The following is a 121896-nucleotide window of genomic DNA, read 5'->3' as shown; positions in this document are numbered from 1 at the left end:
TATTATTATTGTTATTTATGCAGAGATAATTGTGAGCAAAACAAAGTGTACTGGAGATATAGAGCAAAGCTTATCATGACCTCTCCGCTCATCAAAGACGCAGAGGCTGCTATTTTATATTGGAATCCAGATCTCGTCACCTGACGGTGGAAAACGCCGCTATTATGTAACAATGTGTCGGACGCGGCACCATCGTACGATGAGACCTCTGTCAAGTGAGCCTCAATAAACGTGGAGCTGTGAGCCAGACTTTTCAAAATAAAACCAACGCGCAGCGATGTGACACACCGGGTTTTATTAATGGTGTTCCTTTCCTCTCTGGTTCATCCGCGTTTTTGATCAGCTTGACGCAAAGGTCGTCGTGCGTCTCTGCGTCGCCGGTAGAGGAGGCATTGGCGCAACGCACTACTGCTGCTGCCTCGCCGCTGCTGATACAGACACCGGCTGTCCTGCTGAAACGGGACACGCACGAACCGACACGGTCCGGTAACCGCCTCATTTGACGAGAGTCCGTCTCCCGCTCCGGGCTGCAAATTCAGCACAGTCAGCACATCCACAATGATCAAGAACGGGCATCACCACAACCATCACCAAGTGAACACAGCAGCCGGGAAAGACGCAGGCACGACCCCGGGCGCTACAGCTTGCAGTCCGGAGAAGAGAAGGCGAAGAATCCGGGTGTGGTGCGATGGCTGGTGAGTTCTTAAATGCGTGATGAAGATACCACGGCATTATGGTTATGCTCACTGTTTGCATCGAGCACGTTTCATTGGATGTGGCAGCATTATACCTGCTGCTGGACAGGCCTGCTGCAGGTTACAGGACGCTCACAGCGCTGCTGCTTCATTCTTCACTGGTATCAGCATGCACACAACTTCTTGAGTGGGGATGCTGCTTAAAGTGTATATCCTGCTATCGGTCAATCACGTCATCATGCCCAGTTTTAGTGCTCTTCTCAGTAAGGACATTATTAGAACATCAGCACAGATGTGATCTTTGCAGCTGCCTTTGCTCATAACCATTTAACCGTGACCAGAGTCTGTAGAGTAGTTCACTTTATGGTGGATTTTGAAGAGGTCATGTGAGAAGCCAAGAGGACAAACCAAAGTAGTTAATTGATTACTATTTTATCTACTTACAGTTTACTGCGACTTCCTATCATTACTAGGTGTATTTACTGGTCTCGTAGCAGCGACCAGTTGGTATTGATCTTACTTTCATTTTAAAGATTTTTTTTTCTATGGAGTAGAAAAAGGAATTGTGTGTGTAAAGTATTAAATGGCAAAAAGAGGCAAGTGAAGAGTTTCTCTGAGAAACCTGAAGAATTACGCTTATTACAATCACATGTGCCTTAGTTTGGGTAAGAGGCAATTAAAAGAGAAACATCCCAGGACACTTATCCTTATCTTGACTCGGAATAACTGTAACGCCTCCTTAATGACATCTGTAAAACGGGGTGTCTGCTTCTGTGTGAAGTAATGGAATAACAAAAAATCATATCTGATTTGTGATATCATTATTTGTGCATTCTTTGATGTAATACAGGTAATCGATTCATATGATCACAGATATGAATTGTAGCTCTTGTCTTGCAGAACAGCAAACATGTACATGACAGGACAAAGTTCGATTTTTGCTTGCTCTGCTTCTTTAGCTCTAATGTCACACTTTTAAATATGATATATACAGTATACAGTACACAAACAACAGTCAGACTGAGAAGTAAAACAGTAACTCTGGTTTTAAATAATTTAATTAAGCTGGTGGTGTTAAAATATCCAAGTAAATCACTTAGCCCTCCAGTAAGAGCAGCTGAGTTCTGATAGTCACAGTTAATTGTCGTAACCAGTCGTGCAACGAGCACAGAGGTGTTCAGTGTGAATCTGAAGTATGAAAATGTTATTTTAGAAGCACTCATGGTTGTTGGTCAGCCTTTTAGTATTTCAGACATGTCACCTTGGCACTTTTCGGTGAGCTCACAGTGAAGCTAACTCCCCTTCAGAGCATGTGCTGGGAATATCTGTTTGCCATCGCCAGCTCAACAGAACATAAAAGTTGCATATTGATTGCTGAAGGTTTCTTTAGTAAAAGACACATTTGGCATTAATCCATACTCCTATATAACTATGGGTGTATTAGAGGGGTTATAGACTTATCCATGTCCATCCCAGAAACAATGGATGCAGATGGAATTTTGTTTGTGGTTCTCGTGGAATTTGAAAAACTCGACAACAGCCCAGCCTTTTCCATTCCATTGACCTCCGTGTGAAAAAAACGTGGCTGTTCGCACCAAGGTCCGTAGCTTAAGAATAAACAGGGAGCATTGAAGTCCGATTTCTTAGAAAATGTGATAAAATGTTTAAAAAGAGCTGCAAACATTAGCTGATGAAGTGAAAATATTTCACAAGAAATTTCTCATGTTAGCTGTTGTCACCTCCGCAAATGTGTGAAAATATAATGAAAAAAAAAGCCATATGATGAAGGTGTTTGTTTGTAGTTGTAATGGGCATTTTTCAATACACAAATAGCACAATTAACTGAGCTTGCTGTCAAATGTCTCCACTGGTAGAAAGACCGAACTTTGATGGTGTCATGCTGCGGCGGCAAAATAGATGGTTTGAGTTTCTGTGTATGAAGGCAAGGATTATGGTGGCTTTCTCTTGTAGAAATCCTGCCATTTTTGTGTAGCTGTTTGATGGTATGTTGCAGAATATTTGGGATGCCGGAATATTAACCGGTGGGGTGAGCATGCACAGAGAGCCAATGCCAACAGAGCTCTTGTCATTAACCCCCTTAACCCCTCCAGCCCACACCTGCTCAGGCCGTCCACAGCTTGTGCGGCCGTGCCTCTCACTGAGCACATTGTTCCCCGAAGGCTAACTGTACAGTACATCGCCATGTTCCTACTGATATCCTGCTGTGTCAGCAACTTGTGAGGAAAAAGTCCAAGGAAAGTGCACATTCAGTTCAACTGCTGAGATATTTCTGACCCTGCACCGTCTTCTTCTTCCTTTTGTTTCTCTGTTCTTATTTGTCACTGTGAAAGAAGGTGACCGGGGCTAAAGATCAATTGTCAAACAGGCATCATCAAGGAAGAGTGTAAAGTCTATTTCCACTATCTGCTGAGGTACAAGCAAGACTGTAAAGTGGTTATTCAAAGCCTTTGTAAAGTACTGGTGTGTTCATTCATCCCAGGATTATCTGAAACTGTTGGTCCTGAGAGATAACCACTGAATTTTTAATCAGTCAGCCTCATAAATTGTAATCAGACGTTTACATACACTCATCATGGGCATGGATGTCAATTTTGTTAATTTTGTGGATTTAATGATTTCTTTGAACTTTTCTTTTTCCAGCATGTAATGATTGTACACTATACATCTTTAATTATTTATATTTTGGGCGCCAGATGACATTTATTTCATACTTTCTATGCATGTATGCACACATGCAGGTCAAATATATACATAAAGCCCCACTAATATTTGGCTAAATGTCCCTCAGCAAGTCACACGTTAACCACATGCTTCTGGTAGCCATCAACAAGTTTCTTCTATAATTGTGGTTGGACATTTGAGTACTTTCCTTGACAGAATTTGTAGAGTTCATTTAAATTGATTGGTTTCTTGGCACAGATCTGCCTTTTAAGTCTAGTCCACAAATGTTCAATAGAGTTGAAGTCTGGGCATTGGTAAGGCCATTTCAGAAGCTCAGTGATAGCCTACTTTATTCTAAAACAAGTTTTGATGTGTTTAGAATCATTATCCCGCTGGAACACTAATTTGTCCAAGTTTCAACCATCTAGCTGCTGAGTTGAGATAAAGTTAAAGAATTTGGAGGGAGTTTTTTTCATTATTTTATTCAATTTGTGCAATGTACCAGTACCACTGGCTGCAAAACACCCCCTGAGCACGATGCTACCACCTCCATGCATGAAATTTGGTACGGTGGTACTCATCTTTACTCGTCCAAACTTACCCTGTCATTGTGGCCAAATAGTTCAATGTCTTGTCTGATAATTAACCGTTTCTCCAGAAGACATTTGGAGAAGTAGATTAGTCATCATCACTGCAGCTGCTCACATAGAAACATGCCTATATGAGCAGCTGCAAATTTAGTTGAATTTGAATTTTTTCAAAAGAAACTGCCTGTTCTAGTGAAACATGTTCACTAACGAGAAGTTAATAGGTCTTGACTTGTCAAGTTAAAAGACATTATAGAACCTTCAGTACCACTAATAAGTTATTTGACTGTATTTATACTTTTGACCCTGTGTTGACACAACTCTGAAGTCATCAAAAATCTATGCTGTATTTTTCTACCCTGGAAAAAAGAACTGTTCAAAGAAATTATTAACAGCTCAAAATTAACATTCGTGTCCATACGAGTGAGTGTATGTAACATATCTCCTCTCATACACTGTGGCATTAGAGTCCATTTAAACCAAAGGAAGATGATGATCTTTACAGATCCACTATTTTCTACACTTTTGTACAGAGATGTTTGTTATTCATACTGAGAAGCTTAGGTGCAGTTTGGGTGTCTCCTAACAGAGTACACTAATTAATATTTCATCATCCTCCAGTGATACGCTTGATGATCCACTCCTAAAAAATACAAGAGGAATATGGTCGCATGTTATAAGATAGTTTAGCACCTGTAAAAGCATTATTCCTGTCACTGTCCGGGTCTCAGTTTTCATCTCATATCATTCACCTCCAAATGCTCCCGTGTCACTTTCTCACGGCCAGTTCTGTTCCTTCAGCGCCTGCACACGTTGATCCTGTTTCCGCAGATTGGTAGCACATGACACAAACACAAAATTAATTCCTGATGAGTTTTTTTTAGTTTGTTTGGTTTTAGTGAGCAGTGATCACGATCAAAATTCTGGTTAATTTTTAAAATTTCTTGTCAATGCTCAGTGCAGTGCACGCTATTCGTAGCCTAGCTATGTAGACTGACATCACAGAACAACACGGGATCTGTTTCTGCCCTGGTGGAGCTGTTTTCTTATTGATTTTTTTAGGATGCTATTCATAGTGCTGTTCTGGGATTTCCTCATGAGAATGCAAATGTGTAATACAATAGTGTAAAAAGTTTATATAAAATACAATAATGTTATTTTCTTTTGTCCATCAAGATGATCCCACACTGCTTCAATAATGTTGCAATCTGGTAATGGGAATGTCAATCTATAACTGATAGTCTTTTATTGTGGAGTTTTTGGGGGGGATTACCGTCATGCAGAAACATTTAAAAGTTGCCAAACTAATTATTGCTAACTATTGCTTAAGACCCCTTTGGCTCAGTAGAAGCTAAACATAAAAAAAATGAGGAGCGGCTCATTTAACGTACTTTAATCTTAATCCACCTCAGTTCATTTTCTGTGTTACCTGCAGTTTCCTTCATCAGAGTACATGCTTACTCCGTTGTTTATATCAGCGCCAACATATCGCATTCAGAGTAGATCAGAAAGAAAAACAGGATGTCAACTGTTGGCAGTAGTGATAGCAATGGAGGCCTAATGCCCATCTGTTCTCGATCACTATGCTAGATTACTGTGTTACAATCTTAGTGTCCAATATGTGTTAATCTAATTATGTACAGATGGCATCCTGCAAGGGGAGGAGAGAAGAGGAAGCGAAACCACACACCCACTGACATTTTGTTTGTAATTTTTGAGACTTTGATTAAATATGTTTGTGGTTGATACCAACTGATTTATATTAAAAGAACCTTGTAAATGTATAAATACATACTAGTATTTTTTCAAATGTTATAATCCATGAATTAAAACTCCTTTTATTAATGCGCTTAATTTCACTTTAATCCGGAGGGCATAAAGACGATCTGACATCCAAGTTTTCAAAAGAGCCAAAAAAAGATTCAAAAGATTGTCAACATTGTTGTTTTTCAAAATTAAAACATATCACCCAGCTTTTATCTGGTTCACCAAAAAGTTCTTGGCTTACTTGTTATGACGAGGAATAATAAAAGAAATATGGTATTTTGAAGAGGAGTTATGCAACGAACAGCTGCCAGATCTTCTTGCTCTAATTCAAGCTTGATGCTTTACTTCATCCCTCTAGACCAGGGGTGGGCAATTCCAGGCCTCGAGGGCCGGTGTCCTGCGGGTTTTAGATCTCACCTTGGGTCAACACACCTGAATCACATGATTAGTTCGTTACCAGGTCTCTGGAGAACTTCAGGACATGTTGATGAGCTAATTTAGCCATTTAAATCAGCTGTGTTGGTTCAAGGACACATCTAAAACCTGCAGGGACACCGGCCCTCGAGGCCTGGAGTTGCCCACCCCTGCTCTATACACTGTACCTGACTACAAGGGAGCTTTTGTGAGTAATCATACTCTTCCTTCATGTGTTTTTCCTTTACAGCTATGACATGGTACATTACGGCCACTCCAACCAGCTGCGGCAGGCCAAGGCCATGGGAGATTACCTCATTGTTGGAGTACACACAGACAGTAAGGCTCAAAATAATGTACACATATATGTGTCCCTTACACATGTACATGTGTAACAGAAATCCTCTGTCTGCATTTGTTATGCATAGTCTAGCTTATACTATGCATTCTGCTATTTCTCCTTACCATAGCACCTGCAGGGCTTGTATATCTTCCTCAGTCCTGTCATTACCAGTCAGGCACCAGCTGCATCCACTGCACTTGGAAAGAGTTGTTGTGACAGTAGCAGGGCGCCTTAGCTGTGCCCCACCCTCCTGTGGTGCACAGAGTGCACTGGGGCACTCTGACATTGTGATAACACAGAATGCCTTGACGGTCAGGGCCGGCACAGATAGCAGCAACCTTTCTTTCAACTTAAGAAGAAATGCATCTGTTACGAGTGTCTCAATCACTCTACTTATTTTTTGTTTGCAAGGTGAGATTTCAAAGCACAAGGGTCCCCCAGTCTTCACTCAGGAAGAAAGATATAAGATGGTGCGGGCCATAAAATGGGTGGACGAGGTCGTGGAAGGAGCTCCTTATGTCACCACCCTCGAGACCCTCGACAAGTACAACTGTGACTTCTGTGTGCACGGAGGTATGGAATATCATCACCCTACGTCCTTATTTAGACACGTAGCTGGAGTCGTAGGCAGCTGTATTTCTCTAAAGTTTAGAGAAGAACTCATGTATGCTGTTCTTTCAGACGATATAACATTAACTGTGGATGGAAAAGATACATATGAAGAGGTGAAGAAGTCAGGACGGTACAGGTGAGTTTTCCTTTCCAAATAAGCATAGCCAGGGTGGGATGTTTCTTTTTTTTAAAGTTACATACTGTGCCGTGATGTTACAGGGAGTGCAAGCGAACCCAGGGAGTTTCAACAACAGACTTAGTTGGCAGGATGCTGCTGATGACCAAAGCCCACCACAGCAACATTGTGAGTATCACCAGATTCTCTCTGTATGAGCTCAGATCAGAATACAAAGCTAAACTTCTCCTATCTGCTGTTTTAGGACACTTCAGACTATCAGGAGCACACAGATAACTTTGGAAAAGTAAGTAAATTTTCTACTTCATTTGATGGTTTCCTTATGAGCCAGTTCATATCAAAACTTCAGCTCAAAGTCAAGCCTTTCAGCTGGGTGTGTTTGACCAAAGATTGCTGGCTCTTTGACTTCCTCTTACTTAACTGTTTTGTTATTTAAGTAGCAAACTTTGGTGTTTGGACCAGATGTCAGAGATAATTAAATAAAGGTCTTTGATTTAGGACCCACTTTGTAATCAAGTGGAAGGCCTTTCCAGTCAATACTGAATACCACTTCTGTTCTTTGGATGGGGAAAGTAACTCAGAGCCAGCATGCTGTGGCTCTAAACAGCTTCAAAGAAATAGAGGGTCTCTCCACATTTAAGAGTGGAAGAGTAATGCTGTGAATTTGGCGAGGAATGAATAAATGCATTCTGGATTTGTAGGCCTGCTATTGACCAAAGGTGACATTGACCACTTACACCACTGGGTGGCAGTGATGCAGCACAAGTTTAATTCTGGTCTCATATGTAGGGGCAATACTCAGTTTAGTTCAATTCAATTTTATTTATATAGCAGTTGCCTCAAGATACTTTATGCTGTAAGGTAAAGGACCCTAGTGTCTTATAGGAAAAAAAATTCCACAAATCTGACTTGTCCTGTCAGCAAGGTAATGGCGAGAATGAAGAAGCCCCTTTTAACAGAATGTGATCTGTTCTGAGGAAATGCTCAGGGCGTCACAGCAGGCTCAGCCTATAGCAACATCTACCTGTAAACGTTATTAAAAGAACAAGTTTTAAGCCTAATTGTAAAAGTAGACGCAGTGTCTGTCTGAAAATTTCAATTCTGGAGTTGTAATGGAACCACTGAAGAAAAGGTAGCATCAGAGAAATACTTTCTAGTCCCTGTTAATACTACCAGCTATACTGAAGTAAATCTGTTGTATTCCTACTTGTCACATTACACTTCTTTTTCTTCTTTCTTGATTGACCAGAAGGGCCATAGTCCCTGGACAGGGGTGTCTCAATTCCTTCAGACATCTCAGAAAATCATCCAGTTTGCCTCAGGCCAGGAGCCTCAACCTGGAGAAACTATAATCTATGTGGCAGGAGCCTTTGATCTCTTCCGTATCCTTTGTTAACCTCACAATAATTGCTAGAATTGATTATACACCAACCTTTTTTTCCCTTTAAATCATAAAACAGTTGCTACGCAATAGTATTTGGAATGCATTCCTGACTAGTCTCCTACCAGACATTGGCCATGTGGACTTTCTGGAAGCCGTGCATAAGCTTGCAGAAAAGCCTTACATTATAGTGGGGCTACACTTTGATCAGGTCAGTATTTCTATATCTTTGTGAGACATTTACTGCCTCCTTTTGAGATTTCTCAATGCTTGCGTTCATATCATTCAGGAGGTGAATCGCTACAAAGGGAAAAACTACCCCATCATGAATGTCCACGAGAGGACTCTCAGCGTCCTGGCTTGTCGAGTAAGTTCGAGTAATTCATTGATTATAAATCTATGAATTATATTCTTTTTTTCTTTTTTTTTGTTTCTACAGTATGTGTCAGAAGTGGTGATCGGTGCACCGTTTGCTGTCACAAAAGATTTGCTGGATCATTTTAAGGTACGTGCACATGCTATAATTAACTTTTATCACTGCATAGGTAACAGGAAGAAATAATACAGTGAAACACGTGACTTAATTTCCACAGGTGGATCTCGTTTGCCACGGAAAGACAGAAATATATCCCGACAAAGATGGATCTGACCCTTATGCTGTAAGACTCCCACAAATATGCTGCGATTTTTTTTATGAAAACACATACATAAGTGTTTACTTACAGTTTTTCCTTAATACTCAGGAGCCCAGAAGAAAAGGGATCCTGCGCACTGTTGACAGCGGGAACAGCCTCACTACGGACGCCATCGTGCAAAGGATAATCAAAAACAGGTAAAACAATCAGATGTAGTAAATTTATCGTACATCTTGATGCAATCATGGTACCTTTTAACCTGGAGTTAGTTAACATTTACAGTTACATTAGTTCGATTAACGAGCAGTCGAACAGGTATACCTAATAAAGTGGCCAATGAGTGTATATTTGTTTGAAACTAGGCTTACTATATATTACTTAAACTTTCCCTTGACTCAGGTTGCTGTTTGAGGCGAGGAACCAGAAGAAAGAGGCCAAAGAGATTGCAGTGATCGAAGCCATGAAGAGACTAGAGGAGGAAAAGACTAAAGAAAGAGCACAGGCTGTGCTGTAGGCACCTCCAGCTAACAGTGACATATTCAACTAATATAAACTCATGTACATTATAATCAACCCTTTTGTAAGTGCTATGACACCCTCCACACGTGATCCTGGCTAATATCAGTAGTCTTAACAGCAGCCCCTTCTTTGACGAGGGTGGCGTAACCTGCTGTGGGATCATCAGGTATTAATATAGTGTGTTACGAGGGTTTGTTAACATGTTCTGCATATGCAATTATATGTTTGTGTCAGTCAACAATCGCACATGCAAATGATAAGATATATTCAAAGTTTGGAGGAAGATGTCACTATATATTCAAATGTCTATTTTATGTCATTTTTAATTCTCAAAATACTTTTTTCCTATTTAAAAAAAGGCATTTTATCTTATTTCTTGGGCATATGCAGTGTGAGATCTTGCACTGTCTTGCGATGTGATTTGATTTGTCATTTCAGCGGGACAGATGCTGCTGTTTAGCCCAGCAGTGGGCTAGCCTCACAACTAATCGATTACACTGTGTGTGTCTGTGTGTATTATAAAGTGACCGCAGGCTCATGGAGGACGCTGAAAAACACTAGAGAATCAGGAGATAAATCTCATTGCTTCTCTTTTCTGTACATACCAGATTCTGTTTCAGACAACACTGACTACTCCGGAATTTATAGAAACATTTTCAATTTAGTTTTTTGTTCCGTTTCTTTTTCGAAACTTAAAAAATGCACATAATTGAGATCTGAACTGAACACCTGGACTTTTGTGTGCAGTAGCTCTTTTTTTTTTAACCAACACGCTACACATTTATTCTAATATACTGTTTAAACCTTTAGCTTTCACAGTATAACTAGAAGACTATGGCAGATGCTCAGAGTTGTTGAGTTGATCGTGCAGTCTCAATTTAACGTCTGTCTCTATATCAAACAGGATTAAATTATATATTTTTTGTAGATGTATATTTTACTCGCCTCCTCTCCATTAATTACTGTATAGATGTTTTTGCATCGTTTCAGAAACATAATGATATGTCTGTATGTGTGTTTGGAATGTATTAAGTATAGGCTATAATCTTTATGTTACATATGCTGCAGAAACCGATTAGGCTGCAGTATATTATTGCTGATAATAAGAATTTATTCTGAAAAGCTGTTTGCTGTCTTTTTTGTCTTTCATGCACACGGTGTGATTTGTCTTCACCTCTAATTTGATTCCTTAGTTTAAGAGGCGGATGATGAAGCCGCACATTAGTCACATTATAAAAAGGGTAGAGTTATGTTTTGGACACAGAAGTGACCTTTGATTAGAGAGACAGAAGGAGATAATCTGATCTTAATTTTGCCACATCTGAGTCACACAGAGTTCGCTAAATGTCAAACCGTTAATTTGAGATTATTAATAGCAGCTGATTAGCGCACAGCAATGTGCTGTAAGCTTTCAAAAAACATGTTGTGGAAGAAAGTTTGATAAAAACACATTTAAACTGGAGGCATGAAGCTGAAATAAGAACATGTTCTAATTTCGATCATTACTAATTACGATGTTTTAAAGCAGGAGTGGACAATTCATTTTTTCAAAGGTCCACATGAGAAACTGGGACTGCTGCGGAGGTTCACGACAATAAGTCAAATGTGCTTAATTTCATCTTTGTATAATCTTATAAGCCAAACACTGATTTCTCAAGTGGCCTCTTGGGGAAATGAACAGCTCACCTCAGCCTTAAAGGAATACAACGCATACAGGTCAGTACCTATAGCTTATTTAGTTGGGTGTAGCTCGTGACCCTCTAAGAAAAAGCTAGCATGAACGCGGCGCGCATTCTGAAAGACAGAGGCACGCACGTGGCCCTAATTAAAGCCAATTAGCCATTCCGTTTGTTTTTATCACCCCAACGAAAAATAACTTCGGTTTATCACCATCCCAGAGTGACCAGCAACAACGCAGAGATGTTTTCATGTCTAAATGTGCTGCCAGCCTCACTGCAGGTGAGTCATCGTTTCATTTAAACAACTCAGGATCTCTTAAAATTAGAATATACAGTCATTGGCTTGACCCATTTAGACATTTGGCGGCAGTGAAAGTACTTTCTTCTGCTCCTCTTCTGTTAGCTGAACTGCGATTACTTATCCTAAAGTGACCCCCCCCCCCCCCCCCCCCCCCCCCCCCACACACACACACACACACACACACACACACACACACACACACACACACAAAATTAGAGGGGAAAAACGAGTCATTCTTTAATTGCAGGGTATTTCCTCTCCTATTTTTGGATTTACAATAACCCATGCACTAAACACTAAAACCTATGTTTGTTGTATAAATGACACACGTCCTCAGACATGTAAACGTGGTTGTTGAAAAAGTTCTCAAAATTTTAATTTGTTTTTCATTTAAAAATACGAGCTAATTTTTGAGAACGCCCCCCCCCTTCCAAAAAAAATTGTTCTAACTTGATAACTAAAATGCATGTAAAATATAACGATTAAGGTATAGAAACTTTTGTTTTGAATATTTGAAATGTTTCTTAAAACTGTTAAAAACGTGTCACCAAACAAAGCCTGCCCATCTGTCTGTGACAACCCTGTTGACATAAATATAAAACAAACATTACAAAATTATCTTTATGAAACATAAAATATTATTAAACAATATTTCTGTGGTCCAAAGTATTTATCACATTTATTTAGAATAAATATATATAATCATATATATTCCACCTCTGTAATATTCTTTGCTAATATTCTTGATATTTATAATTGAGCAATTTGTATATATTAGTGCTATTTCTTAAATTTGTAAATTCTTTAACTTGTTACTTAATTAGTTTAGTCTGTTACTGTCTTGGAGCAACTGTAACCCACATAATTTCCCGAGGGATTGATAAAGTATTCTGAAATAAATATGTGATTAATTTATTATTATTATTATTATTGATTTTTTTTAGTTTATTATTCACTATATTAGTTTGCATAATGTGAAATAAAATAATACCCGTTTTCTTATTTCACAAAGGTTTGAATAGTGTATTTGAGGAAAGAAAATGAAAGAAATAAAAAGAAAAGTGACTGTTGAAAAGTTGGGCAGTATGTTTTCTTATCTAAAATTGAATAAATGAAAACATGAAGTATGAACGGTATGTAAGTGTTAAAGTGAAAGGTGTATCTTATACATTATAATTTGCATATTGTTTTCTCTCTCTCATTAGCTGTGCCTGGGAATGTGCCTTCACAAGGATGTTGCAGAGGAGCATAAAAAGGCAAAAGTCCAAAGCTCTAAAATAGAACGGGACCTTCACAAACATGCCAGCATGGAGAATAATGTGGTCAAAATCCTTATGCTCGGTATTTATTCATATATGTATCAGTTATATATTTTTAGTTACGTTTTGGCAAATTAAAATTAAATTAATCCTTCGATTTGTATGTGTCAGGTGCTCCAGAGACTGGAAAGAGTACAATTGTCAAACAGATAAAGATAATCCATAATCATGGATTCTCCAAACAAGAGCTTATAAGTTTCAAGGTAAAACGAGTTATCTGTCCTGCCTAAAGGCCAAAACAACTTTGTAGGTGGCAGATAAATGACAAAATGTCTTTGACATGTTTCACTCAGCCTGCAGTACTGGACAATCTTCTGACCTCTATGAAGACTGTTCTGCAAGGCATGGGGACACTGAGGATAAACCTTGCTAACAAGCAGAATAAGGTGAGATTAAGAGGTCTTTGTAGTCCATTTTAATTGCAACTCCTCTTCCCTGCACTAGATGACAGTCTCTATCCATACACAACACAGCATCAGTACAGAGGACTCATCATTATAACCCAATCTTTAACAAAGAATGAAATGATGCAAATTACTTAATGTATAGTATCAAAGCACATAAAACAGTCTGAGTTCATGATGCAATTAGATGAGCCTGTGAGCACAATCAAGATGGCAAGAATGGATTTTAAGGCCATGTATACATAGGTGTTCCAAGATATCGTCATATAAAATATCCTGCCACTGTTCACGTATAAATGCCAGATAAGCCTATTTAGTATTAAATCAAACAAGAACAAGGTAGAAGACTCTGGAGTCCAGGCGTTACAGATTGGAGGCAAAAGATCGTATTTACTCTAATGCCAAAATAAATCTAGTGTCTTCTTTTTTTTTTTCTTTTTTTTCTTTTTTTCCTTTTAACAATATTGTCCCTATCAGGATCATGCTCGCTCCATCCTGTCCTGCAGCCAGTGTTTAGGGGACGATCAGGAGCTCCTTCCTTTTATGGCTCATGCTTTCTGTGCACTTTGGTCCGACCAAGGAGTCCGAGCAGCTGCAGCCCGAGGATACGAGTTTGAGCTGAACGACTCTGCTCTCTAGTAAGTAGATTGACATTAAGTGACTTTATGTTGCACAACACGACCAATTATGATTGATGGTGGCAAATGTCATGGGAAATTGCCCAGTAAGAAGCATAGCGTCACATCTTGCCAATACAGAGCTACGGTAAAGAGAGCGCTGAGAATAACTTGTGCTCAGGAAATGATTTCTGTGACATTTGTGTAATAGGCTTAATTGGACCACATTTAAAAAACTGTTTGCAGAGATCCAGGGAGATGAAAATTAGAGTGGCGCAGATAAAACAAACACAATTAATGTCTGAGTTTTCTTGTTTGAGAATCCAAAGATGTGTATGAAGTTGCAGTTTCACTATCTTGGCGTATGATTCAGTGGTGACATAACTTTTCTGGATTTGATAAACTGTGTGTGTTTTTAGATATTAGATTACAGCTAGTATGTTTTCAAAACAATTTATTTATTTATTTATATTATTATTATTATTATTATTATTGAAGTGGTCAGAGCGTGTCTTTTCCCTATTGTTGTCCTCAGGTTGTGCAAATGTAGATGCTCAGTTAAAAACAAAAAGCGAGCTGTGGCAGCTACACTGCAGCCTGTAAAATGTCATGAATCCTACATGACTACTCAGCATAGATGATTTGTGTGTTGTGTCATCAGGTGAAGTGGGAATTGTTAATGTGAGTGTGGAATATGTTTTAATAAATGGCCTTATTGTTTTTCCCTCTAAGTGCAGTTATGAGACCCCCTCTCACATGTGTGATATTTTATTTAGTAAATATCTGATATTCCCCGGGCAGCTTGCTAAATTCTGATTATTATGTAAAGGCAGTTTGTTTTGCAGTCATTGTTGAAATCGTTCTTAATGCATCACTGTGACCCAATAAACAAATCAAATTGTAATTCATGTTTGATTTGAAGGTTCATGACATACGTTTTTGCATTATTATTGACTACTAGTATTAAAACATGTCTCTTTCAATTATGGCTCAAAGTTAATCTAGACATGTACTGTGACTACTTCAGTTCGTTTATTTCTCTTATAAAAACCGCTACGTTCAGATAAATTGATTTAACTTTCTGAGATTTCCTTACCTTGATAGTTGAGCATAGATCAAGATGCCTTTAATGACCTCTCCTTCAGCCTGAATTAATAGTGGAGTGTAAGTTGGTCATTCATTAGGATGTCTCTTGAATTTTGTGACTTATTGGCTTAAATTGCAGGTTACTCTTATTTAAAGACCATAAGACTGTGTACTGTGGTCAGTGTTGGTTGCATGGTCTTTTAAATGGAAATTTCTTTAGTAATTTTTATCTTTGAATGTAGAACAAATGGACTGAATAGAAGCTGTTATCTCAAAGGGAAAGACAAGTAGATCTGTTGAGATAAAGTTTCTTTCATGTGGCCAGTCTCAGAGATTTGTGACGGCTTCATTATCAGAACTCGGACTTGAGAGCTGGAGGATAACGTGAAACCCGACTGCCTCTTTGTCTATGTTTTCACACTGCTGGACCCTGCATTGATTTCTCCCTCCGGAAATGTTGGATTGGACTATTGTGATACACTTGACTCCCCCCCCCCCCCCCCCCCCCCCCCCCCCCGGACCTAAATGTGTAAAATGACTTCTGATATCAGCTTTGGCGTCGGCTGAACTGTTCATGTTGCTAAATTGAAATTTGCTGTTACTACAAAGTAACTATTGATGTAACTGCTTTTTAGAAACAGATTCTAATCAGCACTACTTTATATCAGCTTGAATTTGTTGCTGTTAAGGAGGTAAAATTTTGCTTTTTTGTATGCACAGAATTATAAATAATGCATATTCAGAGCAAAACATTTTTTAAGCTTGTGTGATTGACTTTTCTGTAATATTATATCATTCATGGTGTTCCCCTTTAATTACTTTAAAGCAAGTAGATCACTTTTAAGCAATATTATTTGATCATCTTGCCACTAAACTACAGTTTTGTCTTAAAAAAAATGTTGCCTAGAAAATGTAAAGAATGCAATGATTTGCAAGTCTGTAAAACTGCTATTTAAATGATATATAACCCTTTTAAATGTGAATAAGTGGGGACTTTGTGATTGGTTTAACAACTAGCATGTATGGTGAGCGAGCATAACTTGGACCTCTGTGAAAGCAGCATTAATTCTGAAGAGTCACCAGGTTTTTGGAACAAATGGTTATTTTAACATGACGTAACTAAAAACTGCGTTCTTTGCAAATTGTGAGCAGCATGGGTCCATAGTAAGAGCAGGGTGATAAAATAGCCTGCCTGTTGTCCAGGCCTGTCTGGTGCATTATTAAATGGTAAGAAAAACAGTCTAACAAATCAAGTGAACTGATGAGGACCTCAGAATGGAGAAATGTGCTTTTAAAAATTGCAGCAATTTCTTTCCATCATTCAGAATTTGGATAAAGTCTGTTTGTCCATTAGACTTTCACAAGATTTCCGGAAGAGCTTCAAACTGTTAGAGCAGGACCTTTAGGAACATGCATGAATTAAAATCAAAATGTCTAAAACCCTTATTTTTAGCTCCTTGTGTATATAAGTGTTGGCATGTTTATTTTGTTTGTGTGTCAGAAGCGTCAAAGTGCAGAAAGTAGAGTCTTCAGAATTCCTGATGTTTTTCTGTTAGTTCCTAGGGTGTCTTACTTTGGAAGATGACTTTGTGAACACTTTTACTTTAACATATGTTGACCCCAAAAAATAACTGCTGGGGAGCGGTGTGCGCTTCTACAGTATGACGCATGTGAGAGAGCTGCATCCATAAATATCCATGCCTTGTTTACAGAGACTCACCTCCATCTGCATTCTAGTTGGGCTTGTTCTCAAACTTCATCTGTGCTCCAAAGTTTTCTTTTTGTTACTTATGCTGACTTTGGATATGCGAGTATCTCAGCATGAAATTTAAAATAATCATGAACTGACTTTTCTTCACTTGTCTAAATCAGTTTGATAATAGTTGAAATAGTTGCTGTGTTGGAATAATAATTTAAATGGAACAGTAAATTGTTTGTACCTATAATTAATGATAGAAAACACAAGTTACCATATGCCATAATAACATGGCCTGTCTAAAAACACAAAGCAGCATTTTAAAAGGCTAAAAACACTAGCTGCCAATTCCTTAAACTGGGAAGTTTCTATTGATGTTTTACTGACATGTGACTACTAACCACATGACGTTAAGTTTCCCCCATTTTGGTCACATGACAAGCTGAAGAAGTGAAGAAGGGCCCAGTTACACAAGATATAGAGTGGTCCGCAACCATGGGTCATGGGGAAATGAAAAATGAGGCATGACTCCCATTAGCTGTGAGTGATTGCTGGAGACTTTATAGCAGTCACTAGGAAAATGATTGCTAAAGCTTGATCGCATATCCGCCCACCCACCAGCAGCCACCTGTTGCTGGGAAAAACAAACTATATTCCCCAGCTGATTGGAGAAAATATTTTTGTGATTGCTTTTGTTGCTAACACTTTGTTGTACTTTAAATGGAGGTAATGGACTTGTCTAGAAACACTGTCCAGCTACTCTGAGCTGTAGTGCAACACAAACAGGAAATGGAAACGGTTTGCCTTCAAAATAAAAGCTGCACCTTTACTACCACTTGGCAAGTAGTTGCTAAGTGTCTACAGACAAAAATGAAAAACTATAGGCAGCTGTGTCAGTCTAAGATTTTGGTGCAGCGGCTTTTTTGCAACCAGTTTTACCCAGTGATAGCAAGCAGCCTCTAGAACCATTGCCAAAGCAGTTGGGGAATATGCATTTTTCACCTGCAATTGGTGGTTGTATCATGTCCAGTCACACCTACATGTACAATGTAGGTGTGATCTCATACAAACTAAATTTTGGCAAAAAACAGTGACTTGTAGTCTGAAGTCATGTTCCTTCTCCTTTGTTCTTTTCCCTTCCTCCAGTTTCTTTGAGAACATGAGTCGAATCATCGCACCAAACTACGTTCCCACAGATGCAGATGTTCTGAGAGTCAGAGTGAGGACCTGTGGAATCATTGAGACACAGTTTCAAGTTGATAAAACTATGTTTCGGTAAGACACAAAGTCCAAATACGACAGTGCAAAGATTAAATAACTGTACCTGTAATACTTTTCCTTTTTTTATTTTTTATTTTTTTTAATTAATATTTTATTTTTTGAAACCGTGCTTTAGAGTGGACCACTGATTGCCTGAAAAAATATGAGAAAAAAATCTGAATCACATTTAAGATTTACTGTTTGCCACTCAATCTCCCCTGTGCTCAGTGAATATTAAAACTATTTTACCTCACTGTACTTTCAAGAGACGGTTGAACTCTTTGCATGTTTGCATAAACCTTTGTTATCACTGAATGAACTCTTTTATTCCCTTAACACTCTTCCAACACAAACAAAATGAGGAAATCTGGATTAAAAATTGGCCATTATACTTAAGCCTGATGAATCAAATCCCTGCTCTCACACACTGCAATATGCTGCTGTGTACAAATATAGACCAAAACCGCACATGCAGCTGAAACAACACTCATGGACTATTTAAATAACACGGGCTGTTATTTAAATAGCAGCCCGTGTGCATTAGTCAATGCACTACAAATATTTTATGTTACATAGATTAGAGGTCTTTCATCTTTAGAAGATAACATTTTATGTAGTTATAAAAGGACTCTAGATATTGATGCATAACCACTAAAGACCAATCTGATGACTTATGTCAGGAATGTTGTAGTTGCACATAAAAAGGAATAAAATATACCAGTGGTGCTTTAAAGAAAGCTGTGATTTGTTGTTGTAGATTGTGCGCTTGTGCACAAATGCATTATTGGACAGCCGAGTAATGACTGAGTCAAGGAAATGGGCATCGAGAGCGCCATAAACTGCAACAAACGCATCCAGAATTAAAGTGGTGGAAATTACTGGGTCATAGTTTTTATGAAACTGCCTGAAGGCTGATAGTTTCAGAGATTTTTAACACAAAACCAATGTAACTTTAGCACACTGTGCTAAATAGTGATAGATTATCTACTTGTGACTGTTTCTCAAGTTATTTGTTGAAAAGTTAAGAAATGAATCAATATTTCCTGCATATCAGTTTGAGGTTATCGAGATGCACTCTGTCCAACCTCATGAGCAATTCTGAGTGAAGGCAGGTGGCTTCCTGGCAATGAATCAGTCTTGAAATATGGAGGACTTTACTCTATATTCCACTCAATATTCCAAAAGTATTAGCAGAAATATAGAGAAAGTTAGCTATGACTCATTGAAATCCCAACTTTCTTTCCCATAACTCTTGTTTTTCAGAATAACCAGGCATTCATGATGCCTCCTGCCTACTTTCCCTTCACTGTGATTCTATTCGGTCTGTGGGTCACAAACAGAATCATACCAAGACTTGAATATGAATATTTTATATACTGTAGCTGCTTCGAGGACCGCAGTGTCACCCTTCAGATTTTTTCCTGTTTTTCTTGATAAAATATGAATAATATGACGTTACTAAATTATAGTTTGTAAACTTTAAATTTGATATCTGAATGCACACAATGAAAACTGAAATATTGTTTAGATTCAATTCTCTGAACTTGTTTATCGCACAGTGCTTTTGTGTTTTCAACCAGTCTACGAGGTGACATTGGTTCTACTAGCTGCTTCTAGCTTTTTACTCAAAATGCAGTTGCAATGGACGCAGGAAAAAATCTCACCAAATTAAGGAAGCATACTGCTTTTTGTAGCAGGTGATATGATATCACTGTTGTTCAGTGGTTTCATTTAAATTTATTTCATTAAATTCATTTAAGTTTTCTTGTCTTGTGTTCTGTCTTTAAATTGATCTTAAATGCTTTTTTGTTTTATAATGAATATTTTGTTGCCCTGCAAATATGGCTAAAGCAGACTGAGTCAGTCCCATCTCTTTTGCTGAACTCAGTGTTTAAGTTGTCTATATCTAGTTCTGATCCTGTTCTTGTACTTAATGGGGAAAAGCCATAAAGAGCCCTCTTTCCATTATAAATGATGGCTTTTCTGTCCTCACTACATAAATACTGCTGTTAAATGCCACTGTTAAAACTTATTGTCACCCAGCTTGTTAACGCTTACTCTTGACCAATGGGGTAAATGCTTCATTGTCTCTGACATGAAGACGGCAATCATAGCACCCCAAAATGGGAACTCATTACCTGTGTCACCAAGACCCTTCACTTCACTTGGTGCAGAGTCTTGTTGAGATAAATTGCTCCAATAATTTAAACGGGTGAAATGTTATTTCTGAGTGTCGAGCACGCTGCCGTATGAATTGGGTGCTTATCCAGAGCTGCACAATGAGGCAAGTCAGCTGCTGGTTTGATTTGTAGTGAGACACTTCCTAACTTAAAAAAATGAAGTAAAACTACTTATACAGATTGTTGCCTCTGCTTCTCCTAATTAACTTATTTGCATAATGGCATTCCTTCTAAATAAATTGTATCATTTCTAAATATGAAATGTTCTCAGGCGACTTTATTTCAGAGCACCAAGGCCTTAGCAATTTAATTTTGAGCTATAAAATATGTAAAAGGTAGTGATTACTCTATTTCCCAACTTGTTTTGTTTTTTTCTAAATAAAGCTTAAAGTTTTTTCTTGTTGACAGGCTGTATGATGTCAGAGGCCAGCAAAGTGCGAGGAGGAAGTGGCTAAGCTGCTTTGAAGGTATTCAAGCTGTGGTGTTTGTTGTGGCCCTCAACAGCTATGATATGGCACTACTGGAGGATCCTTCTGTGGTATGTTGTCACAAACTGTGATTAGAAATCTCTACAGCCAGTGGATTTTGCTCAGTTGGAGTTAAAATTGCCGCTTTCCTGATTAGAATTGGCTGCAAGAAAGTCTTGAACTTTTTTCATCAATCTGCATCCACACGGTTTTCCAGCAAACCACCATGGTAAGTTTTTGCAGTTTGAGTTTCTTTAACCCTTTATTGGATCATGTTCTTCCTACCATTAATTGATTAAAGGGTTCAAATGTTATATTTGAAAGTTGGATATTAGAGTTGTGCCGTGTCTTAAACTTTGTGGGAATGACTGAAGGACTGTTTTGTTCATTTCTAGTATACATATTAGGCATACAAAGTCTGAGATGCAGGATATTTCATTTAGTTAAAGAAGCTGCGAGGACTGTTTCAGAGACGCTGCGTTTAGTTTTCTTTCATACTGAGAATGTCAAATTGTTTTTATGAGCAAAAATCAGCCATCAGCACCTGAACTTAATACAACTGAAGGATTTAATTTTCTTTCAATTTGAATCATTTCTGCATGATTGTGTGTTAAAACTGAACAACCAATTATAGTGTTACACGAGAAATGTGAAGAAAATCTATTTAGATGGTTAGAATTATGACTTCATACTGACTGTAGCTGATTTGGATGGATCTGAACTTGCATGTCTTGGCATACCGGTTTTTGCATACCAGTGATTTTAATGCTGCTGAATGTTCAGATATTTTTCTTTCTTTAAAATGGACCTCGAGTGTACGAACAGTTGCTTTTGTAGATATTTGAGACTGAGAGTCATGTTGTTGAAAATCCCAGTGAAGAGGTTTCAGCAGGAATAATTGTATTATTAACACTCCTTATTTCTCTCCTACAGATTCTGTTCATGAACAAAACGGACCTTTTCCGGGAAAAGATCCTAAAATCTGGAAGACACTTGAGACTTTACCATTCTAGCTATAAAGGTACATTATAGAAACCCTCCACCCACTTTTCTTTTCTAAATGTCTTTTTAAGACATATGAAGGAATTAAACCTTTATGAGATTTTTTTTTTTTTTGTGAACTACAATTCCAAGAGAATTAATTTGCAACACAACACACCCACACTCTCAACCGCTAATATTCAGCTGCTTGCTAATGCCAATATCTAACCATCCAATCACATGATAGCATTCTATTGCATTTAGTATGTGTACATGGTTAAGATTTCATGCTGAAGTTCAAATTGAGCATCAGAATCAAGAAGAAAGTTGATTTGAAGTGACAGAGTATTTCAGAAACTGCTGATCTTCTGAGATTTTCACACACAATTTTTAAGCTTCACACAAAATGATCTGAAAAGACAAATTATCCAGTAAGCATCGGTTCTCTGGGTAATGTCAGAGGAGATTGAGCAAACTGCTTCAAACTGCTAGGAAGGAAAAGAACTTCAAATAACTGTTATTTAGCAAAGACGTGCAGAGGAGCATCTCTGAATGCACAACATGCTTGCACATGGGGTCATTAAAATTGGACAATTGAAGGTTGGAAACGATGCCTGATCTGCGTCTCGATTTCTGCTGCAAAATTGAGATGGTAGGGTCAGCATTTGGCATTAAAAAACATGAAAGCCTTTTAATGTTCAGGCTGGTATAATGGTGTGGGGAATATTTTCTTGGACAACTTTGGCCCCTTGGTAATAATTATGTACTGTTTAAGTGCAACAGCCTACCTGGGTATTGTCACTAAATGTCCACGGTGTATCAATCCTCTGATGGCAGCTTCCAGTAGGATAATATGTCAAACTGGTTTCTTGAACATTACACTGAGTTTACTGTATTCAAAAGACCAGGGCCCGTATCCCTAAAGAATCTTTGTGCAAAAAGTGGCTCCTAGCGGCCAAATTCTAAGAAAATTCTCAGCGTCATGACGTTTTCTTAGAATTTCCCCTAAAAGTGACACGACAATCCCAGTTAATATAAAAGCTATTCCTCAAGATTCCTAGCGCTTAAAAGGGCTCCTAAGGCGAGATCTGCTAAGAGCAGGGAAGAGGACTTTTAGTGGCTTAGGAGTTCCCCTAAGCAGCTGCACAAAATGGCCAACAGAAGAGGCAGGAGAGATGTCCTGCAAACACTGGATGACATGGAATTATTGAGATGCTACAGATTGGATCGTGCAGGAATCATGTTTGTGGTGGATCTCCTCAGAGATGCAATTACTTCACCAACTCGACGCCACAACGCTATTACACCGGAGACGAAAGTAATCACAACCCCGAGGTATTTGGCAACCGGGAAAATGCAACAATGCAGCAGTGATGACTTGGGTCTGCAATCACAGACATTGCTAAAAGCTGAGCCATGTTACCCTCGTTAAGACCACACTGGACTTGTAACGTTGTGATTTCTACTTCATTAAGGACAGCCTCTTGAGATAGGCCATCTTGTTTTCAACGGGGTCCATATAGGAGTGAAAGTACAAAATATGCCAGCTAGGATATTTATATGAGCAAATAAGACATGAATCATTATTTGAACAGGGTGTAATGAGTTTAAGTTTTCACATATTTTAGATTCTAATGGCTATAACCCCTACAGCTTACTATTCATTTTCCAGATATTTTCTTGAATGTGAAATATTATTTACAATTACAGTCAGCATAAGATTAGAGTATATAATATGTTTATTGATTTGAGGGTACATCCTTTGCTCATTATCACCAAAAGCTCATTTCCATCAAACTTGTAGGATCAACCAATCACGGCTTTTGAAATGATGACTCATACCTAGCAACGGGGTCAACCACACCTCCTCACTAAGATAGGATTTTCCATCCATTCCTTGCTCAGAGTTCACTGAAAATGTTCTGGAATCACTTCTAAGCTAAAACTCCTGGCAAGGAATTTTTAGGTTAAGTTAGGAGCTCTCTGAGAGGATTCTCAGAATCTTTAGGGATACGGGCCCAGGTCTCAATCCAATAGAACACCTTTGGGATGAGGTGGAACAGGAGACTAACATCCTGGATGTGTAGCTGACAAATTTGCAGCAACTATGTGATGCTGTCTTGGCCACATTTCAGGTCATTTAAAGGAAGCTCTTAGTCCGTTTGGGGATTATGAAGAAAAACAAAAAAATGCCTGGTTTGAAATGTACTGATTAACCTTTGCGCAGTTAATTCTTTTTCTCCTGCTATCATAGGTGCTGATGGTGATGTGGATGCTGCAGCCCACCATATCACTGCAATGTTCTCAGCATGTAACAGCAACCCTGACAGGCCTGTGTACCACCACTTCACCACTGCCATAGACGCCACAAGCGTACGGGTGGCATTTCATGTGGTCGTTGATCAGATTATGAGGGGGAACCTAGAAGCTGTTCAGCTTGTTTAAGTCTTCTGAGACTCTTTAAATTGTTTTAAGTCATTCATTGCTGTAATTTCTCTGTAAATTCTCATGTGTGCTTTTGTCTTTTAGAACTTCAAAATCTGATGAAGTAACACTATTTAATTGTTCTTTTTCCTTTCTGACTTTATAACATTTTAAATAAACATATGCTTTTTAAGCATGTCTGATCATTTTATAATTTGGCTCTTTTCTTCTTACCCTGTCTTTTACTGTTAAAAACCCAAAAATATACATGCAGCAACATTTCGTTGACAACAGAAGGTTAACTGCAACTTTGGAAATGTTTCATTTTAAATGTTGACATTTAGTACCACTAACTTGTCATTGCAGTGCTTGAGCTAAGGCATTTCAGCTTGCAATTTTGGGTGCAATAAAAAAATCACACTGTAATACCTCAGCAGACTGAACAAGGATGAAATACTTTATTCAAGAAAACTCATAAACATTAATACATTTCTTTTCAAGCTTAAAAATTTAGAGCAGGTTTATTCTAGTCAAATGGTTCATAAGAGTAGCGTCTCTAGTGCAACACCTATTAAAATGTCCAGTTTTAAAATGTCAGTCCTGCAAGAAGTATGCTTGGTCATCTATCCCAGCTGTTGGCTTTGCTGCTTAGTCTGCTTCACAATCTGACGAGTCCAGAGAGAGGAAGACATCGGCTTTGCACCGAAATGAAGCCTTGATGTCCTGGATGCGTTCACAGCTCTGCAGGTTTGGTGTAATGTCTTTTATACAAACAGGCTGTTTGGAGAGAGGAAAAAGACAAATGGTACTGCATGAGAGAGCATCCGAAATCAATAACCTTATATATTCTGGAAACCTGAGTAAGTTGACATAAGATTTTTATTTTTAATTTTTAAGGAAGTACCATTGAGGTATTTTGCACGTAACATTTACACAAAATTTAAAGTGGAAAAAAGTGCTTAAAAGTTGTTGCTCTAAAAATAAACATTTGGAAAATTGTAGATTACAGACTGGCGCAGTTAAGCTTTACATTTTTATATTTTGCTATAAAATGAGATTTTTTTTTAAAACTTAACTTTATTATTTGTGCTTAAAAAAAAAAGTACAAATAAGAGTCTAACGGTGCTGAATGGACAGCTCCTTCCTTACTGAAGTGACGGTAACAGATTATCATAAAAACAATACTTTTCATTTTTTTCCACTAGATTTTATTTATGTTTGTCTGTAAGCGTGCTATCCTTAGTCGAAAAGAAAATTAGATTTTTAAAATTCTTTTTAAAAAGCGACCACTCACCATCGTCTTCAAGAAGGAACTGGACGCCGGGATCTCGGAGAACACGTTGTTTGTTGCGGACTCGTCAGTGTCTGCATGGTGCGGCTCCTCTCTCCTCACGTAAGCTGATCTCCGAATACCGGACAGCAAACCGGACGCCCTGCCTACGGAGTAGTAGGTTGGGCCGGCCACCTGCTTGTACCATGCCTCCGTTGGACTGCAAGCGACCAGCACTGAGATGACTACAATGGGGAGCGCGAGTTTAGGAGACCTCTTCATGACGAGCACTGACGCTTGAATGTTCGCACCTCTACTCTAGAGCAACAAGTCCTATTGGAAGTGACCGCTCACTGCTTGTATCCTCGTTTTCCGAGTCTACTTATAGCGACCCGTGATTATGCAGCTAGTTTTCGTCACGGAAAGCTGCGCGATCATTGATATACTATAGGCTAGATTGCGCTTTTAGATGGGGTGTGTTTGATGCGTGTATTTCCAGGGTGACGCAAATTCTCGGTTTATTTCTGTAGGTTTTAATCAAAGGGATTTAACAAAATATGGTAAATTACAGGAATTTTTAAAAACATTGTCCCTCCACTTACACAGGCTGCAAAATAACTGGGCAGTTGACCATGTTAATGTCCAAATGTATGGCCTTTTATTTCAACATTAGTTAATTCCGTAGGTGTTTATATGTCAGTATGGAAATCCCTCTCATTGTGTTATTGCGATGGAAAGTAGTCATAGAAACTGCTGCTGTGCAGAACAAAATACAAAGCCTTTGGTCTGTTATAAATACAGAGTTAAATGTGCTGCCTGTTGTGTATCTTTGCGTATAAACAATTCATGGGGCCAGTCTGAGAACTCCTCACCAACTCTTCATGGCTAGTGTGATCTTAAAGACCTTTGGTTGCATTTTCTCAAATGGTCACATTTCAGTTTTTGCAAATATTTAATCGTTATACCAGATCCAGACTGACTACTGTTGTTTCTTAACTGAAGCCCCTGTGTAACAACTCACCTATGATAAAGGCTGAAGCTGAATTATATGTCATCATAGAAACTCAAAATAAACAACAGACTTATTAAAAAGACATCAGATAAAAAGAAAGATGATCAATTTGGATTTTCTTAGACATGAGGAATGCCTAAAATCTCCACTCAAGACAGGCCTGCTGAAATCTAAATACAGATGATTCACCTACAGTGAACAACAGGTGACAAATCAGTCTTTTCTGGAAAACATCTAGAAAAAGAAAAGTCTGCTCAGGTTTGAAACATCATTCTTTGAGTGGATGAAACCAAGATCATCTTAAGGAAAGGACGGGCTTATCATTCAAAACATATCACATCATCTGTTAAACATGGTGGATGTGACTTGATGACACAGTTTGAACTGATCGATCAGTATTCTGCTAATTATCATTACAATTTATATATATATATAAATTGTAATGATAATATATCTATATATATATCTATATATATATATATATATATATATATATATATATATATAATATATAATATATATATATAATATATTATATATATATATAATATATTATATATATATATAATATATAATATATAATATATATATTATATTATATAAGCTGTGCATTATGTGGGTAGAATTCATATACTTTATATGACCTTTAAATATATAACTATCCATGTATTTGACAATAAGGAAGATGATTATCATGAGAATGATAGGGGCGATCGTGGCTCAAGAGCTGGAAGTCATGTAATCGGAAGATTGCCGGTTCGAGCCCCGGCTTGGACAGTCTTGGTTGTTGTGTCCTTGGGCAAGACACTTCACCCGTTGCCTACTGGTGGTGGTCAGAGGGCCCGGTGGCGCCAGTATCCGGCTGTGGCTACAATGTAGCTTGCCATCACCAGTGTGTGAATGTGTTGGTGAATGGGTGGATGACTGGTTGTGTAAAGTTCTTAGGGACTAGAAAAGTGCTATACAAATACAGGCCATTTACCATTTACCATGAGAATAGGATGCCAATTATAACATTTACAGGGTGTTCCCTGCCTCTTGCCTTATAGTAGCTGGGATAGGCGCCAGTTCCCCCGTGACCCTGAACTGGATAAGAAGAGAATAGATGGATGGATAATGATTAAATAATGGTTATTATTGTTGTTAATAAATCATTTGAACATATTTTTCATTCCATTTTCTCTCTGTTTTTCTCAAGCTGGTTACTAACAAAAGTGACATACGTATTAGTTCTTGTCAAGCGTTATGTGTTACATATACTCACCTTCCCCATTATCCCCCTGTGCTAATGTCTGAAACAACGTGTTTTTATTACTGCAATATTAAAGATAAGACGTTAAAAATGTGTGTAATGATCATTTGAAAGAAGATAAATGCAAAAGTGGCTTTATGCTAGGCTACAGATGGTAAAGATCCACAACGCAGCTGCAAAATAACCCAAAACTATCTGAAGACAAATAGATTGCTCTTAAGTGGCTGAGTCAATAACCTGATCACAAGCATGTTATTCATTTACTGAAGACAGAACAGAAGGCAGAAAGACTCACAAAGGAGCAACAAGTGAATGCAACTGCAGCAAAGGCCTGGCAGAGCATCTGAAGAGAGGAAACACAGTAGACAGCCTGAGTAATTCTAGTAAAGCTCTTATGAAGTTCCTATGATCCTGAAATGCAGAAAAAGCTGGTTATCTAATCATGTCAGCCTCTCAGTTCACAGCTAATGCAACTGTAAGATTTTAGTCTTACACCACCCCTTCACCTCCACACTTTATTTTTCATAATCACTCAATCCAAAAAGGCAAATAAATGAAACACATAAACCAAAACAGTGTCTTATGGACAACGACACAATGTGCACATTGTTAAACAAAAAATGATTAAAAAACGCAGCTCCCGATTGCTACCTCTGCTCTAACTCTGCTTTCACCACAATAAAGCAGCATCAGACTGTCACACACATGCACAGGGGATGGGGTTTCTCGGTACTGCTCTCAGTTAAACGGCAAGAGATATCGTGTTTCTTGAAACTGCGGCTTAGATGACCTGATTTTAAGTCTTTTTTTTTCTTTACAGGAAGCAGTGTGTACAGTATCTAGAGTACAAAATCAGTAAAGAAGAAAAAAAAGAGGAGATGTTCATTTTGAGAACAAAAGATCAAATGCAAACTTGCAAATGTCTCTTCTTGTGAGCATTTTAACATCAGAAAGGAGTTTCAAGTATGTATGAAGAACACAGACACCTGACATGGATGTTAATGTTGCTGTTTCTGACAGGTAAATGCAGCACTTGTATCTTCTTTAATGTTTTACAAGAATGCTAAACGATTACAGCTATCGAGTGAATCTGTCTTTTTTAGGTGTTCTCTGCAATATGTGGAAAGTGAAGCATCAGCAGCGTCTTATTTGTGCAGTCAAAGGCTCCTCAGTCATTTTTCTTTGTTCATTTCAAAATCCTGACAACCAAACAGTGAGGGTCCTGTGGGGTCACCTACAGCCTGCTACTTTAAAGGCTCGCTTAATTTCTAGCAGTTTACGAACTCTTTTCACAAGATTCCAGTACATCAGAAACACATATCACAATTGTTCTTTGAAAATACACCAGGTGGAGTGTAGTGATGTAGGGAGATACTTTGTCAGATTTAACACCATGTCTAATAGACCTCATGAAGAAAATGCCCCAGTACTGAAGGTTGTTGGTAAGTTTTTGTTGCTGCTGTTGTTGTTCTTTAAATAAATAAAAGCTTTTAACAGTTAAGATTAAAGTGTCGCTTTGCTTTTTCAGATTTGACTATTTTTATGTCAAAACCTTCTGTAAAGGAAGCAATAAGGGAAGGCGACTCTGTAAATCTCACCTGCATGAACAGTTGTGATGGTGGTAAGATTTCATCTGCGTACACCTGGTTTAAGAATGGCGAGCCATTACACGAAGGAGCAGCTCTTTATTTAAGAAACGTGTCCCCTACAACCTCTGGAAACTACACTTGTTCTCTAAAAACACACTTAGGATCAACTTCAAGAGTCCTGGGTATAGATGTTGAATGTGAGTACAAGACACAAGATCAGTACTTTAAGGTAAAAAGGAATAATTAATGATGCTGAAATAGTAATGAGTAATGATCTCCTACATTCTGCCTTTTAGCATCTTAAATCTCTGAACTGTTTATAGCATTGAATAACCTGATAATGGGAAATGTCTAAGAATTATTAGTGAGAAGTAGATCAGTGAATTACACTATTTATACTGTTATATAGTCATTGAGGTATTACATCACAGAAATGCACGGGGGCTTTTAATGACTGTCTAATTGGTATGATATTTCTGCTCAAGCTTCTGGGACTTATTTTAAAAATAACACATACGCAAACTAGCTTTAATGTGCACACTAAAATACATTAATTCTGATGCAAATATTCTCATGCAATATTTATTTAGTCTTAATTAAAACTTCAGTCTTTTCTTATTATAAGCTAAACTGCTATTGTTACCTACACATAACAGATCTAAGCTGGATGTGAACCCCGGTCTCTAGCGTGAGAGCCGTGGGCTTTATATGCTGCCATCAGTTCTAGTCACCTACTGCTGACTCATAGGGAGTTGAGTAATGTGCAATTACGTCCAAGGATAATTTCTGGATAATTACACAGTTTTTGTGACTTTGTCACTGCACACCAGCACAGTGGGTTTTAAATTAAACAGGCAAGATGTGATCGAAGTCCAGATATTCAGCTTTAAATTAAGGATCTGGAGGTTAGTGTACTCCTAGTGCTTGAAAAATTGGGAAGGTTGCTTCTTATGTGGTCCTTTGCATATTTCTAAATTTTCACAATGATAACTGACAACGATAACGCCCAAATAATAAAATTAATTTTCAGATGGCCCTAGGAACACCACAGTGCTTGTCCAACCACCTTTGGGGGCAGACCCTGGCAGCGACTTTACCCTGATTTGCAGCAGTCATGCAAACCCCCCCGTGGAGAATTATACGTGGTTCAGAATAGCTGCAGGTGATTCTGTAAATGTTGGACATCAGCCAGTGTTCCACCCTAGGGACAGTGACCAGTATTTATGCAGTGTCACCAACAAACACGGAAGTCAAAACTCTTCTGTTGTCACTTTAAACATTAAAAGTAAGTAGGTTTGAGTGGCTGGTGCTATTGGATGCTTTCTGACTCGTATCAATAACCATTAAAAGTTTGCTTGGCTCTGGCATTACTGAATTAAAACAATGAATTTGTTTCACAGAAAACTGGCCAATGTTTTGGGGATACGTACTTGTCATTGTAACAGTTGCTGTAGTTCTGATTGTGACCACTTTTATTGCTGTTAGAAGGTGAGTGTTACCTAATTTTGAAATGTCACTAATTTTGTAACACATCGCCTAAATTCTGTTTATCTTTCAGACTTAACAAAAAGCAAATGAGGTCACCGGTGGAAAGTGGTGAGAAAGAATCGCAGGTGCTACTATTACTGCTGGACAATCATTAATTAATAACAGAAGTTCAAATTTAGAGTTCAGTAGAAAAAAATGAAGATTGTTGTTAATTGTGCGTTGCTTCTTTGTGACTTTATCTAGAACACAGGTCGTGTCAGCAGGCTCTCAATGTGTGATGATAACCAACCACAACATCAGGATCAGAGTGAAGGAGAAACCACTGAAATCGTCTACGCGGCTGTTTACTTCCACAACAAAAGAAAGCCAAACGCGTGAGATATTTCAACAATATAAGATAAAAATATATTATTTATTGTACTGGAGGAACATGCTGATAGAATGTATCACGTGCAGGGAGCAGCAGAAGAACACCCAAAGTGAAGATGTCATTTACAGCACAGTTTGCAGGTAAGACTCAGACAGTATACCACTACTACTAATAATAATAATGATAGTAATAATAACGATAATATGGGAAATTGTGTAGCTGTCAGGAGCTATGGACACTTCATTCTGTTACATGCTGTCATTTCTGTATCATTACTTAGACCAGTTTGTGCAGCTTTGAACCACCCACAGAACCGACAGGAGGCAGCTGGCCCAATATATGCCTCGCCTAAAAGAAAGCAGCCTCCATATACTGAAGAGGGAGCCTGTTTGTTAAAGGGGTCAAAGTTCTAGTGACTTCACACTGGGTGAACTTGTGAGGAGAGGAACAGTGACCTGCCCACTCTCCCATACTGCCCATTCATGTCCCAAGATTTGATGTTGGGGTTCGAGATCTTCTGCTTGATTCCAGCTCCAGGTTGAATTCTTTGTCATTCTATATTATTTATTATTTTAGTATGTTGTGAGTACTGTATTTTATTTATGCATTCCCCCCATTTTTCACTATTGTTAATGCTCGGCATTCTCTTGTGTTAGCATTAACTTCGGTGTTTGTCTTGTTTGTTCTCTTTTCTGTTTTACTGGTTTTACTGCTTCCTATCTGTCCTCACCTGATTTCCTGTTGTGTAATCCCTAATCAGCCCTTGGTGTGTATGTATATTCCTTTGCTGTGTTGTGTCGGTTTTGTTCAGTTACGTTCCTGATGGTACGCTGTACTGTTCTAGTCTCCTTTGTGCCTTTTGGATTTTGCTATTTGGAGTTTGTATTGGATTTATTTCCTCCATTAAAGCTCACTTTCTGTTGAACATTATGTCTCCTGCGATTGGGTCTTCAATTACTCAAACAACACAATTTTAGATCTGAGGTAGCAGGTCACAGGGGAAATTTAGAAAGTAAGAGAAGGAGATGATCCAGTGGATAATAGTAATCAGAGGCAGTACTATACTGTCAATATTCCATTAGTATGTGATGTATATGAATGAATGAATGAATGAATGAATGAATGAATGAATGAATGAATATTCTTTATTGTCATTGTCACAGGTACAATGAAATTGAAAGATGTCTCTGGTCAGTGCAACATCACAAAAGATAAATACTTAAAAACTATAATTAAATACTTAAAAACTATAATGATAGGATATAAAAGATAGAAATACATATAAAATACAGTATTCTCATACCGTAGATACACCCAAGCAATCCAGGCCTAAGGCCCCATACAGACACTCAACATACGACCTAGTTGATATATCACTCAAACAATCAATCACTCAATCAATTTGTTAGCGCATCCAACAAAACATGTCTGAAAGCATTCCAACATCAAGGGCACAAATGACAACAGGGGCAATGAAAGTCATCTACTTTTAGTAGCATTGAGACATGATATTGCAATTGGGTAGAAACTGTGTTTGAGTCTGTTAGTCCTTGTGTATGTTGTTCTATACCGTTTACCTGAAGGCAGCAGTTCGAACATGGAGTGTCCAGGGTGTGAGGTGTCCTTTATGATGTTATGGGCTCTTTTGAGGCAGCGGGAACTGTGTAGGTCTTTCAGTTTGAGGAGAGGGCAGCCGATTGTCCTTTGGGCAGCGTTGATTACTCCCTGGAGTGCTTTCCTCTGAGCCACTGTGCAGCTAGCGTACCATATGCCTATGCAGTACGTTAGTATGCTTTCGATGGAGGCTCTGTAGAAAGACACCAGCAGTCTCTGTGTGATGTTGTTCTTCCTAAGCACTCTCAGAAAGTACAGTCTCTGTTGTGTCTTTTTCAGTAGCTCAGAGGTATTCACACTCCAGGATAGGTTTCCCTCTATGCTGACTCCCAAGAAGCGGAAGTCTGCCACCCTCTCCACACAGTCGTCGCTGATGATTAGTGGTTGGATTTCTGTCTTGTGTCTTCTGTAGTCAATTATGAGTTCTTTGGTCTTTTTCGTGTTTAGGAGAAGGTTGTTATCCTTGCACCATGAAGACAGCCGCTCCACCTCATCTCTGTAGGCAGACTCATCTCCCCCAGATATGAGCCCCACCACAGTAGTGTCATCTGCGAACTTTACAATGGCGTTGCTCTGGTGGGCGGGGGTGCAGTCGTGTGTATAAAGCGAGTAGAGCAGTGGACTAAGCACGCAGCCCTGTGGCGACCCAGTGCTTAGATTTAGGGCTGGAGATGTGTAACATCCCACTCTCACTCTCTGTCTGCGGTCGGTGAGGAAGCTATTGATCCACTTACAGGTGCTGTGAGGAAGCCCTAGGTCTTTTAGCTTGGCGTCCAGTTTGTATGGAAGAATGGTGTTAAATGCCGAGCTATAATCCACAAAGAGCATACGCACATAGCTTCCTTGCCTCTCCAGATGTGTTAATGCTACATTGAGTGCTGTTGCTATGGCGTCCTCTGTCGATCGGTTTGCTCTGTAGGCAAACTGGTGTGGGTCAAGGCTGCTGGGTAGGGCTGCTGTGATGTGGTAACGCACAAGTTTCTCAAAGCACTTCATCACCACCGGGGTTAGTGCCACTGGTCTATAGTCATTTAGGCTAGAGATATGAGATTTCTTGGGCAAGGGTATTATGGTGGAGGTCTTGAGGCAGGGTGGGACGTTTGACTGTTCAAGGGATTGGTTAAAAATCCTGGTGAAAATATAGGCAAGCTGGTCTGCGCAGTCTCTCAGCACACGTCCTGGTACGCCATCTGGGCCGGCTGCCTTCCTCGGGTTAACAGCCCGCAGGGTGCGCCTCACTTCATGCTCCTCCAGAGTGATGATGGTACTGCTGCTGTGGGCTGTATGGTGTAGCTGTTCCTCTGAGGCATAGGGTGCAGTGACCTCAAAGCGTGTGAAGAAGATGTTCAGCTCCTCCGCCAATGCTGGGTCACCTTCAGCCATACCTGATTTGGACTTGTAGTTTGTCAGCTGCTGGACACCCTGCCACACCAGCCGGCTGTTCTTACTCTCCAGGTGGTTCTCGATCTTCTTCCTATAGTCCGCCTTGGCCTTCTTAATGCCTTTTTTCAGGTTGGCTCTAGCCCTGCTGTAGCTCTCCCTGCTTCCGGACCTGAAGGCGCTGTTCCTCTCTTTTAACAGCTGCTGGACTTCCCGGGTCATCCATGGCTTTTGGTTGGTGTAAACCCGGATCTGCTTGTCTACTGTGACAGTGTCTATACAGTGTTTGATGTAACAGAGGACACTGTTTGTGAACATTTCCAGGTCTTGATGTTGGAAGATATTCCAGTTGGTTCTGTCAAAGCAGTCCTGTAGCTGTTGAGAAGCGCCCTCTGGCCATGTTGTTATAGTTTTAGTGATGGTCGACGCAGTTTTCCTGATTGGGGCATATGCAGGAATTAGGAGCAGGGATAAATGGTCAGATTGTGCAAAGAAAAAGAAAACAGACAAATGAAGTAGGAAAGAAAAGTAAAGAGCAGTGTGTGAATGCTTTTTTAAAAGAACTACAAATTGTTCTTGTCTATGATTCGACTTAAAGAGACAACAGTGACAAATTCTCAGAAGTTCTTAAACTTCAAGAACTCCGCCACTCACCTCAATTATAGAAGTTCTCTGCAGTTCAGATCGATTTGTCACTGTGGACATGATCAGTCAGTGCGTTCATCTATCAGTGGACTGACCTTACCCAGGGTAGGAGGCAGGGTCAGAACCTAATGTGACCCATGTGGCCTATGGATTGTGGTAGGAAGTCAGAAAGACCTACACAGACACAGAGAGAACATAGAAACTCCACACAGAAAAGCCTCAGTGCGGATTTAAAACACGGATCTGTGCACCATGCCACTGCTTGCCTTCATGCATTATAAGATAATGTGAATAAAACACTGTAATGGCACATTACATGCATCAACATCAAACCTAGCAATAATGGCTGTGCACGTGAGTCGTTTCCCATTTTTCCCACAGAGGGGTTCATATTATAAATTTGCTGTGAAATCTGTTCATTGTTGTGTGATATGAGTGTTAGCTGTTAATCAGTGGTGGGCAGTAAAACGTCTGGTGACATGCATGAGATTCAAGAGAATGAATCGTTATGTTCCAGCAACATTTGGTTAGAAAAGAAGAGCAGAGAAAAAAAAAACAAACATACCACAGCGCCTCTGATGCTGCTACATGGTTTCATATGCTCTCTTCTAAACCTTAGATGTTGACTGCATCTGTGGTTTGCATGACCAGATGGCACCTACCATGTAGAAAGTAGCGCATAGCAGACAAAGAAGATAAAGGACAAAGTCACTTTTTCTCTGTCCGTTCGTGATAACTTTAAGTGATTTTAAACTTTATGCTTGTGTAACTTAAAAAAGCTCCAACATGTGCACTGAACACATCACCCTAAAATTGACACTAACACTGTTCTTTGGAGGTAAGTGCGACATTTATTTCTTATTTTAAGGGAATTTCGAAATGTTTAAGCAAAAGAAAATTAAGATTAATGCTTCTGTTCCAGGTGTTCTCTGCAGTAAGTGGAAGGTAGAGTATCAACAGCCTCATATGTGTGTAGTGAAAGGATCATCTGTTGTCATTCTTTGTTCATTTTCCTATCCTGACAAACACATAGTAGAGGAAGTCATGTGGGGACACAAAAATATTTTTGCAGGTCCGTTCATTTATCACAGTGGCTCAAATAATAGCTCTTCGCGATTTCAGTATGTTGGTAACAAACGGAATAACTGTTCACTGCAAATACACCAAGTGGAGCACAGTGATGAAGGAAAATATGCCTTTAGATTTATAACCAACTCCACAAATGGCCAATGGACTGGAAAAAGTGGGTCAACACTAAAAATCGTTGGTAAGATTTAATTTTGGTTTTCTTTTTAAAGAATTTCGACTCCCCTTTGCTGTTTAATCTGACAAGGTCGAAACATAAGTTATTCATTTCTCTCATAGATTTTAACATTTCCATGACGAAACTCAAAAGACACGAATCAATCCAGGAAGGCGACTCTGTGAATCTTACTTGCACAGACAGATGTGATGTTGGCAACTTCTCATCTGTCTTCATCTGGTTTAAGAATGGAGAACACCTGCAGGATGGACGAGTGCTGCAATTAAGAAATGTTTCCTTCACAAACTCTGGAAACTACACTTGTTCTCTAAAAACAGGCACAGGAACAACTTCAGGAGTCCTACATGTTGATGTTGAACGTGAGTATTGTATAGCGATGTTTTAAACCTTACATACTGCTTAGGCCAAATTTGACCCATTTTGACATTTGACCTGAGCAACAATACCAGAGATGTGATTCTTTCAGCTTGAAATTGGATGACTTTTGCAAAAATGACCCAAACTATTACAAAGTTGAAAGTTTTTCTACAGTTCAGCCATGATAGTGTTATGAGAACTGTTACTGTTCACATCACATTTGCCCAGGTTCCCAGAGATAGGTGCCTGCTGGCTTTTGAATTGTAATGGACTCGTTAAACAGTGAAATAGCAAAACAGCATAGGAGTGATCAAATAGGATGTGCATAATAAGATAATTCAGAGGGTCATAGATGTGCGGCAGATAAAATCTTTGAAATTTACAGAATAAAATGCTTTATAAATGTAAGGTTAAAGCATGAATTGTAGTTAAAAGCATTTTAAATCATTGACTAAATGTTGCAAAATCTAACAGATACACAGTCCTTACTCTCTAAAACTTAAATTAAGAATGAATGATTCATTTACTAATGCCAAGTGGCTGTTTGTGCATTCAAATACTCTGAAGACATATGAGCAGTATGTAAGAGTTAAGCATGGAAACATTGTTCTTTACTGCAACACATTAAATATTTCCTCACAATTTAGATACCAAAATAATGAATCTGATTTATGTAAGATGATTTCACTAATGACTTTATTTTAGATGGCCCCAGGAACACATCAGTTTCTGTCACACCATCAACAGAGACCCTGATCTGCCACAGCCATGCAAATCCAGCAGTGGAGAACTATACCTGGTTTAAAATATATAATGATCACATTTCAGCAGCAGGACACCAACGTGAACTACATTTGAAGAAGGATTTTCAGGATGATCACAACTATTTCTGCATGGCTACAAACAAATACGGGAGTCACAACTCCTCTACAGTGCTGTTAAGGGGCAAAGGTAAATAGATTTATGTTCCAAACACTGTGGCTTGTGCAGACGCAGCTTTGCAAAGAAGAGTCTGCCCTTGGAAACCCTTCCAAACAAACCGTACTTGTTCAGTCTTTTTTACTTTGACGTGCAACATCCATGTTTCCTCAGTGTACTGGTGGACAGGCACCAGAGATCAGATTGCTATCTGTACTTCTATTGCTGCACTCCTCATTGTGGTCACTGTTGTTGCCATCAGAAGGTAAAGTGTATTTATATTTGTTACAGCTCACACATGCAACAATAAAGTGATGGAAATCTCTTCTTTCAGACAGTGCACAAAAAGGACAGAGTCACAAGAAAATGAAAATGAGGTAAACATGCAGATGGCGCTACAATTAAGCTTACTGGTTGTGTTGTTTTTTTTCTTAATGCAGAGGTTAGCTCATTATGAGGTTGCCTAATAAGTTAGTTTATTGAAGAAACCCATTTATAGTTTACCCAAGTTATTCGCAAGTTATTTTGTGTTGTCTGACTGAGTACAATTCACCAAGCAGGAAACTTATATATGTGTTCTTTGATGTCTTATTAATTATTGTATCTAGAATACGGACTACTGCAACTATCCCGTGGTTGACATGAGCCAGTCACAAGAGGAAGAAGTCATGCACTCAACGATCGTTTTTAAAAGCAAAACAAAAGCATGCGTGTGAGCTATCCCTGCAGCTTCAACATATTATTCAACTTGTGCTGCATTTTTCACTGATCCACTATGTCATCAGCAGGGAGCAAAAGATGGACTCAACTAAGGATGATGATTGTACCATTTACAGCACACTGTACAGGTAAAGTTCAACAAGAACAAATTTCATAAATCACAGTTCAGCTCCAGACAATAGTGTAAGGCACAAATTGGACAACATCAATCAATCAATCAATCAAACAAACAAACAAAGTGAACAATGGCAAAAATGACTCTGCTGCCATCCTTCTTGTATGCTGTGTCTGAGTCAGTGGAAACCCCCACCCTGAACACAAGCTTTTGTACTGCTGTCTGTTTAGTGGTTTCTACTTATCGCGGTAATGGACCTGCCCAAAATGAAAGCGATGTACCAAAGTGCAGCTATTTGGCTGAAACACCAATTTTGGGTGTTTAAGTCAGATACTTGAACTCAACTTCAATTTTGTCCAGACTCGAGAAAGCTAAACAGCATTTCCTGTTTCGATCCTTATCCCTTGCCTTTCATTGATGAGCTGCTGGAAAGACTAGGAAAGGCCAGATACATCACAACCTTAGATTTGTGTAAATATTACAGGCAAGTGCATTTAGAATACACAGCCTTTCCGATTCCAGGAATAGGTTTATCTCATTGCAGTGTTTTACCCTTTGGTCTCCATGGGGCACCCTTAACTTTTTAAAGGTTAATGGATATAATCGTTAAGCCTACCTGATGTGGTGATTTACAGTGACTCGTGGGAGGAACACCTACAACATCTAAAGGTGGTGATGGCAAAGATCCAGTGAGCTGGTTTGATCTGAGTGACTTTAACCTAACATTTTGCTTGCACATTGGTCCACAAAGGAGTGTTCAGCACTCATTTTACATCATTTAAGACCCACTATAGGGGAGTTGTGGAAAAACTTAGAGCTAACAACTAACACCTAACAACTCGAGATACTTTTTTTTTTTTTTTTTTTTTAACCCTGATGAGCAGCCACAGTACAGTGTGAAATACTACTACACATAATTGGGTTATTCTGCCCTCTGTTGAAAATGTAAGAGCATAGCATGAGCTTGGGTTCAGATTTTTGACTAATATGACTCAAAGACATTCAAAATAAATCTCTCTTCAGTAGGTGAGTGGGTGTCCTGTGAGAGCTATGGAGAGGCACAGCTCATAACAGGACTAAAGGTCATTCCACAGGCAACACAGGACACTCAGTGTAACAATAAACATATGCAGTTTGAGCATGTTGGCCTTTACTGAGAATTTACTGTAACATGATGGTGTGGATCGGTTTCATTTTTCACTGCATATTCCTTTCTTATCAGCTTATAAATGTTACAAACTAAACAGCTGTTTTTTATGACTTTAAATATTTGTTTTCAGTCATCACCCAGTGCCTGCAGGAGCCTGCATGTAGACTTCAAATGTCAGCGGAACAAACCTGCTGTGTTGAGGGCCACTTATTCTGATGCATGAAAGGATCTGCTGCTCCAGTGCTACTTTCATGAGTGTTTTGCTGTTAAACAAATAAATAAATCTGTCAAATGTGACAGATTGCAGAATTCCATTCAGTTTGGAATATTTTTTATGAAGTTTCCTAAAAGATTTAAAGCCAGCCTTTCCCCCCCCCTCTCCTTTTCTTAACAGTCTCAAACTTTTACACATTATGGGCACATTTCCAGGAGTTTGTAACTGCAGCATGCTTATTTCCTCCTGCTGGTCACACAAAGCATGTCTATTGAGCAGTTTGTCCTTGCCTAAAGGCAATAGGAAAGTACAATGTAATGACAAACAAACACCATCACATGGCAACTGACCGCATGTGACCAACCCCATTTTAGCTGTTTTTCCTGTACAATTATTGTGTAATATAATCGGTTTTTGTACATTTCAGATGCTGAAATATAAACTGTAGCAAACAAATTTTTTTTTTTAATCACAATCTGTGAAAAAATAAATAAATAATATTTTTAATTAAGATGTTTAATATGTTGCATCCACAGGTTGTGCCATAAGATACTTTTTCATAAACTTCATTTATGCTAAGAAAAAAATAAGGTGAGTTTAAATCACTTTACAGCACATGCATCCATGCACTCAAGTACCCCTAGAAGAGGTCGTTTGTCTCTAGTTCAACTTGTGCTTTCATTACCTATGAATGAAAACCAGCTTAGTCAGAGGCAAAAGAAACCCCGATTTTATTAGTGATTATAGAAGTAAACTTAGCTCACGCCCATTTCTGACAAAACGAAACTTTAGTAGATACGGAAACGAGGGGACAGCAGGTCTTGGACGTGTCTTTGACGGCTGCGTAGTGGGACCAGCAGAGATGATTTGCAGGCTTTCTCCTTTTTGCAGCACAGAAGAGAAGGTAGGAAGGCGGCTCAGGTCGGCTGTTATTTATTTATTGTTATGAGCATTGGGTGACTGTCACAATGTCAGAATTTCCGTTGTGACACAGTAGGAATAAACTCATCCTAATAACAGAATTAGCTATCAGACTGCGCTGCCTTGGGCCAGGTCTGTCTGGCTCCAGCTGGGTTACGGGGTAATGAAGTTTGGTTGACGTTCATTCTTTCTAATAGTATCTCCGTTTATTATTGAGAGTGAATCAGAGCTAACTGCCCAAGCTAATGTTAGCTGCGCAGCTCATTAGGCTGGCTGCTTCGGGGAAGCTAGTTAGCAGAGTCGCTACTTAATTTTAGCAATAGTGCTCTCTGTAGTGTGACTAAGAGCCTTCCCTGCTGCTGCTAAGCTTGTCGTGATTCTGCAGGTTTTATTTTGTCAGTGACTTCGTGGCCATTTAGTTCGCTTTCTCTCTGTTTTGTTGTTGTCAAACGCACTAGCACGCAAGAAGTGACGTAAAACGTGTGCGTTTCTTTACGCAGGGAACATGTGAATGGCCGAACTTCTAAGCCAAAGATCTTTTCGCTTCAAGAAGAGTCACTCCTTAAGTTCTTGAAAAAGGTCGTCCCGCCTTTATCTGTGAAAGTATGAAAGCTCATCTCCTAGAATGGAATAGTCACTTGTTATTTGCAGTATTTTCAGCAATATAGAGATACGGTTTAAACACACGCGATGGTGTTTACTGTATTTGTTACATTTTATTAAGAAATAAAGAAATCGTTTGAAGTCTAAATCAAATCGCAAAAGACCTAACCGACCTTGATGCTGATTGTTCATTTCCTTTCCTTGCTTATACTAAATTGATTATATTCCTGCAAACTTACTAATTATTGACATCAGTCTCACAAAAAGGCATTATTGGTTGGGCTCTAAAATCAAACTGGGTTGAACCAGTTATATTTCACAGTGTATTTATTTGTATTTGGGTCAGATGTCTTAAACCTTAATAGCCTTTCTCAGTGGATTGAAAACGCCCAAAGCAATTGTTGCATTAAAGTGTAACCAGAAGTCCAATGAAGACCATGCGTTTGACAAAGAGGGAGAGCGATTGCCAGATGAATTATGCAGAAATGAAAGCGAAGTATCCATCGCTGGATTGAATGACTTGATCCCAGCAGATATAAGGATTACCCAATTTTGACTCTTTATTCATGACATTAAAAATCAATCGAAATCAAAGAATAATGGCATAATATTAACTTGGGTGGTTCACGAATTTATGTTATTTTGAGTTATTCAGTCATTCACGTAATATCGCCTTTACATTGCCAGCTAATAAGTAATGTGAAGTATTTATTGAAAGTATGAGGAAAAGGAAGGAGGAAAACCACCTTCTCCGCTTCTACTCTTTGTGAAATGTCCTATATCATGTTTGAACTATTTATGGCATATAAAGAATTACTTATTTCCTCATTAGAACTACTTTTGGTCAGTGTTAACTGAATTTTTCTTTTAAGGGCGTGCTATTAAAGTGTGCTGTGAGGGTTCCCAGGTTTTTTTCCCTCTCTTTGGTTAATGTCAGTTTTTTATTGGATACTTGTTCGCGGGCCATGAATGTGGGCGTTCAGTTGACTCACTGACTCTCTTGTAAAATGACTTCCAATTCAGTCTCTCACAGGCCAGCTTCTTGGGTATGACTGATCAAAGTTCAGAGGAGATAAAGACAATGCGACTGGTGTGTTGTTGTGTAGCTGAACACAGTTTCATGTGACATCGGCTGCCAAAATAGAAAGTGAAAGAAAATTTTGAGATGGTCTTGAAGTGAAAATAGTTTCTTTCTTTGCAGTGATCACTGAAGCCTGAAGATGAAGTGCTCACTCTGTGGCTATAACATTATAGAGAAAACAGCCAAATTCTGCAGTAACTGTGGCCTAAGGCTGTCTGTTAAACCTACAAATGCACAAGGTAAGTAGATGAGGTCAGAAATGTGGTTTCATTTTATATAGTTGTTTATAATATTTGAAGAAGTCCAAGTGACAACTTTGTTGTTCCTGTTAATTTGGCATAATGTACTGTATTATTTAAACGGCTCTGTATTTGATTAACAGTGTGGATGCTTTTTTCACGGCCTGTCAACAAATAAAATTATAGTTTGAACATGCAGCTCTGCAGACATAATGAAATTACACTTTTCTATAAATATAGATTAAAAACCTGTATACAAGGAATTTAATCATGTAAAATTATGTGATGATAAGGGCTGTTCATCTGCGCATAACTTATATTGCACATTTTTTCCTGACATGAGGATTTACATTAGTCATGTTGCACATGTCAAAGCAAAATTAGGTACGGCTTGCATAATGTGGGGGAAAAAAAAGAGATTGTAGATACATCTGTGTTATCAGTTCATACTAAGCCTTTAGTCAAGGAAAACTAAGACTAAAGGCCATTATTATATCCTAAAAATCAATCCAGCATCCAGTATTTGGAAAGTTTAGATTCCTTGCATGTATTCTTTCATTTCTCATTCCTGTTTCTTAATTTTTTTAACTCAAAAAAACCCCACACTTCTAAATTGTGACATAAGGCCTTCTTGGCTGAACTGGAGAAAATGATCCGTGCTCTTGTGTCATTACGTGTTACTGTAATGCCCTGTTTCCTGGCAGGGATAAACCTGTTTTGTCTCTGAGGTAAACAAAAATGCAGCTGCCAGACTAGTAATGGATTCTAACAAGTGAGCTCATATTATTCTTGCTCTTTACACTGGCTCTCAGTAGACTTTGATTCATTTTAAAGTTCTTGTACTGACCTACAGAGCACTTAACAGAAAGGCTCCAGACTATTAATCCCAGCTTCTTACCAAACATACTGCTGCTTGCAGTCTTCGATCACAGGCTCAGAATTTGCTAGTTGCTCTTCATACAAGATTGAAGACTAAAGGGGAGCAGAGGCTTTCAGGTGTCTTTCGTGTCCCACTACGACTGCATTTAGCTGACTCTGTGGACTCTTTTAGAAAACAGTTCAAAGATTTTTTTTTTTTTGTTTAACCAGACTTTCCATTAAGATTGTACATATATCAACTGTTTTCAAACTACGTGTTTATTTTATTCTGTGCTTTACCTTGATTTTTGTATTCCTGTTAACAACACTTGAATTTTCAGTTATATTTTATAGTTTTTTGTTTAGTTTATTTTTGTTTTATAGGGCAAATAGGCTCTGATTTAACCGCATGTCCACATAGGTGTAAGATTACCTATCGTGACAGCGTGTTGGCCTACTTTTTAAGGGTCAGAAAATGCAAATTTGTGCCTTGTGACTTACTGAACAAGCTCAGGTATTTTCTTTATAGTTAAAAGAAAATTTGCCTACGTGGGTCAAAGTGAAAACATACAAATGCCACCTTTTGTGGTTTAATATATGTCCCTATTAATTTATGGACAGAAATCAAAATGTCATTTTAACTATTTATTGAACATGCATGTTGACTCTGTCAGAGTTCATGCTTCTCTAAATCTTTGACTGGCAAAGTGATGTGCCAGAATGAAAAGCAGGACTATATACTCTGACTTATCACAGTGGTTTTCACATGTCTTTAGAAATTAGCTCATTTTATTTTATTTTTTCTAACTTATAATTTATAATTTGTTATTTTTATTTAATTAAGTTATTTATGTATTTTTATTAACCCCTCATTGTTAACATAGATGCAGGCGATCAGCCAAAGTCTTTGGTAGCAGATGGGGAAGGTCCAATTGAGAAGCCAGATTCACAGAAAAACACCCCACCGGTGGACAACAAAGAATCCAGTAAATCCCCCAAACGGCCAAATGACGAGGTCATCAACAACAACCCAAAGAAAAAGGTGAGCGTGTCATAATCTTGCCAGGCCTGTTGGTTTTTAGTCTGGGGAAACAACATATTTTGTACAGTAGGTGTACAGTGAGTTTATGCCACAACCCAGTGTAAGGTTTATTCCAAATTCATTTTTTCTATAATAATTAATCCACCTGTATATAATGAAAATTATATATATTTTTTATCACTAAACTATAATAATTTCTGTGATTTGTTCATTTTCAAATTTACTGTTTTATTTGCATTTATTTATTTGCATTCCTAAACAGAAACATTAGTTTTACTGGTTGAATGTTTCGATTGGTTCATTTGTGGCTTCTCAGAGAAGTCCAGTGTGCTGGCTCGAATTTTGTTACAAAAATGCGAGTTCAGTTTTATTTACCTAATCAATAACAATCTTATTTTTAGTTTTAAACATGTTTTTGACACATTTGTTATTTTGTTTTTATTAAATTTGTTAAGCACTCTAGATGAGTGTTTAAATTTAATTTTTTACATTGCAAGAATATTTTCACAAGTGTAAAGGCAGACTTCTGTGACCTGGAACTAGTTAATAGTATAGTTTAACCCTTTAATGTTTAGTCTGTCATATTTGAGTCAAGTTTTGGTGAAGTTTGGTTTTTGAGACTTCTACATCATCAGTCTGATCCCCCCCGAATTTATAAACTAAATACAAAAATTCCTAAATACATTTTAGGCAATAAATTGTACAAAACATATATGCAAATTAATATATATTTCTTTTACATTTATATGCTTCCTTAAAAAAAGTAAATTTTTCAGTCTTTAAAATGTCAAGTGGGTTTGAGTATTTATGAATCTAAAATATGTTCTTGTTATCTAATATAGGAAATCATATTTGTGATATTTTCAAAACAGATCTGGGTTTTTTTTGTTTTGTTTGTTTTGTCTACATAGAAAAAAAAGAAAAGGAAGAACAAAAAGAAAAAAGATGGCACCTTGTCATCAGATCAAGATCTGTCACACATTTCTCCGGGAGATAAGCAGGGGAAGGAGACACAGGGAGGAAGAGACTCTTCTGACAGTGAAAGCTCAGACAATGAAATGGACACAACACCAGATTCACTCCAAGATAGGTTTTCCTCGTTAGAAAGCCAGCCTAGTTTCTTGCCAGCTAATGATGTTGTTGCCATTGCTGAAGATGCACAAACCAATCAGAGTGAAAAGTCTGATGCCCCAGTACAGGCAAAAACAGTGGAGCAATCTGAGGCGGCAACAAATAGCATGAACGAGATGGAGAGCAATGCACACACATCTCCTGACAATCAGCCACAGAAGACAGGACCAGCCGACACTCCAGCTCAACGTCCTGCCTCAGAGGACAACAAGAGTACAACCCCTCAGTCAGCTTCAAGTAAAGGGACCAAGGCCACTACGGCTAAAGATCCAAAGGAAAAAACCTTGAAGAACCAGAAAGAAGCAGACAATGCTAAAAAACCTAAACAGGACCAGAATGCTAATGTGGCTGCAAATGCAAAGCAGTCAAAGGAAAACACGCAGAAGGGAAAAAATCAGCAGGAACAGAATCAGAAGCAGCCTGTTGCAACTGGCCAACAAAAGGTTTTTGGACCTCATACTGAAAAGGTATTACTGGCTAAGTCAGAATATGTGAAAATAATTGTTATTGACCAACAATAACATTTATGAGGGAGACCTGAGTCCCATAACCTTGAGATGTATTTATCCAACATATTTAATGCTACAGGCTGACAGCGGCTCCAGTGTGGACCCAGTGGAGAACATGGAGATTCAGCAGTCAGGGAACGGGCAGGACTCGACTCCAGCTCAGCCTTCAAATGATAACAAAGGATCTAAAGACGGTGGTGATAACAGCAAAAGCTCAAAAGCTCAAACAGCTCCGCCCCCCAAAAGGTGATAAAATCCTCTCAGTAAACTGTATACTTTGCCTTTAACTCATCTTTGCAAATTTTTTTTATCCAACAAATTTACTTTTGCTTTTCAGATTGACAAGGAACACGAATATTGCAGCACATGACAGACTCACAATTTACTTCCATGCTGTTCTCTCGAAAGATTTCAAATTTGATCCTGGAGAAGATCGAATATTCATCAGGGCTGGGTCATGCATTGGAAAATGGGAAGACAATGCAGCTGAACTGTTTGTGACCAGGTACTTTAACAAGCTGGAAACACTAGGCTGTAGTATGAATAGGTTATTTGACATCAGTAATCTCTGAATTGGTGCCTATGCAAGTAGTAAGCCACAACATTAAAACCAACTGGTAAGGCACAGACTCCACACAACCTTGGAAGATAGTCTGTACAGATCAGTCCTCAGCAGTATTAAGAAGTGAGACGTCTGTAGATTTGACTTGTTTTTCCCACAGATGCTTGATTAAATTTTGATCTGAAGAATTATGCCTTTAACTGTTTATTCCCCAGATCGTTGCTGAAAAGTGTGTGTAGTTTGTCTGGAAGCATTGAACTATAACTGGGAGTGTACATTTTCTAAAAAAAGTTTAGTTAGATGCCAAGGTAATGGTCACCAGAAGCCAAGGATTCCCAGAAGACCCCTGTCCTTGTCCCATAGCATGCCCTCCTCTCCTTCTCATATAATTTATAAACACACACTGTGCCAACCATGTGATGCAAAACAAAATCTGATTAATCAGATTTCAGTGGACTACTGTTACTGCCGTGTCCATTTTTCTTGTTCAAGTGCCCACTGTAAGTGCTTTTGCCAAAGCAAGGGTGGGCATCATGGACTGTGACTGGTCCACTTAAGAAAAAACAATAAAAACATACATAACTAGTTCTTAAAAGATTGTTTTACAAACTCTGTAAACATGTAAAGGTACCAGGAACCTTCAGAAACAATGCCCTAGTGAATCACAGTGAACCATGATGCTCTATGTTTTCATGCTTTGCTGTCATAGCAAACATGAAGGTTTTTTTTTTTAACAATTTTTATTTCTAGTAATTTTTTGCTGGAACTGGACCACATGCTTCAGCCTATGTATATCAAGAATGAGCCTTGGATACTCATTACCCTGTTGTTGGTTCACCACTTTCATTTCCTTGGCCGTTCTGTTAGGCAGTAGCCACTGCATACCAGCAGCACTCTACGCTGAATGTTTTGCTGTGAACCAATCATTTCTTGTTAGTCTGTTTTTTCCTCTGTTTTCAAAACATCAGCCTCAGGAATTGTTGACTTCCTGTCTAATACATGTCACCCAGTAATATGTATGTTTGGGAAGAAATAATATTCACGTCACCTATCAGTGGTTCTATTGTTGTGGCTCATAAGAGTATATTTACCATTTATACCATTATTTTATTTTGAAATTCTAAATGTGAAGCATCTATTATCCTAAACGCTTATTATATCCTTTATGACTGACTTGACAAAATGTACCACACATTTCTTTTTCATGTAGGGATCTTGGAGAGCATGGGTTTCTGGTCGAAGGCAGCCTGCCAGCTAGCAAAAAAGCTGTGTCTGCGTCAATACCATACAAATATGTTGTCTACAGGAATAAAAAAGAGACATATGAGTATGAATACATATACAAAATGGATTCTACACACACTACCAACAGATGTTTGTTTGTGAAACCCAACCTTATCAATGATGATGGTAAATATAACTTTCATGTAGCCAGCTTTGTTTTTATTGGCTAATGGCTTCACTGTATTTTGTTGTATTTGCCTTACAGTTAAATGTGTGTTTTTATCTTTTTTTTGTTTTGTTTTTTCTTAAGGGGACTGGCATCAATATGATGACATCATTTGCGCCGAGCCTTCGAAAAGCATGCTCAAACGTATTAAGGAAGTATTATGGCCTGATCAAAGAAAGAACCTGATTCAAGGCAGAGAAATTGCAGGAAACATAATGTTGGAAACCATATTTGACCTCCTGAGGAGCTGGACTGAGACCAATTTACGAAGTTTTATGATCCAGCTCAATCAGTTCATGCAGGTTTATGGGGAACCTTTTGTGTATGAAGAAAAAGAAAAGAAGTGGTACTCCCTACAATATGGGGAAGATGATGTAAGTTCAAAATCTCTGTGTACAAGGTCTAAAAATACACATGTATGGTATGGTCACTGAAACTTACCCTTCTTTTGGCTGTTATACATTCTTAGGTGAAGAGGTTGCTTAAAGAATTTATGCTGGCAGATGTAATTCCTCAACTGCTGAAGGATGGAGATCGTAAGAGCCGTTACATTCAGGATCCCTTAAGAGCTGCGGCGGTCATGGTTTATGTATGGAGACAGTATCGAATCAAACTCGAGAATTCTGAGCTCAATCAGCTTTGTACTGCACTGTGTTTACCCAAACTAGAGAAGGATAACTTCCTTCAGTACTGGGCAGAATTTTCTCAAGATGTGTCTATTCTCAGGTACTTACCTAATCTTTTTTAATAATCTTGGTATCATACCTTCATAATCTGCTAATTTAAAAGTATTAACTTTACTGCCCCCATTTACTTTAATTTTCTGTTCATGTGTTCAAATAATCTTCTCATAGTTTGCCAGAAACATTGGTTCTTCTGATAAACACTATAAAAAGATTTGGGATGACTCGATGGATTATGGTACTGCCACTTCTCCACCTCCTTAAAGGCACTTCAAAGCCTTTTGAAGCACCAACATCTGGAAACTTGAAGTATGGCCCAGCTTGGGCAGGTTTGGGAGGCCTTGATTTAAACACCTCGGCATACATGAACAGTCAAGAAAAGAGGTGTGATTCCCTGTTCCTTTGCCGACATACTGTTGCACATCTTCCAGAAGATTTACATTTATCTGGAATTAATGGTTCTCTTACTGGGTAATCTTTGTTTGCTTATGTTTCAGGGCGCTAGTAAAACTGATGAAAAATTACAGCCACTTAATGGAGGTGGACGCGCTCTTAATTCGATCCTGCTTGTACCTGATGTCACTTGATGAACTGATAGAGTGTAGTACTGAACTTAAGGCTGAGCTTCTGGACGTACTTCATGTCTTCTTCAATAAGGCTCCTCAGGAAATCACCTTCAGCACCATGCAGGTAAGTGGAGTTAAAGAAACAGGGATGTAGGATAATCACTGTAGATTTTGGACCTCACAGCTTTTTCTTTCAGTGGAATGTGCCCAGGTGACAACTGTCCATGACAATTGAGCATTTTTTAGCACCCAGGTTAATAAAATGATTAGCATGGATGGTTTTCTGTTTTTAGGGAGTATCGGACACAATCTCACATATCCTGGGGCTTCTCGTTGAGGAAAAATACAGGTAATTTACAGTTTATAATTAAAAAGCATGGACATGATGTCTGTAGACACTTGCTGGAAGTGTAAAAAATGTCTGCCTCTTAAATGAATTTACATGTTTTTCTGTATTGAAAAGCTTGTAATTTAGTGTAGGCTTAAGAGGGGTGTCTGGTTTTGAAGTTATGACATTGACAATGTGAATGTTCCTCTGAATGCTGTTTATATCAGGTGTTGTGTGTTCTGTAACTAAGTGTGTCCATGTAGAGGGAAATCTATGGAAGTACTGGTGTTCTGATCTTCGTGTTTTTGTTTATCATAGTTACTTTACAGAGTCTTACAGGAGAGAGTGCCTGGCAACAGCAGTGAAACTGTTAGAGAAGATCTGCAGAGGAGTCAAACCAGCTTTAGTTACCCAGAACTATCCTGATATTCCTGTGGCATGCATGAATCTGGTTGCGTCAGTGACAAACTTTGTTCAATGTAACAAGCAACAGGTATTCAACGTGCACACATCTTATAAATCATGGTTTTAGTTTGGCAGACAGTAAACCTTCATAATCTAATGATTCACATTCAGGAGACCCAAGAAGGAGATGAAAAGCAACAGTATGTGAAAGGCATGGCAACCACACAGGCGATGACCATAATGAGAGGATGGATCAGTCGGTCCTTTAAACAGGCTTTGCTCACCAGGGGCGTGTTATACTTACGCCAAGTTAAGGCAACAGAGGAGATTGAAGTGAGCAGTTTCGTTTAATGTCTAAAAAGAACCCCCAAAATATAAAGAAACATACTCTAACCTCATCATTGTAGAGAATGCATAAAATATGGTTGTGTTTTACAGATGTGGAATAATGTAATCTGCATCCACTTCAAAGATGAAGAATGCACAAAAGAGTGGAGGCAAACACTCACCATGGATTTTGAGGGCAAATATAAACAGGTAGGTGAGATACATTTTGGAGATTGGGTAGTTAGGCATTTGTTTCTTTAAGATTCAACAGATTTAGGTGAAAATGTGCTTTTAGGAATCTGCCCTGGATCAAGTTGAATACTACTGCATCAACATAGAGAACCTAAGTGATTCCCATCCACATGTTGCAGCTAGTATTGAAAGGTGTGCTCTTGAGGCTGTTACATATTTGTGCCAGGTATGAAGTCTTCTAATATTTTTTTAAAACTTAGATGTATTGGTGATTTTCACTATTGACTATATTTAAACACAATATCAATCCCATGAGTTAAATATGAGATGACAAAAACACAATTTCTTTATGTCACAATAAAAATTGATTCAAATCTGAATCAAGACAGAATTCAATTTTTGATTCTGTGTTATATGCAGACCAAGAATGAGGGCAAACTGTTTGGGAGGTTTAAGTTCAACTCAAAATTTGGGAAACTCATCTCTGCCATTATCCAAAAATCCTGGCCAAGGGATAGTCAAGGAAGATACCACCAAGATGAAGAAGTTGTCCTTCGGCACCTACTCTCCTGGACTGCTGCCAAAGACATTTTTCAGCTCCACGGTATTGTCTAAGAATAACACTGAAGCGTTAAACATTGCACAGACCAAACAGAAACAGATAAATGCCACTTTTGTAGTAATAATAATAATAATAATAATTATAATCAGAATGATATTAAAAAACAGAAAGCACCCCACAGTAGGTAACCAGGCATCTGTTTACGAGTTGGTGCCAAAAGTTAAAATCGCTGCTGTGGTTTAAGATAGAATTATCAGGTGAATGTTTTGTCACTGCAGGAGCAGATGAAAAGCTGATTGAGGAGCTCTCTCACGATGCAAAGGACAGAATTGCAGTAGGGATATCCTCATTTACAGCCATGAAAAATCAACTAGTTGAGGGAAACATTAAGATCAGCCTGCTGAAGATCATTTTGGAAAGGCGAGATGCCTTCTTAGAACTGCTGAAGATCGGTAAGAATTGTACATTTTTCAGCAAAGATGTCTTGATTTGTATTTAGATTTTAATAGTGTACTCTGACCTAATAGTAATTATAAAATTGAGTTGTTTGTGTTTTTGACTTGATACTAACAGACTGCCTCGCTGAGAATGGGCAATACAAGGATCATGACAAAATGAAGAGGCTGTTGAAGTGCAGAGAAGATGAAGTAAAAGCTGTATATTATGAAAAGGAGCTTGTAGATGTTCTCTTAACTAAGAGCCATCAACTTGAGGAACACATGACAGGTATGTTGACTGAGTTTGTGCCATCAGTCTTAACTATCAGTCTTAATTATTAACATCCATATTAATTTCCATAATAGTTGATGTTGATGAACTGGAAGGAAACCAACAAGTCAACATTATGACCACACCTTTGGACCATTTCATGGAGGTTCATCAATTTGGCCAGATGCCCTCCGAAATAACTGGCATTGTCACCATCTTCAATCTGGACGAAGAAATCAGAAACATGGCAAAAAATTTATACACATTCAGGGACAGTATTGTCTTCAAAATGTGTTGGGACAAACAAGCCAAGTTCCTGGCCAATGAAGAAATGGAAGACAATCCTGATGAGCATCAGGTAGCGGACATTAGGGCAACACTACAAATGATACATGATGGCATTTACATAGATTGCTACAACCATTATAAAGATATCTACACTCGCCTGAAGGATGGCACTATAAGGCTTGAAGAGGTTAACCAGTTTTTTAAAGCTTTCAAGGGCAAGTATGAAGATCTTGCAAAAGACTTAGACATCATGTGCAGAATGAATAAATCAAGGGACAAACAATGGATCAACATCAGGGTTCAACAGATCGAGCAGTACCACGAACTTCATCTCGCTGTGACTTCAGCTCAAGTAATCATGAAAGTCAAAGAGACACTTGGTCTTCAAGGTGACTTCAGAGTTCTGGAGACGCTCACAGAAGTTGTAAGTAGCTTTGTGTATAAAAAATTATCAATCGAAAAAGCTATTTTGCGTTCCACACAAGCTTTGAGTTATTGTATTTAATGATGGATATACATAATAGATGGAACATAACAGCACAGTTCTTTGCTTTACTTCATTTTAAACAGTTTAGCACGTTTTAATTTAAGGCTCCCTGTGAAGAGTGTCTCTGATCATATTTCCATGGTTAGAATGTAACTCTAGTTTTCCTGTCTCCCCACCGCTCAGAACAATATAGACTTTCAGAAAGAGCCACTCAGCCGGATTGACAATGAGTTGATGCAGGCAAAGACTGTTCTAGTGGACATAACCGAGCCCCGCAGGCTGTGTCTGCACGAACTGGAACTAAGGGGACACTTTGTGAAATGGGTGAAGGATGCCCTTGAAGGTAAGTGTAGTTATGCATTTTCTTGTTAATGTCTATCCATTGCACACTACTACAGCCATGCTCCAATGGATATTGCAGCATGGCTGTAGTAGTGTGCTGAACATTTTTTTTAAAATTTCCTTTGTAACTACTGACATCAGCAACTATGGGAGTGTCTACTGCAAGAAATAAATTGATGGACTGCACATATGCTTCATTTTCTTATGGCAATGACTCCATCTTACACTTTGTAATATGGTATAATGCTACGTACAGTTAGAAACCTCTCGAAATTAGACTGGTTCTCTAAAGTCACCAAAGAAAAAATTGGCTGCACAACACCAGGGTTACCAGGATTGTGTTGCAGGAAGCAGGTATGCAGGTTAGACAACCCTATATGCTCACATTTACATCCATACCAGTTTAAGATCACCAGTTAACCTACCATGCATGTTCATGGCGTGTGGCAGGAGGCTGGAAGACCCAGAGAATATTCACACAATCGCTGGGAGAACATGCAAACTCAACATAGAAAGGCCCCAGCCTACCAGCAGCTTCAAATTCAGAACAGTCCTGATATAAATCAATGTCACCAACCACTAACCACCACCCTATTTCTGCTTATTTAAATGTATTTTGCAGATATCAATGAGTTAAAAGTGTTTGTTGACCTGGCTTCTATCTCTGCGGGAGAGAATGATATGGACGTGGATCGTGTTGCGTGCTTCCATGATGCAGTTCTTGGCTACTCTTCATTGCTTTATGAGCTAAAAAAAGACTCTGGTTTTAAAGCCTTCAGAGAAGTGCTCAAGAAGGTCTGGAGGGCTTTGGAGAATGACAGCAACCTACCCAAAAAACTGGTGAGAAGATCCCTCCAAACACTTAAAGCAAAAATATGATCAGGATGGCCATGAAGGCTTTCATATGAATGTTAGTGTCTTACAGCAGGGTTATTGAGGTAAAGGCTAACCTTATTAAAGGGAAACTGAAACACAGCACAATTATGAAGAGTATCTTTTCTTACAGCGGGACAGTGCACGTCATTTGGACTGGTTGAAGACTGTGAAGGACAGTCATGGATCAGTGGAACTGTCATCCCTCTCTTTAGCATCAACCATCAATAACAAGGGTATCTACTTGATCAATGCACAAAATGTAAAAAAGGTAAATAATGCAATGAAAGTTGATTGCATCCCTAGATCAGTACAACACACATGTTAGACAAAGAGTCTCCAAAAATATGCATGAGAATTTCTTTTTTCCCCCCTGATCTAGTTGAGTCTTGACACTGCCCTGAAGCTGCAGATTCCAGAGGAGCATGATGACGGTCAGCAGATGCGCTGCTATTCCCTTGAGGACTTGAGGGAGCTGCAGAATAAACTCATGCTCATGTCTGGGAAAGGGGATCAAGGGCAATGTGAAGTTGATTATTTTGCAGAGGTACGTTGCAATATTTTCCTTTTTGGTATCTTGAGGTTCCAAGATGTTACCCACATGAAAGCTAGGCGAAGAGGGTGGGGGACAGTAACAGTTGGATCCGGGTTGAAATGAAAAGGACACCAGGGATAGGGGTTTAACACAAAATAAATCTTTATTATAATTAATTAACCCAATAATCAGTAACAACAGAAAGAGACAGCAACGCTGCTTTAATGATGACTTAGACAGGCCAACGCAAAGAGATGGTGGTCACTTAAACTAAGATAACAACAAGGACTCAACAGAAAAAGACAGCAATGCTGCTATTAGCAATAACCAGGCAGGCCAAACCAAGAAATGGAGGCCGCCGTCACTTAAGCAAAACCACGCACGGTGGGGCTGGTCACACACACAGCAGGCCTTTTCCACACCTAGACCAGACTCACACACTGACCAGCACAGCGGAAATCATGTCCTAAAGGAGAAGGCAGGGGCAGAAAGAAAACAGGGGAGGGGCAATAAAGAAGGAGGAGGAGAGGGAGAGGACAACACCACGCCCACACACTCCCACAGCCTCACAGGATGTAACACAAGAACTCGGATAATTCAAATAATATATTTTGTAAATATTATTTTAAATTGATAAAATTATCTATATAATCAATAATGCTCAATAATCCATAATGTCAAAAGCTAATATCTAGATGATCTAGACCTATTAAAATTAGGTCCTACAATTTACAGTACATGTGAAGACATGTCCAAAAAATCCAGATAACTCTCTTCAGATTTACTTGATAAAAATGTGGTGATGTATAGGTCAATTTTGGGATATACTACCATTTCAAACCTTTAGTGCATTGCATTCAAAATTTATAAAAAGAATGAGAAGAGCTATTTACTACATAAATGTGCAGCTATATGATCATAGACTCATGCTTGACAGAGAAACTGATTCCACAATGAAATTGGTGTAACTTTGTATGCTTTTTGAACTTATTTATTTACAGCTGACTTGTTTCTGTTTTTCAGGTTTTTGCCAGCGTTCAAAGACTAACTGAGGCATTCATTGCTCTTTACACTGCTGGGAATCCACTGTTTAGGCACTGGGAAGTGCAAATCAACTGTTGTTCCAAAAGTCAGGCACCCAGCATTATGATGGATTTCAACTTGGACAGTGTTATCAGTGTCATTGTGGAGGGCAGCATAGAAGAGAAGCTTCCTGAACTTTGCAAGAAAATGGAGAAATGTCTTGACTTCTGGATGGATTTTGTAGACAAACAGAGATCCCAGTATTACTATCTTAACTACTACACAGCTGAACAGATTGTCTACCTATGCAACAAGCTGACTTTGCAAAATGTTACCAATGTAGAAGACCAGGTTCTCATGATGCTCTCTTTCATCAAGCCAAACTGCACATACTCAGATTTGAGGGAAGTTTGGCATGAACTTCAGTATGAAATCCTCAAAAAACCAGAAGAGCAAAATGAGGACATTGAGTTTCAGACCTTTGTTGTGGTGCAAAGCAGTGAGGGGGAAGACCCAGACTTCACCAGCCAAATGGGTCCTCTGGCAAGTCTCGTAGAACAGGCAGAGGGTTTACCAAAATTTGATCACATATGGAATACTTATATGAAAGACATGAGAAATTTTCTCCCCCACATTCTTGATATAAAAAATCTTGGAAGACTTTTGGATATCCTGGCCAACAAACACAACGAGAGTCACGAAGAAGACATTTCTGACGATGACACAGGGAATTTCATAAATAGACATGTTCCCAGAGGTCTGGCTGTTGGAAACCCAAACCTCATTGTTTGCCCACATGATGAGGTGTTGTCATCTTGCATTTCCATTTACATGAGCAGTGAAAATGAGACACTTCCCACGTATGATGAAGTCCTTTTATGCAACTCCACGACACCATACGAACAGGTGGAGCTATTTCTCAGACGCTGTCTCAGCACAGGCTACAGAGGACAGAAGATATACTGTTTACTGTATGGAGATCTCCTCCCTTATGATGTGAGCTCTAAAGCTGAGAACTTTTTTCAGCGAATGAAAATGCAGAGTAGAAAGGATTATAGACTTGTTATCATTTGCAGCTCAGAAAGAGAACATACCTACCTTCCATCAGCCTTCAGCCAGTACAGATTGCACATGGTTCCACAGGAACCTTTGGCAAGAATCCAGAGTTACCTGCAAAAACACTATGCCGTCCCAGCAGATGAGTGCAGCGCCGCAGCTGCGTTTAAGGACAGACTCTGCGTTGGTGTCATTTCAGCCACAAGAGCTGGTGTTGGTATGTATAGGTGTTATTTACTGTTACTAATGGTTAAAAAGTTGTTTATGAAAATTCAAACGTGCCATATGATCTTTTGAAATTGCAGGAAAATCGCTTTACATCAGAAGGCTGTATGAAAAACTGAAGAGATCAACCAAAAAATCATCAGTGATGAAATGCATTCGCCTGATTGAGCCAAATGTTGATGAGAATGTCATCCTTCAATCACTGTTGGACGCCCCTAGAAGGAAAGAACTCACTGTGTTCCATTTTGACGTCACATCATCGGTAATCGTCAATCACTGGATTGTTTAACGTAGTGTAACCTTTTCAATATGACTTCTCTTTGCAGCTTACATAAAATGTGAAATGACTGTGTTTGTTTTGGAAAAGGTCCAGAAAGGCCTGCATGAGTTCCTCTTCAAACTGTTGATTTTGCGATACTTGCTGGACTCAGAGGGAAAGATGTGGAAGTGCAATAACAAGCAACTGTATCTTGTAGAGATTTTGGAGTCCACTGTGAAGTCGGGCAGAAATGTTTCACTTCAGGTTAGAGTTTTTATGAACACAAACATTCATGATTTGTTATCTGATTTAGAACTGTTCTTTACCTTGAGTTGTGTTTTTCTTTTCTTCTCGTATAGACTCAAAAAATCAAAAGCTCATTCATTGATATGTTCCCAAATATTTTCTGCCGGCCACCCAAAGAGGTACTAATGCTAGAGATGAGGAAGCAAGAAGATCCCACCATTGTGAGCAATGATGACCCACTGATGGATGATGAAGAATTCAGGAGCGAGGCTTTTCAGAGACCATACCAGTATCTCACACGGTTTCATAACCACATTAATCTAGATGTATTCGCTTATAACGGTGTTGAGGGGACACATGTTGAATGTCTTCAGATGCTTCTCATGTTTTGCGGCATAATGGATCCATCCTGGGCTGAACTAAGAAATTTTGCATGGTTTCTCAACCTTCAGCTGAAAGACTGTGAGACGTCTGTTTTTTGTGATGTCACTTTCACTGGGGACACACTAACTGGATTCAAAACCTTTGTGGTAGATTTCATGATTCTGATGGCAAAGGATTTTGCCTCTCCATCACTCAGCATTTCTGACCAGAGTCCTGGCAGGCTGGAAATCGATCTGGGTAGTGTCAGAGATGAAGACCTGGCTCCTTTTCTTATCAGGAAAAGATGGGAAACAGAACCACATCCATACATATTCTTTAATGATGACCATGTGTCCATGACCTTTATTGGTTTCCATCTTCAGCTCAATGAGCAGAACTTTGTTGATGCCATTGACCCAACCTCTAACAGGGTGATTAAAAGAAATGTCATGACAAGGGCATTGTATGAAGGTCTAAAGCTGCAAAGAGTCCCCTTCAACATTGACTTTGATCGCCTTCCAAGAGCAGAGAAAATAGAGCGAATCTGTAGTGTTCTTGGTATCCAGTGGCCTCTTGATCCAGATGAAACTTATGAGCTTACAACTGACAACATATTGAAGATGCTCGCAATCCACATGCGGTTCAGATGCGGCATCCCTGTCATTATCATGGGAGAAACAGGGTGTGGTAAAACAAGGCTCATCAAATTCCTTTGTGAACTCCGGAGGAGTGGAGTGGCCACTGAGAACATGAAACTTGTCAAGGTGCATGGAGGGACAACTTCAGAGATGATCTACACCAAAGTGAGAGAAGCAGAAGACATTGCTTCGATCAACAAACTCGACTATGGGTTCGACTCCGTTCTGTTTTTTGATGAGGCCAACACTACAGAGGCCATCAGCAGTATTAAGGAGGTCCTCTGTGATAAGACTGTAAAGGGGGAAAGTTTGACAGCCAACACTGGGTTACAGATTATTGCTGCATGCAATCCTTACCGAAAACACACAGATGAGATGATTCAAAGGTTGGAATCTGCAGGCCTTGGGTACCGAGTTCGAGCAGAAGAGACGGACGAAAAACTTGGATCTATTCCTCTCCGCCAGTTGGTGTATAGAGTTCAAGCACTGCCACCAAGCATGATTCCCCTGGTATGGGACTTCGGGCAGTTAAATGATCACACAGAGAAAATATACATCCAGCAGATTGTACAAAGAGTTGCTGAAAAAAAAGCCATTGATGAATGTCATATCAAGTGGATCACTGATGTACTTTCATCTTCACAGAAGTACATGCGTGCGAGAAATGATGAATGCAGCTTCGTCAGCCTGAGAGATGTTGAACGTTGCATGCAAGCTTTTGTTTGGTTCTATGACAACCATGAAATGTTTTTTGCGGAACTTAAAAAGTTTGAGAATGATAGAAATGTTGAGAAGGATGAAATGCGTCCAAAATGGCCCGAGAGCCGAGACCCTGTTCTCTGGTCTCTAGTCATGGCCATTGGAGTGTGTTACCATGCCTGTTTAGAAAATAAGGATAAATACAGGCAGAAAATCAGCAAAAGTCTTCCAGCATTATACAGTCCATCAAAGGTGATGCAGGAAATCTCACTCATGCAGGATTTACTTTTGAGTGGTGTGCCAATGGGGGATACAATTGCAAGAAATAGTGCCCTGAAAGAGAACGTCTTCATGATGGTTCTCTGCATTGAACTGAGAATCCCTCTCTTCCTCGTGGGCAAACCTGGAAGTTCAAAATCTCTGTCTAAAACTTTGGTGGCAGATGCAATGCAGGGTCAAGCTGCTCATTCTGACCTGTACAAAAAGCTCAAACAGATCCACTTGGTGTCCTTCCAGTGTAGCCCTCACTCAACACCAGAAGGCATCATTAATACATTTAAGCAATGTGGACGTTTTCAGGAAGGTAAAAACCTGGATGAGTATATCTCAGTTGTGGTTCTTGATGAGATCGGGCTTGCAGAGGACTCTCCAAAGATGCCGCTGAAAACTCTTCATCCATTGCTGGAGGAGGGATGCATTGATGATGAGCCACTACCACACAAAAAGGTTGGATTTATTGGAATCTCCAACTGGGCGCTGGACCCTGCAAAGATGAACCGAGGCATTTTTGTATCCCGTGGGGACCCTGACGAGAGGGAACTTATTGAAAGTGCTAAAGGAATCTGCTCCTCTGATGTAGTGGTTCTGGAGAAGGTCAGGGATTTCTTCCAACCTTTTGCAAGAGCCTACTTGAACATCTGCCGCAAACAAGGCAAAGGATTTTTTGGCTTACGTGACTACTACAGCTTGATAAAGATGATCTTTGCGGTCGCCAAGGCTTCTAAGCAAAAGCCCACACCAGAGGAAACCGTCAAAGCAGTGCTGAGAAATTTCAGTGGCAAGGATAATGTAGATCCAGTTACTGTCTTCACTATGAGACTGGGGATTGCACCAAACCTAGAGAACATCAGTACCATTGAGTTTGTGAGAGAAAACATTGAAGCAGTTGGACAGGAAGAAGAATGTCGATACCTCCTGGTGCTAACTAAAAACTATGCAGCCCTGCAGATCCTGCAGCAGTCCTTCTTTTCAGAAAGTGGTCAACCAGAAATTATCTTTGGTTCCAGCTTTCCAAAAGACCAAGAGTATACCCAGATCTGTCGCAACATCAACAGAGTAAAGATATGCATGGAAACAGGACAAACGGTTGTGCTCTTAAACTTGCAGAACCTCTATGAAAGTCTCTACGATGCCCTCAACCAATACTATGTTTGCTTGGGAGGGCAGAAATATGTGGACCTTGGACTGGGAACCCATCGTGTAAAATGCAGGGTTCACAAAGACTTCCGGCTAATCGTCATTGAGGAAAGAGAAGTGGTCTACAAACAGTTCCCAATACCTCTCATTAACAGGCTGGAGAAGCACTACCTGGACATCCAGACTGTTCTGAAAACCGAGCAGAAGAGGATGGTGGAGGAACTGGAGAAGTGGGTCCAGCTTTTTGTAACTCTCAGCAGCCAACATGCAGCGGCAGCTCAGACATACAAATACAAACCCCCAGACGTATTCATTGGGTACCACTCAGACACATGTGCTTCTGTAGTTCTCCAAGTAATAGAGAACCAGAAGGACAGTTTAGAAATCTCAGATTCTGAGAGGAGAATGCTCGACGAGGCTAAACTCATACTGCTGAAATGTGCTACACCAGACTCTGTGGTAAGGTTGGACAGTACAGCCCTTCCAAAAGTGGAAAGTGAATATCTGGCCAGGATGTACTTTGAAGAGCAGAGTAACAGCTGTTTGGCTGACTACATACTTGCTCACATAAGACAGGAGGCCCATTCTTGCTCCTTCTTCACAGAGGTAACTAAATTTGACAATTTTATATACACAAAAACACAAAAACATACGGTCTAATTGTAATTTTACACTTCAGGTGACAACATTCTCCAGACTTTTGACTGCTTTTGACCTCGAACCATTGGAGAGGATGTTGCACAGTGTTGAGCTTCTCTCACTCCAGCAGTTTGACACAGAGCACTCCTTCTTGAAGAAGATAAGGTTTGTTTATCGATCCATAATTTTACTCTTTTTTTTTTTTTACATTCACACAATAAAGTACAATAGAAGCTGTGAAACACATGTCCTAGTAAGAACAGTGATAGACTAGTTGTAATATCTAGTAATGTAAACATATTACTAACTAATGAGACATATCCCTTTGTTACTGAATTTAAAGATTGTTGTGATTGTTTTAACCTATTGGCACATTTTGACATTTACATTTTTAGAATATGTTTAGAAGCAAATATTGCATGAGAATAACTGACTATGATCTTGAGATGTGTTACAGTGTACAAACCAAGTCCTTCTCGTCTTGTAGGAACTTCCTCACAGCTGAGAATAAAAGCAGCAGCAACAGGGTCCTCATCGTCCAGAGTGATTTTGATGAAGCCAGTCTCAGCGCCAACCTCATTGCATCTGCAAAGTAGGTCCAACACTTTTTTTGTGGGCTTTTAGCTACCATGTGGTTTGGCCATATTAACTTTTGCCGTTCATTTCCAGGTATTCATCGATTAATGAGATCAATAAGATAACCCAGGAGAACACAAGTAGAAAGGTATTTGTGTACTTCATCACCAGACTGCCAAGAATGGAAGGAGGGACTTCTTACATTGGCTTTCATGGCGGTAAGGCTTATACAACATGGACTATATTTTTTATTATGTCGTGTAAAGAGTGGACAATAAGCTGAGACATGTTAATATTCACAGGCCCCTGGAGATCAGTTCATATTGATGACCTCAGACGCTCTAAAGACATTGTTTCCGACATCAAAACTTTGCAAAACATGACAATCAGTCAAATGTTTGAAACAAAGGCACCTCAGGCTGAAGGTTAGTTAATGATAAATCATTTATATAAAATTATGTTGTTGTCTCCATATATATTGTTCACTTTACAGTATTGTGTATTAAATTACAACATTTTTGTTAAAGCCATGGAGACTGATGACATGTACTCTGAGAGTGAACAGGAGGAAACTGTGCAGGAGGAAAATGTAAGTCTATAAATCCCGGCATGGTCATCACATTGTTTTCTTACATGAATGACATGTTATTTTATTGGGGATTAATCTTAACACTAGATTTTAACTAGTGTGTTCTTCTGCAGACCTGGGAAAGTGTTGTGGACACTACAGCATTGCTGAGGAGCTGTGTGCAGAGTGCAGTAGCCATGCTGAGGGACCAGGTGGAAAGTGGCCTCCGCAGTACTCGGAGAGTAGAGATCCTTCTGGCACTTCTGAGTGACAATGACGAAATAACAGGTACTAACAAAACTTTTTTCAGTACTTGTTGTTGCTTTTTTTGTTATTTGCTTTTGTTAATGCTAATTATTCTATCTGAATTTGTCAGGTGAATTCCTACAAGTGGTGAAGCGGCATCTTCACTCATTGTTGGTGACTCACGACGGCAACACTTTCTCATCCATCAAGAGCAACTGGGTCTTCAAGGAGGCCTCAAACATCGATGCCTTGCAAGAAGGAGGCACCTTTAGGTGAGTGGTTCGGTCTTGTGTAATATGCAGTTTAATATACAGTATTATCCTATATTTATTTGAAAACCACTGTAAACTTTTTTTTCTCCATTCATGACAGACACACCTTATGGAAGCGTGTTCAGGCTGTGGTCGTCCCCCTCTTGGCACATCTAGTTTCGCTCATAGACCGTGACCAAAACATGGACCTCCTGCTTGATACCCGCTGTGGTGAATCTGTTAAGAAGCTGTGGTTAGATATCTTTGGCAATGAAAAGCTGCTGGAAATCTCACATCTAACACTAGACCACACGTAAGTGTTGTTAATAATGTAATTATTGTGCATGTAATAATGTGTAATAATTGTTTTGTTTAAAAAAGTACATTCTTGTACCTAAAGATGTCTGATGTTCTCTTTGCTTTTTTAAACCGCTTACAGTTCTGAGACGAGAACCATCCTTGTACAGCACTACATTGCCCAAGATAAGAACATGAGCTGCAGCATGCCATTCAGCTGGAGGATTAAGGACTACCTGGAAGAGCTCTGGGTTCATGCACTTCAACATGAAGGTAGTGGTTTGTTTAAGCCACTATATAATTTATATAGTGATGTTGTGTTTTTGGTTTGTTAGTTTGTTTTGTTTTTACATTAAATGCATATGTCTTCCAGGGCAAACTCAGGAAGAGTTTGTTAAGTTCTTTTGGAAGACACCGCTCGGCCGCTACATAGCGAAAGCAGACCCAGAGATGCAGGTTGAGTTTTTCCAGCGCTACCTTCAGGATTTCATCTCCATGACAATGAATGTCACTTCTCCGGAAGATCTTCAGGTTTTTTGTTTTGTTTTTATTTTGTTTTTCATTTGATGTTGGCGAGATTGTGTGTGACAGTATATACTAATGCATGTTATTTATTTTTCTAGCTCCTGTGTGGTGCTTTGAATTCTTGTGTTAACGAACTGCGGTTGCAGCTCAGTGACACTGAAGCGGTGACGTCTCTTCCGTGGGTCCATGCTGCATATCATGAATTCAAAAACCGGCTCCAGAACCTCTGCAGAGTGATGTGCATTGTACCTCAGTTGACCCAAAACCTCCTGATGAATCCTAATGCCAGAGACGAGTTTGAACTGGTAATCCTTATTTACATAGTGTTTTTATTTTCTGTTTCTTTGAAGGATTTTTAATTTCTCATCAACAATCTTCTATTTTTTTTTTTTTTTTTTTTTTTTGTTTTGGGTTTTGTAATTATTTCTTTTTGGTTTTGTTCTCCTGTCTCCAAGGTACTCGATGTGTATGCTGGGTTTGCGTGTGTGGAGTACCTGGAGCCCATAGACTTGAACACAGATGCCCGAAGACAAGCCTGGCTCAGGCAGGTGAAAAAAATCCAGGTTGCTATTGAGTTAATCTGCTCAGAGGACAGCGTGAGACGTTATGGAGAGAGAAGCAAGATAATCGCCATGAGAGTCCAGTAAGTAAAGCTTAAGGAAAAAATGTCCAAATCATCACAAGTCTGAGGTTTTTAGTTTGTCTTTAGGTAACCACTTGAGCTGCATTGAAAGGTTATTTGTTTTATGTCTTTTAGAGCTGGATGGAATCGGATATTTTCTCTGTCTCTGTTTGTGGAGCACATGTTACTGGGAATAGAGGAGCTGGAGAAGAAACTGTCTCCTTTAGTTTTGGAGAACACTGGGCGGCTTGGCCAGGTGCGTCTGGGTTCTTTGTATTAAATTTTTTTTAACAGTACAGATAATTACCATAAAGCATTCTTCACGATAACCACAGTCTTTTCTTCACCCATAATAAACATGTATTGCCTCTGCTCTCCCTTCAAGATACTGGAAAAAAACTCAGACCTCAAAACTCAGGAGACGTTCGAGGCAGTAATTCGTTTGCTCAAAATCTGCAAAGATGGAGCCATCGAACGCATCTTCAGGTAAACATCGACTTTTATACATGTTGTGTGTTAACAGAATCTCTCATCCTGTACTTTAGCGCTTCTGGGCACATTTAGCATTGTATTTGGTTGCTTTAAGAAGGTTGTAGAAGGTACGAATGAACTGAAATCAAAGTTTTAATGGCCAAAAATTAGCATTTTCTTTCTTGCTGGAAGCTAAGGTACTATTTTTAACAATTTATTGTTATATTGACCTATTTTAACATCTAGGGGCTTAGAATATAGAAGGAAGCACTGCAGGAGGAGGGCTGTCTAATTTCAGTTTCATATCATAGCTTTAAATAGTAATATTTCACTACCGAACATCAGAATTTATAATTGTTTGTAAATGTTATAATTGTTTTTTGGGGGTTTTTTCCCCCAGGTTTGGTCTTACACTGTGCCCAGTGTGTATGGGAGACCCCCAGGACCCTCTCTGCCTGCCATGTGAACACATCTACTGTGTAGCCTGTATCAAAATGTGGTTGGTGCCTGGACAGATGTACTGTCCTCTCTGCATGCAGCCAGTTAACGATGACTTCCCCTTGGTTCCCTCAGATGATATAAGGTTGGTAACTATATGTGAATAAGGCCAACCTCCCACGTGTAATGAACAAAGATATCATTCAATTCTTCCCACACAATACAAAAAATTTTGATCTGCCTTTTGCTGCTGTTTAGTTATGTTGTGTTTAAGTACCTTGTTTTTGATTAGATGTGTTTTGTGATGTGCTTTAAGACATCTGTGTGACTTTTGTAAATCTTCTTTTATGTAGGATTCCCATCAAACAACACACCCAGTTCAGGAACAAGTGCAATGCTTTCTTCATAGACCTGGTGTCGACTGTGTGTTTCAAGGATAATTCTCCACCCTGCTCAGCTGTCATTCTTCATTTGCTGTCATTTCTCATGGTGGAGCCCGGCGCTGTCCCAATTCTGAGAGGTACTCTATTACTTTCTTTCCACCATGTATGTGAAACACATCCATGTGCGACTGCACAACTACAGTATATGTTTTGTTAGTTCTAAATAGATTTATGTATTTTTAGGCAATAAGCAGATTTTGACAAAGGCGCTTTCTCCGTTTGACGACTCTGTGGATAAAAATCCGGTGGTGCGGTCAGTAGTGCTCAAACTTCTTCTGAAGTACAGGTGAGGTCCCTTTTCTTTCCTCCCTTTTTTTTGGTTATTGCATGAGGTCTTATTATGTCTGTGCAGTGCAGTTTCTAATTTGTGTTTAACCTTGACTGTTTTTGAAGCTTTGATGATGTAAAAAAGTACCTGCAGCAGCATCTGACAGCAGTTGAGCGGAGCAACATCTTGGAGGAGATGGATAAAACTGAGCTCTACACCTTGTACATTAACTGCTTGGAGGTATGCGCTAACACACAAGCTGCATGTGGATTTGATTGTGGATTTGATTAAAATGCCTTTTTAAATGTTTATTTTTCTAGGATTCCATGTTTGAAAGGATGCAGTTCAGGTCCACTGCAGACCAGCAGGCATGTCTGCAGGATGAAAGTGCCTTCTTGACTGATTTCTTGCAGTCTCGTGATCAGCTTTCTGAAACGGCCACTGTAGAGTACCTGCAGCAGGTGGCCAGAGTGCGTATGGACCTGGATATGGCAGTGAGCATGTTTGTGGAAAAACTGAGAGCTCCAGGTGCGTATTTTTAATGAGTTACACACTCTTATTGTGTGTCATACTCCTACAATGTGTCAGGAATGTTCTCCTTTTTACAAACACATTACTTTGATTTTATTTGATACCAGGATCCCGAGAAGTTGGCCAGAATGGAAGCACAGCTTTCCTGACCAGCGTCATAGACTTGTGTAGGCGGAGTGGAAATGACTGGTATCGGGTCTATTTGATCCGTAAGATGTGCAGTCAGTTTGGAGTAGAGTTTGTCAAGAAGCTCCTCAAATCGGATCAAATGAGTTGGATCTTTCCTAAGGAAATTCAGCAAAAGGTTCGCTTAGCAACCGTTTGATTTTCAGCTTATAAAGAAGATAAACTCAAAGTTTTATTCAAAAAATTCATTTTCATTTCACTCTACCCAGGATGAAGAAGTCACACCAATAGATCAGTATCTCGTGTGTGGGGAAGATTACAAGACCATCAGAAATGCTGTTGCAAAAGTAGTTATGGAAGCCAAACTGGATGGACTGGATGAGGCTTGCGAGGTAATGTTTCATCGTTTTCTTGGTGGAAATTCAGAATCAGGAATCTAAATTTGTGTGCATAATGGTGTGGGTCTTTTGCTTTGTCTTTATAGCGGTGCAAATGCCCACCACAGTGGAAAACAGTTTATCTTCTCTTGGCACTGTATCGAGAAGTCACCACTCTCTACAGAGAAACCAATGCGAGCTTCCATCCTAAGCCTGAAGTAGGTTTTCTAATTTAGTTACACTAAATAAAATAACATCATCTTATCTTATTTTAGGTTATAGTTTTCAGTTTGTCTTCATTCAGTATTTAAGTATTTGTGTGTATATTTTTTACCAATAGCAAGTCGAGGCCCTGATGAGCTACATCCAGAAATCAAAATTCCTTCCCAGCCCGCAGGTGAAGGCCTTTGCCCTGTCTCTGGTAACCAACCAGATCGGGCCCTTGGCTCTTCGCTGCGGAGTCTCTGGTGCCCAGTGTGTGTCGGTGGACTTGGCTGTTCACTTAGCTGCTGTCTTGCTCTGTGGAAACCAAGGAATCTTGGCTCCACTGAAGCAGCTAGCTATGACACCTGCAAACATGCAGGTATGTATAATCGCTGTTGTAAGTGATCAAAACCTGGGTATGTTTTTAAAAAATAAATATATGGAATGCATCTGTTGGTACAGGCGGCTTTCTTGCCCACCATGCCGGAGGACATGTTAGCAGTGGCTCAACAAGCTATGGGTCACTTGCAGTGGTATCGTAAGTATTATTAAAAAGACAAAAAACCTCTAATGTGATGATAGGAGGTGATGTGCTAAACACCTTTGTCGTATTGTTTTATACTTTTAACACAGACTGTCCAAATGGTCACCCCTGCACCATTGGTGAGGTATGTTAGCTTCAGTTAGATTCATAATCCATTTTTAAAAAGTCTATTTTTGCTGGTATCCCTTTCATATTTATTTGACACTCTTTCTATTCCTCTAGTGTGGCCAGCCCATGCAAAGAAGTCATTGTGTAGATTGTGGTGTAGAGATTGGAGGGACTAACCACGCACCTGTGCCAGGATTTCGTATTGTGCAAGTCCAGTAAGTGTCCTACAGAATTCAAGTGGAAAGAGGAAAGTAGCAAAATAAACATATTCATCAGTATTTATTTGTTTATTGTCTTCTGACAGGGGTGACCGCACTCAAACAGGCCACGTCCTCGGCAACCCCGGACGTAGAGACAATCCAGACATGCTGGACACCAAGAGCATTTCTCCCGTTCCCTTCACCATCATTCGCATGCTCACTCACATGGCCATGCTGCTTGGTTCCTGCAGCCAACCACAGGTAACACAAACAGAACGGAGTTTTTGAAAGTGCTGTTTTTCAGCAACCACAAATTATCCAAGTAATCTCCATCAAGGTAATGTTAAAAGCCTGTTTATAATCCACTGTTTGTAGTAAGAAAGGTGGAGAGTCATCTGCTTTTGTTTTCCTTCTAGTCTATTTCTGCCATTATCAAACCTCAAGTCCAAGATGCAGGAGAGTTTCTACTCGCTCATCTGAGAAAGGACATGAAACACCTCATCAGAAGTCTGGGTAAGGGGACAGATGACACAATCAGCACTGTTCACCTGGTCATCAACAGCCTCCTGGAGACACACCAGCAGCAAAGATGTAAGTAAAAGCTACACTAATACTGCAGCTCTCTACAAATATAAGATAGCAGTGAAGTCCTGTGTCAATAATTACGGAAGTATTTTGATAACAAAGCTCAAAAAATCCGATTGGACTTTGAATAGCTGTCCAGTATAGTCCAGCATAGAAGAGAGAAAGTGTGCCCTCTAGAGGCCACAAATTTGAGCTTTTAAATCAATATCTATAGATTTGTAAAGACTGAGAATAGTCATAGTAAAAGATTTTTTAATAGTCTTGACTCTCCTTTCAGGGCCTGTTCAGTATGACAATCTTCTCTCAACCAAAGAAGCACGAAATGGCTGGGAAATTGAAATGAGCGCTGCCATTATCACACCACATCTGAAGGTACTCAAAGTTTTACTCCTTTTTTCCCCAGAACAGTACAACTTGCCTCATATGTTTATACAAGATCTATGCATAACATAACATGTCACCTGCTCTTCCACAGCACTTGGATAGACAGCTAAAGGAAGTGAACACATTTATCCGGGCTGACTCTCGTATCTCTGCCAGTCCAATCATGAAGCTCATTTTTGGAGATCCTCAGCTCTTCTTGGCTTCACTTCCTCCAAAATCTCTGATCCATGTTTCTGCCGTGTGGAGCTGCCGGGAGAAAGTGTCTCTGTTGAGCCTCACTCACATCGTGGAGCAAAATGATGGCAAAGACACCTTGCCGGTCCTCTGGAGATTCCTCCATAGGGTGAGAAAATGACAACATAAAATGCATTTGTAATGTTGAAGAAAGGAAAAAAAATCTGTCGGTGATCCTCCTACATTGTGTCATCGACTGCATTGGGTTTAATCTGTTTCAGAGCTTTTAATCCATATCCATCAGTATAGTTTCTGTACTTTTTGTAAGTGCGTTATTATTTTTTTTTGTTTCCATGGATCCTGTATTTCTTTTCTTTTCTTTTTTTTTTTCTTTTTTTTTTTTTGCCAAAAAAAGGCTATATTGAAAAAAACATATATAACATATACAAATAAGCAGCTCTTACAAGACAAAGTTCAACCACAGTTTCCCAAAGAGTACGTAACAGGAATTTATCTGAAAACACTACTACTATCATTATTATTATTATTAATATTACTGATTATTTATTTTTAGGAAGCAGAAATCCGACTGGTGAAGCACCTTCCTGAAATCCTGGCGCTCCAGAGGGATCTAGTGAAGAAGTTTCTGAACATCGCTGAGCTAACGGAAGGCAGCATCGCTGAATTTCTCGGCAATCAGAAAGCAGGTATTGACTTAACTGTCTACATCAGTGCTTCTCAGCCTTTTCAACTACGTGACTCATGCACAAGAGATACAAAGTTCCATGCAACTCCTAATTACCTCTGTTCTCGGAAATGTCATGGTTAAATAGCTGGCAGAATGCAATTTAAGAACCTGCCTGCCAAGGAGTGAGTTGTTTTAACCTGGACGGAGACAATGATTGATTATTCATAAAGAGGAAAATCTCTTCCACACGTGAACGCCGCTGATGTTGATGTTCTAATTTTCTGTACCGTGTGAACTGCGGGTCTCCTGTGCGGCTGACATCTTTACACTAGGGATTAATTATTTGATTTCTTCTTGTATGCAGTTTCACTCAAAACCTGGTACGAAAAACACATCAGAATCTTCCTGACAACCTGGAATCAGCTCAGAGTATCGCTGGCAACCAATGGTAAGCAACCAGCAGTGCTGTTACACCAGCGCTGACCTGTCCAACGTCTCGTTCTAACGTCATTTTAAAATGTTTTCAGGTGAGATTAAGATCCCGGCTGAGTTCTGCCAGAATGACCTGGACCTCAACAGTGACTTCAGGGTGCTGTTGCCACGGCGACACGGCCCAGGCCTGTGCTCTACAGCTCTCGTCAGCTACCTAATTGCGCTGCACAATGACATTATATACTGTGTGGACAAGCACACTGGAGAGGAGACCAGGTGGGGGCGCTCATGCCACATTTTTCTCACTTGCGTATGCTTTGGCTTTCAGAAGACTGTGTCTGAAGTTGTTCTACACTTCATACGGCATGTTTGCAAAAATTATAAGATATAGATGGATTAAAATAACATTATGATATCTCAATTATAGCTGGAAAGAGCTGAAGACTGAAAAGAGAGTCAGAGTAGTAGAATCCCAAAATATAGAGACACTGTCTCCTGGGTAAACTTTCTATTTATTCCTCTCTCAGCTACAAAGTAAGCCCTGCAGATCTGACTGACCTGCATGTGATTCGTTACGAGCTGGAGAGGGATGTGATGCCGCTGATTCTGTCCAACACCCAGTACAGCATCGAGCGGGGCCAGGAGACCCTTCACGAGTATGACTTGCCTAAGATCGAGCAGCAGATCATCTCACGCTTCCTGCTGGGCAAGCCTCTCATCACTCTCAATGTGAGCCAATGAGAATCAGGAGCAAAGCAGCTTTGCTGACAATTCAACGCACAGTTTGTTAAGGCACAGTTTACCCCTCTTTGTTCTTCATCCACAGGGCCTTCCTACACTAGTGAATAGACACGATCGCAACTACGAGATTATCCTCAAGGTCATAAAAGAAAAAGTCCAACAAGTAAGTTGTGATAGGTAGTAACATGCTGGGACTTAGCATTTATTTATCAGAGATTACAAATTGTGTATACTGTACATGCTTCTGATGATAACAGCCATTATGATGTATGCCGACAGGAGCCTCTTCAGACTCTCACTCTCTTTGCTGTGGCTGGAGAGCTCCACTCCTACAGTGAGGTGTGTGACGCTTTGTCAATGCTGGAAGTGGCCCTTGGTTTCCTTGCAATGACTGGGGGAGAGCCTCATATGCAGCTGTCCTCCTACCTGGAGGAGGTGCTGCAGATGGGAAACCAGATGGCTCAGCACATCCTCAAGGTTGGCCTATCTGAGACTATTTTATTCTGTTGCTTTTTCTTTCTGACGGCTATGTGGATACTGTTTATACAGAACAGAAATGTGCCAAGTGTGCTTAAAGAAACTTAATTTTGTTGCTAGTTAGGAGCATTGAGTTTAAGATCTGGCAAGATCTTAATTACTTTATGTTCTCTATGCCTCACATTCACATTGTTTTGCCCACAGGCCTTTGGCATGTGTTGCCTTAAACACTGTGTGGCACTGTGGCAGCTGCTGGCCTCACTTAAATCAGAAAACATGCTGCGCCTCAAGAGGGTAAGCATCACCGACACAGAGGTGTATTATTCTATGTATAGATGTGATCTAGTACAGAGGTCTCAATAGTTATTATTATCAATATGCCTATACATGTGTTTTTTTGTGTTCATCAGGATCCGTTTGTAGGAGTTTCAGAGAAGTACAAACAGGCCCTGGGTGAGGACGAGCACAGGCTGCTCATTGGTTTCTTCTCTAAAAACAGCGCTGACACTTTCCTCCTGGAGATGCACGAGTTCCTGGTGCTGTCCCTCAAAAAGCCAAATGCAACTGATACCTTCAGGCCTGACTGGGGGTAAAGATTCATGTTTATTCATTGTGTTGTCATATGCATTACTCTAGCAGTGGCAGATTTGATTCAAATTGCTTGTTTCATCTTTTAAAGCTTGAAAGACACGCTGGTGTCTTACATGGAGCGCAAAGACATGGACATTCCCGCCGATGTGGAAGAGCTCTTCCCAGAAGAGATCCTCCTGGCCCATTACGTCGAAGCATGGAAGTTTATCGTAGCCTTCAAGCAGGAGCGCGGACAGAGACAATGAGAACAAGATTTAAGCTTTATTCCTTTTTTTCATTCTGTATGCGATGTCATGAAAATCCCTCAGATCATGTTTACATCTTGAAATGACAGTATTCATTTGTCATGTAATTACACGTATACAGAGAAGACGTGCCTTTGACAGAGCACTAGCTTCATAGAATAAGACACATTTTACAGCTTGTCTATATGATAATGTGAGCTTTTTTTCCCTTAATGATCTCTTCTTGGATTGTATCACTTTCTATTTTCTTTGATGTTATCTCTGCAGCTGCAGTTTAAGTCTGCTTACTTGCACTTTACATTTAATGTGAATTTAAAAAAAATAAGTTAATTTACTCAGGTGAAAAAAGGTGGATTAAATTGAGGAAGGTAAAATCAGACTTATCTAAATCACTTTTTCAGGAACAAGCTGACTTTTTTACTGAAGTCATCAGTCACATTTTGTCATTTAATTTTCTGGGTTTCTTTTGTAACCTTTGCTTCATATACAGAACATCTACTTGCCCTTCTTTCACTTTAAGCTTGTCATCGTGCTGTCCACTTTTTCCATTCATTTTCTTTGAGTTGTTATTACTAATTAGTACATTTACTGAGTTCAATTCACTTTTTCTATTGTTTCCATTCTCCTCTTAGTAATTTTTGTATGTGGGATCTGTAATATAAACAGCTTCCAGCAAACCTTTAATGATGCCTACATTTGATTTTTGTTTCTTTTGTTTACACAGAGGTTGTAGGCCAAAAACATACACGTGTCAAATACAACCTCCTTTTCAACACACTGTCTCAGTTCTTACTGACTCTAGCTTCCTAACTCGTTTTGTTATTTGTTACACAGTACTGTGCAGAAGTTTTGAGCCACCCTTCAACTCTTTCTGTTTTGCTTGGAAATGAGAAATGGCTACAATTTAATGAAATATGTGCAAAAATACATGGAAATACAGCATATAAGGGGAAAAAAATCAGATTTTGTACAAGCTTGAATGTCAATATTTGGTATGACCAGTTTTATTCTTCAGCACAGCCTGAACTCTCGTAGGTAAGCTTTCTTGTAATTTCTTTAATTAGTCTTCAGGAATAGTTTTTCAGGCTTTTTGAAGTATATTTAAAGCTCATTTTTGGATGTTGTTCGCCTTTTGTTCTCTATCACTTGCTGCTTCAATAATGTCGAGGATCTGGTTCTGGAGAGGCCAATCCATGACTGATTGTGTTCCACTGTGTGCTTTTTCAATGCTTTTACTGCAGTTTGGGATCTTTGTCATGCTGAAAAACAAAGCCAATCAATCAGCCAATCAGATGCTTTCTAAATGGTATTGCATGTTGGCTCAAAATCTGATGGTTCTTTGACAAGATCCACCGTTTTTTATAGATAACTGTAGGCACTTACTGCTGCACCTCTCTCCAGACCTTCCATAAAACTTGTTGCCACTGAATTTCAGTCCAGTTCTTGTGTAATTTAGCAAACCTCAGCTTTTTCCCCATCTTAGGAATGGCTTCTTGACAAGCCACCTTTTCACTGTGGCTATTTGGGGATAAAAACTGCTTCGTCCCTTGAGTTATGGGCCCTTTTTTATGCTTGAATAATTAACAAGTCAGCGATAAATGACTTAAAAAAATAAATAAACACAAAGTCCCTCTAAAAATGTTCAGATACAAGAACTGAGCTAAAAGTGAAGGGGGGGGCAACTGATCTCCAAAGAAAACTTTTGTTGTCGCCTGGACAGATTTAAAAACGACGTTTTCGTCTCAAAACGCTCCGCGTCCACGCTAGTTTTCAGTCGTTTTCACAGAGTTGTGCGTCCACATTGAAACGGCCGAAAACGCTTACTCCTGCGCATGCGCAAAAGCGAGTGAGAATTAAAGAATTTTAAGAAAAGCTATCTGGAGCATGTACAAACTGATAATAATCTTTTTTAGGGCTGTCGAAATTGAGAGCAATCAAAACAACTTCTGTATATTGCCCTCCGCTATCTTTGTTTAATTGGTCACATGACTAAAATGCATCATGGTTTTAGAAAGTCTGCGTTTTCGAGCGTCCACACTGCGACGGGGCAGCTCCGTTTTGAAATGTATGCGCTTTCGAGAGCGTTTTCAAAACGCTGCGTTTTCCCTTAGTGTGGACGGGAGGCCAAAACAGAGAGAAAACAATGTGTGGAGCGTACATAGTGTGGACGTAGTGTCCTCTGCTCGTAGGCAGTTCTGATTAACTATGCCAGTTTGTATTGTGGTTCCTTATACCTTGTAATTCCCATTATTACTGAGTGTAAATAATAGATTTTCAACAGTACTGCCAGTGAAGTTCACATGTTAATTACTCCCTATTTACACTTTACGTCACTGCTTAAACCCAACGTAGGGAGTACATGATGTAGTGTTCAGGAAATGTCTGCCTACCAAGGGTTTTATGACTTTTTGACCCTCTGTTGGTGGGGAGCTCAATGTGTTTCTGATCAGCCTGATGGAAATGATAAGGACAAGACAGCCGTAAGAATGCCGCTGACAAGCTCCTTGATTCAATTTCCCCTATGTCAAAGTAGTGTTTAGCATAACAATGACAAATGGAAGCATTTGCCTGTTAAAGTAAACCATGTCAGCGACCACCCTCTGGAAGTCGTCAGTCAGTAAATGATATCTGCCGTACTCGTTACCAGAGTTTTTACCACTTTAGCTCTAAAAGCATATTTTTTCCCACTTAGTTCCACAATGATGCATCTATTGAGCTACAAAATCTAATCAACAAATAGACTTAATAAAACAGATGAGGCTATAATCGCAGCCATGCATTTCATTTCATGTTGACAGCCAGAGCTTTTCAGCGCTATCTAGGCACATTCAGTGCTGCTCATTAGCAAACTCATAATGTGGAAGCAGTGTACACGGGGTCAATAAATGCACTCACAAATGGGTCACAGGCAGGATTTGTGCAAACGCACTGTAGAACAAGCTTCACTGAACAAGTTCAATCTGTTCCACTTCCACTTCTTTAGGCTTCAAGTCCACCATGCCAGTGATACAAAGGGAGGGACACAAAGCGGCCAAATTATTTCCCCTGTTCTCTGTTTGGGTTTTTTTTTTGTCCTTGTTTCTTGATGAGGAGGAATTAGGGGCAAAATTACTGCGCATAATGGTTCACATCTAATGACATTCATGGTTGATGGACATTTGGGATCGGGACATGAGCATTTTTATATGTGGAGGATATTGTGATCAACAAAGCTGCATAATTATGTGCAGAAATTACCTGTTTTGATTTGCAAATGCAGAATGTTGGAGAGCTCGAGAGCAGTTTTGTAGGGCAGCGCATTTACAGGCCTTTTAGTGTTAACATAATACAGAAGTGTACGGCAAGCTTTCTAAGAAGAATGGCTTCGTCCGAGCCAAACATAAATTGCAGCATATCCTCTCCCTAAACTGCCAGGCCGATGGAGACCTTTTGTAAATCAGTGAGTAGTTATGCTGGATCATTAATGAGTTTGTTGCTTATGTCATAGTTGTCCAATTTTAAAGCAGAATACCGTTAAAAAATAGACTATAAGTGAGTATAGTTAGAACAATAAAATTGGCTATTTTGCACAAATAGATTCCCAAAATAAAAGCTGAAAAACGTAAAACTAGATCATCATCATTGTCAATTTATTCTGTGTTATTTGTTATGAATTAATCTCGGGCAGTCATCACACCTTTAGAGATGCCTTCTAAACTTCATCATCTAGTTTAAATATTGTGGAATATGCCTGCGTCTCAATCCGCGGAGGAGCCACTTAACCCTTTGCAAAACAGCCTCAGATATTCATCAAGTTTTCACCTTGGGGATCCAATATCATTCATAAGCTCTGACGCCAGGCAGGCGCTTGGAGCCAAGAGAGAGCTAAGATTTTAATGGCTGTGGTATGAAATCAGTACCCTGAAATACCCCTGAGACCTCAGACAGCACACCAACAGGCTACTGTATTTTCTATGGGGCATTATGCTTTACTGGCGGTCTGGGGAAATGTTTTCTTTAAATTTACCCTTCAGGGTGCTGCTGTTATTGCATTATTATCAAATTAGTGTATTTTAATTACTACGTCATACGAAATGTATGCGCCAGAAGGTCACAATGGGGTGAGTGCAGGGGCAGTGTCCAAATTCTCAGGTTGTACTGTGCAAAGGCAAGATGAAGAACAGAGAAAGCGGGAAAAAATACAACTCGCTGAGCACATCTGTGAATTATATTAGCTAATTGTGTGCACTTCTCTTTGCACTCAACACTTGGGTTGTCCTCCAAGCACACGGAAGAAATTAGGAGCGCGGCTGCCATGTTGTTCTATTAAATACGTGAAGAGAAAATACAATTACTAGTTAAGTGGGAACATACCACTTGGGATTATGTGAGGCACTGAATTTTTACCTTTTTAGAGTTTTATTTTTTGCATGCATGGACAACTTTCCCAGACACAGTGTGTCATGAGTTTAAAGCATGAATATGGCTGTCAAATACAAAATTAAGGATTTTCCCTAAATTGAAAATGTGTGTGGGTTTTTCTTTGTTTTGTTGTATAATTAAATTCTGTGCAACAGTCTCCCTAAGCTGACAAATCTTAACTTTTACGTGCTTCACTGTTAAAGCTTGAATTTCAATACTTAGCTAGCCGCTACGGGCACACAGGGAAGGCTTTACATTCCATAACAATAATACATATTGAATCAGATTGTTGTGGTAAGAGGAGAAGAATTTTGGGAAGCTCAGAGATATATGCACCTTTTCCCAAATAATAAACAAATGCATGGTCATGAGTTGGGTATCGAGGTACATTTACAGTGTGAGCAGTTTTCATTAACTTTTGTTTTAGGAAAGATCCTGTGTACAGGCAAAGACGCTAGAATTACTCATCTGTGGGAGACAAATTGGAAATATGGGAATATGGAATCTTTTCTTTCTACTTTGACTTCTTGGAAGACATAGAGATCATCTTGCTATGTGCTCCATAAGAGGATGACATTATCCAGCATTGCAGCTGCTCCTTATGATTATTCTTCCTAAGAGTAATGTTTCCAGAAATACGAACTCACTCACCCGGGCTTAATTCCATATCACACAAGGAAGTAAAATATGCCCCTGGAGAGGTTGGCTAAGGGGATTCCAACCTTCCACCCAGCTATCCTCAAAACACAGCAGCTTGCAGTGGGTTCAGAACTGAATTTGAATTACAAGTTGAGACAGGATAGTAATTCGATTAATACTCATCGACATGATGATATTTTAAGGCATTTACTGGAAAAAGATGAATTAATCAAAGGAAATGGATCGCTCTTAATAAATGTACACAAAAGTTCATCTGTAGCTATTCTGATCTGTGACGCTGCCACACAGGCGGCCGCTGCTCATTCTGAATCTCTCCAGAAGATCTCCAGTCATTCCCGGCATACTCGAGCTCGTTTGAAGAATGATCACTTCACTTCTCCTTGACACGCTGAGTACCGGTAATAAAATAGATTATAGGCGGTGTTTAGAGCCACCTACCTTTCTGGCCTTTGGCAATCTTTTCTGTGCAAATCTGAGTGAAGGATTTAGCAGAGCTTTTAGATTCCCACCTAGGTTCTCTTTTTGGCTTTCCATTCAGATTGTGTATGTGATTGTCTCTGAAAGCTTTGACTGTGTTTGCTTCTCAGTAATGGATAACTATTCTTTAAAAAGAATAAAGTGTAAAATGTCACGGGGCTGTTATTATGTAAGATTTCCAGAAATTTAACAGTGTAGACTTTTCATTCTTGCAGGGGTCATAAATCAAACAAGCTTTTACACCAGAAAGTTCTCCCTTGAAAGAGAGAAAGCAGTTGCTGCTGCTGCTGCTGCTACATAACAGAGTGTTATATAACACAATTAAATATGATTCCCACTCTCTCTTTCTCTTCTTTGTTCCCTTGCATTTTTCCCGTTCGCTGTCTTTCACACTCTTTCTTGTTTTTTTGTTTTTTTTTAGGTTTCTTCCATCTTCTTTCATTCATTCTCTATTCCCTGATGTTGATGTGCTTTGTCATCTGACTGCCTTTGGCTGTGTATAGATAATGACTGTGCAAGAGGTTTTTGTTTAGCATGGGTACAACAGGATTAGAGTGATTAGTACTGGTGCCAGTGTTGTAACAAGCCCAGGAAGCATTTCACGGTGTAAAGAGGTGCTGACAGTTATTCTGTACAAGATTAGAGAAGTTGGATTATGGCTTGTTTTTCTACACCTGGCGATGAGAGACTAAAAGAAAAGAGTGAAGGTTACAAACCCCGAGGAAAAGAGCTGTCCTGAGTAAAGTAATCCCCAGCTCCCCAGCTGCCCCTGGCTTATTCATTCTTATGAGCTGTATTAGCTGTAGGCCGTAATAGGCCGTCTCAGATGTGGAAATGAATTTCTACCTTGACCTTTCACCTCGGTAGCCCCTGATACCTCTGGTGGCCCAAAGAGCAGGGTGGCTCCTCTGCCTCCATTAAGCTCTCCTGTGGTCACGGCCCAAGCCGGTGTTCAGTTTCACAGCACCTCTCTTCCTGGCCCCAGCACAAATACACAACACCCTCTCCGATTGCACTTGATAATATTTATCCTCAATTATAATTCCACAGATATGGATTCTCGAGTGGAGTACAGTGGCAGCAGACAAAGCAGAGTGACCTTGAGCCCCACAGCTCGGTTTTGCTAATGTGGGCTCCATGTACTCCAGACAATCCATGCTCTCTCTGGTAGTGGGGCAAAATAAGCAATGTAGCCATTAAGAGCTCCAGCGCAATGAAGAATCACTCAGCTGTATATTTGTCCTTGCGATGAGTGCATGCATTGCTCTAGTGAAACGTGAAACCACCTGGAACACACACTGGTGTCGCATGTGAGGAGTGGTCATAGTTTAAATAAATCAGTCGGGCTTCTTGTTAGCTACGGACTTGTCTGTAGGAACCCCCAGAATAGGCGATGTGAAAGATGCATGCATCATAAGCGGATCAAACACATCCACCGAATGACATTTACATACTCAGAAAAAACATGTAGGCAAAAGGGTTGTTTATAGACATGAGTATGTCCATTATCTGCTTTCTCTCTGTGGTATCAACTAATGCTTGAAGAAGCTGTTGGGCCCCAGAAAACAGCACCGCTTTATCATCAATTTCCCCCCAAATAGTAAGAAAATAAATACAAATGGTGAACTGAAAGTTGCTAGAAAGCTACTTTCAGAGTCACTTGCTAGCACTAATGTTACATTGCTAACAAGAAAAACAACATATTGTGAAAAAAAAATTCTGCTGAATCCGCTTAATTTTCTTAGCTGATCACAAGCTCTTTACTACATAATGTCAGATGATTATACAGGATACTCATAAGTTGGTGTTTAATTTAAGTGAAAGGCTAATATCTGTACATGGAGAGCAATGTTTAGGTTGGCTAGCCAGGCAGTAAACACATCCCACAACTTCTGTATAGACCTCATTGCCTCGAGCTGCGGGAACCCGTTACGTCTGCAGATCATTCATCTCATTTCTGGTCAGCTAGCATCCAGCATAAGCTGGAGCCCTTATTGAGGATCGGCCTGTGATTTATTGGTTGTTTTGGCTATTAGAGATGGCAACAGAGTATTGAAGATTTTGTAGCAGGGGAAGTAAATGGAAATAATGAGGGGAAGGAACAACTGCCAGCCACTGCTTTTTTTTAACTCGCTCACACATAGAGAAATCTGTGTGTAATGTTGTTGTTATTGGCAGAACCCATTTTAGGCAAGTCAGCACCACCCTGTGATGCCCAGGAACGACATGCATGTCATTTCCTGCCAGGAGCAGTCATTTCGTTCATTACTGCTGCTCACTGGCAGCCAGTTTGTGTTCAGTTTCTGATTTCCAAATTGAAACGTGTATATTTTTCTTTTGTCGACGGCAGTTATATTTCCAGGCGAATCAAGGCTGCGGTTCAAGACGTTTTGGGGTCTTAGAAAAGTTTAAGTTTATAATGAAATGTATAAAATGCTTGAATCAGACCGTTTATAAATATTCCACCGAAGTGCTCTTGGCTTTGAAAAATAGCCTGTTTACTCTACCTTTTTATGCCCTGTGGGATGGATTTCCAAACTGTATACATAGAGCTTGTACAGCCAGTCTTGAGTAATTACATGGTATCTTGAATTACACGATATTTAGCTGGTGATAACAGGAAGGTCACATGTACTTAAATGTTATTAATGAGCATACTGACTAAAATGAATGTAGCTTGAACTTTTAGTATCTAAAGCAAATCAGCTCCGACTTCTTTTCTGGATGTGATTCATTGGCCTGATGAGGCCACTGTCTGCTTGGATTACATCCAGCCATCTGATGCTCGCTTCTGGGTGTGTGACACACAGCAACAGTTTGGTTAATTTGATATTTCACTTTAAATAGTTTTATTTTCTTGAGAAAATAAACATTTTTAGAGCACTCAGTGGCAATTTATACATTTTAATGTCTCTGGCTTTCAGCTTTTTTATACCAGAGTCATTTATAAAACTTTTAATTGTCCAGAACACAACAAAGTAATAAAATGCAGATCAAACACGGAACCTGAGGGCAGGTTTGTAAGCTAAACAACACACGTACTGTATACGGAAAATGAAATGAACTGTCACAAAATGAGAGCCTTGACGTTTTTAGGAGTCGAGAGGTTCGTCCTCACAGCTGAGCATCAGTATTCTGCATCCATCCGACTGTTGGATTTGTTGATAACACAGCTGCTGTGGGCCGTGCGCCAACCGAGGACTAATGGCTGAATTAATGGCCACAAGCAGCTGGGCCCATCAAACAGACAGGATTACATAAGAGTATATGTGTTTGGACCGTGTATGACTATATGTGTTGCAGAGCAAACGGAAGGACTGTGCAACAGCAGAACAGCACCGAGGTGTCAGGATTCACTTAGAGAGGGGAGGAAGGCTCATGCTAGCCTATTGACCTTAGCATCTTTTTTGTGGAGACTCCTTCTTAGCTAAGTCTGGCAGCTGTTCTGCATGGGGATAACAAGAGTGGGCTCATAAAAACAGCAGATATCATACACTAACTTTGGACACATTCAGTCTCGTACAGTGGTGTTCCAGTTCAGACAAACCAAAAATCACTTTATCAGTTGGAAGTTTAAGTGTAAACAGTTAAATGTCTGTAGGCAGAGGATGAGCGCAGGAGGAGAAGCAGGTGATAACCTGGGATGCCCTCCAGCCCCCGCAGATATCACATAGCAGTTTCCTAACTGCAAGATAACCAAGGTCAGTCCAGACAAATTGTTCAAGTGTTTGTTGAAGCAAAATGAGTAACTTCAAATAAGCATTAAATGGGGACAAACATTTTAAAAACTATAGCTTGTATATAGAAGATGAATGCAATGTCATGCTTTGATTTTGAACTCTTTAAAGACCCAAACTTAATATATTTGGAGATCATACGGTTAAAATGTCTCCAAAGGAACGGCCATAACAAACATATTCAGAGGTACAGTTCAGTATCTTCACTCAGCATGGTTACAACTCCCTTTGTCATAAATTAGCTTCAGAACCTAAAACAATTTAAACCGATGCGTCGTAAAAGCACTCACTGTAAACATATTTGTTTCCACTTTAAAGTCACACCCTAACCTTCAGGTCAAAGAAAGCTGGCTTGCTTTTCCAGCGAATCTCAAGTAGTCATTTAGCCTTAACCAGGCGTTACCTGCTCTTCCTCCTGATCTATAGCTGCCCCTGTTTAGCCATTTTGTTAAAACAAGTGGGATTCACAGTCAAAAGCTGAACAGTTTCTCATTTTAAGAACATTTAGACACATCGGTAAAGTTTTTTTCAAATATTTCGGGTCAAACTGAGGGCTTAGTAGGTCTCTACGTCAGGCTTACTTTGTCAGACCTTGACACCAGAGCAAAGTCTGGCCAACCATATAAATCTCTGACATACATTATGCAGATGATGTCTAGAATAACATTAATAAATCTGGTAATGGGCAGGATGGAAGGGAAGGAGGAGGCTTGGGGGGGGTTAAAAGTGAAACAAAACTCAAATAAGTATTTCATTTCCTTTTGAACTTGTGGAGAAGCCTCAGCGTGGCCCTGCTTTACATCACTGTGTGATGACTTTACCACACAGCCTTGATCCCCCTTTAGAATCATCCATCTCTAAGTTTTTAGTGCAGATAAGCAGGCAATGAGGTATCAGAGTTCACGCCAGAGCGGTGTTTAGCATACTGGCTGCTTTGCTGAAGAGCAAGGCAGTACTGTATATTAATCTATAATAGCGAGAGAAGGGCAGAGATGGAGGCAGCGTCTTCATGTGTTCGTATGTCAGCCATAACATTCTTTGCTGATATTCTGTTGACCTATTTCAAATAAATATGTCATTTGTCTTCTTGGTTCAGAGGAGCTCTTAGAGATTTATGCTTCTTCTTACTTATACCCCCTTAATCTATGATAACAATTTATCTCTAGATTTCTCATCGCTGACATGACCCATTCCTCCCAGCAGATTACATAAACCAACTAATATGAAAACAAACAAGTGGTTCTTATATATCTGTTTGATGGAGTAGCGATCTGGCCAGAGTGCACCCTGGCTCTCAAATAGATGGATGGTTGTGGGATCCTGATGCGATCAAGAAAAAAATGATGTGGCTGTGTAATTAATATCTTCTTTCAAGGCTCATTTCTAGCCTTAAACAATTAGGACACATGTTCTAAATAGGAACAATATTTTCTAATATTATTTACACCTACAGTAAATGACTGAGCTGATGTAGTAGAGCCAAAGGTATGCCTCATTTAAATGTTCAAGCCCGCATATCGAGCAATAATAATACGCTGGCTCCTCTACAGTGTAACTTGCGCTCAAGCATCATGTACAGCACTGCTTTGTGCCCAGCATTGTAAACACAGTGTTATCCCAAACTGATGGCTCACAGTCTAATAAACAAGCTTCTAGTAACAATCAGAGCTTTTTGCCGAGTAATCACCGGAGATGTGGAAAGGTTGTTGATACTAATGGTGTACGGCAGGGCCCTCCAAGCCGCTGCTGATAGACTGTTTGCTTGAACAGCGCTCCTGCGATTGAGAGGCGATGATGGCCAAAAGGAAGTTGTCAGTCAGAGTTGGCCGTTGCTGCCGGTGCCAACAGGTGTGATTCCACGTCTTTTACTGCATCGTGGAAATGCACAACTTAAACAGCTGCATGGAGACGATGTGTGTTTGTGTTTATACCGATGCTTGGATAGGGGATTAATCGCAAAGGGAGGAAGCCTTGTATTCAATACTCCCTCGCTTTCAAAGCTGTGACCCTTGAGGGTTTCAGTGCACCCATAGATTGAACCAGGTCTGATAAATTTTACCCCTGAAGGTGAAAATATGCAATCAGAGATTTAGGAGAGGAAATGGTTTGTGTTTGCACATCACAATATGTTGAGAAAGTATTTGTACCCTACGTTTTGCATATTTTTTTTATACTTAAATTTTATTATTTGTGTAAGATAAAACAAGAAAACACAAAATGCCATTTTAAACCATGATTTAATTAAGTTAATAAAGTAACTGTCACACTGTCCTGCTACAAAACCCAAGTGCACTTGATATTCTTGAGCAGCAAAGCAGTTCTGTTTGTGAAATGCTTATTTATGCAGGCACAAAGTGGTTTGCTTGAGCTTCAGACTGATAGATCCTCCTTTATGAAAAGCAGCTGGTTTTTTTCCCAGGGTCAGGTAGGGGTTTTTTTTTTTTCAGTTAATACATTAAATAATTTTTTAAAAACTAAATTTAGTATTTACTGGGATTATCTTTGTCTAATACTCAAATTCTAACATCCAATTTTTTTGATGATTTAAACATGTAAGTGTGAAAAATATGCAAAAAACAAAAACCAAGCCAAAAACAAAACAAAGATATAAAAAAAATTAAAAAATACAACTCTGTATGTGAAAAATCTACCTCTAAAAGTCGATTTGTGTTGCTGCTGTTAGGCAAGCCAACTCCACTTCCTACACGCCTGCCATAACATCTTGGTTTACAGCAGACTGTTGTATTATGGCTGAAGCTTGTGGTTTTGGAGTGGGCAGCTTTAATATGTCCTGGCAAAACTCATAGACATTAACTTGAGCCTTACTAGGTAGCACATTGTGTCCACTGTTGTATCAAAGGAAAGCGGTATGCATGACCATGTTCAGTGACTAAAACTCTGAATTTAAAGGTCAACCAATAAGTAAACGTTATTTATACGATGTCTTACTGTAGTTCAGAATTAACAAAGACTAATATACACAAGAAATAAAGGTGTTACCTCAAAATTAAGCCTAGTTTGAGCAGCCATACAGGATTTTCCACATTGCACATTATTGTATCACTGGATCTAGTGTGGACAACACAGTAAAACTTACTTTCCTGTTATAGCAGTTCGGCCCTTTTTGGGATGGAAGTTTCCACTTTTTTTAAATTCACCCATTGGTCTCCGGTGTGATTTTGGATGCCTGTCTGATCCTGGAGACGTCAACCTTTATATAACCTTTATATTTAAAAAAAACCGACTATGAGATGATGGCATGCCTACTGACCCTGTATGTGACAACATGAGCTAATCTGTACTTTGGGAGCCTCCCTGCGCTCTGTCCTTTATGGTTTGGCAAGAACTAGTTGTAGGCAGTGTCACAGAATGACCTTGTGCCTTTTTAAAAAAAGTTCTGTAACCACTAGTGTAAGCCAAGCTCTACCGCTTTGTCGACAAATTTCGGTTTTCTCTTTATGGAGATTGCTCATTTGTTTTTTGCCAGGTTTGTTCAAATTGAAGCATTACACACATTCACAGCCAAGTTTAATAAGCAACAAAAGCTATATACTTTTATTTGCTCAAAATAAGTATGTTTGACAGAAGAAGACATTTGTCTTGTTTCATAACATATTGACTTGCCAAAAGCTTGATCACTAAATTGCATGGTGGATAGATTTACGCTCTAAGCTCCCTAAAGACAAGATCCAATCCTTTCCCCACAGCATTACCCGTTGTTTTCTGTCTATTGAACAAGACGCAGGTAGTCACACAGGAAAGCCCTATCTCATGTTTTGATCTTAATTTGCTATGGTCCTTGAAATTCCAGACTTTCAGAAAGTCTTCCATTCCTTTGCTCACACATCTGTTAAGATTTACCTTGTAAAAGTATTGGCTGCAAATTTAGCCATTGTTATTCCACTTTACTAAGGTTGACATAATGATCTTGACAAGCAAACAGCGCACAGCTAGAAAAAATATGTATTGTGAAAGTACCACTCTAGCACAACTTTTTTTCCCCATCTGGTAGTTGATATTATTTTGTATTGTTCTTGTTAGAGGAATATATGAAACGGAGAAAGGAAAACAGAAGAAGTCAAACACTCGTCTCTTTCTTAATTTCAAAGTTTCTTTGTAACACAAAAAGTGCTTTACTGATGGTACAAGAGGTAAAGGGGAAAAAAAGTTGCAGTACCGTTGCTGATCTAGTGGTGGCAATCTGGCTCCATTCAGATAGATGGACTCGAGTTACTTGACACGTTTTTTTTAAATGAGCTTCTGCCCCAGTATGTTCAGACCATGAAAATGATTGTTACAAAAAGTTACTGAGATGCACTGATGAGCTCTGCCTCTATTCTACAGACAGGGCAAATAATAATAAACGTGTGAATGCATTAATACGCACGTGTGAGCATATATTTTTATGTCAAGCTTGCTGGTTTTACTCGTGCATACTTAACTGAGCCACCGAAATGACATGGAGACAATTGCAAATATATGATTTATGATCATTTTTGGTACTGAATTCTTGCACATTGTGATGAGTAACAAGTCTAGTTTACTTTAAGTTTAATGGTTTTCCTAGGGAATGCTGGGAACATTTAATAATGAGCAAACATAGCTAAACATAGGTAAACACACAATACCTCATTCCTGCTCAGGGAATACCATTATAATTACAATACAAACAAAAATTAAACATTTTTAATAAAATGTAACCAAAATAAATGTCAGTAACATGCAATTCAACATAAAGAAACTGTATACTGTAGCCTTAAAAAAAATACAGTAACTAAGTTTCTTATTTCCATTGCTAGATACTGAAATAAATGTTCATAATTTTGTTTTTCTCAGATCACTATCATCTGTCTCCTCACCTCTGGCCCCACAGCCACCCCCAACCACACACAACTTCAACTTCAACTTTAAGCCCTGACATAGTTTGTGGCTGACAGCAGTGTGAGAGTAAAGGTTATCTGCAGGTGCCCTCTCTCGAAGATGATGTCACTGATAGACTAAGAAATAGAGTGAAATCCCTTCAAAAATAAACACAAGCTGAATGCAAATATCTCTGCTATTTCACACATTTCATTTTTTCTCATGCTGGTTCTCCGCAGCTTCTCGGGTTATGTTCACTGTGCACGATGCCCACTGAATGTCTGTTCTCAGATAACCTATACCATCTCAGTTTGGGTGCAATCCCTAAACTCTCTATTTCAGGACATGTAATTCTGTCATAAATGTGCCAGAAAATTGGAAACACACAGACCGTCAGTGGATTTCTCCACATTATTAAGTCAACACAGACTGTTTGTGCAGCTGTATACAGCTGTCTGTAGTAAATAAAACTAGACTTCAAATGCATTACTGCCTAACAGTTTTGAATGTGAAACACCACCAGAAAATCCTACAGCCATTGCAGTCATGTGTTGAATTGACTGTGTGACTGGCAGGTATTTTATGAGTAACAAAGTAGCCTGATATCATTTAATATAATTCAATACAAGTTATTTGTCCTGTCAAAGGAACACATTAACACCAATTCGCAAATTTTTATTAATGACTTCCTTTGGATTACTCAACATCTTTGTGGACTTACTTAAATCTAGAGAGGGAACAAAAACAGCTACTGTAAACATATTATAAGATCTATTCACGTGCGTGAACACAATGTTCAGGACACTCAGCAGGGCGTCTTTTTATTGCTCATAATATGGACTAAAATCATTTGTTCAAGTAGTTGAAAACCTCCTTAGTTTCTAGCAGGCAGGAGGGGGCTGCGACTTGGCCAGTGTTAAAACAGCAATGTGGGCCCAAGGTGCCATTAGTGGCTGTGGAGCAGCTGGAAGTGATTCCAAAAACATGGTGAGGGGAGGCAGTTTAAAACCGCATGGTTTCAACTGGGTTTTAACACTGTTCTTGAGTTTACAACTAATGGCTTCGCCCAGCCTCAGTGTGACTTTGTTTGTATTTAATAAGAAAGGCAACAATGGTGACTGCATCAAAGATGTTCACCGGTGGTTTGACGCACACTGTGCAACCATGGCTACTGTACCGTAGGTGTTAATGGGCTTATAGAGAATATATGATCCCACATGGAGGGTGAAGGAAGGCCATCTGCTTCCCGTCTCTGACCCAGAGAGTTTGTTTTGGGTGTCCAGTGCGCTGCCTTGATTTTGTTGCAGTTTAAGTTCAAACCAGATGTTTGTTGTTCTTCTTTTTAATTTTTTTTATTTGAGTGCTATGTTTATGTGTAATACTCACATAAAATTAATGAAAGCTTGCAAAGCAATCTTTTTTTTTTTGCTAGTAGAGTTTATTCAGAGTTCTGGGAGAGCCAATATTTCCTAAAAGGATTCTTGTGCATAATCTTGTAGTCTTGTATCAGTGGAAAACACCTAAACCATCTCTCACTTTGCGGCTTTTGTGCTTGGCTGTCTGTCATACAGTAGAGACGGTAGACAGTCATGTTTAAAAAGGCCACCTGAATAAACTTCCTGTGCTATCTGCTCTAATTATGGGATCATCCCTCAGGAATTCCTTTGAATGCTCAAACACGTGGGAATACACACGCAGTCACCAAAGAACAGGCAAATGCAGTATGGATACACAGTTTTGTCAGTCCTGTACAGGATTTCAATAAAGCAACAGTAATATTCTAAAGTTTAAGACCACTTGAAAAATGGCAGAATATCATATTTTGCATGGTTGGATCTTAACAAGGTTCCAAGTAGAGCGTCAACATGCAACAAGAAGGAATAGAGGTGAGACAAACACATTTTTTTGAGCCTGCAGTTTACTGAAAACGACGCTTAAACAGAAACAGGCTGTTTTACAGCTGATCAAAAGTTTAGGGCCACATGCTTTTAAAAGGCCAAATCTGTGCAAAAATGTGGATTCATTGTCATTTTCTGTCAGGTCGTCACACTGTCATGATGTTCTGATGGCAAAGGCCAAAAAAACGTTCCCTTTTTGAATGTGGTCGGGTTGTTGAACTGCATAAGCGGGGTGTCTTGCAGCACGCCATCGCTGCTGAGACGGGATGCAGTAAGACAGTCATTTGGAACTTTTTAAATGATCCTGAGGGTTTTAGAATAAAGAGGTCAAGTGGAAACCCCCCAAAATTTCACCAGCACTGAGCCGGAGGATCAAATTGGCTGCCTGTAAAGACACTGGACGATCCTCGATCCAAATTAAGGCCGGTAGTGATGCCGATTGCACCCCAATAACCATCAGACGGCATCTGACGGACTTTGCAAGAGAGCACCAAACATGGGACACTGAAAGATGGAAGAAAGTTTTATTCTCTGATGAGAACAAATGTAACCCTGATGGTTTCCAATGTTCCTGGCATGACAAGCAGATCCCACCTGAGGTGTTTTCTATGCACCACAGTGGAGGGGGCACCATAATGGTCTGGGGTGCTTTCTCCTTCAGTGGAACAATGAAGGCGCAGAGGCCTCAAATGGCCGCTGGCCGTCCAGATGTCCAGATGTTGCAGAGAGCATCCTTCATGACCGAGGGCCCTCGTCTGTGTGGTAACGACTGGGTCTTTCAACAGGACACAATACCTGCAGGACAAGGGACTTCTTCCAGGAGAGTAACATCCCTCTTTTGGACCTTTGGGGGTGGATGGCAAGTGAAGTTCACAAAAACGGACAACAGTTCCAAACAGGAGATGCCCTTCGTGCAGACGTCTTCACCGCTTGGAGAAATGTTCCTCCTCACCTCACGGAAAAGCTTGCATCAAGCACGCCGCAGCGAATTGTTGAAGTGATCAACAGTAATGGTGAAGCTACTCAGTACTGAGTTCATGTTTGGAACTTTAATTTCTGGGAGGGGTTACAGGTTTTTTGGGAGGTGTGATCTTAAACTTTTGATCAGCTATAAAACAGCCTGTTTCAGTTTAAGCATTGTTTTCAATAAACTGAATGCTCAAAAAATGTTTTTGTCTCACCTCCATTCCTTCCTCCTTGTTGCATGTTGAAGCTCTACTTGGAACCTTGTAAAGATCCAAGCATGCAAAATATGATTTTTTAGCCATTTTTCAATTGGTCTTAAACTTTTGATGGGGACTGTACTATCAGTGGTTCTAAAATAGCATATAGGTGCATAGGAATTTGTTGTGGCATATATATTCAGACAGCATATTTTTTAAAACAATGGAAAATCTGTGAAATACTCAGAGTATGCAATGCAAAAATGCTTTGATTTTTTCCTTTTAAAACACTATGTACAGCCTTTGAATGCACCCTAAACAGCTGGTCAAAATAAATGACCATTATTCAGTGTTAAATTCACCAGATCTAATAAGCAGTGAGTGAGATTGAATTTATCAGATTTGCAATGTTATTATCCAATCTAAAGTAAGAATATTTTCCTCTCAGCTTGGCTCAACACACTGCCTCTTACTGTAGATTGAAATGGGGCGGTGTGATGTCAACCTAATCAGCATGTTGTTTCCATCTCTCTGAACATAAATGGCCTTAATAGCACATAAACGTAGCCTGTTTTGTTAATAGCTGAACTGGCTATTTCATCCACTGATCTGCAAATTTGTTCAGTACCTCTGTGATGTGTATCTTGAATGTTTGCAGTCCATTTGCACAGAGTTACAGTGGTTGGAGATTCGGAGCTGTTAAACTTTGTTCTGTGTAACTGGAGCTCAAAGCTCGCCAGCAATTGTGTCATGAACTGTTTCTATCAAATCTTAGATTCCAAATACTTCAGTGATTTCAACTCAGGCCATTAGGACTTTAAATCCACAATGGAATCAAGTCAATGTATGCAAACATATGTACAATATTGTTCTGCACGAATAATAGCATTTCTATAGACTAAAAAGAGGCAATAAAGAAAGAATATTAATTTACTCGGTGTATGAATGGATACCTGAGTGCACAGACACGTCCACAGAAGCGTATGTGCACACACACATGCAAGTACGTGTAAGATTTCTGGTTCATTTCATTCGGTCACAGGTCCACTGTGAACAGTTTTGTTTCTCCTCTGAGTATTTTGAGCATTAAAGATGATTGCGGTACAGTGCTTCATGGGTGTCTCACATGAGAGTTAGGAACCAATGAGCTTCTGTAAGAAAGCACTTTAAAAGTCGTTTACCGTAGGGACTGAAAAAGCTGAAAAGTTCCAGTTGAAATGATTTAAAACCAGATTTCGCTCGAATTATATCAGGGCCTCGTCTCTCGTGGATTAGTGGACTGCCTGCAACACATGACTACTTCGCTCTTGCATCATCTTGCAGGGTGCTTCTACAGTAAAGCTAATCCTCAGAGGCCCGTGCTACAACCGGACCATATATTTTTTTCTCAGAAAAACCATGTTGATTTACATTTATGGACCATGGCAGCCTTACTGCATAGAGTCCCACTGCATCAGTAAAAAAAGACTTGTGCAAATGTAAATGTTTGTATCTCTGGCTTCAGTCTTTTTATTGTCCTCCTTTCAGCACATGGGGAAAAAATGTGGGAATATACCTCAGAAGCGATTGTTCTGTTTTAAAGGTTTGTGTTTAGTGGTTTGCTTGTCTGAATGACTGAGGAGGCATCTGTTGTATTAGTTATACTAGGGTGAAAGTAGGGCTATAGTTTACAGACTCTGAGTTGCATCTCTGTAACATGAGGATCATAGAATATTTACAGAGCTTATAAGGATGATGGGGTGAAATTTGAGGGCTGGGCAAAGAAGCCTTACTCCTTTTTCTGACATGCGTGTGCAGAACTGGCTGAATTTTTAAAACATGATGTGTTTGAAGGGATGTATAAACATCCAAATATTTTTCTAACAAATTTGCTGTCAGTAGCTTTCTCCAAATTAAGCATCTGGATGAAGAGGTTGTGGATGAATAGGCCCATTTAGTGTACGGTAGTCCTGACCAACATGAACATCACACACACGCACTTAAGAAACTAAAGCTTTAATAAAAAAAAAGTCATATCTGACTAACAGCACAGACTTTCAGAAACTTAAGGAAAAAACTTTTCAGGCTTGGACTTTAAATATTTAAGCACTGATTTATTCAGTCACATATTTTGTTTACAGCAATACATGTGGGTCGTAAAGATGACAATCACTTAAAATTGTTTTATGAGCATGTGAAGAGAAAGAGCCAGAGAGGGAGGTATATTTCATTTTAATTTCCTCCATAGACAGCATGTGGCCAGTAGAGCAAGTTATACTCAAGATAAGGAAAATAGTGAGAGTCTCTTGGCAGAGAGGGGTTGGTTTATGAAATTTATAAGCTGCTGAAAGTGACACTTTAACAGATATTTAAGTTTGTAACATCATATCCCAGAAATTGCTGATTTTTATCATGTACTGTAAAAATTAAACTCCCAGTGTAGTATTTTTTTCTGTGATTCTCCCCCAAAGTACTAAGAAAACACTTATGAACTTTGTTTTTAACTCGCACGGTCAGTTTAACAAAACTGCAAATGCGTCTCATTCTTGCTGACATTTTCAGAGGATGGCTTTGCAAGTCGCTGATATTTTGGGTCTTTCTGTATTTAAAACTCTTAATGAAACTTTATTTGTCATTATTTGTTTGTGAAATCCTGAAATCAAACTATGATACACAAAATCTATGTTTGTCTGCAAACTGTTCCTACACAATCAGGACTTGAGCAACCAAAAGTTGATACTCAGATACATCTTAACCCTCTGACGGTTCTTATCTATATCAGACATTATAACATTGTCATGCTGCTTAGCAACCACCTATTTTCAGTATTTATGCACCTATAAAGTATAGTACATATATAATTAATTTCATACAAACAAAACTTCAATATTATCATATAGACCATGTAACAAATTTATTAGACCATCACCTAATAACAGCTTTATGCCACAGCTGTAATGATTAATCTACCAGTATGTGCAGTTTAAAAAAATATTTTTATTCCTAAAATTCAATTATTATTGTTAATCCTGAATTTTCAAATGCATTGTTTTACAATAAAGCAAACAAAAAAAAAACATTTCTTTTGATTTTTTGATGCTAAATTACTTCCTGAACAGAAACTATATATTTTCAGTGGTTAAATATTATGCTTGAATAATTTCTGACTCCTCAGGGAAGTCCGGTGATCTTTGGTAGAAAAACTTGAACTCTGTTATTTACCTTCTTTATATATAGTCCACAGTGTAAGTTTTAGTTTGAAACAACAACAACAACATAATTGCTTATTTTGTTATAGTAGCTATAGTAGCAAATTTAGCTACTATAACAATAGTACAATAGATTTGTTCAGCACTGCATATAATACATTATGATGCGATCATGTTGCCTCCCAACCATCTTACATCTGACTAAAATTACATTTATGTGGTAGGACAGGATCTGAGCAATGCAGGAACCATAAAAAATAGGCAAAACTTTAAATTTTGCCTTACATATGCTAGGAGGGTCATACTACAATGGTTAGAAAAAGGGAAATTTATGCAACAGCATTCATATTGGATAAGCAAAATAGGAAAAGTAAATCAAAAAACAAAAGAGAATCTTATTTACAATCTCTATATTTTTTTACTTTTCCCAGTGTCACCAAACAATTCTGTAGCATGGGCATGTACTGGTATAATTTCCAAATTACGGCATTTAGCGTTTAGCTTTTTTGCTCTCATGCATTAAAAACAAACAAGCCATTGTATTTTCCCTCGGGAGGTAAAAAAAACAAACAAACAGCATTACTAATTGATTCTGTTTAGCTAAAATAGCTGCATTTTCCTTTTTTAAGAGTATAGGTGTTGCTGCACTGGAAAAACAAAAACACATCTCTTGTTGTTAACTTCCACAAAGTGTTATAGTCCTAGTTTAAACCAGGGTCACTCACGTTCCTGGAGGATTATTAGCCAGGCCACTGTGTAGTAAATGTAGCAATTAACACCCACTGGAATGGTGTTGTCAATGTTATAAGGTGAGTGACACGAGGCAGACCATGACTATAACAGGTGGAAGCAAAGGTCAGGAGGGAGCAGGTTTCTGGAAAAGGCTATTATCAAAAAATGTAAAGCTGGAAAGGAAGTTTAATTTCCCCCTCAGCCGCTGTTAAACTCAGATAGCTACTTACACGGTAGCTGAACACTATTACCAGGCTACCACAGTATATTAGTGTGACAGACCTCCACTAACACATATTGTGATATTTTTTGAAGTTTTTTTTTTTTTGAAGTAAACTGCTGCTTTACTTAAACACCCTTCGACCACTTTACTCGGTCATCAGCGGCGAAACCAGAGAACAGCAGAGAAGTTTAAAATGTTGGATTTGTCCTTGCAGTTCTCCAGAGACTTGTATGACTCTTTTGTCCACTATGTGAGCTGTGGTCCAGCCCTACATGTCTAGACAGAGGAAAAGGGAGAAATATCTGCCAGCGTATTCGGTAAAAGGACTCACTTTCAGGGGAGGGAGTTTAATTACTTTTTCCTTTCAGATAACCTGTTATTAACAGCGACATTTACTCTTACCAAACAAACATTTAAACAGAAGACACACGTTAAAAATGGAAAAAAATTGGGTAAAAAAAGTATTGTGTAAGGCCGGTCTTGTGATTTAGGCATATGTCGACAAGCTGGAAATTCCCATTTGAAAAATAAGTTGTATTGCTGTTAGATTTCATCCATTTTTGGCTGATTGAAAGTCAATTTCTTCAAGAACGGCACCTCTGCTTTCCTTTTCATTTGGAAACACAATAAAAACATTTCACTACTCATGCAGTGAATCAAAAAGTATTTAATGGCGATACTTTGTGGCACCCGCGACGATTTATCCAACTGTGTGGTCTCAAAATAGTGAAGGGCCACAAAATGAAGCTGTAATTTAGAAACACTAATAATAGCTGATACAGTAAATCAGAACTAATGTGATCTGAATGTGTCAGTGTTTTCTTCATCCCTCTATAGCAAGCTCAGCCAACCCAGACAGATTAACTTCCAGTCATTACAGCATTTTAGATGACTGACAGACTGAGCGGACCTTGTCCATCTCGCTGGCTACTGAGCATCTACTGTCACCGGGTGTTGCGGGTGTTAAACCACCGGCTCAGGCGATAATGTCATGACTGGCAGTGGAGAAAAAATAAACAGTTCTGGATTATGATAATTGGTTGGTTAGCTTCGGCCCGAGTGGGGCGCTAAGACATGCTCAATTAATCAACTGTTCTGCTGAAACCTTTTATAAGAAGCAAAACAATAACCTTTTAACAGATGGGAATCATTTTCCTTAATTAAAAGCAGAAATAAATACTGCCCTATCACAACAAAACCACTCGGGTTTTTACACACACTTTAGCCATATAGTCAAGAATTTTCTGGCTTAGCCAGAAGCAATCAAGTCAATTGCAAAGTGTCTGTTTTCTATATATACATAGAGAAATTGGGTTATCTGAATTCCACCTCAAAACTGAAAAAGCAGATAAATGAAAACATCGTAACTGTGCATTTTGGTATAAATGTGTACTGTAGTCTATATTTGATTAATAAAAAGTGTCAATGTGCGATAACAGATGTCAATAAATTATTTACAGTAATATTTTCAAGTCTTGTCTAAAATGATATGTACAGTCCCATTTGTTAATGTAGTCTCTTAGCATAGCTATGTTAACAGAAACTATAAAATCCATGACTTTGTATTAAATTAAGTTGTCACTGTGCACAGTAACAGTGAAAACAAATACAGTTTAACATCTGACAGCAATATTAAATGACATATTTATTGTAAAGTTATAGTTGTAGCAAAAATACGTAAACGAAAAGGTTGCAGTTAATTCATATTTAAACTATGAAATCAGAGTGCAGAGTTGCAAAAGTAAAAACAAAAAGAAAAAAAAGAAAGGATCTTTAATCCGACTCTTTGGGTGGAGCTTTCTGTGCACATTCCTGCACATCAAAACAATGATCTGACCGTGTCTAAAAGCTGCATCAAGCTTTGAGTGGGATTAGTAGTGGAAACTACCTTTCACCTGCATAGCTGAGCAAATCCACACTTGACAAAAGCCAATGAGCCGTGATAAATGAAAGACACCCCAAAGATGTACCAGTCGATCACGTTGCAAGGGCTGTGCTAAAGGCAAGTAAAGTCAGGCGTGTTAACCAGGGCAGGGCCATGCACCACCTCACAGCTCACCATTGTACTGTAGGTTACATTCCTACCTCTGTATGATGTAGCCATCCTTTGCCTTTACTGGTGTGCAACAGCACCATCGGGTCAAAACTTTGCATTCTTTTGTGAAACCGGTGTTTCCAAATTCCTACTAAACTAATAACATTTCTAAAATATGCAAGCAGAATGAAAGATTAAAAGAAAGATAACAAGACAAATGAAAGACAATAACCAAACCATAAAAGGCAACATCACATTTAATGTCATGAAATAAAAGCAATTATTAGCAATAAAAGGAATAAAAATGTATCGTAAGGTGTTTAAATGAGGTTACTGATTACTGGTCAGACCCAATCGTGCTTTATAAGTGATCTATAAAATCTTAAAATCAATTCAAACTGGCAGGAGAGAGAGGCCATGGTTGGGGCGATGTAATGCCAGGCTGTTAGCACTACAGTCAGCATGGTAATTAAAATGCTAATGGTGGTGCTAACAGACTGCATAGATATATGGTATATGGTAACAGCATTTAACTCAAATCTGCCAGTGACAGATCTGTCAAATATTCATTGAGATCTGGTGCTGGTTTTGCTCTGGTTTTTGTTTGGGTTTTTGTTGTGGTGTTGCCTGGCACATTGTCCTGCCTTTGCCATAGGAGGATATGCTTGGTCTGCAACAATGCTTAGGTTGGTGGTTCATTTCTAACTAACATCCACAGGACTCAAAGTTGTAAAATGACAATCACTGTTGTTCATTGTTGTGGTTTGGACTATGGCCACTCACAGCTGTCAGTGTTGGGATAGATGGGAAGGATGTCTCTACAGGCAATGTCTCACTGTAACACCCAGAACATAAAGCTATACCACATACCAGACTACAACAAAGCAATGGGAGGATGTCGTTGGTAAGCAGGGGAATTCTGTTAGTCTTCTTCATCTTCTCTTATATAAATAACACCATGCAGTTTCTATATGGTGAACATGAGGATCATAAAGGCAGAAAAACTCTCCGGGACTACTCAGTCACAATGTCATAGTCAACAATGAATAAAACAGTCTTCAAGATCTGTGAGGTCAGGTTAATAACAGTCCACAAATACTGTGCCCTATATAGGACTGATTAGAGCTTGTACACATTCTGATAGCTGTTTTTTTATGTCACATTTCCTTTTTCTACTTTTCTGCCTCATATGCATTTACCCTGTGTCTCCTCCCTTTCCCTCTTCTCCTCTCTCAATCAACCAAACTCCGTACTGCGGTACAATAAAAAAGAAAAAAGCCACTGTGTTGCTCAAACCACACTCAGACAGGCTGGGGAGCTCGTTTGAAAGAGCCTCTCTCAGTGACTCTATTTCTCTTCAGAGTGACCTGAACTGCTGGCGCTGGGCTAGTTTAGAGCGGACTTTGGGAGGAGACAGACTGTAATCTCGGCCATAATCCATTTTAATCAACAATAACACTCTACATCCAGTCCCAGGGCGAGGCAGCAGATTTACATCTCTGTGAGGCAATGCTGAAATATGGCTTTGATTTATTCAGGTTTTATTTGGCACAAATTGTCCAAGGTACAGATCGCATAGCTCAGCCCTTTCCCCTCCGGCATTAATAGAAAGCGCTCTGAGTTGTGCTTAATTGCAAAAGAAGTCTGACGTCACGTGGACAGTTTAGCTGTTATAAACTTCCTCGCTGACTGCTCTCTTTTTCTAAAATCACCAATAAATTATTTCAAGAATTTTGACAAGCTCAGAATGCACAATCACAACATTTCCCTCAGCTTTTATGACTGCTATACACTAAAGTACTGTAAAACACTGTCATAAAAAACAAACAAAACAACACAAAAGCTAAAGTGAAAAAATATTTGATAGGCTCAAAACTGATTTTTTACCCTTTTAACTATGACGCCCAACACAGCATGACTCTCTCAACAGTACATGGAGTTAATTACACTTGCTGAAGTTGTATCCTTCTACATTACACCCCTATTACACCTTTGGACCTCTGACAAGTAGCCTCTTTGTTCAGTAGGTCTCCTTCGAGTGACAGGATGTGTTAATATCACTTGGTTGATTGGATGCGATAAATCTTGCGCGCTGCTGATTTTTTTCCCTGAGGTATTCCAGCCTAGTGTCCTGCAGAAAGCTCTGCCTGCATCCAAACCTTGTGGCCGACTTTGAATTGGCTTCTTTGTCTTCCCCCGCGGATCCAAATCATCAAGGCCAGAGCCATGCGCCTGTCGCCATGGGAACGAGGACCGTGGCTGCCAGTAGTTTGCTGTTGGCTTTGGCAAGGAATCAAAGCATGAGTGGAGGTGGGGATGGACAGGGTAGAGTAGGAGGTGATGTGGCTTCGTGGGATGGCAAGAGGTGATACAGCATCTTAAGGTACACTGCGGCTTTGTCCCCAACCTGGAAGCCAGAGTGCACTGGTCCACCCAGAGGGATATGATCCGTTTTCCTGACCACCTCTGCCTTGTCATCAACCCAAATGTTTCTCCTGATTCTGACAAGATCTGCATGTGTCACAGTCTCCAACGTGATCCCACCCCCTGCAAAAACCCAGCATGCTCCCCTGAGTCATTTTGTTTACTCTGGCGTGCATGGCTGGACTTGAAAACAGATATGGTGCGGTATTCTAAATGTGACAATATCAACAACTTTTCAAAAATCAATAAAGCTGCTGTTCACAGCCGCTGAGTGCAACAGATCGTGTGACATAGCTGTAGCACGATTCTGCTGAGAGTGACAGGCAGTCTTTTGTTGTCACGGTGAAGGCGAATCACATGCAAAGTAACTAAAAGCAGTACCTGAAAGTACACTGTTGCTCTTTATTTCCCTAAAGGAATACCTTTTTTTACACAGATCACCTAAGTGTCAGTTCATAAGTTATCACATTTGAATTTTTATTCGCCATCAGTTATGTTGTACAAATAAAGCTGTCTTGGATTGTAATTTTTGTGGGTGTAAATTCATATTCGATAGACGAGGCCATTTATCACTGTCAGAGTCGCAACTGACTTGAAGCCCCTTCACCAAAAGGAATCCCTGTTTTGACAGGCGATGCAGAAGCAGGCACTGGGACAGTCACTGTAGGGGGTCTTCTGGTTTGCAAGGCTTATATCCCCAGGTCCTCTCACATTCAGGTGTAAAACCCCTCAGCCAGCACACCAAGGCTAACATTGCTCTGGACTTGCAGCGCCACAGTGTCTGCTGCAGCCCCCGAGCCTCCCCGCCTGTTACTAAAATAGAGGCAACCTCACACCAAGACATGGCTTCACAGTTAGCTTAGAAAAATCTAAATGTTCAAAGCACTCAAAACAAATCCATCTTTTTTCATAATGAAATATACCTGAACTGACTTCTTGAGTTGTGTGATGAATCGACTTTCCTGGGTAGTCAAACTCATTAATGTTATACATAATTTATATTTAAAAGGTCTGTGACCTTGATGGTGAGACTTCTCTGCAGCTGCAAGAATGAACCATTTAGCTGCTTACCTGCTTTCACAGTTGAAAAATTACTGCAATGATTTTCACTGATGATGAGAATATTTAAATCTTCTGTGGTAAAAAACAACAACAACAACAACAACAAAAAAAAAAAACGCACACAAAAATGTTTTGTTTTTTTTCCACACTTCTAAAAAACGATTTTCTGTGGGGTGCAGGTGTTGCCCTTTCTGGCACGATATCCCAGATGATCAGCAGATGACTCCCTGTGCCACTCACCTCTGCTTCCTGTTTAGCTGCACAGCGGATATCAAAACCACACATGTTCCTCCAGCTCTCTAGATTCACTGCCTGGGAATGGCCCCCTAAGGGTCAAACTTTAGCTTCTTCCTGCATTTTTGCAGGTCAAAGGTGACAGCCTGTTACCGAGGTGTTTCCCACTGCTGCTATTCTGGATTCTCACTGAAACCTGCGTTAGGGAAGAAGAGACTTTGTGCATCAGAAAACCACACGGATACAATCTTGTGAGCTTGTTAAAATAAGTTGGGCAAAAAAATAATGGTTGTCAGGTGACTCCATAAGGAAGTGTGCAGATGAAAGATGGCAAATGATGAGATCGTGAGAACTGATTCATTGAGCATTATGAGATTTCGCAGCATGTGACAGGAAAGATATGGCAGATTATTTTGAATTAATAATATACAGTACTGTGCTTTGAATAGAACTTGTTCTCTCAATAGATTACTTGACAGATGAAATCAATCTGAAATAAAAGCCCCTTTGAGTATTATGAATTAGGAGAACTTGACTGGATCTCACAGCATTTTTCTTCGGCCTCATTAGTGTCATGACTGATTTCCCCTCCAATACTGAGCTTGGGTCTCCTTGAGAGATCTCGGTACCATGGTAGCGGATCTGTCGAGTTGAGTGATGATGATGGGAGCCTCTTGACACATGTGTACTTTTACAGTGAGAGGGCATGCATAATGCATGCAGCCTTAACCAAACATCCACGGCCTGACTCTACTGGGGTGTTATCTGGTGTGTGACTCGACTCTCTTCCTGAGTGGGATGTGTATCGCTTTCCTGGAGGCCTCGCTTCCTCCTGTGTATGCATGTAAATATTCACAGACTGCAAATATCAAATAGGTGCACGCCAATACACACACATTGGTAAAACCTTCAAACCAAAAAAGAAAAAAAAAGCATTGTTTTAAATGGTAGGACACACAATCTCGGATTTACAATAGAACAAGTAGAACAACTAGTGCAACTAGTTATTTACTAACAATTAGTTAGTTGCTCTGAAATATACCAGCTGATATGAAGTATATATATTGTCTTTTTCCTCCTATTCTATAGATGAAAGGAAGAGGAGCAGCTGTTACACAGGCATGTCTGGGTTCTCCCCAGAGCCCCAGTGGAGGCTGCGTGGGCTAACTCCAAGACATCTGGCATGATAGAGAATATCTTGACTGCCAGGTTAGCTTGTAAATGAGACAAATACACATATATAAGCTCAGTGAAAAACAAACGTTTCCAATAAAATTCACTGTTCATTTAAAGTATGAGATTCCATTTAAAAACAAATCCAACAAGCAGATAGAATCTACAGATTATGTACTGTATGGATTAGTGATAAGTAGTGCTTGGGTTTTCATAATTACACAACATAACAGCTAATATTTGAATGTCTGTGGAGGTCTTTGTCTGTAGAAGCGAGAAAAGAATTCAGAGTTTAATTCCAGCACATTAAGATTTAATCATTATAAAATTGTCAAACAGTGAAGAACAACATCCCAGTCATCCCAGACTATAAAGTTTAGTTTTGAATTTGAAATCAAAACTTTTAGCTGCTGGCAGATATTTAGTTAAAATAGATACATTAAAAAAGGCATAAAAATTACACATGTTTTATTTATTTTTATTATATTTTTATTGAAAAAGGACTTGTTACAATAAAGTGCATTGATATTATTTAGTCAAAAAAGTCCTTTTGTTTTACATTCAGATAACAAAAAGTGAACTCGGTGGCTTGGCAGTGTATACATAATGCAGCGTGTTTAACTTATTTACATAAAGTACATTCAATACATATGAAGTAGAGGGTCGACCTGACATTATACAATACATGGAAAATACACCAATTCAGGGCTGATGTTACCTAAATTCAGGGCGGAGGGGGGGACACAAAGCTTTGCATTTGTTCCATATTTTGTAGAATTTATCTTTTCAAATTTTTATGAAGAATGTCAATTTTTCCATTTTAAATATTTCAAAAACCACATTAAACCAATCCTCAGACATAGGTTTTAAATACTGGAAACATGCTTGACATTTGGACTGATAAAAGACGTTAAGTAAAATGATGTGATAATGAGACTGATGGGCAATCACTGTTAGAATGTTGAACTAAATTTCATATATCTTATTCTTGAGTTGTTTCTAAAGTATACCAGATGGGAGAGCACTGCAGTAGTCTGGTACAGTTGTTCTCTGTGTGTAAGAGAAACAGTTGCAGTATTTTTTAATTAGTAACATACCTCTCAGGTATAAGACATTACTGTGATTTTGGCTTGCTGTGTTGGGGTAAGTCCTAGTGAACTTTGTGGCCATTTGCTCAGTCTGAGCCTTTGGACATATAACTGAAATTTCAGTTGCACTGCGGGCATTTATCACAGAGCAATCGAGTTGAAGTGTTGATTACACAGCTTTTAAGAGTGCGGTCACACAAACTCACCGTGAGTAGCTAAAGGTCTGTCATCAGGACCTCTTATAAAACCCGCAGCCAGTCTGATTACCAGAGAGTGAAAGAGTTTTTTAAGCTTCAGCTGAAAGGGAATCATACCCAGGGTGCCTTCTAGGACTGATTTGTCTGACTTTTATGCTCTTTGTGCATTATATGACCGATTTGTGGTTTCGGCCAACTACGGGCCTTGCCTGAAAATGAACTCCTGACTGCAAGGAGCTGAGTTATATCTGTGTGTTTATGTCTGTCAAAAAATGGTTAGTCTCAGCAGTGTAACCAAGGCTCCCTTGCTGATGTTAAAATTTAGATACTTCCCTGAAACTTGCCAGCAGCTTCCCCTGTTAAATATCAGGGGTCTATTGATCTCAAGGTTTATATAGCTTAATAATCACTAGATTACAATAACGCTTTGGTTCCTGGTTTGTTGGAACTATGGCTTTAGGTAAACTACATAAGAAATGATGTAATTGATTTTTGGTTTATTTTAATATGTTTTTATTTACAGTTTAGTTAAAGTTGTCTAACACTCATTTTTTTTTCATATGAGCAGTGTTTTTGACACATTTTGGTGAAATTATGCTTAAAATTCTGCAAAACTGCAGCGCTTTGATACTAATGCAATACCAACCTAATAATAATAAAGGAAAAACTGACTGTATTAAGCATTTAGCTTTTGCTTTTTGCCTTTCTGACTATTAATTTGTAATATTTAATAACTGAAGAAATGCATACAAGGATGTGAAACCCCTTGAAGAAAGCCCTTAGTAGCATATGATTTACATATACAGAGAGACTTTACCTGGCTTTGTGTAACACAGTAAGTGTGTCCGGCTGTTTGTATGCGACGTGCTGAGGTTGGAGCAGCTTCCCCTCTCGATTACAGTAGGTTGTGTGAGAATATGCAGAGCACAGGTCCAGGCCTACAGTTGCTTATTTATTATGGAGCAGCCACAGCAAGCAGACAGAAGTGAGAGCAGCAGCAGCCAGGGGGTGTCCTCCAGGGGCCTGCCCCGGAGGCCAACACAGTGTCTGTCTAAAGCATAAACATCGGGGACCTCCAAGCCCACAGGGCCGCACCACTGCCAAACACCACCTACCATACCCACCACCACTATCACACACATGACATTCACTACTGTTCAGAAACCTCACTTTCCCACCAACGGTTTGTTTTCAAAACACACATTTTGGGCAGCCACAACCTGACATAGTGTGTGTTATGATTTTGTAGTCATGTACTAATTAAGCATAACAGGAAGTGTTGGCCCTGAAATGCTGAGGATGATGCTCAGATGAGGGCAAGGGGTGCGTCCATGCATTTTTGGGGGATTTTTCTTTTTATTGTTTTTTTATATATGCAGGAAACACACTTTTATACATTCTCCATAAATACTAGCGAGTTCAGAGATTTGCTGCTGTACTTCTACTTTTCATGTTTTTTACTTTATACACTGAATTCTGCACATTTGAATAACATCTGACCTCAAGTCACTGTAAATGAATGACTGCAGCAATCTGAAGTGCTCCCGGGAACTGTTTATTCAGATACGTTAACAGTCTTACTGAGGAAGGCAGGGGGACAAGAGGCGTCTTATCGCTTATTACTGTCATTGGTGCAGCCTGTACCACCATGTGTGGGTGGACAACCAGAAACCTGCAACTTATCTTTATTTAGTACATTTGGTGTTATCCAGAATTGAGCCCTGCACTAGCTCAGACTGCATTTCAACGCCAGTGACTCTGTCTCTGCTCCAGGCCGGCAACCTCCACCCACTTCTTCCTCAGTGACTTCCAGAAAAAGAAAGAGAGATGTCTCAGCTGGATAGAGATCAAAATAAGGGGAAAAAAGAAGCGGAAGAGCTTCGTCAGAAGTAGTCACTGAATTACTCCAGTGGAGTCACTTCAAAGGAGCACCAACAAAGATAACTGCAAAAGGCATCGGCAGTTTTCTACTTCAGAGTGTTCTTGAAAGTGTTTTTATGACAGAGTATCTTCAGACATTTCACCTTTTTATAGACAAATGCTTACCTCTGTAGTTACTATAGCTCTGCGAGTCACACTTGGTCTATCACTACATTTCTTCTCCGTTCCTCTGGCGTTAGCTCACTCTCCAAGTTTGTGCTAAACAATGTGAGCCCACAGCCCTCTCTTCTAGAAATCTTTATACCTCCACAGGTATGTCTTCTCTCTCTTCATGCAGGCCCTCACGCCCTCCTTACTAAACCTCTACAGTTTCTTATTCACTAACTTTCCTCCACTTGTCCTTCCCTGTCTTTCATTTTCTTACGTATCAGCTCCTCAAAGTGCTCCACTATTAACTTGTTAGTTCAGTTCTCTACCCTTAATCGCCCTGAGCTGCTGCACATACTTTCCAGCTTGATCTTCTATTATCATAATGATGGCAATCGATACAACACATGTGTACATTTACTGTCTTTTAATTAATTCCCCTTCCTCAATGTCCAGCCTATGTGCAACTCTCTAAAAACCTTTTCTTTGACCTTTGCCACCTCAATCTTTGTATTACGACTAGCCTCCCAGTACTCATCTCCCTGACTATCCCACTATTTCTTTACCTCTTTCTCTTCCTCAATGAATATTTCTTATATAACCAACCAATGTTTGTAAATTGAATGAATGGCACAGTTATTGTTCATATAATTTCATCCATATCAATCAACTAGAAATCTGCTAAACAATAAAAACTGAGAAAAAGATCTTGCCAATGTCCTCTGTCAAAATTGCCACGCCCCCTCAGGTCTCCCTGGTTGACCTCACCAGGGTTTGTTTCCTGTTTGTTGCTGTTGGTGTCCATGGGTGGGAACCATTCAAGGTGTCTGCCTCTGAAGCTATACACCTGTGGTGATCAATACACCTGCCTGCATTGATCTCATCTGTGGCCATTACTTGAGGTAGCGGCTGGCACTCTTGACTACAACGTTGAACTATGAAGTTAGTAAAGGCTCAAGTGCTAACCTTGTTTCTTTTCCCTGCAGCAAGTCTCATTCTGTTTCTTCCTTTGTACATACCTTCCCTGGATTCCAGACCTTGGAGTGTTTGATGAGCCTGCCTAAGCCGAGCGAGTGTGGAGTGTTTTGGGATATTTGGACCCCCTTTTCCCTGCATCCCTGGAGTCCCGTTTCCCCCCCTGCCGCTACTGTATATATCACATTTGTGTTTTCACTGTAAATAAACACACTTAACGTGACCTCCCAGAATCTTGCTCTTGAGTCCTCTCAGTGTTGTATTCGTGACAAAAAGTATAGCTTTTGAGAGATTCGATCTTGTCACTTGTATTCTGATGTTTGCATTATACCTTTCCTACTGCGGATGCTTCGTCATGCTCTAACAAAGAGTGAGGGCTGATTTCAAGACACACAAACGTCTGTGGTGGAATGTGTCTCATATTGTCCAGGGTTTCCTAACAAACTGGAGGTGTGACATTATTTAATTACTTACAGCTTACAGCTCATGCCTGCCTTCACATTCATCTGGTTTAATCTGGTTAGTTTTGCAGAGCAAATATGAATATGAGCTTTTGTTTGCATAACTTTAATTGGGCCTTAATGAATATTGTCATTTCAAGACCAGGCCTCAAATCAAACTGGCAAATTAAGAAGACAGTGTATGTGAAATACGGCTCAGTTTCAACGTAAACTTAAGTGAGACACCATGGACGGAGAGGGAGAAACACCCTCATTAAGTAAACAAAATGAAATGGATCCTAACCTTGTGCTTGGTATTGCTTACATGACAAGACAACATCTGTTTTCGCAGGGCCTCCAGGTTCAGGCTGCAGACAAAATTATGTTTTATTAAGGAGCTAATATTTCCTCTTTAGTGGTGTTCAAGACGAAAAAAGGTTTTGTATCTCACAAATTAAAAGTCTTGCTTCTTGAATTTCAGAGTTACCTCGGTGATGGCCTTGTCTTTGGCACGATAGGATTTAGTGAAAACTAAAACCGTTTCCCACCCGGGTGGGGGGGGGCATTATTTGCTTATTGGAGAACTCACACACTGCTTTTGTTTCTTTACAATTATCCACTCTCCAACTAAAAAGACAGGAAATGTACACATGTATTGTATACTGGGGTGGGAAAGAAAGACTCCAGTAAATGTCAAGTGTGTAAAGAACTCGTGCGCTCAGCTTTTGACCTACGGCGTCTCACTGCCACCTCCCATTCTCATTTCCAGACACACAAAACCAGAAGTACTCTCCAGGGCTGAGTGAACACCACATGAAGGCTGTCTTTGTCCTCTGTGACTGTGGTACCGTAGCTTGCTAACGGTGCAGTCCTGGCCTACAAACAGCACTATGTCACCCAGGAGGTGTTGGTCCAAGTGTACTGGTAACTCTGATATAAGAGAGTTTTTTTTCCTGACAATGTGTTTATTTCCATGCTTTTTAGGTTGTGTAGCTTATTCTTGGGCTTCTTGTAGCAGCTGGTTCTACCTCTGTGCACAGTGTAGCATGGGAGTCACATTGGCTCAAAGTCAGCTCCCATCAGAAAGGTGTGGATGCATATTATTAGAGATGTCCGCATGTACTTCAAGTCGTAGAAGCAAAGAATCTGCTTTCTCTAATCTAAGCAGCTACATTTATATGGACTTGTGCATCTCCGTGCAAACTCTAACACAGTGACATATATATATCCTAACACATACAAACAAACTAGCCATACTTGTTCTGATCATTAATTTCCTTTTTTGTGTGTAGTTTTTGCATTTTTATGGTTTCAGTTCTGCTCATGTCGTGGTTGAATAAAACTGTCAGCTTACAGTATCAGATCAGGCTAACTTCCACATTGCGGGGTCATAAAAGAATTATGCTTGTGCTGTATTTCTTTGTAGTCTCACAATCTACTGTTTCTAACAATTACCAAATATGGTGGATATGCTCCAGCCCCTCCACAACCTTAAACTGGATCAGCAGAGGTGTCAAATCATGGCTGGACTATAGTTGTTAAGAAGGAAGTTCTGTTCATGGTTCTGTGCAGCAGGATAACTATTTATATAGTTACACAATGCTTAACTGAAAGTAACGAGAATGAATTATTAGGTTTTGCATAAATTTATGGAGTTCATAGCAGCTTGATGCTGACATGCTGCCAGTGAAGCCAAAGGTAACTTTTCACTACTTTTTAAGCTGACTTTTTTTGGATTAAAGAGTTTGTGTTTAACGTCAGTGCAGAGAAGTTTTAGTGTCAGATTTTTGACTCTTCTACATTACAGCATACCCGTCTACTGTCTATTCTCTGCAAAGGTCTAAAATTACCGATGTTTTGTAGGAAGAGCTTGTAATAGACACAGACTGCACCACATGCTATCGCTCATGTTTGGCATGTCGACACAAAGCTGGTGGGAACCATTTTTCCCAGAAGTCACATGACATGTTTCCAGTCTGATGGCAATGCCAAACCAAACGGCCAACCTGCAAAGAGTCCACTCAGTACATGCAGCTGGGGTTGCTCCAAAACATTTTGGGAATAGATCCACCAGAGGTGGTGTGTGTGTATGTGTGTGTCTGCCTGTGTGTGGTTTTGCCTCCGTGGATGTGTGCGTGCTCACCATAATGAATATGTATGTAGCATGCCAGCTTCCAATACCTAAACCCACATATTCAGCAAGCTGTAGTACAGTGCAAGTCTCGTCTAAGCTGAGCCAAATAGCCTCTTGCCTCTTACCATGGTAGCAGTAGACAGCAGACAGGCACGCTCCAAAAACAGAGGCAAGGCACCACAGTACACCTTGCTCACAGTGTATGCCTTTGTGCCACAGTTTACCACAGTGTTCTGGACGCTTTATCAGAGGGCTTTAGCCATTTGGTGGAAGGTTTTATTCAAAAAGCAAGAATAACAGATGTTATTTTTTTTGCAGTACATTTTTTTCACCAGGGACAGTCCAGATGAAAACTGAACCTCTCTCTGTATGAGTGTGTCCTTGTAATACTGATTATTTTATATACCAAAGCCACATTTTTCTCTTTGTTCTTCAAATTTCAGTGGTGTCGTAACAGAAGGGTGAAAATATGCTACAGAGCATGTAGTGCTGTTCTCCAACAGTACCTCACATCCAAAAGCCTATACCTGCAGAAAAACTGGAGAAAAGAAATGATGCATTCATTGCATTTTATCTTCCATTGCCACATTATCTGGGCATGTTCAGGAAACTACATCAAGTGTCACGTGTAACCAGTAGCATGCAGTCAAAGTGGGAACTGGTATTTCCCAATTAATGGAGGTGCACAGGCCACTGCTGACCTATACGATGAGGTCACCATACACCTGACCTTCTCACAGCATTCAGTGAGAGTTCAGATTGTAAGGATTTATGAGCGAAGGTGAGAGGCTCTGGCAGCAGCTCTGGCCCATGATTGACCCTCAAGGGTCCCGCGTTCCCTTGTGTGCTGACAGTGTTACTGCGCACGAGAACTCCTGAAACATTAGGTGTGCCTTTCTCCCAATTGTTCTGACCCCAGTAAAGTGTGGCCTGGCTACCAATAGCCTTTTCCACTTGGAATATCTCACCCTTAAATAGAGCTCTCAGGTATTGGGGCCTCTCAATGTGTCACTCCAATGGGCTACAGGAGCCCCAAGACTGGGTTCATTAACTCTGCATTGATTGCTTAGGCTTTGAAAGCGTGCAGCAATGCTAGGGATAATATGACTCTATTAAAAAGCATTGCAAGTCCCCAAAGACTAATTATGGCACAGACAAGTAGGTTTGTAAAGGTTTAATGTGCTTTGTATAGAAAGCACATTTCTCCAATTTGAGTTATGAGAAATCCTGTTTGAGTAACGATTGCTGTTAACCTCCATATCATGATAATGAGAAGGTCTTTATTTTGTGTTAACAGTAACTTTCCTTCATTGTACAAAGAAATAAGTAAAGTTCCATTGATTTTGCAGCAAATGAAGAACTTTACTTATTTGTAATTTTCACTTAACAAAGAAAGTGCCAAATATTATACAGTTAAATGCTTGCTTTTCTCTTTAGTAGTGTACTTTATATGCAATAGCAATTTACTACTTTTACATTTGGATTATCCATGCCTGAATACGTTTGATTTAAGGTTGTTATACTTTGAGAGCGATTCTCTGTCTAAGGCTGTGGCAGGCCTGCCCAAACTATATAGCTTGTGGAAACTGGCCTAGATGTGATTGATGAAGACCCCAGTGTGGTGGGCCCTCCCAGCTGAGGAGGCCTTCAGAAGTGCAGTGTGTCAGGGTGCTGTGAGATAACATTGAAGCTGTCCTCCCTGCCACCATCCTGCTAGGAGCCTCATTCATCATGAAAATAGGATACTGCTCACTTCACCGCATGGCTCAAGTATAAATCGACCTCTTTCCAAAGCTCTATAAAGGAAACACAAAAATAGCACAACATGATGCATTCATCGGAGGAGCATTCATGTTTTCTGTTTTTTCTTTTGCATAACAAGGATTCAGGAACATCTACTTCTTAAAAAAAAAAAGAATGAAATATATAATACATATATAATACATATAATCTCATTAAAAAATGTACACACAGACAAGTGGAGACTTGTCTGCAGGGAGTGTAACACAGGCTAACAAAGTTAAGCTGAGGTGAGCAAAGTGCTGCCAAGGTCCAACTTGCCATCCCACATTTTATTCCCCGAAGCTTTTTTAGAGGGAGAAAGACATCCAGTTTCCAGGTACTGATGGGTTTGCTGGCAGACTGGACCAAAACTCCTACTGAACACCTCTGTTCCTAACAGCTCGTGTCGAGGCAAAACCTTTCTCCTTCCATCTGATTAGTGTGGTAAATTCTGACCAGGGAAGGCATTTCCACAAAGAACAGTTTTCACCATACCTCAAATAACATGGTTACTATATATTATCAGTTTAGTATGTATCCATACACATACAGCTCATTCACAACTGTTAAAATATTTCAAAAACAAATCAATGACAAAGTGCAAAAACATATTAAAGATATTGTTAAAGGGCTTTTATAATAGTGCTGTGTTGAACCCCTGCTGCCTTCAAAATTGCCTTAATTCAGGTTCACGTTGACGTGATAGCATCAAACAGTTGCTGCAGATTTGTTGGTTGCACATCCATGATGTAACACCGCATCCTCTATTAGACGGAGATCTGGTGAAGGTGGAGGTCATTCGAGTACAGTGAATTCATGTCTAAGAAACAAGTTTGAGATTAAACTTATTTTTTATTAAACTTTATTTATATATAACCTTTCAATATATAAAATCACAAAGTGCTTCACAAGAGCTAACAATGATTTAAAATATAACAAAACGAGAGGAAGTAAAAAAAAAAGCAGATTTAAAGAGATATGTTTAGAACCGGCTTTTAAAAGGGATCGCAGAGTCCATTGATCTAAAGTCCAAAAGAAGAGAGTTCCAGAGCCTGGGGGCCACTGGACAAAAGGTTCCACCATCAGCAAGACCTGATCACAGAACCTCAGGGACCTACCAGGGACATGTAGGTGCAGAAGCCCTCTGATATAACCTGGTGCCTGTCTATGAAGAGCTCTCTAAGTCAGTAAAATATTCTTAAATTGCACTGAAATAAGCCAGTGTAGCTGCATCAAGATTGGAGTCACATGTGAAAATCATTTTGTCAGAAGCCTGGCAGCTGCATTTTGAACTTGCAACCGTTTTAGGGTTTTTTTCTTCTTCGCTGAGACGTGTATATGGTACATTGCAGTAATCCAGTTGTGATAAAACAAAAGCATTTTCTCAGAGAACTGACACTCACTAAATGCCTTGTATTTTTAGACCATTGTCTGTAAACTCTACACATGCTTATGTGGGAAAATCTCAGGAGATCAGCAGTTTCTGAAATACTTAGACCATGACCATCAACTTGTCTATATCTGCACATTTAAATTGAGCTGCTGACTGCTGATTAAATATTTCCGTTAATGAGAAGTAATTTTTCAATAATATTTCTGGTTAATAACATCTAAAGGTCTGTTGTGTGCACAAAATTAACCTTTCTTTATATCGTTTTTGCTTGTTGAAATCCATGCTGATTTTGATGATGCATTTGGTTTAGGCCTTCGTCAGCGCAGGAGAAAGGTTTCATATTCATCCCCTTTAATTGGGACAACCTGGAAAAACTGACCACACTGCATGTTTTTTTTTTTGGTGAGGGCCTGTGGAAAGGTGTGCGGTTTGCCTGAAGAATTAATGCATGCATGGCATTGCTCTACCTTCAAGATTTATAACCAAGTATGTTGGAGACACCGCAGTGGTTACAGTTTTGAAAGTCATGTAAAGCAAGTCTAAATTTCTGGCAGTTGGTTAGTTAACCACCAGTTACCACCAATGAACAAACACGCTCCTTTACTTTAACTATGTGAAGTTCTTCAAAATGCACAAAAATACTCTCTGTTATAAATGAGGCAGTGATATCTCCAGATGTGTGCTTCTTTCATTAGAAGGAATATATTCATATCGTTAGCTTCATAGCATAAGTGCCTAAGTCATTTGACTAAGTCAATGACTTAGGCACTTATGCTATGAAGCTAACGATATGATAAGTCCAAGTAAGTGGATTCCTCTGTTACCAGTTTAGTATCGCTGTAGATAAAATAAGTAAGTATCAGATTATATTTGCAAACATTTTCTCAGCTTTGCTGGTAGGAAAAATTTCATAAATAGAAAGATACAAAACTTGAGCACACTCCTGATTCATGGTGATGAGCAGTCTTTTGTCAGTTTTACACTTTTTCCAAACTATGAAATGTTTTCAGCTGGTTTCAGCTAAAATGTATAGAAAATGCTGCTCATACTTGGCCTTTTCCTTTTCAGCATGAGGCAGAATGTTAACTTTTAACCTCTTGTCTGTGCTAAACCCTCTTTTTTTATCCTTCAAGAATTGTTTTCAAAATAATCACAATTGCTTCCAGAAAAAACTTCAATAGCCAAACGTTGTCTGCAACCTTTATTAGAAGCATGCTCGGCTTGCTGAATAGATGTGCACCTACACGACTCCAGAAAGAAGAAGATATTGGTTAAAAAAACAAAAAAAACCCAGTTTGGTAAATTGTTTTTGACTCTCAGTAGAAACCAGTAAGTTCATGGTTCATCATTTCTTATCATATGATAATGGGATGTCACATAGCCAGATCTATAAGCCATGAAAATATGAAGCGACATATGGATTTTCTTAAAAAGAGACAGTGTAAGAGAGCATTTGGCTAAGCGCAAATGTTTATTTTAAAAGTGATGTTTGAATATTGCTTTATTTCCATATAGTTGTAGACTTAGCTCAGCAGGTCAGCCTGTCTCATAGACATGTTTAAATCCAGGAGCCTGGATTCAATTCGTGTACTGTAGGAATCTATACCAGGGAAATGTGATTAAAAAGAGAACCACGATAAGAGAATCTGTGTCACAGTATCCAAGTAAAATAAGCGAAAGGCTGGCATACTTTATTTGTGAACATGAGCATAGAATATGAGGCCTGCAAAGTGGAAAAATACCACAGGTAAAAAGAAACACTAATTCAGTACTTTTCCAGGCTTTGGAAAATTTCAGTTAAGTACTTTTTATTATTTTTAAACTTTTCATGTGCAATAAAACATATGTGAAAATGTAAAGATGGTAAAATTGGACAAAAAACCTGCTAATGCTCATCATTTGTGGGACAAAGTGATGCTGTCATATAATAAAATGTCTTTAAATATCTCCAACAAGTTTGTCTTTTTAAGAAAAGAAGCATTGCCATATCACATTAATAGAGATGAATGGAGAATCGTGGCAATTATAGTTGACACATATTAAAATAATACAGCTCTACAACAGCTGAATCAGTCAGGTAAAGCCTACAAGTGTGACTAAGGTAAGTTATAAGAGGAGTCTTGTCTCTGTGTCCTGTGAGAGGGATTTTTTTTTAATTCCACCTTAAGTAAATACTACATATGCAGTGGGAATTAGGCTCCATCACAATCCCTGGTTATTTGGCAGGCTGTAGCTAATGGAAGCATGGAGTTGAGTGGACGTCACAAGCACATGGTTGAACAAAGAGCTCCTTTCTGTGGACCAGAAGGTGCTGAAAGGCAGGGTGAGGGTGGCAGGCCTGTATATTGAGCAGCACTATCATGCTGGGCGTCATATACCAAATCTTATAGACAAAGGTGAGGCAAACCATTGCTTTAGACCTCTCCTGTGGGGTCACATCGGTTAATAACTATTGAGTATGTTGTTCAAAGATGAGGAGGTGAAGTACTTTTCAAGTACTCACAAAAAGGGAAACAATAATTAGCAGCGATTATGCGCATCATCATCACATATGAACTATTTCACAATACATCTGCAGTCAAAAGCAGGAGGAAGTGTGTGCTGAAGAAGGAAGTAGCAGTGCTGGATTGAATGATGATATGACAGAGCTTCATACCTCGGTGATTCTCTGTGCCACAATGTTTTTGCATCGTATAGCATAATTCATACTAGGTGTGCCCACATGCCCTCAATAATATGACATAAATGTTTGCGACAGTTAATAAGGAACATAAACATGACCCTTAGTAGAACAAAAGTAAATAAATGTGTGTTTGTGTGTTACTGCTTTGCATATAAAACACATCTCTAATAAATGGCGTACAACTCATTACTTTTACATCACCTGGTTTTACATCTTCTTTCAAATTACTGTTTATAGCTGTTACAAATAAATCAAGAAGTAGATTAGAAATGGGGGATTAGAGAACATAGGATAGATCTGAAGTTGTAAATAGGCACTGCTCAGCGTCAGGACCTGTGGAGCCACACAAGTGATCTCCTTACTACCACATATGCTCTCTGCTTCTTACCTCCTTGTGTGTGCACAAAGGGGAACTTATCTGAGTGCCCTACCCTCTCTATTTCAACCCTCTATTCCCTCCTCCCTCCATAGCCCTTCATAATGAGAAGGAGTCAGGTCCTGCCACTGCATAATAAAAACCTGCTCCCATTGCCAAACAACCACAGCAGGGCGGGAAGGAGAAATCACCTAAAATCAATCCAATGGAGGATGCGAGATTTGATATTGTTGGCTGAAAGAAAGCAAAGTTTAGTACAAAGAAGGAGACTTTCTAGACCTCTCATATAGTGTTGGAGAAGCCTGAGCTGCACATGGATCTGCTCATTATTAAAAGGAATGTTAAACTTCTGGTCAGGCAGAAGTTTTGCATTATCCACTGCACGTTTGTATTCCATATATGAATAATACAATGTGACATTTTAAAATAATAATCAAATATCAGTTACGCACAATTTTTTAGCAGAATTTAGTTGTTAACAGGCATGTTTTGCCATGTAAACATGTTACATATTGCAGTTAACAGAGAGTTCATCAATAGGTTCCTCTACGTCCAAGACATCTGGTTGCCTCTGTAGTCCCAAACATGCAGCCGCATGAAGTCTGAAATCCATCTTTCTCATTGTGTCTGTGTCTAACGTTTGCATGATCTGTCACCAGAAGAGAGTACTGTAAAATGTTACGTTTCCTCTGGCACGGCTTTTACAACATAGAAGCTCGGAGGCCACACACAGCTTATGAGATCCAACGATGAGAGTAAATAAACCATGCTTGAGCCATCCCTTACACCATGTGTGGATATGTACAGTGTAGACTGTTAGGAAAACAAAGTTGGGTCAAGCATGATTACCATCTCACCTTTTCTTAGGTTGTGTGTGGAGGGTCCAAGATCAGATTACTTCTGTGTGACTGAACCAAACTTAAGAATATACATTATTGAGAATTTTCTGTTATATTCTAAATATTCAGGTACATGGAAATTAGCCCTTGATTTTGACATTTTTGGCTATCTCGAGCCCTGACTGGGTATTTGGAGCAAGAAGTCACCATATTTAAGGGACAAGGAGGTAGATCTGACTGACACATCAATCAGGTCTCAGTCAAACTAGCCCAGAGACTGGTCCATATGCTTCTTTGCAACCAATTTCATCTACCGACAGAAAGCACCTTCCAGCAACCACTGACCCACCGGTTAGCAAAAAGATGTTTTTTCTTAAATAGTCATTTTAACAACGCCTGCAATTAGAAATAATCAATGAGGCACTTTACATTAGCTTTCCCTTTTCAGACCCTTTGTCACTGCTGAGTTGAAGCGCCATCAAACAGGAAGTGAAAAACATTACACAGCTGTTTACAGTAGATGATGTCTTACTATATGTTTGGAGGTTCTCATAGGGTTAAGACCCCTATTTAAAACATTCTTTCTGTTGGGACAGTTTTTACAGTTTAATAAGTAGATTTCCATTGCTGAGATGAATCTACAGTACATTTTCAGTGATGTCTGGACTGTTATCTGTTTGTTTAGGTGCAACAACTTTTAAGTCCTGAAACTTAGGGCACGTGCTGCTCTGGATCGTATTCTTCAAACTTCAAATTGACTTTGGCATTGGTTGTGGAAATGCATTATTGACGGTCTCTCAAATTCACATACATACTGAATACCACAACTGGTAATGTGGAGACTACTTTTTTCTCTTGTTTAAGCTGGAACCACTTAAGTGTATATCTACTAAAGTTAGCTGCTCGGAGCTCAAGCTCACTCTTTTTCTGATACATTTACGACTTGGTTAATGTTTTCTATATCACAACTATTTCAAATATCAAAATTAAAGTCTGTATTAGGACAGAAGACACAACAAGTGTGAAGTATTGCTAGATTTATGTTGGAAATTAGGAAAAGGATTTAATGTAGTATATTTAGAAAGCTTTGGACTAGCTAGAATTAACCATTTTACAGTTAATTCTAGCTAATTTGCTGACTGTGCAGCTTTAAACGCTCTTCTCCATCACCTCTAAGTCACATGCTTAGGAAACACTCATGTACGTGCCAATCAAGACAGATTGTTTATGTCCAAGAATGGCCTGCAAACCCGCAGCCAGGTTCATTGCATCTGCAGGTTCTCCGTATATGTCAAAAAGTGCCCCAGAGCATTTGCCTTACAGTAATCCAGAGCAAAACAAGCCATCATCACTAGGATTGAGAGTGACAATACTGACATTTCAACAGTTATACAATCCCTAATCTATATTCCTAAACAGGATTTGCCACCAAATTGCTTCATTGCCTGTGGTCTTTCTGTTTGTTGTCGCCCGTTGCCGTGCATAGACTTAAATAAACACAGCTTTGATAAGCTAGGGGCCAGAGAGTAACCTCTGACCCAAAGCAGTTCCGATCAGAGTCCCGGGGCATGAAGTTCACCAGATGACATAAGCACAGCTCTAAATTAGCTGCCCTTTTCGACACAGGGAGGTTTATAAACTCTGTGAGTGGATGAGGGAGTGTAAGTAGGAAAATGACTTTGTCCAAAATTTGTTGACCAGGAAGAGAGCAGAGGTTAAGAGGCAAGATTGATTCTCCACAAGTTAGTATACATTATGCTAGTCTCTAAACAGTCACCATCAAATTAACAACTCCTGACAGATATCTGGTGCAAGTTCCACGTCTTATATATAATATAGTGAACTTGTGATTCATAGCAGTGATTTTTCTTCTGTGAAATTATTATTTTAACAAAGTCATTTGTCTGGTTTAGAGGCTTAAATCCAAGCATAAACTAAGAGGGAAAAAAAATTATGTAAATATTTCCTTCTACAGAATAAGGGTCCTTGGCTTATTTGTAGTGGATCTGGCCATAGGTGGAGCCAGCCAGTAGTAGTCTGAACCCTCTTTGTAGGCAGTCGAACATACACCAAACCACAAATTATCATTGGAGCAGGACAGGCCTCCTGCACCATAACCAGGACTACCCCTGCCTCCCAAAAACCTCTGGATTTATGGCACACGTCCAGATAAACATGTTTGAATGTTGTTGAGAAGCATTGCGAGCGAGTGTGAATTTGAAAAGGTCACATCTCACACCTGCATGAGCGACATGTACTGTTGCTAAGACCACATACTTTCCCCAGTAAATCTAAAAAAATAAATAAATATCTTATCTATTTGGGACACCTCTGTCTCTCTGTTTGTGTTTTTACGGTCACCTCAATTTCCTTTGTTTTTTTCCCCTCAACCTCCAGTTTGCTATCTTTTCTTAATTTTGTCAAACGTATTAATGGTAAATGAGGTGTGCCTTAGAATAAACATTGCTTAACTATGTTTACTTTTGTCCTTGTGTAATTTCTGGTCTGTACAGTAGTCACTTATACAGGTAGAGTAGAGAGTGGAAAACTTTCCTGTGGTTCTCTGACGTTTGTAACCATCTACCAGGGTGGGATGGCTTATTTTAATATTTCCTTACCCAAACTTAGGGCCATTTCTGCTCCTACTGGTGCGTTTGCATGCTTTTACTGACTATTAAAAACAGGATGCCGGAGGGCCTCTCTGCATTAATTTGTGCAGTTAATGAAACAGACCAGCAGTTTTGGGTGTTATTATTTTGCTGAAGAGTTGTCTTTGAGGATACATTAAAAATAAGCCAAAAAGAAGTATTAGTCAAGTATTTGCCTGTTGTAAACCAAAGCAACCAAAGTAGCACAAAAGCCAAGACATCCACCTGCTGTCCAAGTCTTGAAAGCGGTTTTCATATATGGGTTACAGTCCTTAAATTTTATAGACATTACTCAACTGAGGTGCATATAAGGATGCAAATGTCTCATTTGTTCCGAGTGGACAATAAATGGTCTTTACCCTGTTAGCTCTCTCTCAGGTGGAGTCACAACAGGCTAGTGGCATGTGATCTGCTTCTCTATCAACTGAACTGAGTAACCTTTTTGTAATTCCTATATGAAAACAGCTATATTCTCTGTTGTGATTTATACTTTTTCATAAAACTATTGTTCCCATAACAAGCTTTAAAACCCTGTCCACAGGGTTGCTGGCAGCAAGCAAGGCCAAATTGCTTGAATCTGATTTATTTGAAAAGGTAACGTATTCAAGTTACCGAATATGTCCCAGTACTGTGCACTGTTGTACACGAATAGATTTAATAGTTAGTAAGCATACCTTTGGTTTTAAGCGTTAAATTGGTTAACCTTGCAAGCATCTACTTTAGACTTTGAGAGTTGTTTCTCAAATGTGCTGCCACGTTTGCTCTTTTTTTCTTTACCACACTGGTAGATGAAGGTTTAGTTTTACTGGTTGTGCTGTAGGCACGTGTGTTAGCCTATAAGTCAGTGTGCACCCGCCAACACTAAGATTCTGCTTTTGGCCTGCTGTGTTGATGACATCAGTAATTTGTCACTCTGCAGACACACCGTGATTTATGGGTTTTCCCATGCAGTGAAACATGCCATTGGTGTTTCTTTATTACACTTAAAACCTATTACTGTAAAAAGGAGAGATTACAGCATAATACATGCTTGGAAAAACGCCGCAGGTTGAGCAAATGTGGTGTGTTTTGTACTTATAAAGTAGCTGAATTCAGAGTAAATGTTTATATTATTTTACAGCTCGCCTTGAGGAGGGGAAAGATTTCCATTAATAACCAGAGTGATGAATGTGAGTAATTACCTTGTGTTGTAGATACTTCACCCCCTAAAGCTTCACATTCCCGTTCTTTTGGATGTCTCAGTCGCAATTATAAAAATGTGTGTTTTTTAATGACGTTTGAGGTTTTACTGTTTTCTCGATTGATTCTTTTTTTTGTTTATAGGTATATTGATTTGAAATTTGATGTATAAGAGCTGTGTGTGTAAGCCATTTTTATATATTAGGGATTAACATGCCTCTCCCTTGCTTTTGATTAATGCTGCTTTCTGATGGGAGACGAACATAAAAAAAGAAGGGCATCCTTTTGGAGTGAAATGCAGCTTTTAGTCTCAGTAATTACTTCGACTGGCACCTAGGGATCTAAAGCAATGATGGACAACCTGCTTGCCTGGCAGTAAGGCAGTTTTTGTATATTTGCCCGGTGAGCGATCTGCAGAAAGACATTCTTGTAAAGGCCACCGGCATTGCTCTCTGAGGGCACCCTGGGTGCTGACATGCGGTGTCTATCAACTCCAGCACAGAGCATTTTTGCTAATCAGTTCATTCCTACCACTTGTTCATATTGTACAGTATCAGAAGAGGGGACCAAGAGACAGGGACCAAGGGAAAAGATTTATTTTAGGCATTTAGACATTTTAGCTTTGTCTATTTTATGGTAGACAAAGATTTATTTTTGCTGATGCTGACACACGTGCAGCGTGACTGCATTTAAGGAAAGTGGTGAAGGATCGTCATCATCAGGGGTGCAAATCAAATAAACACTGGCACATGTGCATCCTGCTTTAGGATGTTTTTTTTGTGTGGATACCAAGTATTTATATGTTAACATGTTCCCATATTGAGATAAGGATTCCCTGTTAGTTTATAATAAAGGGGAAATGGTCTGGGGTCAGGTCATACAAATAACATTCAGCAAACAGGCACCATGCACATAGGCCAATAAATGGCTGATAGTGAAAATGACTGTACAGTTGTCAGCACTGGAGTGATGAGAGACTAGGGACCTGCAGTGTTGTTGGTAAAGGGGTTAACGTCAGCTCTGAGAGCAGGAGGCTGTCTTCACTGGGAGTCCCATCACAATGGTCAGTCTGGCAACTGTTAAAGGTGTTCATTAATCATTGTTCTAATTTGTTTTCACACTGTTGTGCTGACATAAAATAGACTGAATATTATGACAGTGGAAAAAAGGAGGGAATCTCAGTGGCTGCGACTTTCATTGCTGCACATACTAAAGGATCCACTGAGACTGCCCCACTGTTAGACATAAAGGAGTTGCTTTAGCTCACTTATGATAATATTTAAAATTCAATTTAGCTGAACGTTTTTGGTGCATTTTTAAAGTGGAACTAATATGCTCTCTACTCTCTGCTCCAGCTCAGTATTTTCACATTTGGGCTCTCCTAGCTAGCTTTGCATGAGTCATTTTCCTAATGGATCTCGGTACGGTGCCTCAGTTCACCCACCTTCTTAAGCTGTCTGTTTTATTGTGTCTCCCTTTAAGCACACCCACATGTTAAGCCAGTTTTTCTTTGATTGCCTGGCCCAAGAGAACCATATCAAGGACCATATTAAGGACAGCCACTCTCGCTGACATTTCCAGATGCATAGGTAATAGAAAAATAGAAAGGAAATGCAGTCAAAACCTGAGCTTTTGGCTCAAAGGGATAACTTGAACATATCCTGACCAAATTGTTTGAAATTTTAGCAATATCTAATATGAGTAACTATGGTAACAGTGTAAGAGAAAATAACTAAAACGATATAATGTTCCATTTAATTTTCACATATTTACAGTCTGCATCCATAATAAAATGTTTACCTTACATCATGTAACAAAAAGTCAATCCCTGAACTCATCTCACTTAAGACTGTCAAGACCTTTTTATTGTTTTGTTTTAAAAAGTAAATAAATATAATAGCTGGACTATACGCTTTAAGATCTAATTAGTTCCCAAAACTTAAAAAAAACATGCGAACTTGTTGCCTTAGAAAAACTAAGTAAAGCTTATTCCCGCTGGAGTTTTTATGCAAAGAAATTGAAGATGATTTCTCAAAGATGCTGAACTCTAATTCTGTTGGATTTCATGTGTAACAATTTTTTTTAGATGCACAAGAGAAGAACTCAAAAATAAGCATTTTGAAACTTTTTTTATGTGCCCGATCAGATTCTTAATGGATTAAACCAGCAGTAAACCTACATAATGGACACAAGCGTTATCAGTTATCATAGACTACATATAATATATGTTTATGTTTGGATAAAGTCTTACAAACGGAATATGCATAAATCTTAACAGATGCCAATGTGGATGTTTGTCAGTATCTTAATATAAAATCCCTATAAAACAGTAAATCATTCACGAACCACAAGAATAAATGTATCCACACATATTAAAAATTGTCTGATTTTTATACTCAAACAGCATTTTCATCTTTTCAGCTATATGTAACCATCTAAATGTGTCAAATGGTCTCGTGAATAGGCTTTCCATTTAAAGTTGCTCTTTCTGAAAAGTTGAAAAAGTGAAAGACTTCATTGTTACTGCTTCAGCAGTAGCAGATAAGGCTAAAGGTTGCTATGGAAACTCAGCCACCTGGAGCCAGAGTCCAATTTAAGAAAACCACAAAGTCAACATGAGCGCGTGCTACGGTTGGGAGGGAATTTAAAAACATTTTGATTGTGTAGGCCATAATCAGAAGTCAAAATATATAAACTAAAAGCCCCTTGGATACAGTAACACATCACCATTAATTTCCATCAGTTCAGGTAAACTATCATGATGACACATTTAAAGTATACATAATGTGAGACTGTCACTTCTGCAGAAACCATATCCTTTTATTTAACTAAGGCAAGGCCAAATGTTGCAGTGGTCATGAGCTTCCTCTAAATGTTTTAAATCAACCACATCTTTTTTGAGTGGAGACATTATTCTAATATCATCCCACCAATGTCTGACATGAAAACCAAGAGGCAGTGTAAGTCTGGCAGGATATAAGACTGTGGAAACAGAAAAGAAAAACATGGTTTTTAGACTTGTGTCTGAGAAACCGTTGCCAAAATATGACCTCATGCAATATCCACAATGAACTTTCATTCATTCATATATTAATGTAGCGAACACTGAGAAACGAAGATGCATTAGCTTAAAAGGTAGGCGTTTTAACAACGGATCTATTATACTAAATTCTAACTCAAATATATCCTCATCTAAGAGATAATAAACAAGTTAGATACCTTTAAAGGTATGTTTCTCTTAACTTGAAATATTTTTTTCTAAATCTGGTGACTGTGGTCAGGTTAGCGCACCCAAACCAGCCAAGCTACAGTGGCTCCTTTTGAGTGTTCTTTAACTGCACCACACAGAAAAATAGTCCATCGGAACCATTAGCAAAGTCTCTGATGTATGCTCGATCATCCAGGTAAAGAAAAGTTGATTCTTCTAATCTGGACAAAATGAATCAACTTTTTGATATTAGCAAAGTAACAAACACTAACGTCTCTTTTAAAAAAGGCACTACAATTTACTGATGCTGGAAAGCCTTTAAAATGAATCTTCAGTGCTCACAAATACTTCTTGTAACTTAACACAGATTGTGTCAAAAATAATGCTTATATCAAAATTTACAAACTGAGAGATTAATGTGAAGCTTAATACCCCAAAAGTAGAAGACCAAAAAAGTAATTGGAACATAATATTCTTTACAAATTGAGATTTATCTTCAGCCTCTAGCACATCTGGAGAAGAGACTGAGGTTGCATAAGCAACCATTCAAAGAGCGAAACAACTGAAAGGCTACAAATGCTGAGTGGTTCCAGGGACCATTCATTTATCTTCACTGATTTTGGCACTTTGATTACTTATAAATGGGTTACTTGCACAACCAAAACACAATATCAACTAAGGTGGGTCCTGCATTATTAGCTAATTATTTGGCCCTGTCTTGTGGAGGGGCCCTGGGTCAAGACCAAGG

General features: G+C 39.3%; 4 protein-coding genes and 1 long non-coding RNA gene across 6 annotated transcripts; 4 read left to right on the top strand and 1 right to left on the bottom strand.

Moving 5' to 3' along the window:
- The first annotated feature begins 372 nt into the window (after nucleotides 1-372).
- Nucleotides 373-10893, top strand: LOC101487187 (ethanolamine-phosphate cytidylyltransferase). Of its 2 annotated transcripts, XM_004559406.2 has the most exons (13): nucleotides 373-695; nucleotides 6396-6484; nucleotides 6900-7061; nucleotides 7170-7236; nucleotides 7320-7404; nucleotides 7481-7522; nucleotides 8486-8618; nucleotides 8746-8828; nucleotides 8907-8984; nucleotides 9057-9122; nucleotides 9211-9276; nucleotides 9361-9449; nucleotides 9652-10893. In XM_004559406.2, exons 1-13 carry the CDS (start codon nucleotides 559-561, stop codon nucleotides 9764-9766), a joined length of 1212 nt encoding a protein of 403 aa, XP_004559463.1. In that variant the 5' UTR covers nucleotides 373-558; the 3' UTR covers nucleotides 9767-10893. The 2 variants fall into 2 exon arrangements, with proteins under 2 accessions (XP_004559463.1, XP_004559465.1); XM_004559408.2 differs by lacking the exons at nucleotides 373-695; nucleotides 6396-6484 and adding an exon at nucleotides 6255-6353.
- A 673-nt stretch (nucleotides 10894-11566) lies between these two features.
- LOC101486906 (guanine nucleotide-binding protein G(o) subunit alpha) lies at nucleotides 11567-24399 on the top strand. The gene is made up of 10 exons (XM_004559405.5): nucleotides 11567-11730; nucleotides 12957-13092; nucleotides 13182-13273; nucleotides 13364-13456; nucleotides 13952-14112; nucleotides 18020-18148; nucleotides 20722-20851; nucleotides 20938-21009; nucleotides 21714-21801; nucleotides 24016-24399. The coding sequence occupies exons 1-10, from the start codon at nucleotides 11692-11694 to the stop codon at nucleotides 24204-24206; spliced, it is 1131 nt and encodes a 376-aa protein (XP_004559462.3). The 5' UTR covers nucleotides 11567-11691; the 3' UTR covers nucleotides 24207-24399.
- Nucleotides 24400-24706: 307 nt separating this feature from the next.
- On the bottom strand, nucleotides 24707-25788 carry LOC106675072 (neuropeptide B-like). Its single transcript, XM_014408882.1, has 2 exons — nucleotides 25480-25788; nucleotides 24707-24962 (listed from the first exon to the last, which is right to left on the bottom strand). The coding sequence occupies exons 1-2, from the start codon at nucleotides 25735-25737 to the stop codon at nucleotides 24834-24836; spliced, it is 387 nt and encodes a 128-aa protein (XP_014264368.1). The 5' UTR covers nucleotides 25738-25788; the 3' UTR covers nucleotides 24707-24833.
- Nucleotides 25789-30362: 4574 nt separating this feature from the next.
- LOC143418520 (uncharacterized) lies at nucleotides 30363-32057 on the top strand. Its single transcript, XR_013098507.1, has 4 exons — nucleotides 30363-30921; nucleotides 31040-31170; nucleotides 31253-31306; nucleotides 31447-32057. It is a non-coding gene; the product is annotated as an uncharacterized LOC143418520 (long non-coding RNA).
- Nucleotides 32058-40307: 8250 nt separating this feature from the next.
- Nucleotides 40308-72686, top strand: rnf213a (ring finger protein 213a). The gene is made up of 67 exons (XM_076883210.1): nucleotides 40308-40447; nucleotides 42269-42387; nucleotides 44130-44287; nucleotides 45199-45885; nucleotides 46007-46173; nucleotides 46265-46432; nucleotides 47700-47899; nucleotides 48024-48313; nucleotides 48409-48665; nucleotides 48794-49006; nucleotides 49120-49312; nucleotides 49482-49537; nucleotides 49835-50009; nucleotides 50093-50254; nucleotides 50360-50458; nucleotides 50544-50666; nucleotides 50861-51044; nucleotides 51281-51454; nucleotides 51576-51728; nucleotides 51806-52422; nucleotides 52669-52828; nucleotides 53450-53667; nucleotides 53834-53971; nucleotides 54083-54247; nucleotides 55259-56531; nucleotides 56620-56801; nucleotides 56907-57062; nucleotides 57158-60766; nucleotides 60840-60964; nucleotides 61287-61391; nucleotides 61469-61593; nucleotides 61678-61800; nucleotides 61903-61964; nucleotides 62078-62231; nucleotides 62320-62461; nucleotides 62562-62753; nucleotides 62880-63010; nucleotides 63111-63268; nucleotides 63361-63567; nucleotides 63718-63905; nucleotides 64020-64140; nucleotides 64270-64370; nucleotides 64756-64938; nucleotides 65147-65313; nucleotides 65420-65522; nucleotides 65630-65744; nucleotides 65825-66032; nucleotides 66143-66339; nucleotides 66431-66553; nucleotides 66646-66756; nucleotides 66879-67121; nucleotides 67205-67280; nucleotides 67376-67410; nucleotides 67509-67609; nucleotides 67699-67855; nucleotides 68011-68185; nucleotides 68457-68551; nucleotides 68655-68906; nucleotides 69312-69444; nucleotides 69790-69873; nucleotides 69953-70133; nucleotides 70385-70586; nucleotides 70684-70761; nucleotides 70878-71075; nucleotides 71280-71369; nucleotides 71486-71664; nucleotides 71755-72686. The coding sequence occupies exons 2-67, from the start codon at nucleotides 42288-42290 to the stop codon at nucleotides 71909-71911; spliced, it is 15654 nt and encodes a 5217-aa protein (XP_076739325.1). The 5' UTR covers nucleotides 40308-40447; nucleotides 42269-42287; the 3' UTR covers nucleotides 71912-72686.
- Nucleotides 72687-121896: the final 49210 nt, after the last annotated feature.

The sequence above is a fragment of the Maylandia zebra genome, linkage group LG4 (genome assembly GCF_041146795.1).
Source record: "Maylandia zebra isolate NMK-2024a linkage group LG4, Mzebra_GT3a, whole genome shotgun sequence".
NCBI lineage: Eukaryota > Metazoa > Chordata > Actinopteri > Cichliformes > Cichlidae > Maylandia > Maylandia zebra.
This window is presented reverse-complemented; position numbering and strand designations above follow the sequence as displayed.

What these genes read in the sequence shown, in the direction of transcription:
- LOC101487187 (XM_004559406.2), top strand. Translation starts at nt 559, where the DNA reads ATGATCAAGAACGGGCATCACCACAACCATCACCAAGTGAACACAGCA. An exon ending in CGGGTGTGGTGCGATGGCTG is followed by an intron (nt 696 to 6,395) that starts GTGAGTTCTTAA and finishes TTTCCTTTACAG; the next exon opens with CTATGACATGGTACATTACG. An exon ending in TGGGGCTACACTTTGATCAG is followed by an intron (nt 8,829 to 8,906) that starts GTCAGTATTTCT and finishes CATATCATTCAG; the next exon opens with GAGGTGAATCGCTACAAAGG.
- LOC101486906 (XM_004559405.5), top strand. Translation starts at nt 11,692, where the DNA reads ATGTTTTCATGTCTAAATGTGCTGCCAGCCTCACTGCAG. An exon ending in GTTGATAAAACTATGTTTCG is followed by an intron (nt 18,149 to 20,721) that starts GTAAGACACAAA and finishes TCTTGTTGACAG; the next exon opens with GCTGTATGATGTCAGAGGCC. An exon ending in TTTTCCAGCAAACCACCATG is followed by an intron (nt 21,010 to 21,713) that starts GTAAGTTTTTGC and finishes TCTCTCCTACAG; the next exon opens with ATTCTGTTCATGAACAAAAC.
- LOC106675072 (XM_014408882.1), bottom strand. Translation starts at nt 25,737, where the DNA reads ATGAAGAGGTCTCCTAAACTCGCGCTCCCCATTGTAGTCATCTCAGTG. An exon ending in GTTCCTTCTTGAAGACGATG is followed by an intron (nt 24,963 to 25,479) that starts GTGAGTGGTCGC and finishes CTCTCCAAACAG; the next exon opens with CCTGTTTGTATAAAAGACAT.
- rnf213a (XM_076883210.1), top strand. Translation starts at nt 42,288, where the DNA reads ATGAAGTGCTCACTCTGTGGCTATAACATTATAGAGAAAACAGCCAAA. An exon ending in AAAGGCACCTCAGGCTGAAG is followed by an intron (nt 61,801 to 61,902) that starts GTTAGTTAATGA and finishes TTTTTGTTAAAG; the next exon opens with CCATGGAGACTGATGACATG. An exon ending in ACCCCTGCACCATTGGTGAG is followed by an intron (nt 67,411 to 67,508) that starts GTATGTTAGCTT and finishes CTATTCCTCTAG; the next exon opens with TGTGGCCAGCCCATGCAAAG.